Raw genomic sequence first — 124,868 nt, 5'->3', positions numbered from 1 at the left:
TGACCAACTCAATTCAGTAACACTATTTCTTCAACCTAAATCTTTTAAAATATGTACACAAGTACACGTTTTCTATTCATGCAACCATGTTGGAGCAACACAGTGAGTCTGATTGGCATAGATCAAGATAATTCACACCTCCTAAAGATGCACATAATTCAATATATAATCAGAATTTCAAGTGTTTGCCAGAATACCAAGCCCAATGTCTTAGAAACAAAATCATGAGTATATAATGCACTTGAGGAAGGCATTGTTTTTTTGTTTTACTCACAATCCTTAATTACAGCACAGTCTGGGTGAAGAATGTGGCTGAGCTTAAGTCAAACTTGAGACCCTGATTGAAAAGATTGTGGGACAGTGAGACACAAAGGGAAACTGATCACATCGGACCTTAATGAGCACATTTTGAACTACAATTTTGTTTTACAATACAGATGAAGAAAAAATGAATGATAAAAGCTCAGCAATGGCACGAGGCCTGTCCTGATAGCCGCAATCAGTTTTAAAAAATGATATAAATGACATGCATGGGAGATGTATGGTTGGCTGAGGATTGATTACTGGCTAAACAGAAAGATCTAAATGACCACAAATGAGTTAGTAGTGTATCATCACTCTAGGCAGCCTGTTGTGGTATTTGACTACACACCCTGATGCTAAAGCTTAAGGTTAATTTCTGAGGTTAATTTCTGACACGTGAATACAGGTTGATAAGATTGCATAGACCCTTGAAACCCAACCATCACCATCTCAATAACAATCTATGATTAAACTACTGCTTGGAGCTGCATACCCAACTTCACCCTTTGTACTGAGGTTTGTAGTCAATAAAGAGCACAATAAATGCTGTAATAGTCTACATAATACAGTTACATTCAATTATACTTTGTTCCTTATTAAAAAGTTTGTGGAACATACAATTGTTATTTTTCCATTATGTTTTTTACTGAATCTTACAGAATAGCTTGTATAATGCCAACTCTACAGCCAACACCAAAAAGTGTTAAACGCCATGTGTGTTCAGTAAAACAGTCGCTTTTGCACGATACACAGCAATAAACGTATAGACTTTATTCAAAATAGTATACAAAGAGTGAAATGGGGTATGTTCTTGTCTGAGAGGAGACACATCCACATGTAAACATATGCTGCGTTTGTGGGTTTGCTCTTTTTTCCAACGGCTAAAAAAATGAAAGCGTAAAAACACTGTACAGAGCAGAGCGTACAGTTCTTGGAAAGCCAAGAGGGGAAGGAAGTCCGGCCGTCGTCCTTCATGCGATAAACGCCATCCTCTTTAGCTGGCAATTTTCTCAATTTCATCCAGATCATCTGTGTCTAGTTTTTCAATTTTCTTACCTGCAGAGGGAGGAAAAAAAACAAAACTGTTTTTTTAAAACTGTTAAACATATTCACACTCCACCACAAAGGCTACGTTCAGACTGCAGGCAAAAGTGGCCTGAATCCGGAAATGCGACTGTCCTCAGTGCGCCCCAACTGCGTCGCCAAGGCAGGGATCGGCTCACGCAAAAGGCGTCAGGGGTCTGCGGCGATGTTGGCAACCCACCCGACCAGTCTTGAAAACCAAAGCGTCTATCACAGGTCAACTGCGGCGGTATACTGGATGCTTTCGCACGCAAGTCAGAGGGTTGCCCTGTGGCGCAATGAAAGTGAGGGATGGCGCGCACCGGCTGAGGTGGGATCTTGGTCCCTCGGGGCTGGCGCACCACAGGCCCGTCTCGCCCGCACCATCATGGAGGTGGAGCATGAGCACGTGCGATAGGACCCGAAAGATGGTGAACTATGCCTGAACTAAACACTGGCAGGGAGAGGGATTTCTAAACAGCACTTTCGATCCTTAAAGACTCATAAACAGCAACTCATACATTAGGAAACAGAAAATGTTAGTGGTTTTGAAACCGTAACTTTTTCAAACCTCGTATACCTTGAAACCGGTAACCAGCCCATGCCTATTTGAACCCACGTTTGCGTGTACAACAAAGTGTGTGTAACAGCTGCAGACTTACTGAAATGCTCCTGGATCCTGTTGAGGATGTTCATGCTCATCTTGCTGTCCACCATGTTGATGGCCAGTCCCCTTTTACCAAATCGACCTGTGCGGCCAATCCTGTGCAGATATGTCTCATTGTCTGGGTTACCATCCTTGTCTACTGGCAAGTCAAAGTTGATCACCACAGAAACCTGCTCGACATCAATACCTAAATGCAAGAAAAGTGGAGAGAAATATAAAATATTACAATAAAAGCAATGTCCATGGGTAGTACTGGAATATTTCTATTTTATAATTATCATACAGTAAAGTTTTACACTTTTAACCCAATATGAATCTTTTCCCCATTTCTTGTCTTCATGTATTCCTTTCAACGGCCAAAGTGACATGTAGCCATTTGTTATTGACTGTATTTTACCATACAAGCAGTCCCACCCACCATCCGTCTAGTCACTGGCACAGACGGAGTTAGAGTCATGATGTTTTTACCAGGTATCATGAAGCCGCTTTTCAAAGTTAGACATAAAAATCAACATCTTACACCCACGTTTCTCACAAATTCTAAATCCAAACACTCACTGTGCTACACATCCTACCTAAGAGATCTGAGTCAAGTGCAAATCTGGGACACATGGCCTTTTCAATGTGTGTGTAGCAAATAGAAAGTCATGACGACATGATGTTTCTGCCCGTGACTCTGCCCGTTACCTCGAGCACAAACATTTGTTGTGACCAGGACCTTCTCCTTGCCATCTCTGAAGCGGTCGATGACAGCAGCCCTCTGCTCCACCTGCATCTCTCCACTAAGCAGCGCCACCTGGTGGCCTTCTCTGGACAGCTCCCCCGCCAGCCAGCCTGCAGTCTTCCTTGTCTGGATCACACAGAGGAGAGTGCTCTCACTACTTTACCAGCAAACTAGGTGCTCATGTAACAAATATGAAAACACAACTTGGCAACACTAGCTGACTTACAGGAAGAGTTAGGGTGTGAGTTAGGTCATGTTCTAAAAGTGTTGTTAAAATAAGCAAGAAAAAATAAAAAAAAGTCTGATAGTGTTGCCAAGTTATTTGTCACATGAGGGCGACACAGAGAAAAAGCTAAACAGAAGTTGCAGTACAGCAGGTTTGCTGGAAATTCTGATGTCCCTTCTCAGAGAAATTTAAAGGGATTCTTTGCCAATTTTAAACTGGCTCTGTGTCATCTTTGTGTGGGCAGTGTTTTAAGATGAACAGTCTAAACATACTGCTATGACACAAAGCTGGTTTCAAAATCTAAATTTATTTATAAAAAAAACAAAATGAGGTCCAAGTGTGAATCATTAAGTATGTTTACATGCACACCAATATTATTCAGAATATGAGAATATAAATAATTTTATAGGTCATGTAAACAGTACATTCCGTTTGGATACGCCAAATAAGGCCTTTTCCTGAATACAGCATTTTAAATTTAATTTTTTTTAAGCGATTAAGACGTGGATATTCCGGTATTATTTCGGTTTTAGAGGCATTCTTTGGACATGTATACAGTGCATTTGGAATATGGACACAATCAGGCTTTTTACCGCAGGCTTATGGTTAGCGCTGTGCGTTGCTAAGGTTGCTGCACACAAACCAACCAGCCAGCAGTTTGCAAGGCTACAGACCCGATAAACACACAGCTACTTAATTAAAACATTATCAAAGACTTGGACATCAACAGGTTTTTGGACACACACACTTGAAGGAATGAAACAAATCCACCACACCTGGTTAACTTTGAAAAAGTCGTATTTTGCATGGCTATATGTAAACAAGAATATTAGTGGAATCTTCAGTTTCATAAGCCATGTAAACAACTTAGTCGGAGTATGGTCAAAAATCAGAACATTAAGTGCTTATTAACAAAGTCAGTGTTATAATACAGACTATGCAGGCCTGTGCAAATATGAATTGAATGAACTCACATGGCAGAAGATCATGGCCTGGGCGATGGTGATAGCTCCGTAGATGTTACAGAGGGCGTGGAATTTCTCCTCTCTGCTGTTGCACAACACGTAGTACTGTTTGATGGTATCCAGTGTCTCCTCCTCTCTCTTCAACTTTATGATGTTGGGGTCGGGCACAATACGCTGGGCAAAGTTCCACACTGTCTCTTCAAACGTGGCTGAGAACAGCAACATCTGGCAGTTTTTAGGCAACATCCTGTGCGTTGGAGAAGAGAGAATTGAAGGGTCGGTAGTGACATTTTAATAAATAAAAAAAAAGGTCAAAGTGGCCAAAATGTGGAGATTTACATTTAGCAACTCTAGAAAACCCTATTTACAAGGTAACTGACTGATAATTTATGTGGATTTCAACAAGAACAAAGGCTTATGTTATGTGTTAAGGTGCATGATCTCATTAAGATTTTTCTTTCGAGTACTCTTCATTAGTTTGTGCTGAGAATGTTTTTTTTTCTCAATGTCCGTGTTTACTCTGACCTCTGGATACGGATGCTCTGGTCCTGGTGACCCTGTGTGGCAATCATGACGTCAGCCTCGTCGAGCACAAACACCTTGATCTTCTTGGGGTCTATGAACTTGAATTTTCCACACCAGTCCAGCATGGTACCAGGTGTGCCAATAACTATCTGTTCCTGCAGCTTCATGCCTCGCTGCACTGGAACATTCACAAAAAACAAGCACTCAACACACAGAGCCATCTGGCAGTCGCATTTAGGTTGTCATCATAAGGAACAATTCTAATACTAGACACATTTTTATTTGAAAATATTTATAGTATCTATTATATTGTAGATGTAGCATTGTAGAGAGCCTTACATTTGTTTCCTCTGATGGCGTAGACTAGTTTGACCTCAGGATAGTGTTTGCCCATCTGCTCAATTACCTTGCCAGTCTGAAGTGCCAGTTCATAGGTGGGTGACACACACAGGCACTGACAGAGAGAAATTAAATGGGTGGAAAATTATCTCATCATGTAGTTCAAGTTACAAGGACAATAATTGAGAGACAGGATAAGGCCCTCCCAGACTCCTAACAGCTTGTAACACATACTAATTTTGAATCTCAAAGATTTTAATTATAGATTTTCTACAACATGGAGGGAGGTGAAAACTAACCTGGGGAAATCTGTTGTTGGGATCTACATGACTGAGCATGGCCAGGACAAAGGCAGCTGTTTTCCCTGTTCCCGACTGCGACTGGGCAATCAGATTCTGTGGACTAGAAGAAAAAGAATTGGATCACAGGCAAAGCCGGTAAATAGTTATTGGTTTACTTATTAGTACCTGGTGCAAGGGGGTGTTAATTTAATTGTAAGTTTTAAAAGTTAATTAAAAGAGGTTTCCTTAAATCAATTTCTAAGTGATATCGCAGGGAGAGAGATTTCAGTAAGCCCTAAGAGACATAATGCATTGCCAGAGGACTCTACAAAGTTTACGTAACAGCAAAGTATACTCACGGTTCAGCCAGCATCATAGGTAAGGCAGTCTCCTGGATTTTGGATGGTCGGTTGAAACCCATGCCGTAGACACCCTGAAGCAGCTGTGGTTTGCTGCACACAGGAGAGAATAGTCAAATGTCACATCTTCAGCAAAGTCTGAAGACAAAACACATCATTTTGAAAACATTTCACTGCTTTAATATACTGTACTTCAGTTTGGATGCGCACACAAGTTAAAAGATCTACCAATAAATGGGCAACAGAAGGAACCCCGCTGGAGCAGGAATGGTTCATGTCTGGGTCTTGGTGGGTACAGTTTGGCTCAAAAAGATCCTTTCTGACTACATGCATGTATCATTAAAACTACGAATGATTACTGAATAATAATATCTGGTGGTGATCTAAAATATTGTAGTGCAAAAATAAAGATGAATGGACAAATAGAAGATTCACTTACAGTCGCAACTCCTCAAAAGACTTGACAGAGTAGAGCGGAGAGTTGGGATCCTTCTGAAGAACTTCCACTTGATTTGTGTTACTGACAAGATTATTCCGTATCAGCTTGTTCAACAATGACTGCGCCGCTTTGTCCTCTGGAAAATCAAGTTATGTTGCAATGACTGTTACTATAACTCAAGAGACAATCAAGCATCTCAATCAAAGACAATCAAAAAATTTCAGACAGCGACAGCAGAGGATGAATATTTTGAGGCGTGTAAATAATTAAACGTCCCACCGTTGTCATCTTCTTCTGTACCCTTGTTTTCTCCCTCAACTTCTGACTTTGCAGCTGCACTACTGGAGTCTGTTGCATTTGCAGCCGTGCCTACAATAGTCAAAATGATACTCACATGTACAGTACACCCAAAACATTTGAGATTACTGGTTTTCTTAAGCTTAATGTTGCACACACGCACTTACCATTTTCCTCCGGTTTGTCTTTTATTTGGAGGCTACCGATCTGTAAGGAGGCACATAAGGAAGATTACAGAGTTGTTTAAAATAAGAATGCTTGCCGTGATATAAGCCAGGAGAGGTTAATACATGATAGGCACAAACTGGGGAAAAGGGGTATAGCTATTTTAAACCCTCTTGCATCATTTGCTTGCTAGCCAGCTAATCGCTAAAGCTAGTAATTCATTGAGCACGCAGCATCTCAGTTCGAGCTAACGTTAGTTAACTTAGCTTTCACGAAAACCCGAAGCCACCCGGTAGCTTCGTTTTAAGTTTATGTGAACGTTACTGAGACAAACTGTCCCAGGAGTAAATTTATTCACTGGCAGCGCAGTCGTTGGACAGTTTCTGTAAGAAAGGAGTCTGATTAGCAAAGTTTCGTTTGTCAGAACAGGCCAAAGCATCCCCCAAACATGCTAACAACACCTTAGCTCATGTTGCGTAACGAAAAATGAAGGTTTAACGTTACCGATTCCGCCGCGGCTTCTTGCTCGTCCACTGCCTGTGCCCAGGAGTCCGTAGCCATTGTGGAACAGTTCTTATTCAGTTATTATGCTCTGGAAAACTCAACTAGGAAAGCAAGCTCACAGTGAGGAGTCAGCAATGTGAAAGTAACTATTTTCCACAATGGCGTGCCGAAACTGAGTCCAGGCACCTGTGTAACCGCTTACATGTCCGGGTAGGATGCAAGCGTCTCCCAATAAAAGTTCCCAGCCGACTTACAAAAAACAACATACAATTACTGACTCTTTCCAAATTTCCACAATTAAACAGATAACTTAAAATTAAATTGAAAATGATTTTTTGAATGTTTTTGTTGCGAAAAGCGAATTAAAGGCATGATCTCAAGAGACACTTCTCTACCAAGCCTGTAGATGGCGCCAAAACGTTCTGCACCCTCACGCAATCACGCACGCGCGCGCACACACACACACACACACACACACACACACACACACACAAATCATTGACAACAAAGATGATGCAGGTCTTTTGTATTTTACAAAATGTAGTAATCATGCTTACACCATACGTTTTCATAAATAAAGTTGACTCTAATCAATCTCTGTCGTAAGTTTAAGCCATTCCCTAATGTCCGGTCTATTTGGACTCTTCCAGTTATGCAAAATGAGTCTGGCAACTACAATAAAACCTGTTAACATCAGTCTATCTTCTGATTTAGCAAAGTCTGGGGGCATGAGGGACCTATCCCCTAACAGGCGTAAATGTGGGGATTCCAGTAGGGGTTGACCCTTTAAACGTTTTGAATACTGCCTCCCATAAGGGCCTTATCGTGGGACAGTGCCATAAGGCATGGATATAAATACCAGCCTCTTACATTTCCAGTATTTATTGTCCTGGTTTAAGCCCAGTTTAGACAACCTATTTGGTATAATAATAAAAAAAGTATCTATGCACAATTTTATAATGGATTAATTCATTTCTGCCCTTCCCACATATAATAATAATGTCCTGCCATGAGCCTTCCTCAATGTCCTTACCAAAATCTTTTTGCCATATTCGTCTCAAGCATTCACATAGTTTGGTTGCCTGACATTTTGTTAGAAAATACAGAGACAGAATGTAGAATGCTTTGATAATTTAGGAACACATGAACCACATTTTTCTCTCCATCTTCCCTTCTCAGTCCAAATACAGATCCCATGCTACTTCTCAATTGCAAATATCTCCAAAAAAACAAAAAAAAACAAATGTGCTTTGAAAGGTCCTCAAATGACAAGAGTGTTCTCTGTACAGATCTTTAACACTAATCCCCTTTGCCAACCATGTTTGCCACAAAAATACTCTCTTCCCATTACAGATCGAGTGATTATTCCATACTAAGGAATAGCTTTGTTCATATTGTGAAATTCGCAAAATATTATGTGCTCGCACCCATGCCAACTGAGAATGTTCCAGGATGAGGCTACCCCCTACTGTCTGGAGAAATGTAGGTGTTTTTAAAAAATGTTTTGGAAAACCCTGAGATATTTGGAAAGGATCTGACACTTTGAGTGCCAGTGATCTCTTAATTCTTCATTTGCTACCTTGCTATAGAAAAGCCAAGTGGGACTAATCAGGACTTGAAGTGTGTATTTGTCAGTTTGTGTATGTGAGAGAGTATATATTGGGTTGTGGGGAAAGCTGTTTACAATGTGTCTCTTGGGGACAAAATACAAGTCCCCGTAATGTTAGGACTTGGTTTAATAAGGATAGGGTTAATGATAGGATAAAATAGGGCTAGGTTATTCAGGAAATACTTTCTTGCAGAGAAGATGAGTGGTATCAATCATCTTATTTAACTATGGGCAAGGAAGGAAATTAGTGTGTTCCGCATAGTTATCCCTGTTTGATGCTGTAGTGGATTCCAAGCTTTTGACCAGAGCTGGACTCCACTCAATAGGATGATGCAGGAGCACAAGAGGTCATCTTTGGAGCCAGACGGCTGTGGTTGGCAACTCCTTAAATTAATGCAGAATTGATTTTACACATTTCCCCTGTTCCACTGGGATGGATAGTTAGATTTTGACAGTGGCATTGAACTGTGTTGAAGGAGATTACATTGATTGCTATCATCCAACGGTCAACATGGCTCCGTGTGTGCATTACTCCAAGTTTATTTACATGTATGTGTGTGCATACGTTAGTTGGTATGTGTGTGTCAGCATGTGAGAGAAGATATAGAGAGTCTCTTAGATCGTCAGTTTGGAGAAAAAAAATTGTCAAAAAGGCTTGAAAGTGCGGCATTTATTGTTGCCTCCAATCTGCCTTACTGGAGGTATCCATGGCAACTGAAACAGTAAAAGTAAGGCTTGAGGTCTCAAGAGAATTTGGAAGAGACAGAAAAGGACTTTGTATTGCCACATAAGTACTCATTTCAAGCACAGTATATGACAGAAACGATTTTAAAGTAGAATTGTTGCAGTAGAAATCGTTTCTGTTTTAACAATCTGAAGAAAGGTAAACCTTTAGCCCACAAATACATGATGTAAGATTGCTCAAACACTACTTCATGCTCATGAGTATACAATATGTCACAGTTCATGTAGGCAGTATACACTCTTTTGCGCTCCACAAATGTATACATGAACACTTCAGCAGGGCTTTACAACAAGAGCTCATACTTGAAGCTCTGCCTCCAGTTAAAAATAAAATAGTATGCATTAAAAATAAAAAAAACGTTGCTAGATGAGAATGTAGACATAATAAGAGGTAGAAGAGGCAAATATTTTTGCCACTTTTTCTTAGCATCTACAGTTTTTCATTTGTACTTTCTAAACCTTTGACTCTCTTTTTGTCAATTTACTCAGGTCAGGATACACTGTCGGACCCAAAAGCACAACTCAGAGCAGGAGGTAAAAAGGTAGGGAAAGCAAACACTAGGGAAACCGCTGGAGAGTGAGACACGCAAGGTACTACAACAATCTGGAAACTCACACAAGGTGAGTCTATATACACACTTGGACTGGGGAAGACAATTACACACAGGTGACACACATTAGGAATGGGAGGGTAATCACACAGGCGGGAAAGCAGACAAAGACAGAAAGACTAGTGACCTGAAACAGAGACAGACAGTGGTTAACAAAATAAAACAGGAAGTCAGAGAAACAAACAAAACACAAATTAAGAGGGGGAACTAGATGTGACAATTTAAAAAAATTGTAAGTTAGTTGTTCCCAACTGAGGTGTGTATTATCCCCCTTTCTCCTGGAAACTGGACGTTGTGTTGGTGTTGATGATTGATCCACAGTTCTTTTGGGAGACTTTTAATTAATTAAAAGACACTCACATTTGCAGATTATCTGGATAATGCATGGACAGAAAAAAATGTGTTTGATTCTAGAATATATGGATTCGATAATACGTTATTCATCCCACAATGGGGAAATTTCCTTGTTGCAGCAGCAGTTTTCTACAGTAAAAAAAAAAAAACAAAAAAAACAAGCAAGCAAACAAACAAACAACAGGCAAAACACCAAATGGAGGCAACTCTGGCCCTTCTTGTAAAGTGAATGGGTGCTGTCAGTCTATTTCAGTTTATTGTTTAGGTGAACACCCAGGAATTTGTAGCTCTCCAAACCTGAATGTCCGATCCCTGGATGCTCACCGGTGAGAAGTGGAATGTTTTCCTCCTAAATTCGATGATCATCTCCTTCGTCTTGCTGGTGTTGAGCTGAAGCTGGTTGAGCTCACACCAGCTGACAAAGTCCCTGATAATTGTCTTGAATTCCAGATTGTTCCCCTCAGAAACACATCCAACGTCTGTGTCTTTAGAGAACTTCTGGAGGTGGCAGTGGGTGGTGTCGTGTGTGAAGTCAGAGGTGTAGAGGATGAAAAGGAAAGAGGAGAGCGCCGTACCCTGAGGGGCACCTGTGCTGCAGTGCATCACGTCAGACACACAGTCATGGAGCCTCACATACTGTTGTCTATTGGTGAGATAGTCCCATAAAGGCCCATTGTATGTATCTTTTTTGTTTTTTGTAAAACGTGTTCTTTTCTTTTCTTTATTATTTTTGGTAGGGACTTTGTTGTGGCAACTGGTGTGCAGGTACAAAATGACAAGTCTGCCATAGCTGGAAACGAGGTCCATGAGAGCAGTGAAGGTGAACCAAACAGACAAGCTGTGGGTTATAAAACCAAAGCAATGAGCTGAAAGACATTGAAACACTCTACATGGCTGAGGGAAACTCTGTTGGGTGTTTATTCTCTGGCTGTGTTGCTATAAGTGACACCTCTACATTACACATAGATATTCAACCCATTGTTCATAAAGACATATTGATGAGTGCAGCTTTAACATGCATGTATAATGAGATTAACTAAAGTTGAGGGAGGACATGATGATGTGGATGATGAAGTACATGTCCACACACCTGTCAAAGCACTGAGGTCTTCCAATCAGATGCTCCTTGATGTGCCCAGATCGAGGTTAAAAATAAAGGGGACTGAGCCTTTATAGTAGTTGCTCAAAACCTGGAATAGTTTACCTATTCATTTAAGAACAGCTCAGACCGCTGAAGTCCTTGTTTAAGACCCATTATTATTATTTGTTGGCTTTCAATTCAAGTTGAGCTTTGACATCCTGTCCTTTTTTTCTGCTGTTGGTTATTTTGTATTGTGTATTGTTTGTGTATTTTATTATTTTTGGGTTTTTGTGTTTGTTAAGCACTTTGGTCAACTGTTGTTCTTTTTAAACGTGCTATATAAAGACAATTGAACTGAACTGAACTGAAGTAGTTGTCATGACATTAGAAATATGTTGCTTTAGATATGGTGTGATGCATCACTTTTGGAATTGATTTGTTATAGTCATAATTAAGGTTAATGTCTCTTTACAAATACAGTGGTAGGATCAATACTAGCTGGGAATGGACACCCAAACAAAACACAAACATAAAACAACACAAAATTAAACTATTTTGATATTTGATTCATTCTTTTAGTTATTTTTTAAAGCTAGAATGACAAATATTTCTTGATTCCAGCGCAAATGTGAGGAATTTGATGTTTTTCTTTGTCATACATTATAATATCCTGAACATCGTTGGGTTTTGGGCTGTTGGTTGGACAAAACAAGACATCAAGATGTAAGATTCACATTAATTGGAACTAAGGGGCCTAGCTCTTACCATGAAAAAATAGCCCCAAACATGGCCATTTAGTGTGAATGAAGTTTGACTAGGGTGGGCCACCCTACTTGTCATAGGTCTTTTACTTGTAGCACTTGACTGTCTGAATAAGAAAGGACTAGTCACTCAAACATTGCTACCTCTAATTAATGCATTTTACTCAACATGGCTACCAAGATGGTTCCATTATAAGTGCTGGCTGTGATGCTACTGTGCAGTGACGGTAACACTGCATGTAAAACTATACAGCAGTAGGAGTCTCCTCTGTCTTGTTCTCTCTGTCTTCAACATGACAGCATTCAGGTCATTGGTTGTCCATTGTCAGCTAATTAATCAGAATCAAAGGCAGACAAATCCTGTAAACACAGACGATCTGCATTCACAGGTCTATAGGTGAATGAGACAGACAAGTCACTCAAGTTGAGTGGGAGAGATAGAGATAAAGGGCGGATTCTCCCCAGGCCTTTTCTCCCCACGTTCTTCTGGTAGAATTCATTAAGATTTCTACCCCTGATCCTTTACTCTATGCCAGCTCCGCTTGCTCCATGCATCTCTAGCAAGAAAAAAAAAACAGAACCTGCATGCCCACGCCAAAATTAAAATGGTGATGCAGCACTTGTTTTCTGTCAACAAGAGAGAGCATACAGAGGAAGAGAGAGAAAGTGAGATAGCATGAAAGATGGTAAGGAGAGAGAGAGAGAGAGAGAGAGAGAGAGTAAGGGGTTGACAGCTGGTTGGTATGCCTGAGGCTTAGCTAAAGAGGCTGATGGTGCAGAGTGGACATCACCAAGGAATTTCAATGTAGAAGGAACGGCTTGCTGTTGTCAAAATCAGAGCTCCAGCCTTTATATTACAGACCTGACTGTTTTATAAACGACCATGTGTTTAGCAAAGTAAAGCTGTCTATGCATACGTTTAGATTTTACATTTTACAGTTTAGAACACAGATTTTACAGATGACATTAACCTGGTGCAACAGAAAATGTTGTTCCTAATGCCTCTTTTGGAGGATCACCAACATTATTTTTTATTTTCTATGACACAGTCATTAAATTGTATATTTATTTAATTGTGCTCTTCATAAACAGTGTTTTCCTGTATTTTTATTAGACAAGTGGTCCAGATTTAAGACTTTATTATGGGCTAAAATTACTTCTTTATTGGTAATTCCTATTCAGAATTTAGTTTATCTCTTTACAAGCAGTGGTCTTAGTTTAAATTATATTTAAATGTCTTACTTTTGAAATTTCTAATGGAAAATCTAAAAATTCCAAAGATAAAGAATGTCAGGAAAAAGTTGGGGAGAAATGATACACAAAAAACCAAACACATGCACAAATGTTTCCATTTAAAGGGAGTGCTGTTGCAGCCATAAAAATAGTGTGGGATTTGAATATAATATACCTTCAACAGTAAATGTTCATAATGATGCACAAAACATGATTTGTGAATATCTTTTACCAACCTTAAAGCTACTTAAGAGGAAATAAAATAGTTCAAACTAGATGTTAGAGAGATAGTTCAGATAGTATTTTGAAGTGGAGTTATGTGATATGAAAACTACTTCATGCATCAGAACTATCCCTTAAAGAGATTAGTGGAGCACAAAGCTTCTATATTATGGAAATCTGTCCAGTATCTTGAAAATACAAAAATGTTCAAAGTACGACATTTTGGAAAGTACATAATACACAATACTTGGACAGAACGCTTAGCCTTCAAAAGCAGTAACTAATGTACCCAACATCTGCCTATACGTCCTGTTTACAAATTTGTACCTTCACAATGTTCTGCTAAAGGGCAACTACTATTGAGTAGTTTATTTTGCTACAATTATTGGAAGAGTATTGTTATACATATTGATCGCTTTTGGACGGTTTATAACTGCTCTGCAGGCTTGGGCACACCTGTTGGTCTTTGAGTGACTGTCAAATGTAAGGGTTAGGTTTTGAGTCATGTTAGGTCATTGTAGTAAATGTTTACACCAAATAAATTTGTCAGTGGTCCATTTGAATAATTCACCAGTGAGTTCCTCTAAACATTTCTAGTGAATGAGCCCAAAGATCAGTTTACATGGTTATATTAGGGTTCCAGATGTAAGAATTAGTATTGGGACTCACACAGGCTGAGCCTCCAGGATTGAAAACAGTTTCAGTCCCAAGGTCAACCAGGCAACCATGAGCATCTGGAACCAGCCTCTCTCCTTTCTCTGGGCTAGACCCAGCTCTTTTTAAACCCAACCAATTCCCTCAGTCAACAGCTGTATTATTACATAACACAAGGTGGGGGCTAAATAGCCCTAAGTCCTTTAAAAAATCGGACCAAATTTAAAGATTAAGTAGGCAAGGCAAGGCAAGGTAAAGTATGTCGTAAAGTAGGCCTTTTCTCATGCAGTTTGGAGATCAACAGTCATTGACAATCACACGGATGTGTTCATTCATCTACCAGGACGGGGCCAAAGAGCTTCAAGGCTGTCAAGCCCCAGCTCAACAATTTTCAATTCCTTAATAATTTATTAATGGCGGGCAGTCAAATTGCATATCAATAATGTAGAAGGACTCAGTACAATGTTGATACAAAACACCATTTCAGTCGTGCTCATTCATGCTCAAAGACCTGCAGACATATGTACTTAGTCCCATGTGGTCCAGCACTGGCATTGCATGAATCCAATTGGCCTCAGTGAGCTGTGTATGTGTTGATGATGGAGCCACTATAAATGCTTATCATGCTTCATCTTTGGATTCTGTCTTTGGAAAATATGTGCAGGGTAAAGCCCCCGGAGGTGAAAAATTAAGCTTTTAATAGGTTGGGCTATTAGCATATAGCATACATATAGCCTACACTACAAAGACACTGATATGAAGAGCAAGGACAAATAGCTAGTAAATTAATACAAGTGTGATACATTAACAATATATATGATACATTCTTAAATCTATCTCCCACATTATTACATTTTTAATTTTGTATTTTAAAGACAGTATTTCTGTGCAAACCTTTAAAGAGAAGTTTGCGAAATTTTTACGACTCATTCATGACCACCTCCACTCTTGGCCTATTGGGCAGCTATAGTGTGTGTGTATGAGCACAAGCTAATCACACATGTAAGACAAATTAAGTGACCAATGGCGGATTTCCATCTAGGTCAGCATCTTTTATTCAGGAGGCACGCGTACACAGTTACATGCCATCCCGCCCCGGGGGCCCTGCGGAGACCCACTCTGCCACCAAGAGATGGCCCACCATTTTGTTCTGTTTTGAAAATGATCTCCATGCATGAGATTAGCTGGGGGGCCCACAAGCTCTTCCCTTTGTTGTGTATCCCAGTTTAGATATTTCCCAGCTGGTGTCTGTGAATGTGTGTAAGTGTGTGCAGTGTGAATGTGTGCAGTGTCAGGCTTGCATGTGTAAACGTGCATATGCCTGAGTTTGTTTAATTGTTTTTTTTGCTTGTTGCAGGGGCGAATACAATCTCAATGGAGACATCCGATGCCCATTCTGTGTATGAAACTGTAGTGCACTGCTGCTGAGCTTGAGGAGAACGCTTACAGCATCTCAATCTGTCTGCTGTGGTTAAAGCAATGCACAAGCAATACAAACCCTACATACTTGTTCCTACAGTATATGCCTGTGTGTTTGTGAGTAAGGCAGGGTCATATAGGTAAAACATGGCATTGGTCACATGAGACTCCGGCTACATGGTGCCTTTTCCTACAACTGTTCACGAGCATGCACTGCAGCAACACAGTGCAATGCATTTCTAATAATTCCTAACACTTAAAAACATTTTAAAGAATGTTTGGGGGGCATTCATGCTTTTATTAGATAGAGGGGAACATGGTAAGAGAGAAAGAGAGAAAAAGAGAGAGAGAGAGAGAGAAGATGACACGCAAAAAAGGACCGCAGGTCGGATTCAAACTTGGGCCACTGCAAAGGACTCAACCTATATGGGGTGCTCTGCCAGGTGAGTTAGAGGTTGCCCCGACATCCATAAATTTTTGCAGCGAATTATTTGATGGGAGGAAACCACTGCATCAGTTGGTATTTGTGATGGAAATTGACAACCAGGTCACAATAAATAACATCATACTGAACAAGTGGGCACACAAGTATGTAAAGTTGGTTATCAGGCTTCACGATGCCACTGCACCAAAATGTAAAAGGCTGTCTTTCTCAGCTGTTGGTTTCTCTCCACAGACTTAAAGCAGCACCAAAGCAACTAGGCAGAGAGAGAGAGAGAGAGAGAGAGGAGAGAGAGAGAGAGAGAGAGAGAGAGAGACACACACACACTGGGTATGTGGTTGCTATAGTAACCATCAGGTGGGTCTGAACTGTTTCTCCCTGGCATTAATTTCATCACACTGAGCCTATGTCTCTCTTCCTCTCTCTTTCTCTACTCTCACTTTTGTTTATCCTTCTCTTTCCCTCCTTCTCTCCTAGCTCTGCGTCTCTCTTATCTCCTCATCTCCCTCTCGTGCTACTCTCCCACTCTCTTCCGATTTGCCTGCCTGCCGCCCTTCGTCCTCCATCCTCTAGCTCTCTTCACTTTCCTAGGAAAACAGTGACAAAGAAGACAGAGAGTGTGTGTGTTTAATGTTAATGTGAAGTGGTCCTTGTCTTTTTGTCTGTTTGTTCGTTTTCATAATTCTGCCCTAAGAGTCCCATCTGTTAAACCTGGACTCTTGACCTTTGTTTTTAGAACAATGAGGACAGTGCCAAAATGTGGGTGGCGTTCAGGTCTTTGGAGCTAAGTAAAAGCTGGACGGATATCTCAGAGGGAACTTGCTTGAAAGATTGACGTCATCGGCAATCACGATTTAGCTGCTACAAAAGTGGGTTTTACCATCATATCATAGGCGGGTTGTTTTTTTGGTCAAACTCTTTGATTTAGCTCTGCCCGCACAAACTTGACGGGGGAAAAACCCCACACGGCAGCGGAAAGAACATTCTGGTGTGGCGTCTACAGGGTTATTCAGTTATTTTTCCAACCAGGACTGCAACCAGGACTGCATTTCCCTTTTCCCTTTAATCAGCTGTCGCCCTTGTGAATTCCCAGCAGAGTCTGAATCAGCAAGAGAATACCTGATCCCAATGCCAATTGAATTTACACACACACAACACACACACACTCAAAAAATCTAAATAAATACACCAACATCTTCACATGTACGCAGGCACACACAATGCACACATGTAGTGGAATGAAACGCAAATTGTTGCCTCACCATTTGCATGCTGCACACATTCTCTTACTGCATCATATAAAGCCCATTGATCTGAGCCAAGAAAGAGAGGAGTGGTTTAGCATGTGAGGTATTTCCCTGCGGCTACACAAAGGTCAGATTCAGGATTCTAAGAAGCAATAGCACTGGGTTTTCTCAATGACAACCGAGTATGTGTACAGTGTGTCTTAGCTTGTGTGTATTAGCAGCTAACAGGGACTAGCAGGGTGGGGTTTCCCCCCCTTGTGTCAGCAACCAATGAATTGTATCAGCCTTCTACTGTATCTCCCTTGTCTCTTTCACTTCTCCTTTTCTTCCTCTTTCTTTCTCTTCTTCTACACCTGTCAGAGCTTATGTAACCAACAGCTACCCAGATCTTGACTTCCGTCTGCCCCCTTTCACAGCACCAGTAATTAGCCTCTCATCAGTCCTCACTACAAAACCCATTTGTCACAAAATGATACGAACAGTGATTGACCATGGCAATAGAGAGCTTCCCTTTACATAAATTACAATAATGGGGATCTCTTCACTTTTCAGTGTAATTTTGAGCCTCTTCTTGCAGAGATGGGCACCTGACCCAAGTCTGAGCTTGAATTTGAACTCATCTGTTTAGCCTGAGGTGAGAAACATCTGCTGCATCGCTATGATAACAGCATTAGGACTCGAACGTGTAAGTGTGCAGCTACTGTCTGGGGGTTTGTGTGATAAACACTTAACCTGCATTTGAGACGTCTGTATGTTAATCTTTGAACGTGTTGTGTACGTCAGCTGGATATGTGCAATATTATCTAAATTAACTAAGAAATATGTCTTCCTGGTTTATAACTGATAAATGCATGAGGAGGCTGTCAACAGTGAAGGGGATGTGACAGTTAGGAGTTGGATCTTTGTGAAGTTTGACTTAGCACTTTGACACTTACACCTGTTTATCATAAAAATGTAAATGGATATCATAAAATAGATAGCAGATTGTGGTTCAGGCAGAAGTGAAGAGCTGCACTCTTGATAACCGTGATGAACTTTAGTAAGTAAGTGAATTAAGTTTGTTTCTGGTGCACATTTAAACACAGCTTAGGCTGACCAAAGTACTGTGCAAAGAAGCACTAAGAGGCTGTAAAAAAAAAAAAAAAAAAAATGTCTAAATGCAGCAAGGCCGCAGCTACAAAGGCTCTGTCACCTTTTAGTTGGAGTTGAGACCTGGGGACATGCAGGAGAGATTTGTCCTCAGATCTTTGAGACCTTGGGGCAGAGTGCCTTTGAATAAGATCTGTGATATAAGGTGGTGCCTGACCATTACGAGCCTTGAAGGCAATCAGCAGGGTCTTAAACTGGATTCTAAAGTTGATGGGGAGCCAATGAAGAGAGGCTAGCACTGGGGTGATGTGTTCACATTTTTTAGTATACCTTGCAGCTGCATTTTGGCCCAACCATGGGTGACCTAAGAAGACTGGGGAAGGCTGTGATAAAGGGCGTTGCAATAGTCCAGGCTGGATGTAATGAAGGCATGAATTACTTTTTCCTTATATTGAAAGGACAGAATTGGCTTGTAACAATTACGCAATGTAGAAAGGAGAAGAGTTTCAAAAATCTTGAGGACATAACAACAAATGCCACAAAACTTAAACAAAGAAAATAGCACCTTTAAATTGATTGAAAGGCAAATAGGTGTATATGTAAAGCACAAACTAGCATTTCAAGAGGATAATAATTCTGGTAGGACTAATACTGTGTTAATACTGTGTTTTTGTGATTTTCTGCACTGTTACTGGTGAAGTCCTACAGGTTTCACTGTATGTAAATCCTATCTGACCGTGAGACCCAAGACTGATCAGAGCCAAGCTCGGTCCGTTCAGATCACACCTTCACTGCAATATTTTGGATGAAAGGATCCACCACACAGAGACCATATCACTCCATAAATGTAACATCCTCTCATTCTGTGTGAGGGACTGCAGTAGGCACCATCGTCACGCTTGACTGCTGTCTTGGAAGAAGGGACTATTTTGGCAGGATAATGCGGTCACGCCACTGAGTGAATAGGGGGTCTTGAGAGAAGAGTGCAGAGATAAGAGAAAGGAGAACATTCCATTAAAGATAGCGATGGTATCAAGCCAAGGCTCAGGGAAGACTATTCTGCACCGAAACCCACCGCAGCACCCATTGAGTGCAAGGTGCATCTGTTACCATGGTACCCAGCCCAGGCAGTCCCTTTCATGTCTGTCAAGACTGGGGAGGGAGAAAGACTAGCAATGTTAGTCTCGCCTGCAGTTGGAGCTGAAACAGATGTGAGTGTGCCCGTGTGTGCCCGTGTGTGCCCGTGTGTGTGTGTGTGTATGTGTGTGTGTGTGTGTGTGTTTGCGGCATGTATGTTCCCAGCACACATCCCAACGGTCCGGGTTTAAGATGCCGTACACCGACAGAGGCTCGTCACACATCATGAATCATTTACTCACCACAGCAGAGTTGGAAATGTCACGTCTCATTAGTGTTCCTCATGCCTTGGTGCCCCTGCACCATTTGCATCTCTGGCAATGGAGTTAAAGAGACGACTTGATTAAAGAGAGGAGCTGAGATTTTAGATGCAAACAGACATTTATTGCATTGGGAAGCAGTGTTGTACATCCCCCCCCCCCCCCCCCCGCCCAGAATCATTTGCAATACTGTACTTTCTGAGGTCGTAGTCTGTTGCACAGTTGTCCAAGCCGAGTGTCTTAACTCTTCAGGAGTGATTTCAAATTCTTGATGGGATTATTTGCTCATCTTTCTTCCATATGCAATATTTCCAAAGATCGGGATGCTACTTTCTCACAGTGAAAACTGCTGACTTGACCTTCCTTGGCAGCTAGATAGGCAATCTAATAACAATAGGAGAAACTGTACAAAGTACATATGCAAAGGTCAGCCAAGCTATTTGCTAGTGTATTCACTTTTCTGATACAAAACTATATTTTTGTGTTTTTGCTACAGTTTTTAAAACAGTTTAAAAAAAAAGCAACATCAAGAACACAATTCGCTAAACCACAATCAACACTAAACAGTAAATAGTAATTTGTCATAATCTTTATTACAAGATATTAGGCCACTGTACATATCAGTGTGAATCATACAGTACAATGCAGAATTAAGACTGTTTCTTGAGGTTTGTCATTCAAAGCTGTATACGAGGTGCTTCAAGAATACACAAGAGTTTCAGAACTTCTGCCGTGCATGCATGATTTCATATTTGCCATGCATGAGTTGGTATCTCAGTGTTTTAAGAAAGAGCCCTAAGAAATGGCGACCCAACAAAACAACTGAATTGTATGACTAAATGTATAAAGCACAAAAAACGAACAAGTTGTCTGGTACAGTATAATTCCTCATTAAATTTGGCACACACGATAATGCACAATGCAATATAAATAGTTTATCAATAGGGTGTGTACACAGTCAAGTTACAGTATCAACCAATCCAGGTAAACGCCTGGGAAGCTTACAAACAGTTGGGGGACACTGTATATAAATGACTCGTTAGCTGCAAAGTATGTTAACAAAAAACACCCAGGCAACATCAAGAATTGTTAAGTGAAAAAAAATGTCACTCCCATTCACGCAAGTTTTCTCGACATACAAAAGACCATTCCCTCTGGCTTTAAGTCACTGCAAAAGACATATTCCAAAGGATCAATAAAGTCTTCAACACAGAGAACAAACCAGTTTACTGCTTTCCACTTTGTGCAAGAAAATATGGGCTACCCTTTCCATATTTACAAACTCTGTTACTCATTTGCCCTCAATCAAAATGAAGAGCAGAAATAATGGTACCATTTGTTTGTGTGATAAGATATAGGAGAAGTGTGTGCTTTAGTTTTTATATTAGATTCATTTCTGTATCCTGTCCCTGATTTCTGCATTTCGACAGCATTCCCTCCTTCCTCCACCTTCCTAACCCCCTCTTGTTGTCTTCTCCCACTTTGGATTTATGGCAAAACTCTGCAATTGAGGGTGTGTGTGTGTGTGTGTGTGTGTGTGTGTGTGTGTGTGTGTGTGTGTGTGTGTGTGTGTGTGTGTGTGTTGTGTTGTGTTGGGGGGTCCACCTGGGGGTCTCCTTCGTTGCCATCTCCCACCCCTGCCAGTGTGTGTCACCCGGTTGGCCGTGACTGACTGGAAGAGGAGGGCGTGGAAGTCCTGCTTGCTGCCACAAGAGAGAAAGTGCTTATATACAGTGTCTTTGGATTAAAACTGGTAAATAACGCCATAAAAAATTTCATTAGTGTCTTTTGGGGGGTGTTGAGCTGAGCGCTCTAAGCCTCTGCCGGGGTCTTCTCTGTTCCATTTTTCAGTGCTTCATTGTCGCCATTCTCATCCTCAATCACAACTGTGGATGACAGGGGAGAGTTAATGAGGGAGGCTCATCTTGGTGTGGCATCTCCAAAATTCAACATGGAGTGACAGATGGACATTAAAGGCCAGAACCGTAAACACTGCACTGTATAAGCAGAAGTGGTGTGTGCATGTAAGAGTAAGAGTATGCAAAAAGGGAACGATAACCATGAGCGTAATTGTGTGTGTGTGTGTGTGTGTGTGATACACATTTGTGAAATGTGCAATATCTGTGCATGTTTTTGCTGGGCACAATCCCTAAATGTCTGCCTGTTTGCCGTGTTAGTCCATGTTGTGCCTGTGCACTACACGTGCATTTGTGCGTCTGCCTGTGCATGCATGTGCCACCACAAGTGAGCCTCAATTTTCAAGGATCCTCTCATGGGTTTTATCAGGAATGCAGGACACACAAAAGCCAAAACACAAACAGCCTGAATACATCATGCAAACACAAACATCATAATTAAAAACCATAAAAATCTCAATCATTCCAACCATTCATTGGGGAGGGGACATTCAGTACAAGTATGTTGAGCAGCATTCAGAAGGCATTTATCAACACGCACTGCGCATCCAACTTGTGTTGCAATGCGAATAGAATATTTAAAGCCCATACATCTCACATCTCACACGCATGCAAACAAAAGGAAATTACGCTCTTCTGAAGCAATGTTAAGGAAAAGGTGTTTCCGTTCTGGCTTTACACGGAGCCATCCTTAATTATGGTCTTCTAGTAACCTATGTGCGCATTCAACACATAACCATACAAACGAAAACGCCTTAATTGTATAATTACCCCGTTTGCTCCTGCCTATTTGTCCGAGTTTTGGCGGACGTTTGTTCTGTGATCCATTGAAGAAGTTGTTGGTGTCTTGAAGACGACAGGTGAAGGAAAGGTGTCCCTCTTCGCCCTCATTTCCATAATGACTCATTTTTTCTTCGTTGAAAGGCAGCACTTCCGACATCTCCAAATGCGTCTTTATCACCAAGGCGCACAAACTAAAATGTATAGCTCGTCGCCAAGCGTGAACTCGGTCGTCCACAACAAGCAAAAGGAGTGAAGAAAAATAATGCTATCTGCAAACACGATCAAGCCCTTTCTGTTTACCCCGAAGACACGTGTCTGTCTCCGCAGGTACGCAACAGAAATGACAGGAGGTGAAATCTAATAAATATCCTCAATTTCCCCACTCGTGGAGCTTCGGCAACATTATTCAAAATGTCCAGAGGTTTTTTTCTCCGTGCGTATTGCTTTGGAAATGGAGGCGCACGTACAATAGAGCCGTGGAGCGCCCGCTGGATTCGAGCGGCTGAACCGGTCGCACGGAAAATCTGAGGAAGAAATGCAAATTGGGGAGCGATGCAAAACACGGATCCCGGGGAGACCTGGCGAGGGAACTGTACGGGGGTTTTCTGGTGCAGCCCAGAGAAGCTTCCAGATGGAGTCTTGGTGTACCAATGCCCCACTCACCGGAGTCTAGATGCAATCTAATGGCGAATTTGTATTCAGAGATGGCACATAGATTAGCCAATACAGATCTATGAAGAACGTCGTTTACCACCACTCGGAGAGTAAGGCTACAGATGTGAAATCTTGTCTTCCAACCTGTTTTACAATTTTACAAATTTGGCGATTTATTTGGTCGTGAGGTTTTGGCCATGATATATGTCCATTGAGTCAGAGCTCACCAGAGGATGGCAGTGTTTTCATATGAGTCAAGATGTGACTTTTGGCCCCATATGGCCCTTCAGTTTAATACCGAGGCCCTGCACTGTTTTACCTCAATTTCAAGATAACTAATATCAATATGGAGGTGTTGGATGGTACACCTGGGAATTAGGAAACCCCCCTCTAGACTATAGTTGCTGTGTCAAATCCAATCAATCCATGTTCTGGGTATCAAGTTTCATGTTTACTCAGTAAATCATCCAGATAACTTTCTTTTTTTTTAACACAGCAGATGATATCAGTGCCAGTTCCTAAAATGACCTTAAGTGAGAAGATGATGATTCATAGTTCTAGACATTTCAATGTCCACAACCTAACAGGATTCAGTTTAAGTTTTCAACCCACTGCTGTCTGCTGTGTTTAGATAAATCTGTCTTCTGTAACATTAGCACAAAGGGATCTTACAAAACATACAGATATAGCCTACAGTAAAGGACATGGAGCAATGGACAGTCTTGACAATGAAACGAAAGGTGATATCTGAGCCTGCAGGTTAACTAACTTTGATATGCTGTCGACTATTCATAGAGGAGGTGCAGTCATGACACACCTGCTCCCTGTGGACTCACAGTGGCTATGAGTTTTATCAGAGGCTCCCCTTTCATATAATATAATCTCAACTCTTTCAGTTTCACAAATATTATCATGTGTGGTTATATTGTCATAAGAATTGGATTCTGTAATAATTAGTTTAATCCATTAGTAAGCCTTAACAAACCTGCCCATGTTCAACATTGTAGATTCACATGGATAATTTCCTTTGTATGTTTTACTAAAACAATTGGCTACAGCGCTTTATGTATGAGGGGGATACAGTGTAAACAAAATTTCCTGCTGTATTACTTGATAATGGGGGTGCTTGTGTCGTGCTTTGTTTCCCATTTTAAACATTTTTTTTATAACATTAAATACTCATGACTAAATTGATACTCACAAAATCTTTTGATTTTCTCCATCAGACCTGCATGTCTGTGGTTTGATTGATAGTGGCCTGGCAAAATATGCTCAAATGACATAATCTACAGGCGACACCTGACAGACAAAACCTTAAGTAGGCTAAAGAAATCTCTCATGTGTAAAATAAGCAAAGCTATTCTAACTTTGGGAGAAGGTGTTGTCTTATTGTCTAATGTATGACATTAATAATCAAAGTAAGATGTGTCTTTAGGGTGCACTGATGCACAAAGTCATAAAAAAGAATTGATGAACTATGAGTGCAAAAGTTCACCAGTCAACTCTGACATTACTCCAAAAAAAATCTATATTTTAATATTTATTGCAATAAAATAGTATTTTTTACAAGTTATGAACTTGACATCACTGGATTACATATACAGAAGCCTTAAAAGGTGCCCACTGTAGTGGATATTACGATGACTGTAGCAGGCAGAAACCAGCTACAGCTAGATAATTTGAGAATATGAGATGCATCACCATTATATTATATTGGTAACATTATCAGAATAATTAGAGCCGTGAGTCAGGGGAAGCTCTGCATATTTCCCACAGAACCACCTTTGGTCCATGCCAGCACAAACATTTTCAGGGGAATGACAATTTTTTCTGCTTTCATGGTCTTAGTTGCATCATTATTTTCATCAGTATTTGGTGCAGCGTAGATATGACCAGTAGATGGTTTGGTCTATCCACCGGCGGAATTTGGACACGGCCGTGTACACTCCTGGAAACTTAGCATCACCGCAGCCGTTGCCCCAGGAGACCACGCCGTGGACAGACCCCCTACACACAAGTGGCCCGCCAGAGTCTCCCTGCAAGGACAAGACAACACCCTCCATCAGTTATCACAAAAAACAAATGATCTGAGTTTCTCATAGTTTACTGAAAAGCCATTTCAATGTCCTTGATTGGTGTTACACTAAATTATAGTAAATAACATAATATAAGAAAACATTTCTGCATTCTGTGACTACATGTCCCAGCCACGTTAGGTCACTTCTTTATTGTCTCAAGCAAGACATTTAGTCAATTTGAACTTATATTTCACATGTGAAATGCCAGAAAATGACATGCGTCGTCATCATGTGACATGCTATTCTGATCACATTAGCTCAACTGTGGATTTGTCCCATTTTTTTTATAAACAAACAAAATTGATGTTTTTTACGCATATGGGAATAAAAGACAAACACAGACGTTTTAAAAACAAAACTGTCTTCTCACTGGATAGTATGGATTTGATTCACCAAATCATAATCTCTTGCTGCCACTTGGAAATGCGTACACACAAAGTTGCATACTGCAGGTGGGGTTAAATATAGCACATTTTAATTAGTCATTCAGCTCTTTACTTAAGGCAAAATGTAGCCTACTGGTATATCACACATTGGATTTCATGTAATTTTCAACTCACATCAAAGGTTTGGGCAGAAATTCTTTCATGATACCAAATTGGAGCATGCTGTTGTCTGTGGCAAATGACTGTACCCCAAAATTAAGGCAAGGTTTTCAGTCCTGGTGCTCTACTAGGGATGGTTTTCTATCCCTTCTGTAACTATCACAACTACCAATACAATTCCTGAGGGTGGACTGCTACATATGCTTTTCAATGATCAAATGATTATGTTTGTTACAATGAGGCAGATTTTGCAGCAACTGATGTGCAATGCTCACTAGCAGTTCATAGTGGAAACTGTTCAAAAATAAGTACTAATAAAAGAGTTTATGATATATAGGATTCATCCCCTTTACCTTGCATGCATCTTTTCCTCCAGTCCTGTAGCCAGCACAGATCATGTTTGCCGTGATGTTTCCATTAAAGGATTCGCTGCTGTTACACCTTGCAGATGAAACAATGGGTACTGTGACCGTCCTCAGGGTGAAGGGGGCCTGGCCTCCACCTAGATTGTTGTAGCCCCACCCGGACACCCGACACACCAAGCCTTCAAACACTCCTGTCCCTTGCCTGGGGAGAGGCGCCAGCGACACGTATTTGTTCAGCACCATGGGGGCCCGCAACTGGACAGAGAAGAGTTTTAGAGTGGACATGTGAAGAAAAAAATGTTCAAAACAATCTTGTCCAACATGATTAATGTATGCAATATTATCTTGATTATTTTTACCAGTATTTTTATATTAACAGTGGATCAAATCAACACAAAATGATCATTTACATACATACATAGCTTTGCCAACTGAATCACAAAGAATAAAAGGTGCTTTTTACATGGCCGCATCTGGTTATTGTGATTGCGTCATTAAGATAATATAAATTATGTGGTGGTGTGATAAACGTGTTTTTTCTTGTTTTTTTTCAAAGATTTTTTTTGGGCTTTTAATGGCCTTACATAAGTGTAACTCACATGCTCTTGCATGAAAGTGTTTACAACATCAGTAGTTTACCATGCATTGCAGAATGTGTAGTTTCCTTTGCATTGGTGCTGTTTCAAACCTTTACACCATTAGTGATAAAAGCTTAGAACTATTGATTTAGTAGACCGTAATGAGACGTTAAGGGCACAGGTTGAAAGTTCCGTTAAATATTTGAACAAAGCACAAAAAGACAAACTGTGGCTCAATAAAAAAACATATCCAAATAGAAGTTACGACACAAAATAATCAATACATTTTAACTCTCTAGATACATTGTACTCTCTAAATTTGTGAAGTTTGATAAGCATTGCTGTGTGGCTACATGTCTGCACTGTGTCTGCAGTACCTTAATGAGCATGATGTCAGCATTGTTGGTGCTTCTGTTGTAGTGGGGATGGGTGACCAGCCTGTGGGGTTTAGCGTATTGCTCAGTACCCTCGAAGGTATTAACAATGTAGTCGCCCGCCACTATCATCATGTGCTCTGCCCTAAAAGACAGGGCGTATATTCATTTTACATTACATGTATCAGAAATGACACATCCAAGTAAAGCTCAATGTGGGAGTGGCTCTAGTGGCTGTAATTCTGCACCAAGGCGGAATTTCGAGAAATAAACTCCAGATACAGTATTAGGAGACCACTGTCCTATATAAAAGAATCCAAAAAGCACCATGTCATGGGACCTTTAATAGGCAGGGAAGGTGGGAGTAATGTGAAACGATATACATGACAAATTGTGACTCATGATTCAAAGTCACAAAGACACATAAAGTCGGAAGCATTTGTCCGTCCAGCAACAATGGCTTACTGTGTGCAGGCAGGGCCGGGGCATAACAGTAATACGGTCAGTTTCCTGGATCCAGACAAGATCACACACACACACACACACACACACACACACACTGATGATGATATGCCAAGGTCAGCTAACTCAACCGCATCTGAGTGCTGTTTGACTTCTGAGTGGCATATATACAGGTTTACTTTGCGTCATGATCAAGCGGCATCGTTTTGACATTACCTACTCGTAGCAGAATGGATGTTTGCTTTTAGGCATCTGTTGAGAACATCTGCTCACAATATAAAATCATGCCAAGTTCGCTTCTACACAGTAGTGACTTCTACAGAGTCCACTATGAGAATGCCAGAAGAATGTCTATGTGTTTCAGAAACAGTTTGACCTTTACCTTGAGCCACATTTTAGCTTTATGAGGGATTGTGTCAGTATGACAATGTTAACATTGTAAGTATTGTGTTTTTAATGTTCTTTCATCTTAATACGCCAGTATGCTTTATCAAAAACATAAACAAGCATGTAACCTTCCAAACAGGAAAAACATGACAAAACATGGTATTGTGATTTTTTACCAGACAAAAGCAGCAAAAAGGATCAACAGCTTATTGATGACAACTGTTGAAAAATCTTACCCGATGTTACAGTGCGCTGCTGTCAGCACCCAGTACCTGTGAACCAGTGATCCACCGCAGAAATGTTGTCCCCGGGTGCTCTGCAGTGACACTATGTATTTGATGGAGTTTGGTGCGGCGGTGTGACCACCTACTATACGGCCCTGCATGAGCACATGGCCTGTATGGAAACAAAAACATTTACAGGACAAAGCGTTAAAAGGAGCTATGGCAGATTTATTTAGAGTAGTTTAATATTTCTATACTGTAAATGTTTTCTCCCCTCATCCGAAAAGCCTTTTCAGTTCTGACTCACTGGTGGAGACTGATAATTGCTGAAGTTGTTTCTTACAAAGCTGATGGAGAGGGGACATTAGAACCACTTTCCCCATACTTTTAACATGGCACATCATGTTCTCATAAAATACTGGAATTGTTCCTTCAGGCTTTCATCTAAACTGCTAAATACTCCAGACATTCTGCATATATAGTAACAACAGAGGTATGGATTTCAGTCACTCTTAAAAAGTCCATCTTATAAAACATGGCGAGAGCTATCGGTGAACAAAAGAGGAACATAAAGAGTGAGGCCCTCTTAATCCCCCCTCCCCCCTTCAAGCCCATTGACCCAGCCTGGCAATTAGTGGTTTTCACCTGGGAGGCCACTGCTTAAAGAAGGTAACCCAATATAACCTGACCCTCTTGTGTCACCACCTTGGGCATTGAAACATTAGAATGGGGGCTCTCCCTGCCCAATGCAACAGCTCAACTACTGTACATTGGCTTCAGACTATACAGTAGGAGACGTGACTGGAATTACAGTCCACAAACTATTGAGACCTTTAAAAAAGGACTAAAAACATTTCTTTTTAGCAGAACCTAAGTTTTATCCTTGCACAACAATGTTGTTGCACTATTTACCTGTATTTTAAACTGTTGTTTTTATCTTGCTTTTAGGATCTTATCTGTAGCACTTTGAGGTTTGTCTTAAATGTAAATTGCATTACAAATAAAATGCATTATTATTATTATTATTATGAAGACTATTTAGTGGAAATGTCTATACATCCTTGCTGTAACTGTGGGTTTAAATTTAAAAGATTTTTTTTGAGAACACACTTAAGGAGTAATCCCAAACTACTCCAGGAAGTTACTACTCCCAGCCAAGAAGTATGGCAAATAACTCTCTGTAAAACGTTGAATTGTCATTTAGAGGTTTTCAATTGTTATGCTAAGCTAAGCTAAGTTAATGCTGGCTTAAGCTTCATATGAGAGAGGTATCCAACTCTCAGCATGTTTTTAAACAGCAACAGAATCCTAAATTTAAAATTTTATAAATCAACACAAATTTTGTTAGCAAAACTGAAAAGCATGTACTCACTGTGGACTGCTGTGAGGTCCAGTAGCACACAACATAAACACATAAGCAGGCTCATCATAGCTGTGGAGGTTTAAGTTCTTTATCCTACACCATACTGTACCAGCAGTTGAACCACTGCAGCCAGACAACCAGTGTCCTCTGCTCCTGTCTGCCAGCCCAGCACTGGGCATCCACTCCTTTGTGGAAACAGTAGGAGTCAGACATATCAACCTTTGTCCTTGAGTTTACTTTCATCCTTCACCATGACATGTAGGACCAGGGTCCAACACTGTAGCATTGATTGAAAAGGAAAGAGAGGAACAAAGTTCACCTTCAAAAATTGCCTCCCCTTCTTTCTGCCATCCCAGCAATATCACAACTCTTTTTCCTGACCCGCCTGACTTGTCGAAAGGCCTTACAGTGTTGCCATGGCAACACAGTACTGTGCCGAGCGGGTTCATCTATACTGTATCAGCATGCTCTGTTGGTGTCATCATCCAGGCTTATCCGTGCTGAAATGTTTCAACAGCCCACTGTGTGTGTGTGTGTGTGTGTGTGTGTGTGTGTGTGTGTGTGTGTGTGTGTGTGTGTGTGTGTGTGTGTGTGTGTGTGTGTGCGTGTGTGTGTGTGTATGTGTGTGTGCCTTTGTATTGTAGCCGTAGGGAGATTCACTTCTGAGCTAAGACAACACAGTGATACTCTACACAGCCGAGACGCACAAATTTTCCTCTGTATGGTATGAATCATCATGTCTGCGATGATAATAACTCATTATCATCAGCATGATCATCATCACCATAATAATCATCATCATCAGTGGATGATGCAAGTCAGCATCATCCACAGCATGGGAGGAGAATCTGGCCTGACCTCCTCTTGTCCCACATTAAGAGCTGAATAATTGATGCTTCACCCAGTAGAATGGGAGAGACGGCTTTGTGTCGCCTCCCACAAATATTTCGGAAATCTTTACAATATGAAGACATTTTAAAGGGCATGTTTAAGCAAGTTACACCAACATATTTTTTCCCTTGTCCCCAGTGGGGGTGAATGCAACGTAATTTTTTAGCAACGGAACATGACTTTCCACCAGTCGCCCCTATGAAAACTGTTAACAGCTAGGTCTGTGGATTATCCAGACTAGTGGGGACACGTATTTAGCAAAGCCACCTGATTGGACCTGCTTTTGTGTAGTGTAATTTACTTGTATCTCTATTTTATTCTTTACCTTTTTATTGTATCTCTGCTTTGTGTTTTGGTTTAATCTTTTGTTGTGAAGCACTTTGTGACGTCTAATCTAGAATGGAAATTTCCTACTATTACATTACATTCTTTCCAAAGTTAGATGAGAACGTTTATACCAATCTCATAGTTTTTCCATATTTTCAGGATGTCACTGGTCCTGGCCTAGAAATAGTTACAGCATGAAAATCTCATAAAGCCACAACTAGTTATTTATATTTAAGTTTCTGTACAGATGAAACAAACGAGATAAGCACTGTTAGGAAGATTTTTTTAACCTAAAAACAGAACCAGGCCAGTTTCTTCTTGCTTTATGTCTTTATGCTAAGATAAACTACACATTTCCTAAGCAAACCATTACAACCGATGCAAGAGTAGTATGAATCTTCTCATCTAACTCTCAGCAACATGAAATGAAGCTGCATAATCTTGTCTACCCTCAGAGAATTGCCATACCGTTTATACAGAGCAATCTGCGGTATATCTTTAATTATGGCATGTATTCATTGTGGGAAATGTTATGAATCTAATATCCATTGCTTAACAATTTTGTACTATGTAATAATAATAATAATGGTAATAATAATAAACAGACACACACACACACACACACAAGACAAGGGACCAATCAGTCAAAGAACCAGCTGCACCAAGTGTCCAGGGTCCTTTCTGGCGCTCAATGGATGTGCGCTGTAGATAGTTAAATTAAGCCTTTAAATACACAGCATTTATATTTGGTAGAGCTCAAACTTTCAAAATGTCAATGGTTGTTTTATAACCATACATCTGTAGTTTAGTGTGGCTTTGTCAATGAAAACACAACATTATGTGAGTATAGAGATTAAATCAGCCTAGAAATAGAGACATATTCTGTCTTTTTTTTGTCAACATAAAAATCTGGTTGTGGCAAACAAGTCTCTGTGAACTGACTATATTTCAGCGACACATTCTTCTCCGACTCACCACTCAGACGTCAATACTGTACAATACACGTGCAGTTCTGTGCAAGGCATCTCTCTCTCTTACTGTCTCACACACACACACACGCACGCGCACACGCACGCACACACGCACACGCACGCACACACACACACACACACACACACACACACACACACACCACACACACACACACACACACACACACACACACAAAGGCATCACATTTGTCATCTCAGCTTTGCACCTGAGGGAGAACAGAGCCCACTATCACCTTTCACCCAGTTGGAATGACACCTTTGGGATTTTAAACTGTATAGAGGATATGAGTTATATGAGTCACAGACCAAACGCCCCTGTGTGTGGGAATTAAGAATGAAAAAAAACTAACTGCTGGGAAACTAAGTGAACGTGACACCTGGAGAGATGGAAAAGGCTGAGAGAGGAGAAGAGGGACACTGCAGACAAAAGTCACAAGACAGTGTTTCCCGGCTGGATCAGATCAGTGTGAATTTAGGCCAGGCTTTGGCACTGATTTGACACTATTTGCTTTGATTGTTAAGTTAACTTGAGGGGAAAACAGAAGTACAAAAGATATTCAGCCATTCTTACTCTCAGTCAAATGAAATAGATTTCTGAGACAAGGTTTGTCCTTGTTCAACAAGAATAGATGCTGTTATGTCCTGCTAAGTCTCAGGTTGACTGGGGGAAAATATATCATACTTAGACATTATTTGTCCTGCCTGTCTGTCTCTGTAACATCATTGGATACACTAACAACATGCCTGGCCGGTATATTCCATCATTTATCTGGCTTGTTGGGTTTCATCTCAGTAAAGCTTTACTTTGTCTCCACTACTGGACAATAGGCGGTACATATGAGAACAAATACCTTGGGAAGAGAGCTGTAATGAAACAGAAGACTGCTGTTCAAAGAAATTATGTACTAGGTCACACTCTTGGCTTTCTGTGTGTGAGAGACACTAAGATATATGGCGGACAATGGGAACAATGAGAGTGGCAGCTATGGTCACAGTATAAAAGAGGCCTGAGAATTCTCAAGCTGTACTGCTTTCCACAGTATGAGATGAGTGAGTGAGTGTGACTGCCAGTGTGTGGATGCTTGGACTGTTTCCTCACTTGACTCTTGATAAGGTGAGAAATCTTTGTATCAAATTGATTTTAATTCTATTGTGTAATGTTGTGGCTTAAGGAGTTTAATCAGTTCAAATGAATCATTTGAAACTTGAAACCAGTTGGAACGTGTGCTTGTTTCTGAGTGTGAAGAAGCAATGCAATGAATAGGAAGTAAACCACTGAACATAAATGATCTTAGTTGCAGTAGTTCAAAGGTTGTAAGTTCAAGAATAATTACTGGACACATTTTGGTGTGCGGTTAGGTATACTGATTTGTCCTGCTGGGATCCCACAGAAGAATCCCCTTGAATATGCAGGAGTGAACACATTCATGCCACCTGATCCTTTGGTTATTGTGGTTGATAATACTATTTTCAAAACAAAGCCAGTTTATTGTTGGTTTGTTTCCTTTTAGTAGCTGCTAAAATGAACCTGGCTCCATCCTGTCACCTCTCATTGCTCCTTCTGCTTGTTGCCAACCTGTCAGGTGAGACATCTGACAATACATTTAAAGTATATACTGTCTTCTTAACTTTTAAACCTATTGTCACACAAGGCTGACTTCATGTAACTCTAGATGAGTAAAACCTAAAAGCGTTGAGCTTATCTTATGTTAATGTTTATGCTAAATGTCTTTTTATAGCCAAAGGTTTTATTGTTATAGTTATTATTATTATTATTATTATTATTATTATTATTATTATTATTATTATTATTATTGTTGTTGTTTTCATACTGTTTTGCTCTCTGCACTACATTTTTATGCCTTTTTTGTAAGCTGCTGAAAACTGCTGCTGGAAATTTCAATTTCTTTGCTGGAGTCATCCCAAAAGGATCAATGAAGAGAAGTCTAAGTCTAAGTCCAGAACAGAACATCCATGTCTCTGTGTGTCTAATCCCCTCCTCGACTCCTAGTTGCGTACGAGGAAAGAATAATCGGGGGTGCAGAGGTACAGCCCTACTCCATCAAGCACCAAGCCTCCCTCCAGTTCATGAACTACCACTTCTGTGGAGGCACCCTCATCCACCCGCAGTGGGTGGTGTCTGCTGCCCACTGCTGGAGACCGTAAGTTACTGCAGTTTTACACATGTGGCACTCACAAGGCCAGATTTCCTTAATGAAGCATGGTTGGATTACCGAATGGGCGTACCGGGCCCAAAGGTTCAGATGGCCCCTAAACCAGAGCCTCTGTGTGAAGTTGCTGTTAATAATTTAGCATTTATTGTTGCATTACCAAAGGGCTTTGTCATACATGTCAAGAACAGAGCCCCAAAAGTCCTGAAAACTGAATAAATAGCCTAAACAATCACTTTGAAGACAATATCATGATACATTTTAAGTGAGTGTCTATCTCCTCAGTTTATGTATAGGAATAGAGTGCAACTGTATGGCCACACAGCTGATTTTTTGCAAGTCAGACAGGAAAATGCCTGTCTTTGGGGGAGTGGTGCGGCCTCATATGTCTCTTTGCACAGGAGTCCATCGTCTCATATTGTAATCCTGCTATGCATGGAAGCGCATGCTGCACATTGCGTTTGAATCTCATAGCTGTGTCGAACAAATATTAAAAGGATCTGGAACAACTTCGCAACTTTACAAAAAAAGTGTTCGAATGTCTGATCTGTAGTTGATGGAATAAACATCTCCTTTTCCGTCACACTGTGTTCTTTCAGGAGTCAGCTGATCCAAGTGGTCCTGGGTGAGCACAACATCGTTGAGGTGGAGGGCTTTGAGCAGAGGTTCAATGTATCTTTAGTCGTCAGGCACTACCAGTACCAACCCTGGACATTTGACAATGATATCATGCTGCTTAAGGTAAGGGATGATTATGACATAGAGTTTTGTTTTGATACAGGTATGGATTTGATATGGATCCTGTGATCCAGGCTTGATTTGAAACCGATTTCATGCACTGATTAGATTACTGATTGATGTTGATGAGTCAGTGGCCTGCAGCACAATGCAGAGGCAGACTATACATAAACATGTCATGACAAATATGCAATAAACCATGCAAACTCTTTAATAGCCTAAATAGCTGAACAAATATGAAAATTTCTAAATAATGCGTGGTCTGTCGTAGGACGGATGTGTCATATTATAAGCATGCATCCAATTCATTACATTTTAAATGTTTCTGAATTACATAAGCCATATGGTGTCCTTGCTTACCAATTGGCACAACTAAATTCAACTTAAAGGGCTACTCAAGCCATTGCATTTTCATAAAGTCGGGGAAAGAACTTAAAAAGAATGGTCCAGGTTGAAATATTCTGACTTTTGGTCTCTAAAGTTGAATCCTGCATTTCCCATAATGCAATTCAATAACGTCTTGTAATTGGACCTTCCCTGCCCAGGTAATGCCAATGTATTTCAAACTCCACACACCCAGATTGAAATGCAGGTTGCCTCTTATTAATGTGTAGCCTTTGACAGCCAGTTGCTGGTTTCAGAGTTTGGTAAAGGATTGTTTAGAAGTCAAGTGACTTCCCTTCCCGTCAGGGAACACTGACTCATTGCTTTTTATTGCACGTATTGGGGATTTTCATTTAAACCGAATTTCCAGTACACTATAACAATTGTGCAATTGTAACACACTACAAGTGATCCCTACTACCCGTTGAACTAGTGACCCTATTGAGAGAGTTACAGTCAACCCTTTATTAAATAGTCTGATTCTGCTTTGTTCATTGTATTCTGTTTTATACAGTGACACATTTCTATGGGTATAGCACAGACCGCAGAGTAGGTCACGCAAACAGAAAATATAGTTAAATGCTACCTTCAGCATTTGCTCTTTGTGATGACTTGACCGCAGTGGTGGAATGTAACTAAGTACCTTTACTGAAGTACTGTACTTAACTACAAGGCTGAGGTATTTGTACTTTACTTGAGTCTTTTCTTTTCGTGCTACTTTCTACATCTACTCCACTACATTTGAGAGGGAAATGTAGTTTTTTACTGGATACAGTAATCTGACAGCTTTACTACAAGTACAGCTGAAATGATTAGCCGATTAAACACTTAGTTGATTGACAGAACGGTTTTGATCGTTTCCAGTTTCTAAACAATGAGATTTTCTGCAGTGAGTACTTTTTACTTTTAATACTTTAAGTACATTTTCCTAATGATACTTACATACTTTAACATGAGTGCAATTTTCAATGCAGGACTCTTACTTGTAACAGAGTATTTTTACAGTGTGGTATTAGTTATTTTACGTAAGTAAGTAAGTAAAGGATCTGATTCATTCTTCCACCACTGACTGACTAAAGGATATGTTCTCTGTGGGTCAGTTGGACCGTCCAGCTATCATCAACGCCAGGGTCGAGCCAGTCTCTTTGCCAGACCTGGACTCACCGCCCTTGGCCAACTTTGCCCGGTGCACAGTCAGTGGCTGGGGTGTAACCTGGCTCAACAGCTACACATTGTCACCTGTACTGAGGTCTGTAAATGTGGATATATTCAACAACTGCTGGTACTACTACTACTTCAGGATCACAGAGAACATGGTCTGTGCTGGCTCTCTCTATGGTGGGAAAGACTCCTGTCAGGTGAGGCACCCAAAGTTAAAGGGATATTGAACCGTTGGAAAGATTGATATATCTTTCAATTGGGTCACGCATTTAGTAGAAATGTGAATATTTTTGTTTTTGTTTTTAGAAATTGGTGCCTTCTAGGCCGAGAAAAGCCAGAATATATGTTTTTGGCTTATGTGGATGAAAGACACCAAATCCATAATGCACTTGCTTCTCTGTGAGTCCACTCCGAAGCCACGCCTACCGTTTACAGACATAGACAGACAGGGAGGCATTCAACTCAACTCAAGTTTTATTGTTATTTCAACCATATACACGAAACATTTCACCTTGTCTCAAGTGGTGTTACACATTTAAAATATATAAAACCGACATACAAAACATGCTACATTTAATGCAAATAAATTAAAAGCTCTGTAAAGTTCAGTCAACGCAATGGTGGCATCAGTGCTTGGAGTGATGTAAACACAGAGTATAAACACAGCGGTGAATTTGCGTGGAATGTAAAATGGTCGGCATTTAACAGTCACAAACTGCACCAGCAGTTAGCAGTAGTTGGACAAAAGCACCCCATTTCTGCACCAGTCTGTGTCCATGTTAACACAGCCCACTTCCACAAGTCTTACCCAACAGAACAGCATCTGCTCGGCAGGCTGGCAGGCCTGGTAGCTAGATTTCGGAGTCTGGTGCACTGTTGTTCAGCCATGTTTCCACAAAAACACATAAGTCTCTGAACTCGCGTTGGGAGTTTCGTTGAAGTTAGACATAGTCCAACTTCTTTGGCCACTTGGGGAAAGTGTAACAAGATGTAATCACAAGATTTACATATTTTATTATATATATATATATCTACATATATACATATATATATATATATATATATATATATATATATATATATATATACAGTATATATATAAAATATTATTTCACCTTATAAAGTTGGCAAATGTGTTAGCAAACAGTAATAACATTATTTACTGGCATTTGAAAAATTTAAGTCCAATCTTCATTCTCCTTGTAGCTATGTGTTCGTCTTCACCAACTTACCAACAGAGAAGCTCACCAACTGAAAAAAGCTCTTCAGCTGTTAAATGCACCACTATGTTCACCAGCTACTCACAAATTTAGTCTGCGTGCTGTTTGGTGGTGGGCACATAGTGTATGGATTTTTAGATGCTTTTTACTGAAAACAGCTGCTTGCAGCTGCTGGACACAAGGTTTATATGAGCTGAGTTTTTTAAAGAAATGCTCCATGTGGCTGCGGTAACTGCAGAGTTGGGTATGTATGGAGCATTTCTTTAAAATATATATACACAATATTGATTAGTTCAGCTTGAAAAGCTTTTTACACCAAACATTTAGCATTTTCAGCTACAATCAGTTAGGAAACATTTTTGGGGAGTATTTTGCCTTAAAAGCTGTCACATAGCCTGAACAAAAATGTGTATCTGTTTCTTTTTCCATCCAGGGTGACTCAGGGGGACCTCTTGTTTGTAACGGTAAATATGAGGGCATTGTATCTTGGGGCATCGGCTGTGCCTATGCTTACTACCCTGGTGTCTACACTAAGGTCAGAAACTACCTCGGATGGATCAACTGGGTCACACAGAACAACTAAACAGACTCTCAATAACTTGCTCACCCAATGCTCTACTGGGATGAAGATTTAAATAATAGACCCTGAGACCTTAATGGATATTTTTGTTGTCTTTTATACATATATACTGTATATAATAAAGAATACACTGGATAAAAAGATATTATCTGTAACATACACCCCATGTCACAAACAGGTGAAATTGCACAAATACACAGAGAAGTTACTTATTGAGGTGAACAGAAAACTTGTTTTTTATGAAAAAAGGTCTGACATATACATTACGACTAAATGCACTTTTTATTGTATAGGTTTTCTACTGTGTTTATAACGTTTTCCAGAAGTGATGTAAAACCACAGATTTTTGGGATCGTTTCAGGGATCATTTTGGTCTTTGAAGCCTCCATTACTCTACCGACTCAGAGCTCAAATAGGAGCTGGACTTAACAATAAAGATACATATTTTCTCAAACTGTCTCCACTTTTCTTGGTATTCTATCACAGTTTAATATGCAATGGATTAGGAAAGTAATTGGAAAAAATGTTTCACACAACATTTTAGTCATAAAGGTGAGTCACGTATCCTGCCTAACCTTCAAATACCGTACACACATACACATATATGTAGAGCTGGGCGATGTTGAGAAGATCAGATATCACAATATTCTTGTCCTAAAACCTCGATGACAATATTGTGGCAATATTATAGGGTTGATAAATGGTGCTTTAACAAAATATCTTATCTACAGTAATGTAGATATTATCCCTAAGTGGGTGAAGGTAAAAACAATAGAATAGCTATGACAGTCTGGTAACACAGAAAATTAAATCACTTTACAGTAATGCTGTAAAACCTGGAAAAGGCAACACATTTACGATATTACGATGTCCAAATCTAAGACGATATCTAGTCTTATATCACGATATCAATATAATATCGATATATTGCCCATCCCTACATATATACTATATATATACATACATATACACATATAAACACATATACACACACATATATACACACATATATTATATACATATACTGTATTTACACTGTACATACTGTGTATATATACATACATACACATATGTTATATATATATAATGTACATACTGCATATAAATATTTTTATGTCACGTCTACACAAAATGAATAAAGGCAACAACAAAATGGCCTCCCATTGCCCCATGACAGCATGATGGCATCCCAGCCAGTGATTGGCTGTGACTTCTCACTCTCACCCTTCCCTTTGACCTATTCCCATTTAAAGCTAAGCTACAATAGACTCGTACTCTGTCTCAAAAACCGCCTTACAAACCCCAAAAGCAATCATGGACCAAGCCAAGTTCAGCGAGGATGTGATGCATATTAAGGACCATGGCTCCACACACTTGTCCCAGGAAACAGTGAAAAAGCTGATTCACCAGTCTCAGGAGGCAAAGCAGCAAGCCTACTGTCCTTACAGCAAATTCAGAGTGGGAGCTGCTCTCTTGACTTCAGATAACTGTGTGTTTACAGGTAAGACATGCGTCTTTTTTATTAGAGTACATATTTGGCAGGAAGAAAGCTAGTTTAGTACTATTGTGTATTAATTTTAAATTCTGCATTCTTCTTGTTTTAGTGTTTTTCCTAAAACCAATCTAATAAACTTATTTGCCATTATTAGCACGTTGATTTTAAAATATTGATATGCCGTACATCTAAAAGAAAGAGGCACAGCTCTGTGTAACTTGTTTTTGAGTCTTTTCTTGCCGCCTTTGAGATCATTTGACATATGGGGGAGAAGAAATGGAATTTCATTGAAAGTACAAAGAAATAGATCATTTGCCAGGTCTGTTTAATTTTAATGCACTATGTTAATGATTAACTGACAAAAAACAGTTGAAATTACTCAGTGAGGAAGGGTTTCATTTTAACATGTCTCCCCACAGCCGCTTGTTGTTAAATCTTTCCCAGGATCCTTCCAACATGCCCTCATTAGAGCAGCCATTTTGACATGCCAGTGGAGGGCAATATAATGGGACCATAATTCATTTGATCAATTTCACCTGTGTTTGCACTGCTTTGACATGTCAAAATGGCTGCTGTGAAAAAGGCCTATTGGTTGGATAAAAATCCCATTTCTTAACTTTCCAATGCCCTAAGCTTACCTTTTTGTCATTGTGTCACTTGAGTTAACAGCACTGTACACACATTGACAAGGATATTATTGGCAACAATAAGGCAAAGACGCAACTCTCCTGTTTATGTTGATGTCCATTCAAAGCTTAGCGAGTCACATGCACCTCAGCAGGAATGTTTGGGGGGCCCATAGCTGGCAGACAAACAGCTGTGAGTGCAAAGATCCGTTGAGTTACTATTTGACCAGGAGATTAAGTAAATAGACAGCCCCTTCTGATGACAGGAAAGGCCTCTTCCTGCAAAACCAGCTCCCCTTCCCCCTAATTTTCAGTTTAATTTCAATAAAGCAAATACACTGAAATGTACTCATAACTATACCTGTGTCCCCGGCAGGTTGCAATGTGGAGAATGCATGTTACAACCTAGGTGTGTGTGCTGAAAGGAATGCTGTCTCGAAGGCAGTTTCTGAAGGCTACAGAAGTTTCAAGGCAATTGCAATTGCCAGGTAGGACAAAATCATCCGCCATGACTCACTTAACTTAAAACCTGTTCAAACTTCCCCCATCCCTTCATACAACTCATCCTTGTCTTAAGTATAACTTCCTCAGTTTAACACGCGAGGAGAGAAAATGTTGGACCCTGATGGTGGTGTCTCTGTGTATCAGTAACACATTTCAAGAGACCGAATCAAAATAGATCATAATTATAAGATATATTATATAAAACTCAGGAGCAACTCAACTCTGGATACGTGAAGAAAGTTCGGGAGACTTTGATGACTCACGCAGAAGCAATTGATTTAGTATTAAACAGTACAGTTTAATCCCAATGTAATGCCATCCTAACTCTAAGGATATGTGTATTTCCATGAGGCATTTATCGCTTGCTGAACTGGGTTGTGCACAGATTTTAATGCTGATTAACGTGAACAATGCAAACATGCTCAACTAAATCTTTTTATTGTGCAAATACATAAAGATCAGTCTATCTCTGGAGAATAGGCTATCTACAGGTGTATGTGTTTGTAAGGTGTGTGGGGCCCTCTAGCCTGTTTTTCACTAACTTTCAAAGGAGACTGTCATGGAACACTACATTCCCTTATCATGCAGCTGCTTCAACCCCCTAAACTTCCAGAGACAGACAAAAAAATCCTACTTGAACCAAGGACAGCCAGGTTTAGTGATGAAGTATGGTTGAATAGATCTTTTTGGTCCCTTACCTGTGATACCTACGTTTTCCACCAACAACCTAGTGCTTCTGGAAATTCCACCACACTTTTTGCATGTCCTCCAATCCTCAGGTGTACAACAGGAATACGAGAGAAGAAAATCAATGTTAGAAAAAATCTAACCAACTATCACGTGTTCTTTGATTTGATAAGGACGAAGAGAGGCTGAGGGTCCAGTTGAGAATTAAGAAAGGGTTTAATGAAACGACATGATGAAGATGATAAGACAAAGACAACACAACAAACAACACGATAACACTGCAGTTGACAGCAGACTTGATCCATGCTTCTCCCTGATGGAGTCGCGTGAAACCAGTCCTGAATATTCCTAAATCACACACATTTATCCCCTGCACCTGGGGGCGGCTCCTTTTCACCTGGTGCATTCAAATCCATTCTTATGGTTCGTCGTTGGCACGACAACATGCCGAGCGCATCTTCGCTGTCCAATGTGGAAGGAAATGGCTCTAAACTCTGCCCCTTTGTAGTCGGTTTTGATTACAGATCAACAGGTTCATGTGAATGTGAAATTCTAACATCAACACAGTTTAATTAACATTGCATTGTCTTAGCCTAGTCTAAGACCCCAGGGGGCAGGAGACAGGGGGCCACCTTTTGGTGTTGTAGCAGGAAGCTCCCTTCCATATGTTAAATGCCAGACTTGACCTGATCAATTCTTTACAGTCAGGAAAAGAAGGGAAAGGTGAGGGACAGAGACAATGCATATTTTCCTAACCTGGCTCCATCATACATACACAGAAATTCATTGTTTTCACAACATTGTTTACAACTTTTTATAACTCAACACTAGCTAAAAATGACATTGCGTGCGTGATCACGGGAGGCTGTCACATGGACCTGCCAACAGTGTTGTTGTCAATACTTAGAATTCCTCATGGGGGAAACAGAAACTACAGACTATATAGCTTTAAAGGCTTGTGATAAGGCCTATATATAAGCCCTGTGAGAAAACTATTGAACAGAGCAGAGAATTAGAAGAAATAAGAAGACTTATAGTAAATAATTATTAGAAGATGGTGGTAAATGATTTAAAGAACTGGGGAAGCTACAGTATGATTAATTATTAAAGCAACACTGTGATACAGAGGCATCAGTCCAAAACATCAGAGTCCACAAGGTTTTTGAGTTAACATTAATACATTAATATTATATAACAACATTAATACAGTTCTATATCTGTCCTTGTTTGTTTCTTGCAGTGACATGAAGGACCAGTTCATCTCCCCGTGTGGTGGCTGCAGGCAGTTCATAAGAGAGGTATCATTTCTGCTGTTCTACTGGTATAGTGAAGTTTTTCAAGGAGGTTTTAGTTTTCAGTCTGTGTGTAATAATATTCTTATTAACTTTTCGTTGTCATGACCACACACACAAAAAGTGTTGCTTTGCAAGAGGATTTGAATACATTTTCTGTAATTTCCTTCAGTTTGGATCAAACTGGGATGTGTACCTGTCTAAGCCTGACGGCTCATACCTGAAGATGACGGTGGACGAGTTGCTGCCCGTCTCCTTTGGCCCTAAAGAACTGTCCATGAAGAAAGTATTTGACATTTCTAATGAGTACTGAGCCTGTATTGCAGTACAGAACACACACATTGCTAATTTGAACCACCATGACATGTACTGTGTATAACATATGGCTAAAAACCTATTCATGTTTAGCAGCAGCAGCTTTATTTATGGTAAATGTTTCTTATTGTGTTATTTGATTTCAATGTCACATATTAAATTGTACTTAATGTATTTTGTTATTAATATACTCATGAAGCTAATTGCCAGACTATAAGCTGGAAAATGCATTGTGCCTTAGTTAGCGATTGATTTACCTACACTACCTACAGTATTTAGTGATGGGTTGTTGCAGATAAAATTATTTCTTAGTTTGAAGAAGCATGACGGAAAATGACGTCTCATATCAACATTAATAAATGTTTATAACAGTTTCTTTTATTAGTTTACACTTCATTTCTGAGATATAGACACAAATGAAGTTCAAAGGACATCTAAGAACAATGATAAGTTACAGTGTACTGCATACAGCATTTGTGGAGCAGCAAATTATTCAATTACAGAGTAAAAGGATGAGAGAGACGGGGTGAAGCATTAAAGTTGCCAGTGCAAATTCACTAAAACATTATTAGTGATTTTAGGTCTAAGTATTCCATGCATTGATATTTACAGTGGTTTATGGCGCAGGCTTAAAAAAGGACAAGTATTTTATGGTAGGATTCATCTTTCTCCCCTGACTCAGACAATTGGGGGGAAAAAAACAAAGTTAAACCAGCACCAAACAAAACAGGTGGAAAAAACATGCCGATTTCAACATTTTGGGTACTACTAATCCAAAATAATATTTAAGTTTATCAGAATTTAAAGTTAGCTTCCAGCATATTTAATGTTAAATCCCTTAACAAATCTGCTTACAATGCTGTGAAATACTCTGTCTTAATGCCTGGAATTAAATAAGTGGTGTCGGATCTATAAAAGCAAACAACTGAAGGCTCCTAAAAGTAAGAAAACAAACAAAAGTGTATCTATAAACTCAGTGCATTAGGCTTAGTTTCCAAACCTTTATACATTTACCTGCCTCCACATTCTGATGTAAAAGTAAAATCTCATAATAGAGGGTTTTCAAGTGTAAAGATGTGTTCAGGCTCAAAGCTAATGTTAGAGGCTATTGGGGGCTCAAAGGACTCAAATAGAGCAAAAACAATTGTGTTATTCCCGGCTATATGAATTCACGTAATAAATGTAGAGAGACAAGAGTTAAAGAGAGGAAAACAACACTAAGAACGAGTTAATCTGTAACACACACACATACGTCATAGGCACAAACACACAGCTAACTACAGCGGACGTCTGTACCATGATGCTTATTGGCCTATAAACAGGCACAGCACACCGCCTTCAACACCATCTGTGTGTGTGAAGACATATTGTTAATGTTTGTACTACAGCTTTGGTTGTTTTCCTATAGTCTCTCCTTTTGCCTCCTCCTGTCTCTGTACAGACGACATGAAGTGACATCATGCAGCGTGGCCTTTACCTTCGCCTCAAGAAGCTTATTTAAAGGTTTGTGGTAGCACTCTATGCCATCATTTCCCATCTGCTTTACAGATCTGACAGATAAAATAAGACAGACAGACATTCTGTAAAAAGGTCACAACAGTTCCTTTGCAACAAAGAACTTAAATATTTGAAAATGGCATTATGGTTTTGCAGCTTTCTTGCTAATGAACTTAATCAGGAGGCAAGCCCAAAACGTGCATCCACTACCGTTCCATCTTTCTTACTTTGAGCTCAGGTCTCTGTGGAGGAGTTAGTGGTTTCACCCAGAGACGGCCATGCCGGCACCTGTAATCTGGGTAGGGTGCCCTCCATTAGCCTCTCCATCCACAGTCCCAGCCTGTCAAGCTTGTGGTGGACTTCTATGCTTGTGGCCCTACTGGAGCCCCTCTTGGGTCCAACCCCATCCTCCCTGGAATGGGACCTGGATCGAGAGTGGGAGTTGGATCTGGACGTGGACCGGGACTTCCTCCTGCTGTCGGAGGAGAATGAGGTCTCAGACGAGGAGTCGTTTGGATCATCCCCTGTGAAGACGGGTCTAAAGAGGCAAAAGTATTTCTTGTGGCCGTTGAGGGCCAGCACGTGGCCAGTGTAGTCCGGTGACTCCTCATCCACGTCTGAATGGCCCTCGCTCTGCATAGAGTCAGAGGTTGAGCAAAGGAGTGATGGCATCCAGTGGCGGTGCTTGTCAGCGTTGAGGAAAGAGAAGTGGAGGGTCTGAGTCCTGTGGTGGCAAAGATGTTCATAATTATTAAGTAGACCAAGATTTAGTCAAATAAGAAAATTATGCAATCAGGAAATCTTATTGACCGTTTCATTTGTACTCGGAAGTCAAATTTTTTTAGGTCAAAGTTGGAAACACGCTCCATAATCACGGATTTCCGAGCTTAGAACTCAGACCAACTGGCAGTACCCAGAGTTCAAAATTCAACATGGCTGTCCGGGGCATCAACAATTGAGAAAGCTGTGGTAACATACAGTTATTAGCACTTCTGTCTTATTTGAGCCTCACTTAATCAATCGTACACACTGTACTGTCCAACTTCTATCTGTGGACATGCTTCTATGCCGTTTGTATGCACAAAAACGGTGTAATGTGTTGTTAACTACTGGTATTGATAACAATAGCTAACCTGGCTAGAGCTATCCCCACAATGAAAAATCTGACTTGTAAATGGATCGATTAAATTTGTGTGTGATGTCATTCCCAGCTCCGGATGGAATGCATTCACACTCACAAGCCAATTTAGGCTCTATGTTTATATGATTAAACTAAAAGAAACAAATACTAATAGAAACTTAAAAACTGTCCTGCAGTGCTGAGACTTACCCGGAGAAGGAAAAAACCTCCTTGGCAAATTTCCTGAGCAGGGCATTCTTGGAGGTGTTGGTGAGCACCAGCACCACGTTGATGTGGCCAGGCCTCAGCTTGACAAGGTTGCTGATGTACGTGATGTCTGTCAGCTCCGTCACTTCCACAAAGTCCTTCTTAGGAGGACGGCTGAGTGGACCAATGAGAAAGAAAACGGAAAAGGAAAGTTACAAGGAGGGCTATATGACAGAAATTGCAAATTTATTAAAACTATACTGCTGGGTCAAGTTTAACTATTAATGAGAACATTTGTTATTAGGCTAAGACAACTCAAGGAAGTGCTTAAGTTAGAGCCCCTCCACGGTCGTGCCAGTTTGTAAAACCTTTGATCGGTGTGGGAAATAAACTGTTTGGTGCCCTTATTTTGCGGTTTTCTGCTATTTTGTCTCATATTGTGAGTAATGTAAGTTGCCAACGTAGAACAGGCTTTAGGCTGTGGATGTACTGTATTCAATGTCCAACTTGTGTTCAATTCATTTCACTGCATTACCTCGAAGTACTGGCTCTACTTGATGCGTCTTCCTCGGTATGCTGTTGCTCCTTTGGCTTTGGTTTCCGTGGTTTGCTTTCGCCTGGCTCACTTAAAAAGGCATCACAAAAAAAAAGGAAATCGTCATTGTGGACAGCAGTTACTCTGACTCCTTTGGGGCAATGCCAGCCAGTATTAGACTCACCTGGAGTCTAAACCAGGGATAGTCATTTTGAATTAGAAAAGGGGAAATAACACATTTATATTGTAGATATAGTCAGTATCATTGGGTATTAGACATGTTTGATTAACTCTAGAAAGGCCAGCATTCCATTTACCATATGTTCCGGACTATAAGTCACGTTTTTCCAGGTGTAACTTATATATCAAAATATTTATAATTTAACATGTTTTTAAATGTTAATTCATACTGAAAACATTATTGTCTACAGCCGTGAGAGGGCGCTCTAGGCTTGTGACAATTATATGCTGCTCCTAAAGACAACTGTGAAAACACAAACAAAATGCTCCTAAAAGGAAAATCCTATTCTGCAGATCATAAATGCAGATAGTAAAATATGCAGCTAAAAATGGTAGCAGAAAGAAAGTTTGGAGTGAGTGAAAACTGAGGGACTGGCGAAAAGGTTACTCTTACTGCAATGAAGGAAACAAAGAAAGCTAATCGCGGGCTGAAAGCAAGATGGCCAGAGCTGGAGGAACGAGTCCACAGGTGGGTGCTTGAACAACATGCTGACGGAAGATGCTTGTCAACGGTTTAGCTACGTCTCCACCCCTGGTAGGTGTTCTGTGTGCTATTGTATACTTAAATAACTATGCATGTGATCGTTAACATACCGAACACCCAGCTACTGTATTCAGCCTGTTATGTGTGTTATTGTGTAGAATAGCTTGCCTTTTCAGATTAAATGTCTGTTCTTGGTCTTGGATTTTGTGAAATAAATTTCTAAATAAATGGGACTTAAAGTCCAGTGCAACGTCTATATGTTTTTTTCCTCTTCGTGAGGCATTTTTTTGACTGATTTATACTCCGCAGCGACTTATAATACGGAAAATACGGTACTCCAAAAACCACTGAGCGAATAAGATTTACCTGTTGACGAAAGAGTGTCAGCACTCGCAAATATGGCATTTCTTGAAGCATTTATGTCATTCATTTTGATCTATTTTTTTTAAACAATATGACTTGAGAGAGTAACTAACTAAAAGGTCAATTTATGTCTTTTAGGCTCTTTCATCTCACATCAAAACATCCACACAAACACACACATGCACAGGCTGTGACGGCCCATGCTTGTAGACACTTCTTTCCTGAACTGGATGAGCAGACACTAAAGAATATACATATTTATAATTACTTGAGCTAGTGCAGTGAAAATGCAAGGCAGGTAAATTTGACCAGTTGGCCTTTCTAGTGTTAAAGTAATTTTAAGTCATATGTTCAGACATCAGATTCAAATGTTGCAGAATAAAAAAGGGTCATGCCGCTTTTACCTGAAGGCCTGAATGATGACAGTGCCAAAAAGAATGAAGAGAGCTGAGAAGATCAGCGACAGGATGGGCATCATCTCTCGCCTTGAGGACAGAAAAATGTTATTTTGGAAACATGTAGGAGAAAACCCACAGCGGCCCATATCAACCAATTACACCACCGTGTCGGTCTTTCTCTTGTTTGCACCAAAGGCTGCAGACTCTCGGAGTGAGTGTTGTCTTACCAGTTTGAGTAGAGAAGGTCATCATATATTTGAAGGATGTAGTCATAAGCAGCATTCATCCACTGAATAAAGAAAATCTGGGGAGGTCAAAAATGAAACGGAAAACAACGACATTAATCCCAAAATGCCTCCGGTTTAAATGTTTTCAGCCTCAGCAGCCCCAGCCCACTGCTCTCAAAACCAAGGTGAGTGTGTGTCTGCAGTGTCTTACAGGGGCCATCTCGTTGTTGAGTTCTGGCAGGGTGGCGTCTGAGTTTAGATAGGTGGGGTCTTTCTGAAGGAGCTCCAGCTGTTCGTAGAGGCGGTACTTATCTTCTTCACTGCCGTTCCAGCCACCACTCACAGAGCGGTACATGACCTTACCGCCGTGGCTCCGCCTTTCAAGAATCACCACCTGTCAGTGGTGTTCAAACACACTTTTACTGACTGCACATTGAGGCTATGCAGAGTCTCGGGATGCACATATCGGTAATCTGACACATATCAAATTCTGGATGTTCTGGATATAAAAAGGTTTTCCAACAAGTGCACGCTGTCCATCGATGTTTGTACTGGATGACAGAATTTTTTATTTTATTTTTTCCCCCAGATGGTTTCATCTGTGTCATACAGTACATTTGTTTTTAGGTTTGTCAAGTGAGTTTGTGTAAAAGACGAGCATACTATTGATCCACGTGTGTACACTGTCTATGTGTTTCTGCCACTGACCTGAGGGGAGAGTGCAGCCTGGTTGTGGAGCAGTGCCTGACAAAGAGGCTGCTGCTGGCGCTGGTAGACGTATGCAAACCGCAGAACGTCTTTTCTGTTAACTGATGCAAAGTCCAGGAAGGCCTTACTGCCTGGAAGAAAAGCTTGGTCCTCCCCTGTGAATAGCAGCACACAGTACCTGCAAACCATTCGCACAGTCAATCCACCGGCTGCAGCAGCCTAACTAGACAACAACATTTAAATCCACCGGCTGCAGCAGCCTAACTAGACAACATTTAAATCCACCGGCTGCAGCAGCCTAACTAGACAACAACATTTAAGTTCACAGTGACAACCACTGTAATGCCCGTCCCGACTTTTCGGTTTGGATTTCAGCTTCTTACGTTAGTTGACATACGTCGATGTTAAAAGAGACGCCTCCTTTTATCTACTCTTATTACACATGAGATTATAGAGAGATATTAAGTACAGGCTCAGAGGCTAAGGACTCCGCTCATAAAATGTCTTACTTTCTCCGTCGGTGGAACTGCTTGACAGGACACAGCTCATCAAAAAGCTGCTGGTTGACCAACCGTGGCACCTGCAGGAACTTGTTGTTGGAGACAAACTCATCCATAATCTGTCGCTTCATACCTCTGGCCTGGAAGAGAGAGAAAGCGCAGGGGGTGTGAACGGCGTAAAGCAAGAAACGTTTGTGTGAAATTTAGCAAAATTACCAAATTGAGACTTTAAAGCTATTTCAATAATTTAAAAATGTATTATCACAAAATATTTAGACTCCTGTTTCAAAATGGTAAGAGGTGTCACTTGTTTATTTTTGTACCTGGATGATGTCAACAGGCTTTTCTGTATCCTCCTTAAACAGCAGCATGGTGGGGGCGTAAGTGTTTATGTTGAACTGCCGCAGTAGCCGAGTGTTGTGTGTGTCACCCTGGTCCACGTAGCCAAAACGCACATAGTCTTTGAAGGCAAAAGCTGTTAACTGAAGAGTGGGGGTGGGAAGACGAGAGCGTAAAAAGTAAATACATTAAAATAAACAGAAGAAGAAGATTTAAAAAACGGGAGAGTTGGGCAGACTGATGGCAGCTTTTATATAAACTCATATGCATTAGATAGTTATGTATACATTAGATAGTTGTTACTAGGATCTTTTATTGTCCCACAAGATGGGAAATTTGTCTTGGGCACATAAACCATGCTGCAGCCATAAAAAAACAAAAAAAACATAAGTCATATACAATACAACCAACCATAATATGAACCTACTGGTGTGTAAAACGCAACATGGTGTCATGCTGTGCATATAGTTAAACATTACTTAAAAAATAAATGAAAAAACAAAAGAAATATCAGTGCAAAAACGCAAATATGCAAATCCCCACAGAAAAAATCTGACTGGGTGAAATTGTGATCCCATAATTGGCCCTAAATGATTCTCTTTTTCTCTATCAAACACATTTATTGATATCAAGTTGTCAAAACAATACTGCCAGGGCATATGACTGTGATGGGTTAAAAAGGTACACGTCCATGGAACAAAGAAAGAAAGATTGCTTTATTAGCAAACAGCTGCTCACAAAGATGCCTCTGTAGTTGCCACTGGGGTAATCTTTTTTTCTCTCTTGTGTATGATCACAGAATTTTAACAGGCTTAAAGAGTCAAACTGTGTGTGTGTGTGTGTGTGTGTGTGTGGTGTGTGTGTGTGTGTGTGTGTGTGTGTGTGTCCATTGCTTACTTTAAAGAGTAGGGGAACAATCGGAACTTGGTCAAACAAGAGAACGCTGGGCTTATTTTCCACATGCCAGCTATCCAGAAAAGCCAGGTAGTTGTTATCTGTGATCTGATGAAACAATAGCCATTAGTTAAAAAATGTATTCATGCTAAATTTAAATAACACAGCCCAACACTAACGAACTACACGTGGATGGAATAAGATGTGGAAAAAGGTGCACAAACAACATAATATTTTTAAAATCAGCGACAGAGGAGACAACGGATAGAAGGTAACATACTAATCCAGTCTCTCTCCAGACTCAAATACGGTGGAATAAAATTTATTTTTTGTAATCAGGACATGCCGGGAGTATTTTCATGGGCTCGGGGTAGGAGCAACAATTGAGTCCCATGTCATCCTCAAGTTCACACTTCGGCTCTTAAATGTATGTTAACATAAACAAGCCTATATCTTCAATTATAATGAAAAGTGTATTATAAATGAGCCGAGATATAATATTCCTATTATCTGAGCTTTGAAGGTAAACACACACACGTAGTAGTAGTAGTAGTATATTTACATCAGTTGCGTTTACCTTTTCCACCAGTTTGTGGGGCAGCAGGTCTTCAATAAACTGCCGCAGGTGTTCCCGTACCACAGCCTGATAGAAGAAAGTCACCCTGCCGTTCACCAGCCCGATGATGGAGGGAGCGCGGTGAGCTCCCAGCTGGTTGGCCAGGCGACGCTCATAACCCAGGTCCACAATGCCAATGCCAACACCTGATGTAATAGTAAAAATAGACTGCTATCGTACGGGATACAGTGGAGCAAAACACAAGCGTTCTCACAATGAAGGGTAAATACAACCTAAAACAATTTTCACATTGTGACATTCCAGTGATTTAGGACAACTAACCAGTACGTGCTAACACAGAGAGCTGTCTCCCTACTGACACTTCAAACTGGTGACATAACATTGGGCCCATAGACTTTTGGTTACTTTCTATTTAAAAGAGTTTAAGATGAGTATGTCAGAAAATGCACCTATATTCCAGCAAAATCACAATGGATGTTGTTGAAATTGGGACTCAAATTCACATATTAAAACTGAGCAGTACAACAATACAGTACGACAAACGTGAAACCCACACTACACCCTGAGGAAGGCTCAAGCTGTTACGCGTTGGTGTACGGTTAGTCTCGCTTTGCCAGACCATCACCCTGATGTGTTTCACCTGTTGTATCACCTGTTTCTTGTTCTTGTACTTAACCTCTGTGTTCCCTTTGTCTCTTGTCTGCCATTTGCCTGTTCCGTGTGCTCTGCATTTGGACTACTCCTTGAGGTCAGTTTTCCCCCATGAGTTTTCCCTTTTCTCTGTGGACCTTTTTTTGGGATTTTTGTCTCCCTTTGGATTTTTGACCTTTTGGAATTTGTTTTCCCGGAATTGTTTGTTTTAGCATTTTTTTATCCCAGTCGTGGTTTTGACATTCCCTTTTTGTGAATAAATCCTTGTTAAGCTTCTCCTGCCTGCCCGCCTTTTCTCTGCGTAAGGGTTCTCACTTTCCTAAATCATAACAGATTGGACAGATAGTCTAGCTAGCTGTCTGGATTTACCCTGCAGAGATCTGAGGAGCAGTTAACCATTAGTCCCCATAAATCCAGTTTAAAATTCCAATACAAAGAAAGCAGAAAACAATGAGAAGACATGCATCCAGCGATATTTCCTGCAGCACTGGAACAATCCCGGAAGTGGAACGTCAAGGATATTGTTAATGTCTTGCCCTATTAACGGGGAACTATGCAGTTTTTAAGTTTAATTTACCTTAACTGAACAGCTTCGGAGTCACCTGCCAGAAAACAGAAACAATTGCCAAAACTGCTTAGTGCCCCTTTAATCAAAGTCCTTTTCACTTTTTGTAACCAACCTTGAGGTTGATGGGGTACATTAATATGCAGGATATTTTTTCAAGTGCAGGGCACTTAGGTTTTAAGTATAAGAATGAGTAGGTAGGGCACTGGGAACTGTACATCTAATTAGTAAACTAACACAATAACTTTAAAATTCATCTCCAGGGACAGACAATTGTTACATTGGGTTGAATTCCTCCCTTGGCGTTCCTCTTTGTTCCAGGAAACCAAGAAGAAATCATAAACACTAATGAAGAAATGGCTGGCTCTGTGTAAAGCATCTTAGCACTTGAAATTACATTTGTCCTAATGGACTGCAACTGAGCAAAGATCAACCTTCTGTTATGATGCTTTTAGGAAAACCAACCCCGATCCTGAGAGTGTGGGGGGTGGACTGATGGGAGTCTCGTGACAGCAGACTTACCCAGTGGCTCCAGCTCCTGCACAGTCTCCTTCCACACAGGCTCTATGTGGATGCAAGCAAAGCACCACTCAGAGGTCACTTTGATTAGGTATGGCCTCTTGTGGCTGTCTGGAAGGACATCGCTGTTAAACTGTGCATGATGAAGCAGGTACTTGCTGTCTGCAAAGTCCCTGGACCTGGAGGAGGGTCGGAAGCAAGAGAGTGAGCCTTTTTCACACTCACAACACACACACACACACACACACACACACACACTACACACCACTACACACCACACCACACTCACACCACACCACACCACACACACACCACACCACACACCAACACACACACACACACACACACACACACACACACACCACACACACACACACACACCACACAACACACACCACACCACACCACACACACACCACACACACGGTCTAACTCCAATTTGGTCACTTATTCTAAATCTTGGTGCACTACGCAGAGTAGAATTCCACTAACAAGTCCCTTTGGTGTTTTAAAGCGCTCATATTATGCTCATTTTCAGGTTCATAATTGTATTTAGAGGTTGTACCAGAATAGGTTTATGTGGTGTAATTTTCAGAAAACATAATTTTTTCGTTGTACTGCAGCTCCTCTTTTCACCCTGTGTGTTGAGTTCTCTGTTTTAGCTACAGAGCAAGGCCTCTCACTTCTGTTCCATCTTTGTTGGGAGTCACCCATGTGCAGTAAGCACTGCTAGCTAGTCGGTTTCAGAGTATGAGGGAGTGCCACGCTAGCGGTTAGGCGAGCATTATAACGTGTGTGATGCATGTTTGTCATGGATGTAATGGCTGGACTACAATAGAGCTGTTTGGAGCAGTTGGTGGACATTGTTTTCTGTTGGAGATGGTAAGTCCCTTTGGGGTGGACTTTGGACTTTTTCACTTTGTATACCTATAAAGTGCACAAAAAAGATATACAACACAATAAAGAAAAGGGGAAAAGCATAATATGACCACTTCAATCTAACAGTGCAGTATTTTTCCTCTTCTAATTTGTCTCAATCAAATATATAATATTTAATGAAAAACATGAAATGGAGAAATATAAGCACATCCTCACATTTGAGAAGCTACTAGCCAACACACAAATTTAATTTAATCAATCATTCATTGATTCATTGATTTTCTGCTGATTGATTAGCTGTATAATGTTTCCACACTATAAAACTTTATCATAATAGACAGTAACTACTCGCAACTAAGAATCTTGGACCTATGGTGGTCTACGTTTTGTCTTTTTGTTATATCAAAAGCAAACACTACACCACTCAATACAAACTGGACACAGCAGCAAGCTGGTAAATACATATTTACGAACACAGTTATGGGAATGTGGAGAAAGAAATGTTTTGTCAGAGGAGCCTGAGAAATGGAAGCATGCTGGTGCTTTGATTTTTGAAAAGGGGATTGTCTGTCCTCAGAGAACCGTTGACAGTACTCATGTACTCCTCTTGTGTCTTTACAAGCATGCAGCAATAGAACATGTTTAAACCAGTTATTGCCTAACTAAATGGCAGTCACAATACTGTAAAAAAAAAAAATTAGAAACTGTACCTTGGGAAATGGAAAAAAGACTCATCAAAGTAAAAGCTGTTTTGGAAGCCGCGGAAACCGTGATGCTGTGACTGGCCGAAGGGCTGGTTTTCATCCATCTGGCCGTAGTTGTCAAAGTTGGACCTTCGCTCCTCGTTAGAAAGAATCTGTGTGCAAAAGAGAATGAAAGGCACAAGTGAGCTATTAATGTATTAATGATTGCAAAGACCATGATCTAGAAAGTGTAACAGACTGAGTGGGCCACATAGAAAACACACTGAATGCCAGCTAGAGCTTGTATGAAATGTTTTAGTGAATTTTCCCTCACCTCGTATGACTTAGAAACCTTGATGAACATGTCCTCAGCTTGAGGGTCCTTGTTCTTGTCTGGATGCCTAAAGAGAAGCCCATACAGGACATCATAAGTCATTGCTGGGGCATGCGGGGTTAAGATGACAAGCACCAGTTCAGGTGTCAAATGTACCATGTCAACTGAATATGGCTGATGTGCTGCTGCCAAGATGTGCTGGCCTACCGTGACAGGGGACTTGATGTCAAGTCACTTACCATTCTTTGGCGAGGTTCTTGTATGCCCTTTTGATTTCTGCTTGACTCGCACTCCTGCTGACACCAAGGACTTTGTAGGGGTCATATTCAGAAGCTGCTCTCACCAACTGCACACTCAAAATTAGCAGAAAGATGGCGAGCAAAACTGGACATGTCCGAGGAGGAGGATGTCGGCTAGTTCTCCTAAGCGTCATCGCTTGCCACTATCCTCGTCCAACGTTAACGTCAGTTAACGTTACCGAGGCTCCCGTGAAGATATGCTACAAAGCTTTTCTGTAACGGACAAATATGGCAAGCTAATATGTTGACTTCTTAAATGTTAAGTTAAATACAGACGGCATACTAGCTAGCTAGTATTTAACTACGATGAGGCCATTATTTTTCTAGCCAATGCACTCTGTTAGCGTCATGCCCCTCCCGCAATGAAACACTGAACTTCCGCTTGCATATTTCAAAACAAATCATCCTCAAGCCTTTCAGAATGTCAAATGTAAATTATGTATTTTGGGCAATTAATTACGTTTAAATTGTCATAACACATGGGCCTATTTAAGATAATGCACACACTGCTAACCGACAAAAGAAATTGGGCTATTTAATGTGTTTATTTGACTAATTTGCAAATGTGTGTGAAATACTTTAACATTGTTGACGTGGGCATTTCAAACTAATTTCACACCTGGAAATGATGATTAGTGAGTGGCGGATCTAGAATCAGTTTAAAATCGCTTGCATATAGGAAAATAATTAATAGCGTTTAGGAACCACGTTGTTTTTTTAATTTGTAATTTGATGTTTTCATTTATAAACAAAACTCTGATGCATTAATTAATGTTTAATTCATCCATTCAATGTTTATTATTTTGGTTGTGAAGAGAACTACTGTACAAAAAAAAAAAAGATGGCAAAAGGCTACATGTGTGCTTTTATTTTGAAGCAAATGTATTTAACATCCGGTCCTAGTCTCCAGACCTGATGCTGTGTAGAACATAACTAGACACGGGCGATAACGCGCATGCACTCGTCGGCAGCTGTCTTCAAACTGCTGCCCCTTTTTCCTTCTCCTTTCTCAAATACGTTTTCGGATTATACATGACATATTTAACAAAGACAACTTTACACTTTGCTCCGTTATTTTTTATGTAATTGTGATGTCATATTGAGTTCTTTATTTTTTTTTAAGTTAGGCTTTGAATTTGTCCATTCCCTCTTGTGTAGGTTTGTATTTGTTCTAATAATAACAGTTATAAAAAGAAAACAAAAATAGTTGTCCATTTGAGTGTTTATTTTGTGAAACTTTAATTCCCTTCTTACGGGGGCTCCACTTCCGTTTCCTCTTCGTCACTGCCACGCAAAGTGACTGGTTCAACGTTACACTAAAAAACACAAAAAATGAATATATCGACACCGCTCAAGTCGGCTAGCAAACGATTTAACCTGCTGCGTTTAACCTGCCTGGCAGACGCTGCTAAGCTTAGTGATTTTTCATCTCCTCGTTAGCCCAATATGAAAAGCCTGTGTGTGTTTGCATTCAGAGGAGTGAGCTTACAAAGTACGCAGAGGGTCTTCTCTCGGTAGCTAGCGTTAGCCCTGCACAGCTGCCATCTGTGGCCCGCTCTGGCTGTATCAATCACGGGAAAGGGTACTTTCCAATTAGCTAAGGTAAATAAACAAATCCTCTATAATTTATTACTGCTTACAACATTGATGCGACACGTACACATTGAGTGAAACGTTATAGTTCAACTACTATCTAAGCTTAGCAAGCTGAGGTGAGGTTACTTTGCTAACATGCTCAATAGCTACCGTTATTCAATATTTTTACAATAGCTGCCGTAATTGAATAATTATACAATAGTTACCGTTATTCAAGGCAAAATCTTTGATTCATATGCAACCATTGGTGACCTCACTAACACCAAACTTGTAAACAGGAATTGAAGGTGCTATGGTCAATTTAATGTAATTTTCTACTATAAACAAACTGACATTAGAGTACATACTAGACATATTTCTGGTGCTTACGTTTGTTTACATCTGTACTGTCTGTACAGCCTAAAACGAGCCAAAGTAAATATTTAGTTCTGTGTGACTAACTGCACCTTAATTCAGGCACATTTGTAATGTATCATTCGATGATAAACACACAAAATGCAGATTTGTCAGTATGTCAGTAAGACAAAACTCTTCGCTCATTTTCTGTCAGCCAACTGTTTTTTAGAAGTTTTTTGATAATGCTTGCACAAAGTTTGGTTGCAGTTTAATTGGGTTATTTTGATGATCAAACTTATATTTTGAATTGCATTAAACGCTAAAAGTCTTTTGTTTTTCACCCCAGACTAAGCACCATGAATCTGTTACGTCTAGTATGCCGCCACAAGACAGCCCTGGTCATTGGTACTGTGTGCAGCTTTGCTGTCGTTCTGGTCTTCTTGGCCAAATGTACCTCCGAAACCCTGAAACAGGGCCACCAGGATCCTCCAGGCTTAGCCCCTCGAGCCAGTGCTTTGCAATCCCGTCCAGAGCAGCATAATTCACCTTCCACATCCAAAGAATTGTCAGCATTCCTTGTAGTCCTCATCACAACTGGTCCCAAGTACACAGAACGGAGGAGTATCATCCGCAGCACTTGGCTGGCCAAGAGGGACTCTGATGTTCTGGCTATGTTTGTGGTGGGAACTCAGGGACTTTCCAACGAGGACCATCAGAACCTTAACACAGAGCAAGGGAGGCACAAGGACTTGCTCTTACTGCCTGAATTGCGAGATTCTTATGAGAACTTAACACTCAAGCTGCTGCACATGTACTCCTGGCTGGACCAGAATGTAGAGTTCAAGTTTGTCCTTAAAGCAGATGATGACACATTTGCTCGCTTGGACCTCCTTAAGGAGGAGCTAAAGGGGAAAGAGCCAAACCGGTTCTATTGGGGCTTCTTCTCAGGGAGAGGGAGAGTGAAAACAGCTGGGAAGTGGCGGGAAAGCTCTTGGGAGCTTTGTGACTACTACCTGCCCTACGCACTGGGTGGGGGCTACATCCTCTCGGCTGACTTAGTACGTTATGTGCATCTTAATGCAGGTTACTTCAAGACATGGCAGAGTGAGGATGTGTCATTGGGCGCCTGGCTGGCGCCAGTGGATGTTCGTCGGACGCATGACCCACGCTTTGACACAGAGTATAAATCGCGTGGTTGTAACAACAAATACTTGGTGACACATAAGCAGAGCTTGGAGGACATGTTGGAAAAACACCAGACTCTGCAGCGCGATGGCAGGCTCTGCAAGGAGGAAGTCAAGCTGCGACTTTCCTATGTGTACGACTGGAGTGTGCCACCCTCACAGTGCTGCCAGAGGAAGGATGGCATTCCTTAAGTTTTGTCCTTTTTACAAGGCCCTGAAGTTGCCTTCTGATTTGTCTGATTGGGTCAGAAAAAAGTAAGGGAATAATGTTTTTCGACCAATTCTCAAGTGTTGCACAAGTTACAGTCATGTAACACGTTCCAAAAAACAAAGCAAATGCCTTAATGTGGATAGAAACCCCATTCCAGATTTGGAAAACCTTTTCACTAATTGTGAAACTCAAAAAGGACGATTTCACTGTTTTTACATCACTTAGGAGCAGGTCTAAGCTCAGTCTTTAGTGTTCATTTAGAATAGGTTTGACAAATTAAAAGTATTGACCTGGTCCAGTGTGGTCTGGATAGAGGAAAAGGAATTACATTTCAGTCTCTCAAGCCTCTATGGAATGTGTCATGCAGTATAACATTTAGTTTACAGGTAAAAAAATCAAACTTTAAAGCTTTTACTATGATGTCTAGTGTTTTTCCACTGCTGGTAACAGCTCGACTTGCCTCGGCTCTACTCAACTCGATGCACTGTGCGTCCATTTTCCATTGCAGAATAATACCGCCTCATGCGCGGGGCGAGCCGTGGCTGGTAGTCATACCAGGAAACTGCCGTGACCAGACTCAACACACACACAGAACGTCATGTTGCCGCAGCCAGAAGGCAAATTAGTTTATAATGAACCCGGAGGCAGCAAAAGAAAAAACGCTGGATGAACTATTTACCGGTAAACACAGTGGGTTTGTTCAGGACACCCGCGCCTCCATCTGTCGCTATGATGACGCAGTGATTAGTGACGATTCTCTCTAACCAACCTGTAGTCTGCAGGTTTTCACATCACCTTTTGGTATCACCTCAGCTCGCTTGGAATCTCGATTGAAGTAGTACTGCAAAAAGTACCTGTTAGCAGGTACCAGAGACTTTTTCGTAATGGAAAACCAAAAAAGGCGAGTAGAGGTGAGTCGAGTAGATACCATGCAGCGGAAGGTGTTACAACTTTAAGTGGTGTAACTGAATTGGCTGAAAAATGTGACCCCTTAACTCTAGAACAGGAAGCCAACTTCAGCCCTGTGTCCTCTTCGACCATTAAACTGCTTTTGCCTTCTTATTCGGACCCATGCTCACGTCACCACCAGTTTACCACGTTGGTGGTCTATGCCTCTCCGCAGTCTGTGCTTCTTCTGCTGTACCTCCTTTTTATGGTTGTTTCAGTGTAGTAGATAATACAGGGAAACACAGACGGGCAAATCTTAACCTGCCATGATGTCTGAATTTTATTTGTGAAAGCATTTTTTATTTGTATTTTATTTATTGTTAATTTATTCTGCAGGAAACACAACACACTGGTATTGGGATAAAAGAACAGTGGCCATGGTTGCTGCTTGCCAGTAAAAAATTGTATTTATAAACGTGTTAGGAGAAATCATGTACAATTCAAAGAATTAATGGGCAAGAAATGTTTACTTTTTAAATGTAAAACGCTTGTTTGTTGTTGTCGGTACAACAAGGTCTCATGTGTTTGGAGGTGCAAAGAATGTGTAAGAGAAAATGGTTGAATGTGTTGTATTCAGCAGGCCTTTGTTTTCTTTACACTGATTCCTGTGTGAGGATATTTACATTTCCAAAGCATCAGTCACACTTTTCACACGAAGTTTAGGTCAGATATCAAGTTATTTGTGAAGGTTTGTTTGCAGCACACCACAGATTCAGATTGAAAAACTTGATATAGAATACCAGCTGTCACTTGGTCACTTTGGTAAACCAGAATATGGTTTTAAAGTCCATAAATCATTATTCATGGATTACTTGTTTTGTTTTCTGATGTTAAGCTCTCCAAACGTACCATGTGATGTCAGTATCTGTGTCCCAAACCTTGTGAAATATGTACAGTGTTGATTAAAGGGTACGATATGTTGAAGCGCCAACAATTGAGGAATGGTGCAAAAAGATCTACTTCCATGCTCGTTATTAATGTGTCTGTTACGTTTTTGTGAACAATGACATGACTATTTTCTCCCTGTTTTCACTAGCAGATTATGATTCAATATCAGTGTTTGTTTTTACGTACATGGTCAGCCTCCCTGGATGTTTTATTAAAAATTCTAAGTGTAATCTTGTCACTTCTATTCTTATATATTCATTGTTTGAAAGGATACATCAGTCAAATGCATAGATGTTGTAAGATCTTCTACAAAAGGCAGAATTGCTACCAAGAGGTCTTATGTTTTTTTTAACAGTTCTACGAAATATAATTCTTTCTATGGTCACATTTGGGAATGATTCTAGCGTAACACACTTTTTGAGTTAATATCTTTACACAATTCCGATTTTTAGAGGAAATACTTACACTTAAACATTATTCTCAAAATATTATGCATTTGTATTATTCCAATCTGAAATATATGCAGTTGTCAATCAAGGATCCTTTTAACTGACAGTAGCATAAAGTAGGAATTTGTCTGAACTCCACAGTAACAGTATTGGTCCCTTTGTTCTCGTCACTAGGAAAAAGTTTGGATATGTTTCTCACACGAACAAACTCCGGAACATTCTGCAAGCTCTCGCTCTTCTTCTTCTCCTCCAGCTATTACAGCAAGACAGGACACATCTGTGTTTGGACAGCCTACCTAATACAATTTACCAATATCTGACTGCTTCTGACACATGCCTGAAAAAGAAATAGATTATTATAAATGTTGTATTCCTACGGCTGTGTGGTTTTCCGTCGTTCTTCTAAACCAACGTACTCACAACTTGTATTTTCTGCAGCCTTATGCGTAGCTTCACCACCAAGTTGGAGGGAGGACAGAGGCCCACCTCCTTCTCCTTGTGCTGCTCTCTCTGTCTGGGCTCCAGTACACACTGCAGCGCCGGCTTCTGTCTGGGCAGGAGACCACTGAGGACACATGGAAAAAATACTGATAACATGATGGATTAATAGATGAAGCTAAGCAACCCCAAAAATAACATTTCTTCCCTGGTGTGCTATTTAATCATCAATGCAGATAGTTTGAAATTACTTGTTAATTTACTTTATTTTATTGTAATTAATTTTTTTCTTGGATTTGTTTAATGTTTTTCCAAGTAAAAATACACAGGGTATCAATATGTGGTACCTGTCTAGGTAACAACAGAATAAAATAATTCAAGAAATTGAATTAAGAAAATATACCACACATTGTTGCATGAAAACAACGACACACAGAACCCTCCACTCACCCACCCACCCATACATATAGTGTGCATGACATATTCTATGTCTGTGGACATTTACGATATAAAACAATTGAGATAATAATACTAATAATAAAAACAACAATAAAGAAGAAGAAAAAAACACCCTCTACAGAGAAATGTAACTACTGTGGTTTGTCTGTTGTGTATTTAAATAAACAGTGTATACCCAGCTCTAGTTTGACACAGAGGGAAGGTTCAAATTGTCTATGTAATTAGAAAGACGTTAGAAAGATGTTTTATAGAACCTGCAGGTAGAGCCTAAATTGGTGTGCACTATTTTTCTATCTTCATGAAAGAAAGGATATCCTTAATCAGGGAACTGCATGAAGGGGCATTTGAAGACTTCCACCCCAGCAAAATTAAACGTGTTGACACAAGTGTGATGAATGCAACAAAGTCAGCTTTATATGAAGAGAGGGGTACTGCGGATATGTCAGAAATCTGACTTTAATCTCAGAATTCTGAGAAAAAAGAATTCTGAGAAAAAAGTTTGAATTTCTGACTTTTTTTTAATTAATCTCAGAATTAAAAAAAGTCAGAATTTTGACTTTAATCCATAGACCGTTAATGCGGTCTATGCTTTAATCTCAGAATTAAAAAAAAGTCAGAATTCTGAGAAAAAAGTCAGAATTTTGACTTTAATCTCAGAATTCTTAAAAAAAAGGCAGAGTTCTGAGTTCAGAGTCAGAACTCACATACATTTTTCACCAGTGGCCCAAATCCTCTTCCGTACAAATGAATTCCTGCATGATACAGGATTATGTGTAAGAATATAGTTCAAACCATAGACTGTATTTCACCTGTAGAGGGCAGTAATACGCAGAGCAGCGTCTACACTGCCGGACTCCTACAATATGAAGAAGAAGCCAGTGAAACCGGAAATGTCAACCGAGTGACTGCGAAGCAAACTGCAGACTGCATTATAACTCTACTTTCTATAATATGATGGAATGCTAATTTAAAGGAAGAAGCAGTCATAATAAATCGTCAGAGAGCAAACTGCGAATATGACAAATGGTAGGTTTACTGAGTTATGCAACTAACGTTAGCTAACTTTACTTCTTGGACGGAAAGCTAACGTGAAAGCTAGCTAGGTCAGCTGTAGACGTGGCCCTGGACAGCACTGTACGACTTTTAACACTACTTGTTTGTTTTAATTAACTAATGTTATAGATGTGTTGCACAGTTGTGCCATCGTTTGTGAACAACGTTTTTCCTCGAATTTTTTATGTTGGTAACACCGTATTTTTCACCAGGCTACAAGGTTTCTTGCTAACTTGCTTTGACTAAAGCTAGGATATCGGAAACGTTAGCCAATGCTAAAAAAATCCAGTTAGCTAGACAACAACAACAATAATAAAATAGACAAGAAAACTTGTTAGCTTATAAGCAAACTAACGTCAGTTCTTAATAAAACAACATTGTTCTGTTCTCGTTCACCGCTGATTTGGCAACACGAGATTTTGAACGTTGCTGCTAGCAAATCTGGATTTACCAGTCAACAACACAGTTAGTAACGTTAATGTACATGCAACGTTAGTGTAAAGTGAAAACCCACCACTACACAGGGCGTATATGTTACTTTTTGAATTACTTAAAATTGTGGAGACAATATCAGACGTATAAAGCAGCATACGTAAGAGCACAGCCATTGTACGTGGTAGATGTAATCAGGTGACAGAATGTTTGGGATATTACAATAACAAGTATATGTGCACTCTTATCCTTGTAAAATCACCGTTTTTACTGCTTATGGAGCAGTAGAAATGGTCGATATGGAGAAAATCAAATATCCCGATATTTTTGACCAAATACCTCAATGTCGACAATTGGTGCTTTTCACAATGAGATTTTTGATAAATATTTATCAGTTATGTTGACATAATGACTAAGTAGGTAAAGGCGAAGAATGGAACAGCTGGAGCAGTCTGATGTGTTCAGAAAATTACATCACTCTACTGTAAACAATGCAGCCGTTGAAACCAGGAAAAGACAACACTTGTGTTATATCAGAATATTACAATATCCAAAATTTAAAATATCATCTAGCTTCATATATCAATACAATATCTAAATATGTCCCTCTGCAGTATTGCAGCAAGAATGAGTTCTAAGAATTCTAAGTGGATTACTTGACAACTGGTTGTAGTCAGGGTACATTTAGATTCTATGATGCTAAATTAATGTGGACTGGTGTTGTCTCAAGCTTTTTATATTCAAGAGTATTCTATTTTTGTGATTGTTTTGTCTAATTTAATTTAGCTAACAAATGTTTTGTAATGTGTGAACAAGTAATGCATTCGGCTAACTGGCAGGTAAGGCAGACTGTGTGATCTTCCCCCTCTCCCATAGTGTACTCTTTTGATGGCATCCTGGTGTTCGGCCTGCTGTTCATCTGCACTTGTGCATACCTCAAAAAGGTGCCTCGCCTCAACAGCTGGCTACTATCAGAAAAGAAAGGAGTGTGGGGCGTCTTCTATAAAGGTAGATATATCATTTCTACAGAAAACGTCCTTATGGACATTCCTAAAACTTGAGAACTCATTCTTTAACAAGTAGTTTCATCAAAATGAAATCTAAAAGGGTGAAAGATGTCAATAGTGTCCTTCATATCATTGTGTATATTTCTGGGGAGAGCTGTCTAACTGGCATACTGGCTTACTGTGATACTTTAATGAAACCAAGCCATCATCAATGTTAGTTCCACATGCTCTTATTGCTACAACAAGTACGAATGTCCACTTAGAAAAGGCCTAGGTCAGACCTTTTAATCTCAATCATTGTTTCATTTCAAATGTAGTGTTCTGTCAAAAATAGTCAAAACAACAGATAATGTGGCACTGCCCAAATATTTACAGACCACACTATAATGTTAAACTCTTTTCTTTGTCCACAACACTTGCCTCACTGATAACACATGTGTTTACATAAATTGCTATATTGTCTTTGTTCTGTATCTTTGTAGTTGACCTGTACTTGTATTCACTTATCCTCATTATCCTCCATCTTTCTTCTCAGCTGCGATAATTGGGACGCGGCTTCACATTGCCGTGGCAATTTCCTGTTTGGCCATGGCTTTCTACATTGTCTTCTTGAAATGATAGTCAGACTGGACAAGAAAGGACCAGACAGGGGCAGGTGGGGAATGGACTCATCTCTGTGGTCATGTGCTAATCCATGTTGGGGGAAACCTCTTGGATTAGGTGATGATGAAACCCCATTGGCCCTTTGGACCCATGTGAAAGACTAGCCAGTGCTGCCCCCTTCTGGTGACTGGGTACATAATTCCTCCCTTGATATGTGTGCACATTGCACTACAGACATGACGGGCATCCGTGATCAGCTCCAGTTATTGCAGAGGAGAGAGACAGTTTGGTCACTTTTTATCATTTTATTGTAGGGTAACACTGTTGGTTGTCTCCATCCACACCCCATTCTATTTATAAAAAAGATGCAGAAGATTGAAGGGGAGTGTGTGCATTGTACCGTATACCTGTATACAACCTAAAATTAGCCTAGCTGTATATATTTGGAAAAGGATATGACCAATAGAGATTTGCCAGAGGTTATGTGTGATCAAACTGAAAATGATCTATTCTGCTTGCTCCCAGCTACGCTGTTTTTTCTGTATCACCTTTTGTGTCAAGGGTGAGGGGAAGATAAACAAAGCTAATATATAAAGATGTTCTTGTGTACACTACTTTACTTTTTTGTCATCTCTTTTCCTCAACAGTGCTGTTTGGCATCTCTAAGTCTCTTTGTTTTAGGTTTGAAATACACATTTTGCACAGGTGTATGTATTTACATTGCCATCTAGTAATAGTTGACATGTCACAGATTGTTACAAATTGAACTGTAAGACACGTAGGATTCAAAGTACTACCATAACTGTAGAGTATCACAGAGAGAATAATTTTTGGAGAGTCATATGTCAACATACTGTTAAAAATATATATATAATAGCTATATCAGACTTGCCTGACTATTTAAATGCAATGCCAAATAGGACGGTGCTTCTCATGTCTATAAATTACATACTGTTATTCTGAGTTTAATTCTGCCACCTTATTTCATATTTTTAAAAGAAGACATTGTTTTGATAGGGGATGCAATGCAATTTTCAGTAAAACATTAACCACACTTTCTGTGTTTGTTGTCTTTAAAAAAAAAAAACAATATTTAGTGCCTAATGTATTCACCCCAGTCAATTTGAATGTTTTTCATGTTTAAGTTTTTTTTTTGTCAGTGGGTTTAAATAGGTTTTGTTTTGTTTTGCTCTAATCAACAGGACACATAGAAGGAGGAAATCCTCCAAATCAATTGAAATGAAGTATAAGTGAAATAATGTAACATATACATATTCAAGTTAATATTTAGATGAGGCAGCTTTGGGTCCATCATTTGTGGATAGATCTGCATCAGTTTTGCACTTGTATCTATATGTGGCCCCTACATTTTCTCTGTAACTGCTGAAGCTCTGTCTAGTCACATTAGTACTGAGTCATTCTTGGTCATTGATGTAGTTCTTTTTAAAGCCATCTATGTACAGTGTTGTCATGATTGGGGTTGTTGTCTTGCTGTAGAATAAATCATCTCAGGTTTTCCTCTAATATACCTCTGTATTTCTGCAGCAGAGAAATCCATAGAAATTGCCACAGCATAAGGCTGTCTCTACCAGGCATCACGGCTAGCATTCAATATTTCTGGTTTCGGATGTCTACGGAACACAACATGTAGCATAATAGTCTCTTCTTTTTTGGTCCCATTAGGCCTTAAAACTTTCTTCCACATTTTTTCCACATACTTTTTGCAGACAGAACAGATGTCAATCCAAGTTGTTTTCTAACAAACTGGGCTCACAGAAGCGATCTATACACTGTATGTGGAAGCAGTGTCTCTCATCTCACCCAATGAACCCTGTACCTCCGTTACACTTGCCACACACCCAAGCCTCTTGGTGGCTTCTGCCACTAATGCTTTTGTCACAAACACAACCTGCTCCCAGCAAGATTATAACTGCCATATTTCCATTATCTATGATTTACCTTACTCTATTCTGTACTTCACTGCTTTGGAAATTGTTGTAGGATATACCTTTTTCACAGCACACAATTTGACTTACATTAGAAAAAGCCTAGGTGTTAATAACATTAGCAATGGCTCTGTTCCATTCAAGTGTCCCAGTAAGCACATTACCAGGACCTTGAAACGGAAGCAGCTAAATGGAATTCAGGAAAAAGAGCTTTTTTTTATGTTCCTTTGTCCAATTAGCTGTTGGACCTTCTCGTAATCAACTCACAGTGGCTTGCAACGCCTTCATTACACAGGTGATTTTTATTCTAAAAAATGTCTTCGCTAATAAAAACAAAATGACTGCACTTGGCCATTTTTAGCTGTGTGCCATAATACATGGGTGAATACTGATACTTGTGCAATCAGTTTTGATATATATACACATAGTTATTTTGGCTTTGAATAGTCTCAAGTGTTGATCATAATTACATTATTATGATTTATTAGTAAAATATAAAGTCCAATATTATAGGTAATGTACTATTATGTATTTTTATATATCGTATTGTTCAGTCGTGACCGGATCTACTCACTGGTGTGTAGTATTACTCACCAGTACAGTAGTCGTTATATCCGAGGTGTTTATGTAACGTTAAACAAGTAAAACATTTTTTAGTTCAGCACTGACAGAGGGAGTGTCCCACTCATGTCCTCAGTAGGAGCAAGGGACCTCTTTTATAGGTTCTTTTGTGGGATATTCCCATGGCTGTAAAAAGAACGAATATTCCGTGGTTTCCAAATAGCGACCCAGTTCTCGCGAGAAGATAATTATTCCCGGGAGCACACAGTGACGAAGGGACGTACGCGTTCACGTTTCCGCGCGCCCAGCAGCAAAGCGAAACATGAGCGAGACATGAGTGAGACAAGCAAAGAGCAGTGCGAAAAATTCAGCGAAAGCTAGTCCAGACAGAGCTTCAGCGCGTTTTGTGGAGGAAGTTGTCTCCAAGCGCCCCGACGTGCACGGAGAGGTGGGGATTTTTTTGTTTTTTGCACAATTGCACCGAATTTGCACGACTGGACGGTTTAAGTTTGAGTGATTGAGGACCTTCTCCGTTTTTAGGTTAGGGAGCAGCACGTCGTGCCGCACGGTCAGGAGAGGAGAGAGGGCAGAAGTTTCCGCTGGCTTGTTTTGTCGCTGCGCGGCTGGTAAATCCGCAGGAATGTCGCAGAAGGAGAGACCCACTTTCTACCGACAGGAGCTCAACAAAACCGTGTGGGAGGTCCCGGAGCGGTACCAGAACTTGTCTCCCGTCGGCTCCGGTGCTTACGGATCCGTATGGTAAGCAGTTGTTGCAGGGCACTGTCGAGAGCACACAGTACGATTGCACAACGGCCAAACGGGTTCCCACCACCTATAGAGGCCCGTCAGAGTTGCCTTTCCACGGGCTGCTTATCAATCTGAGGGGTGCCAGTGGAAGAAAGGGGAAAATATCAGTTATGCCGTTTGTTTACATTTTCATACTACTGTTATGAACATGGTGCACGCTTCACGATTATATGTTTCATTATATTATTTGATTATATTTGTTGTTGTGTACATTTTTGCTTTGCTGTCTTGTAAACACCTGTATGTAGCGCGAGCACACTGACAGCTCCAGGATCAAGTTTTACTAGATCCCCAGTGTTAAACATACCGACCGACTGCTTTTCAATCGTTTATCAGATCTTCTGAAGAAGGCTGATCATTGCTGTCCATGCACATAGCGAAATAATCGCATTCCACTACGCTACTAGTCGTCCTGTACGTACAACCTGGTACTTTACACATCCGCACATAGCATGCATTATGCATTTTCCAGTTGGGTGCAGCCTGCAGAGTACCAGAAGGTCACGTGGTTTTCAGAAAGTAGGCCCCCTCGTGCACAGTGAGGGCTTTCTACAGGAACCCATCCGATTACGATGATGACTCTAGAATGATGTCATCCTTTCTCCCGTTGTGGTACACCCATGACTCACAGTCCCGAGGTTAGGTAGTGGCCTCAGCTGTGACGCCTTTTTGTCATCACAAAGTCATGGATGGCCCGTGGTCCAATTTCAACTTTTACTGTTGGTTTTGACTTCCACACCAACTGTTGAGTATGTGTGGTTTTTGCAGTTATTAGTGGTGATGAAGGGTTTACTATGACCTCATTTTTGAAGACAATCCCATGGCATATATTTGCCAATGCACATGTAAGGCAAGAATGTATACAGTCTTTTTTTCATTACAGAATTTTAAGACCAATTACTGTGATTTGTATTAATAAAATGCACTTATATCATGACTAAAGTACTTTTCACTTACAGAGTACTGTAAGTGAAAAATTGTGCTTACCTTACCTCGGTGCTCCATAGTTTGTGCAAAAAAGTAGGGCTGGGGGGAAATAATCCTGATTCTTACCCTGCACATTTCTGTATCGATACACAAATGCCAAAATATCAAGTCTGTTGCAGATTTGTTGACTGAACAAAAGAAGTAAAACTCAGCCCAAGAGCACACAGTGCTGTATGGAAAGTAGTCAGCTTTGTAGAAAATCGCAAGGAAGGACTATTAGGATCATGAGCCCAACTACTCCTCACCTGTTCAATTTGACCTAGTAGGGAAATTCATACCGTTAAACCCTTACTTCTACTTTCAGTATAAGCTGGGACAACCACCTGATGAAGAAAAAAGCATGGTACATGGGGGGGGGTATAGATTCTAGGCTTCATTCAGCCCGCCTCAGATCAATCCATGCTTCCCATCTTAGCCTTTATTGGATTAGGCGACGTTGGTCACTGCCATGATGGCGACGGCCAGAGCCACTGGGAGCCGCCCACTTTGATCTTTATTTTGGCTCTTCAGAAACTTATGGGTAATGTCACAGAGACCATGTCCATTTTAACCGCATATGTTTTTTTTTAAATGGTGCTTCCGGCCTGAAAGTTACCTTCATTGTGACCAGTTAGTTTAACTGCCTAACCGAATCGTAGGATTCTCTAAGACTCCCACCCTTACAAAAAAGAATAATTGTTTGTCGGTAGTTGAAGGAGTTGTCAACCTGTCCTATTCAAACCCAAACATCGTATGATCACAAAGCCTTTTAAATATTGTAACTTACAGAAAATAACTTACTATACATTTTGCATGCACAGTGGTCCAAACAGCAGGGTGTGATTAAAACCCTTCAGTTATCTGAAATGTATAAATAACCTCACAGCACCTACTCCAGCATGTCCCTGCTATTGGGTCAACTGGACTTTGTTGTTGCTGCCATGAAGTTCCTCAGGCTCTCGGCTGGAATTCATCCAAACTTTTAAATATGGAAAGCATGCACTTTGTGGGGGTTTCAATTCTTTTTTTCATCAACCTGTCACTCAGATACAAGATACAAGACTTCTGACAAAAAAACACTGAAACGTTCTCCTTATTTCTGACCCTTTTATTTGATTTTCAAAATGCCAGATTTGGAGGCAATCCAGGTTTACTGTGGATAGGAAGTGTTAACAGTGAAGACCACTGGCTGGGATGGGAAAGTACGGACTGTGTGCTGAGTTCCTTGTGTTGTTCAGTCTAGGTTTCTCAGCTGAAAAGAAACGAGCACGAAACCCATGCAAGCTCACGGTGCATTTATGCATAATAAATCAATTTCTCATTTTAAGCTTAGCGCGGGCAATTGAATCAAGGCTAAAAATGATTCTTTGGGGAATTATTGTTATGTCATGGAACCCTAAAATACTAACAGTCTTTAACACATAGCCTAAACTATGCACAAACCAGTAAAACATTGCTTGCTGAACATTATTTATATAATTTTTTTAAGGATATTTAGATAAAATGTAATTTCCTTTTTTGTTTGCCAGCTTTCACAGGTGGGTTTATTGCCTTCATGTCCCATCACAGCTGTGTTACTTTGGCTTTACAGACAATATACACCATTAGGTATTTTGGTGATAAAAAAAAAGATTGTATGATGTAGCTTATATGTTGAAAAGGTGCTGACACACTTTGGTTTAACCTTAGATAAATGTGCACTGACTTGTCAGCTCTCCAAACAAAAAGAAGACTTAAGTTTAAAACCAGCAATTTGACATGACTTTGGCTCCAGCATTTAGTCATGTGAGGTGCATGACTGAATGCATTGGTGATGTCAGAAGACTAAAACCATTCATTTTGGAACAAAGTTACGGATAAGGCTTGAGATCAGGCTCAAAACGTCTTTGGCATGCAAATATCATGGGTGGGAAGATACGTAAAAGCGTTTTGCAATTAAATTGAGTAAATTCCCCTTTTTCAGCCTTTATATACCAGTACTCTGTATGATCAATGTATTTCTCCGTAAAGACTCTTTTAAAATACAGCAGCATTGTTAGCAGAGCAGATCGGAAAATGATGATGTGTTTATGTGCCCTATGATTTAATTAAAGCCTGATGGATTATGTAAATACTGACATTATTGCTACTGCCCTGTAAACATCTTAACCATGTTATCTTACTTTCACTAAGGTCATAATCACAATATGATTGGTTCTTTAAACAGAGCCGGTTTAATAAATCATTATGCTTGCCATGTGTACATTGATAAAAGGTCTTCATTAAAATCCATTTTCCTTTTAGTAAGTGGAACTGGTGAAATCAAGCTATATCAGAAGCATTAGTGTGCCTTAGGTCACTGTGTTCATAACAAAACCTTTACTGTTAAAGATAAAGGTGTATCATGATAGTGAGATTTGATTACCTGTCCCCTAGCTAAAGGTAAGCTAGATGACGACAAGGAAAGTGGAACTGATTACTGCTTGACATCTAAAAACTCGTCCCCCTTCTCCCCACTTGTTATGTTGCTTTTGATTCCACAATATTTTTTCTGACTGTCATCTCACACTTTTTTTTTCTGATTATAGAAGTTAGATGGTTATTGCTACATTTGCCTATAATGTCAACTAATAATAACATATCCTATATCAGTCCCACTTGGGGAAATTACAATTTACACTCTGTTGTTATTACACACAGGCCCGAATTACACACACATGCTCAGTACCTATACATGCACTAAATGGAGAGTTGTCAAAATGAGGGGGTTGCCCATCCAACGGCGCCCCCAAGCAGTTGGGGGTTTGATGCCTTGCTCAAGAGCACCTTGGCAGTCCAACACCATACTTTGGTCCATGTGTGGACCCTCCGGTTCCCAACCCAACTTCATATGGATTGAGCTACTTCCACAGGCATTCTTGTTTGACTTCTATATACATGAGTCTTACTGTTAATAATTCAGCTTGCACACAGAATTTCTGGTTATTCTCCCTGAAGTGCTATTCTTCAATATTTTTGTCTGTATATGCTATAGGGCTGGCTTTGACATCAGACTTGATAATATCAATCATTTGTAAATAGGTTTTAAAAAAAGAAGGTATACAGCATATTGTAGTGTTAAAATATATATGCTTCTAGTAGCACATGTATATATAATTTAATGTAATATTATTTAATCTCTCAAAAGGAGGCCATGAGGCTTGTAATGTGTCATGGCAGTGCCAGCCATGTTCATCAGCAAGATGTCAGACTCTGATAAGCAATCTTATATATACATGCATATATGTGCACATTAGACAAGGTAGAGAAAAATGGCTTGAATGCACATGTTAATTTAAGCTGCACAACAAATGCATCACTGTTCTGGTGACTCTGGCGTAGAAGTTTATGTTCCAAGAGTGGGGCAAGATGTGATAGCTTTCATCCTTTTGTCTCTTTAATCTCTTGTGAACCTAATTTTTCGAGTAAGGTGATGGCAAGAGGAAGGACATGACACTAACTACAGACATCTTTGCTAGTCCTTTCAAGAACAGATTTGTCAGTCTGCTCACTCTGTCTGTTAGTAGTCAACATACTGCTGACGATCACTTCCCTGTGGTCCCGGTCTCATAACACTGCTCCTTTTACAGCCCACATTTTTATGGCCATTTATTATTGCACTTCCATTTATTACAGACTAATTGGATAGTGTATGTTTAGACCATCGTGTGTGTGTGTGTGTGTGTGTGTGTGTGTGTGTGTGTGTGTGTGTGTGTGTGGTGTGTGTGTGTGTGTGTGTGTGTGTGTGTGTGTGTGTGTGTGTGTGTGTGTGTGTGTGTGTGTGTGTGTGTGTGTGTGTGTGTGTGGTGTGTGTGTGTGTGTGTGTGTGTGTGTGTGTGTGTGTGTGTGTGTGTGTGTGTGTGTCTTTATCTCTATCTATCTCTCTCTCTCGGGTACACTCTGTTTACTGACTATGGGTTTTCCCTCCCCAAGTGACACATATACCAGTTGTTCTGCAAGCCTGGAACATAGGGTGCAGTGGGTGTGGGAAATTATTTCCAACTTACTGGAAAAACACACTGCTTATCTTACTGTTAGCTATTGGTCGCATTGTACACTGAAACACAGGTGCATGCTAAATTCCCAGTCGTATGCGGTCGATGGGTCGACAGCTCAAATCTCTCAATTACTTTGTGCAATATGTCCAGAGGAAATGATTCTCATCTCTTCTCGTAACACATAGTGTTGTTGATGTGGCCTTGAACTAAGCTCTTAACTGAAAGGCCACAATGCAACAATGACTGAGTCAGTAGTTCAGGTAGTTTAAGTAGCTTGCACCCATATCTGAGTGAGTTTTAACCCCTCCCTGCAGGTCCACCTGAATTTAATTTGTGTATAGTTTGCAAAAACAGTTTTAAGAAAAATAAAGAGAACCCCCACATGCTTAGACCACAACCACAGGAAACCAAACTTTTCGGCACAAACTGAGCACTGATTGTTTCATCTGATTTGCAATCCATTTGTGATGCAAGTGATTGACCTGGAAGGAATGTGGTTTATTGTACTATAAGTGGGTTGTGTTCCCTTACAGATGCAGGAAATGCAGCAATGTCACGATTCCTTTGAAAGGCAAGGCCCATCTGTCTCTCTTTCCACCACTCTCACAATGTCCGTCTGTCTGTGGACAATTATGTTTGGTCAATTCTACATCCTGGCAAATACATGTTTACTATCCTTTGAATATATTGTACTGTTTTTAGTAACAGGGCTTGCTTTACATGGCTTGCTTATTGCTATTGTTACAGCAATAGAAACAGCACTTTCACTCTTAGCTTTTATGCTACACTTCCTGTGACTTTTTTTTGCCACATCTGTTATTTTTCTCGTTTTTCTTTCACACTGCCTCCACAGTGACAATGATGTAGTCAGTTACATCATTACAATAAAATGAGTAATTTTAAAAGGATGAATGATAATTAAAGCAAACACAGTATTGCACACTCAACATGGACAGCTCCATCAGAAAGGGAGGTGCTGATTTTAAGTTAACTTAGACATACAGTATTTTAATAAACTTAGGTCAAAATCGACTGTTGCATTTGCAATGTTAAGTTATTTAGTGTTCCTGTTCCATGAAAGAGTTAAAAAGAGTTAAGAATAATACATTATCAAGTGGAGTTGTAATAATGGCCAGTGTCAAGTGGGCCCTGGGCATCATGTGGTAAGCCAAACAGTTGCATTTATGGTGCCAATCCCCTGGAACATGTAAACAACATTACTCACTGACCAAAATATAAATTCATTGTTTTTCCAGTAAACCAAATGTGGGTTTTAACACTCTTGTGTTGTCCACAATGCTGCTGATATTTGACATGTTCAGTCATGTTCCCCCATACAGCCTTCGGCTGCCGAGTACAATAAGAGGCAAAACCTGACCAAGAGCTCCGTGTTCTGCAATTATTTGCTTTGTTTACTCTGTTAAAGCCACCTACGCAGTCCAGTAGTGAAACATCTTATCCTCAGTTAAATGAAAGGAAATGTTTTAGGTTATACAGGTCAGTTCTTTGCCTGATGTAATGTGTTTTTACAATCGGTGTACTTTTTAAATTTCTTTTTACAGTCAAGAGTCTTACGATTTTCAAACACTGTGTCTTTCAGTTCTGTGTATGATGTGAAGACAGGTCTGAAGATAGCGGTTAAGAAGTTGTCCAGACCCTTCCAGTCCATCATCCATGCAAAGAGAACCTACAGAGAGCTGCGACTGCTCAAACACATGAAGCACGAGAATGTAAGTCGCCTGCAATCATCTCCCCCTCACCTCGTGTGTGTGTGTGTGTGTGTGTGTGTGTGTGTGTGGTGTGTGTGTGTGTGTGTGGTGTGTGTGTGTGTGTGTGTGTGTGTGTGTGTGTGTGTGTGTGTGTGTGTGTGTGTGTGTGTGTGTGTGTGTGTGTGTGTGTGTGTGTGTGTGTGTGTGTGTGTGTGTGTGTGTGTGTGTGTGTGTGTGGTGTGTGTGGTGCACGCGCGTGCTGTTAAGCAAGGATTGCGTATGTGTGCATGTGAGATTTGCACAGCGAGTGCTAACGTGCAGAAACAGGCACTATTTACCACTGGTTACATTGTCATGCTGTCTGTATCCTGGTTGACTTGTAGCTTATAATGATTGCTTCAGTTCATTTAGAGCTGCCCTCAGGACTGCGGCTATGTGTATGGAGACCCACGTAAATTGGGAGTTGATAGGTAGCTAAAACTTAAAACTATAAACCAGAACTGGGAAACACCTGTAATGGCAGAGCTCAGGATGTTCAGCTCAAGATTTTTTAACATTTAAGTGTAAATAGATAGATTATTGAGCTGTCAAAAAGGTTCCAGTTTCTGTTCACATAGACTTCTTATGTGACAAAGGTAAACACGATTCGATTTGAAGGCACTGTAATGTCATGTTTAGTGAGCCGTGAGTTGCCAAACAGGTTTACAGCTGCATTCCCATCACATTCTGTGGTGTCTGTTCCTGACATCTCATATTGATGCTGCAGCAATTTTGGCTCATGCATTTTTACTTTAAAGTGCCCATGTTATGAACAAATTACTTTTTCTGGGATTTGGGGTGTTATTTGGTGTCTCTGGTGCTTCCACACGCGTACAAACTTGGAAAAAAAAACTATCCATGCTGTTTTGAGTGAGATACAGGTTTCTGAATGTCAGCTGTCTTTAGTCTCCAAGTGAGCTGTTTAAAATCTCTACGGCTTTCTACCTAACTAGCCAAGATGAGGTGGCTAACCGTAGCACATGCTAGTGCTAGCATGCTAGCTCATTCTCAATGGCAAATCACTGCTACAACACACACTAGTTCACCATAATCTACAAAATAACTACTTCCATGTCCCTGTTCTGCTGGTTTTTCACAATTGCCCCTTGTTTAGAAGAAGTCTCCCAGTTAATCTTGCTTGGAGAAAGGGTTATCTAGCTGATGAGCTCTTACCTAGCTACTGTGCATGTGTGACTCCTAACAAAGATAGTGTGGAAGTGTGATGTCTCACTCTGTAGCTAAAACAGAGACGTTAAAAAACAGAGTGAAAACGTGATCTGCAGCAATGTGCAGTACAACACAAATATGGTGTTTTTTTGAAAATTAAACCATGTAAACCTATTCTGATACAACCTCAAAACACAGTTATGAACTTGAAAATGAGCGTAATATGGGCGCTTTAATACTTTAAGACAGTGGCTTTACTTCCCTTCCTGCAATCTCTGCTTGTTTGTTGGTTTTCTGTGTCTATGTGTAGGTAGGTACCACACTTGCAGACACTTGCCCACATACAAAACACAAACACAGCTCCTACTTCCTGTTTGCTGTTGGTGCATCCAGCTAACACTTTGACCAAATAGTGTGTAGCCTCTTGTGTTATGTAACAGCTGTGGTTACGATTTCTCAGGCTGAAGTGCAGGTGATGGGCTTCTGTGTGGAACAGGTCCACTGGTGAATGGTATGAGTGTGTTAGTAAGACTAGACGTTTCTGTTGGTGCTGTGGTCTTTGTAGGGAAAAGTGGGGAATTTTACATTGTAAAGAGTCGACTCAATAGTTTTCTGTTGTGCCATTGTAATAGGTAGAAATAGCTTGTTGAGAGCTCACTGATGAGTGACAGGGTTGACCGGTGCTTTCTCCAATATCATTGACCTAGAGTCGCTGTGAAGTACAGCAGTTTTAGATGACACACACGCACACAGAGACAAAAAAGAAACTGCAGCTCAAAAAGTATGGATAGTCTCAAGAACAGTTTAAGACCAACAGTACAGCAGATCCCATGGTGAACTGAAAGCCAATTTCAAGCAATTTAGTATAGTATTATATGAACATTATTTTACCTTGCCTTTACACATTTGTTTTCCTGGATCTTGTTTTATTTCCCTGCTACACAATAACTTGGATTCTCTTGTTAAGCAGTTTAGGAATTAGTGTTGAATGGTCCACTGGCACTACTGGTAAAATACCTCAGGCATTCATTTGGTTTTACATGGGTTTACTAGTCTAGGATTACTTAGAATTATACATAATTAGTGCCAATATCACTGTGCCAAATACAAAATTTTACAATAAAAAACTGACCTGCACTACATATTAAAAATAAAAAAAAACGTTTTTATATGAATGTGGTGGCCTAAACATCTAATTTAAAAGGTTACATTGCTGTTTGTGATCATTAATGAGCATGTTATTACCAGATTCTGTTTCATCATAACAGGGTAGATTGCATAAAGCTGTGCTTTTTTGTTCTTAAATCATCAAAGCATTGTAATACCTGACTATGCTTTACACAGAGGGATTCTGTGTTGTGCTCACGCTGTTGCCAGGAGACTCCCTGGGTTTCGAATTCGGAAAGCCTGTTTGGACCAATCAGCTGTTTGTTGTTGCTCCGGTCCACCAATCAGCTGTGGTTTTTGTATCCTGTGTGGGCGGACTGCTCTTGTGTAATTACAGTACCCTCCTGTGTGTGTGTGTGTGTGTGTGTGTGTGTGTGTGTGTGTGTGTGTGTGTGTGTGTGTGTGTGTGTGTGTGTGTGTGTGGTGTGTGTGTGTGTGTGTGTGTGTGTGTGTGTGTGTGTGTGTGTGTGTGTGTGTGTGTGTGTGTGTGTGTGTGTGTGTGTGTGTGTGTGTGTGTGTGGTGTGTGTGTGTGTATGTACATACATACATACATACATACATACATACAACACGTGATTATCCTCTAAAGTGCTTCCTTGTTTCTCTTTTTTGCTCTGTTGAAACCAAAAATAAGTATATGTGCACAGATCAAAGTCTATCATACTTTGTCACTTTCACACATTATTTTTGTGTTTTTTACACATTAGGATTATTTCACATTATTTTTGGTTTTCCTGTCATGCAGTCACAAACTTACTTATCCATTGTAAAGATCTTGCGAATGGCATGTTCACCAACTAAAAGGCATGTTTAACACATCTAATTAAGCAATCATAATGTTAATCAATGAAAACAAACACTACACACTAAATATTTCAAAGCTATTAGAAACAACTTGCTGTTGTTGGAACAAGCATGTTAAACCAATTAAATGTAACCCAATCTGATATGAGGCATTGCTTTTGTGTGTTAAATTTATAATTTCCTTTGTTCACACTTAGACGCATTGTATATCACTGCTGTTTTCCTGTCCTGACAGCGTGATGGGCAACTTTTACAGGATAATGTTTGCTGCTTCCCCTGAAATAATATCTGCTGTGGTTATCAGCCCCATTTATGTAACTAAACCACTCAGAAACCAAAACAGAGTCGATGGTAACCTAGTGTACGTCACTATTCATAAAATCTAGCATGAGTCCTTGTAACTGGAGTAGTGTAACAAGGCAAAACTTGCCTGCTTGTTTGACTTAATACAATTAAACTTCAGATATAGCAGAACAGAATAGTAACATAAATCATATCATATCTTAAAAATGGTAGAAATCTCACAGTTATTGATTGTCTGTTTGTTGTCAAACATAGCATGCATGCTGATACTCCAATTTATCAAATGGTTGTTTATCAAACACTAAATGAAACCTGTGTTATTGTTCATTTGAAATCTCTGTCACACAAATACATTTTCTTACTGTTTTCTGACCTTTTGTCCTCTCTTTTTGCCATCAGGTTATTGGTCTATTAGACGTTTTCACACCAGCAACAAGCTTAGAGGAGTTCAATGATGTGTAAGTCACATTTTTCTCGTCACTTTACTCCTGTCTTTAAGTTTTTCCTCTGCCTTTGTCTCCTCGGTGTTTGTGTCTTTCACTGCCTCCCCTCTGTCTTGAGCGCTTTCCTCATTCTCACACAATAAAACTCTTCACATCGGCAGACTAATGCAAGATCAACATGATAGCGAAAGAAGAGTTACAAATTAATCAGAACCTCACAGCTCATAACTTTCATGTGAGTCCAGCATGTGGCAGATTTTACTAAGGTATTTGTTTTGGGTGAACTTGTTCACCACAGCTAGTCTCCATGGTAACAGCCATCTGGCAGTCTTGTGTGTGTGTGTGTCTGTGTGTCTGTGTGTGTGGACAGAATACTCAATCAGTGTCCTTGAATTCTCTGTATTGTGTGGCGTCATTGGCAGGTTACACGTGGAAATGTAAGATGAAGCTACACACAATAGACACCCAGCACTGAAGTTGCAGCATAAAGATGTGACACTTTTCTTTCACGTGACCAGTAAAAAAAAGACAAACAATTGGGAAACCTCATCTTTCTATTGCACTGCAAGAGAAGTAGATGCATTATCATGTTCACAGGCCAGCCAACAACTGGTTGCTTGTGTAATGAGGTCATATGTACCATGAAGAAACTTCACATGTGCACTTTTATTATATTTGGCATTTTTCAGCCAATCTGTTGGTTGTATAAACATTTCACTATCAAAAAAAGATAAGTGAAACAAACACACATTTTCCTTTCCCAAATCTTCATATCAGTTCTCTCTCTCCCCCCCCCCCAAGTAAATGACTTGTAAATTAAGTCAGTGTTTCAAATGTCTTTGTTGTTGAAAGTAAAGGGATTTTAAAAGCATTTTTTCCCACAATAAATTCTGTTCAATAAATGCATCAGCTATGACAACACAATAAGCAATCAGAGTAAGAAAACCAATAGAAATGAATTTAAGAAAGCTAAAGAAGATACAAAAAAAGAAAGGTGCAGAAGACTAAGACAGATGTGCAGACATTTAGAGATCACATTTCATTGGCTATACTGTATGATTTTCAGGTACTTAGTGACCCACCTAATGGGTGCAGACCTCAACAACATCGTTAAGTGTCAAAAGCTGACTGATGACCACGTCCAGTTCCTCATCTACCAGATTCTCAGAGGCTTAAAGGTCAGTGAAGCTCCCAGCACAGCACAAGAACTCAGCTCAATCGATTATTTTTCAGGTGTTCAACCATTGCAGATTTAAAATGTAGCACTAAAGAAGGGGTTAGTACAAAAATGGTTGGCAGAACAGTAGTATGGTAACTGTATCTGTGACATGTGGTTACACACACACACACAAACAGTAAACTATGATGTAGGTACAAAAATAGCAAAATACATGAACTGTCAGTTGTGCTGTGTTCAAATTAAGAAAGTAATATATATGCTTACCCATCTTTATTATTGTTGTTTCCCCCACAGTACATTCATTCTGCAGATATCATCCACAGAGTAAGTTATGAAGATATGTTTAATGTCCTTTTTATACACTTTAGTTATGAAGTCTGATAGATTCTCTTACATGGCTTAACCTCCTTGAGAGGTGTTGGTTACAAAGGCCAAAACAATGAATGCTACATCAGCTATCTTATATGGTGTTGAGTTAAACAGGAAGGTGGATAGCAAGATACCTGTGCGGTTGCATCTTTATCCTGTCTTGACTTTTCCTTCATTCCCCTCTTTTCTCCTCAGGACTTGAAGCCCAGTAATCTGGCTGTGAATGAAGACTGTGAGCTCAAGGTGAGAAATGGTCATATTGGAACAAAGTTCACCCTATATGATTTAAATGATCATATGGAGTTCATCAAACAACTTTGTCCTCTCAGATCCTGGATTTTGGTTTGGCACGGCACACAGATGATGAGATGACGGGCTACGTAGCCACCCGGTGGTACCGAGCCCCAGAGATCATGCTCAATTGGATGCACTACAACATGACAGGTAGACAAAGAGATTTTACCATAATGTTTTGTGCCACAACTGAATGTAAGGAGCCTGCAGTCCAGTGGGGCTGCATGTTTAAGAAATTCTGAAAAAAAGATAAATGGTGAATTTTCCGCTAGTATTGAAGAGCCTTGTATTGAACATTAGAAATGATACAACTTATTGTTAAATCCCTGTATGAGTCCAATGGGAATCCTTAGTGGTCTGCATTAGGCCTTTGAAAAGCTTGAGCTTGGGGAATTGAATGTAATGTAAGGGATGCTGAATTTTAAACAGAATTCAGAAGTTGTTTCATATTCTAAAGTATTCCTATGCTGCATGTTTGTCTTCATTACATGTAATAGTGGATATCTGGTCGGTGGGCTGCATCATGGCTGAACTACTTACTGGACAGACGCTCTTCCCTGGTACAGACCGTATCCTTCCACCGTTGGCATCACCATGCAAAAATGAAATGGCTCCTTAGTAGCCAACCTGTACTGTAGGTCTTTGGTAGATCTGGAAGAGGTAGTCGATGGATGCATACTCTTTTTTTTTTTTTTGTATATATGAGATGTATTGTTCCCTGCATTTAAGGTTCTGACACAAGCTATTGCTTTGTTGCTAACACCACAGTGTTACAAATACACACACACACACACACACACACAATGATACCTACTTCAAGCGGACTCAAAAGCATTGCTGAGTATTGACTTTTGTGAGCTGCATGCCAGAATAGTCAAGAAAGCTTGTGTGTGTCTGTGTGTGTGTGCATGCATGTTATGGGAGTTTAGAAGCCCCTGCAGTCTATGACTAAGCGCTGCCCACTGTTGTCTCCGCTGCTTCTTCAAAATACAGTACACCTTCCTGTTTCTCTTCCACAAAGATTCCCATGCACAGCAGCAGAACATAACAATGGTGAAGACAAAAACACACAGGAAGACACTGTTACACACACACACACACACACACTTTTAAAAACAGATGTTAGCACTTAGCACACACTACTGAGGTCACGGTCCTCTTTAAGATCCAAAGCATGGGCTTGCTGTTGCATATTGTGTTTGTGAGTCCTGCTGTGAATGTTCAAGTAAGCCATTGTGTGTGTGTCTGTGTCTCTGTGTGTGTTGCATATTATAAGCTCCTGCTCAGTTCAACGTACATTGTGCAGGAGCTTGACCCAAACATAATCAAGGGACTAAGCCACACCTATATTAACTAAAGATTGCTGATATTCTCAAATTTTAAATAACAAATCTGGTTTTGTTTGGTATAGTAGATAACGTCAAACTGCCAGTGAGCAGTTCAGGGACTTTAAAAATGTACTTTAGTCTGTTTGCTTATATTTTCGGTGGGTCTTGCTTGTTGAAACGACAACGATTAGATTAATCAGTTTAATGAATTAGCCCATTGTTTTTTGTTTTTAAGCAAAATTGCTTAATATCGTGAGGTTTGTTTTTGTTTTTACTTTTTATTTGTTGACATTTCATAGTCCAAATGCAGAAACTAATGATTATTGGCAGAACGACAATGAAAACGATCTTTACTTGCAGCCCTTCTTGCTTGCCTTTTTCCTTTTTTTTTTGCCTGGAAACTTGCAAAATGACCACGTATTGCATGGCATGCAATAAAAAAAAAAAAGAAGCTTAGTTTTTACCTGATTAAACAGAACAATCTAACCCTTAGTAATAAATGATATAGTTGTTATCAGCTTGGGAGATTTGGATTTGTGTTCTTTCAGGCTTTATTCAAATTCTAAATGTTGTAATTAGTGACTATCAATTATCTATCAGAGTGTGTGACTTAGTACACATGAGTTGAGTTCATTTGAATTGTTGTTGACTTTTTTAATTCTCTTAATTTTGATTGAATGAAAGACTTAGTTTCTTCTCCAATGACTGCTGTGACTCTCACCCCTCTCTCCTTATCCAACACCCTACGTCCCGCCTCTTTTCCTTCATTTGAGTGTTGTAGACATTGATCAGTTGAAGCTTATAATGATGCTCGTCGGAACCCCAGGGCCTGAGCTCTTGATGAAAATCTCTTCAGAGTCTGTGAGTCTTATGGACCATCCCGCGCAGTTCTGTTGGGCTGCCTGTGTTTGTGTTGCTTTGGCAAGAGTTACAGTCTACTTTACGGCTTTGTATTGCTACTAAAGCTGCACCTGTTTTGCCCCGAAATTGTGTTGTTTTGTGCCCTTTAGCACACGGCTTTGACTTCCACTTCTTTCTAGCATGTACTATGGGCCTCTAGTGCAGTACAGGGTTACAGCCTCCATCAATCACTGTAAATACCTGGATATGTTATTTGGGGTATAGTCAGGGAAAGATTGCTGTATATTAAAGCTCAGAAACTGTCTTCCTCCTTTTACATGTTCTTAATCCTCAACCTGAGTGTGTTTCCCCCCTTTCTCACTCCTTAATACACAACCTCTTCTAACCACTAATGCTTTTTGATATGCTGACCTCCATGTTATGATGCCCCTTGACTCGAAAGCTGTAGATATAAACCAGCTGCAGCAGATAATGCGCCTGACGGGGACGCCCCCAGCTTCTCTCATAAGCAGGATGCCCAGCCACGAGGTGAGACAAGTGCCCCACCCGAGCTGGAATCAGGGCCGAGCCACGGTCCTGTTTGCAAACAGATACTGTTAGATGTGATGTGTAGTTTAAGTATCTCTTACCGATTGCATCTGCGTGTTAGCCTCTGCTCTCATTCCACTTAATCCCTGTTTCCTCTCTGACTCACTGTGCTTGTCACAGCAAGGCTTCCCAGAGTGCTTTGCCAGTGTATACTGATTCTGTTGCATTGGTAACACATTATGAAAATGAACGTATGTTCGTGTAATGAGTGTGGTTTGGGTGGTTGTTAAAGTGCTTGAAGCATGCCCTACTGAAAGGCTGTACATCAATAATAGTTTTTGCACTAGGCAAAATTAGTCCATCAATGTTAGGTATGTCAAGATTTTCCATTTTAAACTGTAGCGTATCCATTTGCAACTCTGCTGTCTTTTACAGTTTAGCTGTTTTGTTCATCTTTTGTCACAGGCGAGGAACTACATTAACTCACTTCCCCACATGCCCAAGAGGAACTTTGCTGATGTATTTATTGGTGCCAACCCTCTTGGTAACTTCCCTTTTTATTACCATCATACTATGACTGACACTACTCCTGGCTCACGGAGTCCCTCTAGTGGTATCATAAAATCACTGTTTTGATTTTATTTTTGGTCAGGGTTATCCTCAATTACTAGAAGTTTGTGCAATTTAAATCATCCCCCATGAAAAATATGGACCAAAATTATGTAATAACAGTTTTTAACACCTATCCAGCAGTATTGGATTATAGATACAATTTTGGATGGATGTTTTTTTTGCCTTGTCTCTTTGCCGTTCACATTCACACACTCATTGTTCTCTTGTTGCTGTGTTCAAGCGGTGGATTTGCTGGAGAAAATGCTAGTGCTGGACACAGACAAACGGATCACAGCATCTGAAGCTCTGGCCCACCCGTACTTTGCCCAGTACCACGATCCAGACGACGAGCCCGAAGCAGAGCCTTACGACCAGAGCTTTGAAAGCCGCGAGCTGGAAATTGAGGAATGGAAGAGTAAGTTGGCGTATTGTCGATTCCCCGGCTATATTCTAAACTGCTGGGAAGAAAATAAGTAGATGCAGTTGAGTATCCAATAGATTGCTACAGAAGTCTTTTGTAATAACCTCTCACACTATATATTGTGTCTCAGGGTTAACCTATGAGGAGGTAGTCAGTTTCGAGCCGCCGTCGTTTGATGGAGACGAGATGGAATCCTGAGGAGGAGGCATCTTTTCTTCCATCTTTTTGTTTTCCAAGAAACACTCTTTAAGGACTATCAGTCTCTTGTGACTATCCTCCACTTTCTAAACACACACACACACACACACACACACACACACACACACACACACACACACACACACACACACAAAACCATGACATTCAAGTGCCTGCCATCATTCATCTCCGGGGGACGTTGATTAATCAGGGATAAGACATCCTGTTCCTTCTGTCCCCCACTTTGCTGTTTTGTTACTCTGCATCCCAAGGCGCCAAGGTAGACTTTAAATTGTCCTTATATTTTTAGTGAGCGTCAAACTGCGGTATGTCCAAAGTTTCTTTCCTCCACACATTCAAATGAAATGTTATTTCAATCATCATATAAAACTTTCAATATAACAGTATTTGTACATAAGTACTTTGCTCAAACCATTTACCGTAATAGTCATTATAGCTGAGTCACACCTCAGCCGACACCTTTGACAGTATGAATTTTCTTACTAGAGTTTAGCCTAAAATTACATATACAAATATTATGTATGGGATAGGATAGATTATAAAATATTTACCTCTGCAAATTCAAGGCTTCATATTTTGTATTGTTAGATGTGAAGGCTTACAGTGTCCCTTTTCTAACCAAAATATGAGTATGGAGACTCAGCTTATGTATCCATTTCACCTGCTGAACATTAGTTTTTACTCTTTTCTCCATAACAATTATTCTTTTAGCACTTCAGTTCTGTTTCAAAAGAATGTTACAGTCCCCATTATCACAATCTACACTTTTGCATGATAAAGCCATATTTGGCTTATTTGTTTATTGAAATGTGATGTTTACCACCATAACACCAACTGACAATGTACTTTAATCATTGCATTTATAAAACACCGTTCTGTTAATGTTTATTGAATGTTGGGGGCACCAGTCTGTCCTGTATTTATGATCTTTTGTTGTTTTGTATATCAATGTAAAAGAGAATATTATTTGTCAGAATTTAAGGTTCTTTTTATTATTTATGGAAAGCATACTGTATCAGAAACCAAATGTATCTTCAATAATCTTAAACGTCCGATAAGCCGCAGTAATTGCAGCTTGTGTATCAGGGCCAACGATATTATTAAAATATTGCGTACAAACATATAGTTTTAATCAGTTTCATCAACTGCTTATTTTTGGAGTTGTTTCAGTTCTTTTTTTTTCTTTCGTTTTAAGCCATTCTTAAGCATTTCTTTGTTTTCCACAAGCTACTTCCAACCAAAAGTATCCTAATTCTCAAAAGAAATTCCCCCCAAAAAATATGTATTACAACTACGTCCACATTTTGTATTAACATACAAACCACTAAACAGTAGTCCCCTAGTTGTGAAGTGAACTTCAAACATTTATTGAAAAAATGTTTGAACTATTTTAGGAGTCAAATTACCTTGTGACATACAAGCTATATCCATGGTTAATGGATAAACATCAGTGTCTTCACAATTTCATTTGCAACAACTAGTTTTCATGTAGTGCTTTTTTTCTTTTTGTGTTAAATCAAGATTGGATGTTATTCTGTGATTATTTTAATATTGATAGTTCTTTTTTGGCATAATACTAGAATTTGTCATTCATTTGAATAATTTAGCAGGGCACATGTTTGTGGAAAAGAGTGTACGTTTACTCACTGGATGTTGAAGGGCAATGCTGAAGCTTCATTCTTTGTAGTTTTAAAACTACTGCATACATTAGATAGGATATTTATCTTCTTCCATATCCAAATGTCAGTAGTTAATTTGGTTATTGGTTGTGCTTTCTTTGCCTGAGATGTGTTCATATCTTTTTACTATGTGCTTTTATCACATGTACCAAGACAGCACGCCACCTGTAAATACCACCATTAGGAAATAAAGGCTACTATTTTTCAAACCTGTAACAGTGCGTTGTGAGTTTTGGGTGTCAATATTCCACCACTGGGTGGCAGCACATCACAAGTACAGCAAAATCTCTGTCAACTTGAGTAGGACCAAACCTGAAGAGAGAGAAGTTGAAGCAAAACAAACATTAATCGCTTATTCATCTAGATACAAATTTAAATAAAATGAATTTAACAATAGACACACAAGTTTGGGTTCTAAGCAGGTGACAAGGTACATAAAGTTGTGTTCAGAATAATAGCAGTGTGTTTAAACAAGTTAATAATGCTAAAAATCCTTGGAAATAGCTTTTAATTCCATAATATCAATGCATTGGGAGCACTGCACATTCAATTTCAAATCAAAACATGACAAAAATGTATCAAGTTTGTGTTCTACCTTTTTACAGAAAGTGAAGAAAAAGGAATATTGGGCTGTTAAAACAATAGCAGTATTTGCATTTTTCTTTACAAACTCAAACATTTACTGTATAAAATGAAAGAAAAATGTCTCAAGGGCTTGCTTTACTTTAAATCACTGCACTAATGTTTAGTTGCATAACTATTATTTCTGAGAACTGCTTCACATCTGTGTTGCACGGAGTCGATCAACTTCTGGCATCTGTGAACAGGTATCCCAGCCCAGGATGATTGAACTACATTCCACAATTCCTCACCATTACTGGGGTTTGCCTCAGAAACCGCATTTTTGATGTCACCCCACAAGGGACAAGGAATTGAATCACAAGGGATTGATGTCCGGGGATTGGGCTGGCCACTCCATAACATCAATCTTGCTCATCTGGAACCAAGACTTTGCTTGCTTACTGGTGTGTTTTGGGTCATTATCATGTTGAAAGACCCATTACTAAGGCATTTCCTCTTCAGCATAAGGCAACATGACCTATTCAAGTATTTTGATGTATTGAAACTGATCCATGATCCCTGGTAATACCACAGTATGAGAAACATCCCCATAACATGATATTTGCACCCCCATGCCTTACTGTCTTCACAGTGAACTGTGGCTAAAATTCACCGCATGGGGGTCGTCGGACAAACTATCTGCGGGCCATAGACCCCAAAAAGAACTATTTTGCTTTCATCAGTCCACAGAACGTTGCGCCATTTCTCCTTTGGCCAGTCAATGTGTCCTTTGATAAATTTCAACCTATTCAGTACATGTCTTTTTTCAGCAATGGGACTTTGCGGGGGCTTCTAGCTGATAGCTTTGCTTCACATAGTCTTCTTCTGATTGTAACACCACTCACAGGTAACTTTAAATCTTCTTTGATTTTCCTGGAGCTGATCATTGGTTGAACCTTTTTACATTTTGGCTATTCTTCGATCCATTCGAATGGATGCCAATTCAAGGCATTTGAGATCATTTTGGCTGAGCAGCAGCCTATAATTTTTTGCCCCTCTTTATATGTTTTCCCCTCTCCAATCAACTTTTTAATCAAAGTCCGCTGTTCCTCAGATGAATGTCTGGAACTACCCATTTTGCTGAGTATTTCAGTGTAAAATACACTACAACCAGCATGCACAAAATTTGCTTCCTTCCTTCCTTAAATATAGGTCATAGTTAACACCTGTTTCTTCACAGAATGAAACACCTCACTAATTGAGCAGAACACTGTTATTATTTTGAACATCATGCCCCTTTCCATTACAGATTCAATTACACAGAATGAGCAGCATGCATATCATGACTGTTGGGTCTGTTTGTTTTCTGTGACTCCACAACATAAATTATTTGCCATGTAGAAATATCACTTCTACCAAAAAAATATGATTTATGAGGTTAGTGATGTTGGACTGCTATTATTTTGAACACAACTGTGCATGCTACACAGATTGTGGTGGAAGGGGCAACAGAGGAATCCCAAAAATTGTCCTGGGGCTCCTTGAAGAGCCATTGGGCCTTTTGACTGCCATGGCAATCCCTGGACAAAATAACGGATATGAGAAAACTGTATATTAATGTGGCAAATGTTCTAATTTATTCGCCAAATGATAGCAAATACATCGCAAATACCAATTAGCTGTAACCGTTTCTACACACTCCGCCCCCTACAGCTCAACTCTGTTGAGTTGTTCCTTTTCGCGCACTTTAGAATAGACATTTCCAACAGTTCGTGAACGCAGCGCATCTCCTGACTGGATAGCAGCATGGAAAGAAAAGGTAACGCTGTAACTTACTACAAAATGCTTTTTACACATATTACTTTAACACATACCCGTTTCTTCAAGACATTTCTCTGGCAAATGAATTCTCATAGTAATTTTAACAACTGTAACAAGCCGCGTAACAGTTTATGAAAAGTAAAAGTGGACCATGCGTTCTGTTGTGTGCATATATGTTAAGTATGCTAGCTCTAGCTAAGTTTATCAGACTAACATTAGCATCTGATTGTGTCAAATATGCGCCAAAACTTTTATTCAGGTTAGAGTACAAAGTAAGCAACATTGTCCCCAACAAAACTATAAACAATTTTACCAGGGCTCGGAATGATAATGGACAAAACATGTATGATATTGGCAGTCAAAATCACCAAGTAACTGTTAGCAGCTAACGTTAACTTAAAATGCCTCTTCTATGGGGCAACACACCATAAAGGCCGGTTTACTAGCTTTTTAGAGGCGTTTACTCCAGCTAATGTAGCAAACTGCTAGCTACTCACAGTTGCTAATGTAACCCCTAATGATTTTTTTTTTTTACACCTGCACCACGGAACACACTACCGGTGCTCTTTGTCTAAGATTCACGGAATAGCTTTAAGAAACAACACGTTGTCGTGTTTGGTAAAAACAGCGAGGTATCAAGTTAAGTGGCTATATTTGTTAAATGTTTTCTCTCTACTTTTAGTACTCGCAATGCAAGCAAGGAAGAAGAGGACAAGGCCCAGGAAACCCGGCAAAAAGTAAGTTGGAAAACCTGTTTTTTTCATGTCATATCACAGTTTACTCTCTCTATTCCGGAAACACAAAGCAGGAGGTTCACTCATGAGAACACTGCGCAGCTGCAATTTTTCATTTGGCTGTAAATTTGGCAACGTTCAATCATTTACCAAAATGAAATTATGTGATATGGAGTTGTCCCACTTGGTGCATTCAGCATCACGATGTATCTGCAACTGTGTGACTTGCAACCCCTTTACATTATCATTTAAAATATTATTTTAATTAAAGAACTGCACAAAAGTGCATAATAAGACATTAAAATACCCAAGTGTTGTATTATGTATGGTAAGAAAGTAATATAATCATATTTAAAATCATGTTGGTGCTGTCAAGTTGTTCGAGTGCTTATTAGCCATAACGAGCCATTTTGCAAAGTGGCCTTGAGTTGACTCAACAAAGATATTTTTTTCCTTATATAAATAGGCAAACATGATGTACCATAAAATCATCTGAGTTACGTAAAACATCAAATAAAAATATGATTCTTTAGTCTTAACAGATGTTGAGAAACCAGTAGAGGTTTCTCAACATCTTTTTGGGGCTTTTTCTCTTTTATGCAAATTGGATTAAGAAGCCTGTGTAAATAATGCGGATGATCTCAAGGTGCTCAACAACAACAAATCTTTGGAATTTGCTATTGCCTTATGAACTAAATAAATTTAACTTTACATAACATTAATTTTACATATAACATTTAACGGTAAAAGGGGGCTTAATTTCTCTCTGTATATAATTAAGGCAGAGTGAATCTAGTGATGTATCTAAAATGTCATTAAGGCTGCAATGGAAAAAAATGCAGTTTTCAGCTTGTCAAATATCAAGGTTTCCCCCAATTTTCTGAATTTGTTTTGGATCAAATGATTTAATTTAGAAAATAATTGGCATATATGGGGTTCAATATGCAATAACGACCGACTCGCTCATTATCTTGCTTATTACACAGCTACTCAAACAGAGGTTACACGCTGATAATGCCTGTGTCTCGGTCTGGCCGATAAACTTTACTTCACCCATTCGCCCTTACTAGCCACATACTAAATATACCTCCATGCTTTGGTCCCTCTCAAAGGTTCACTAGGGCTGCACAATTATGGCCAAAATGACAATCACGATTATTTTGATCAATATTGAGATCACGATTAATTATTACAATAATTTGTTGATTTTTCCCAAAACTAATTTTATTGTCACACAGGCTATTTATAACTGCTTTCACATCCATATTGTGCTACATTCCTCTTATGTTGAAGTTGTATGTTGTACATACTGTACATACAGCTGCAACACATGTAAATGAAAGATTTTCTGAAATAAATAGCCTAGGATATAAAAAAAAATGTATCTCTGAGATAGCTCCTTCACTTGTTTTCAACAATAACTGATTTAAAGAGCTAGGGAGAGAGGGGGAGTGCGATGGACGTATGCTACTCACAGAGTGACGGCTGACTCATTATGAATGGGTCCAGCGCGGGTCGAATGGCGGGTCAGCAGAGTTACACACGTGGTGTTTATGAAATGTCTGTATCGTCACTGCATTTTTATGAACTATGATTTTCTGGCCATGGGTCACATCTCTCGCCCAGGTCCAGCATGCTCTGTCTCACACACTATTACTCTACAAACTGAAGTTAGTTACATTCAATAACTTCTTCTGTGTTTTTTGCTGTGGCCGCCGCAATAGCAGAGTTACCAGCGGAAACTCTGATACAAATACAGGTTTGCCTCTCATGGTTAACAATATACAACTTTGTTAATAAGAATTAAAACTGGGAAAATGTCAGAAGCGTGGACCAGCTCTGTTGTTGCTGTGTCTCTCCATGTTGCTGGGAGCCGTGCGTGAGGGAATGGGGTTGGTGCTGCGTGGAGAGGGAGCGGAGGGATCTAAACACAGGCATGGCTTTACAGCAGAAATGGGTCATGTAACGCAAAATTAAACCATATTCATATAAACATTGCTTTGTTTGTGGAGAGGCAGCGGATGCGGGTACTTTAGGTGCACCAGTGCGACCTAGAGGAAAAATGTTAGTCTCACTCTAGAGCCCTGTGAGCTAACAGACCCTAACTAGCATTGGTCACTGCTGTTGTCTGAAAAACAACGCAGACGGGACAAAATGCATGGTAAACCTTGTCATTGACGTATGTATGACCGACTGCTATCTGTTGTGGAATTTTCCTTAGGTTTCACTATCCTCTGTGACTGTCTACATCTAGACATCTCATCTCCAGCTGTTAGTACTGTAGGCAAGGGTTTTAAACTACTGCCACTGCCTCCATGAGCTGTCATACCAACTGTTGTTGCTCCAACTACAGCTAACAGTGTTGATATACAGACCAAACTACATTAACTAACCCCACCGTTGTTTTTAGGACACCAGCATGCACCATTCTGCCTTACACTACACAGCCATATCTTTGCCCTTCTCCCCTCTTGACAGTGATGCCGTGCAATTGTTTACACTTGGATATGCACAATTTCTGTCAATAACCACCAAGCAAGTGTAAATCAACCCCCACCCTTTTTCTTTTGGCACCCATTATACTCCTTCCCTCCCCCATGTGTGTCCCATTTGCTCTGTTGCGGCTGCTGTACTGCGAGGACGCAGCAGCCACTGTTCAGTCGAAGAGCCAGGGGAGAGGAGAGCAAACCTGGTACCAGACCTAGCTTTTAAAGTGCCGCTTGCCTTTTCCAATTTTAGTTCAGTATAGACTAGTGTGAAATAGCTTTAACCAAGTGTCTTCTGGGTGATGTGGCTCCTGGACTGGATCTTCTCTATCAATACAGCTGTGGTGAAGCTAGCTAGTGGTCTCACATGCAAGTGAGTGGTGCAGTAAGTTTCATGTTTGTAATTGTGTATGAAAGCGAGGAAGCAAGATTGATAGAAAAATATATAAAACTCAGACTTTGCTTGTGTCTGTACTTCTTAGTGAATCTGTAACAATGAAGATGGGAGTTCAGTGAGTAGTGTTTTGGTGTGTGTGTGCCTGATGTCAGTTTACACAGAGTTTGGCTAACTTATTGAAGGGCTGATCCATTTTTTTAAAATTAAGAAGCAGATACTGACTGTTGCTGCTCTGTGAGGGTACCTGAATACGTGCTCATGTTTGGCTTTTTGTGCATGCAAGCGAGTGAGAACAGGACTAATGATGTACTTGGGTGATTTGTGCTGCCATCTTTTAAAAAAAGCTTATTGCCCACCCATTGTTTCTCTTTATTACTGCATTACAATATCATACTTTAAGCATTTGCATCACTTCAGACATGAAGTCACTCTCTTTAACGTTTTGTGCCTCAGATGTAATTGTTGGATTAAATGTGCACTTAGGAGACTGAACAGGAATAGCCAGCATTGCAGAGCATTTACCCACACATCTGCAGTCATATAGTATTTTGCTCTTATCTCTCCCTCCATAGCTGCAGTTCATTACATAATCTTTTATCATCGGCAGCCCATTACAGCTCTGTGTCCCTCTATTTTCTCTAGTGATCTTTGTTGTTACCCTTGCTGATGAACCACTACCCTTCTTATAAATATACATAGGCCTATGTTGATTGTAACTTAGAGGTGCGTCACTTCAAGCCATTAAGAAGATGTTGGTTTTTCAGCTTTTTGTGCAGAGAAATTTGTTTTTGTGAACTAAGAAAACCTGGAGTGGTTTAATTGGTGCTGTAGTATGTCATGCAGTATCTGCTTAGAAATAAAAAACATTGTCTCTTGCATAAGACATGGTTACTTTCAGCAGGTGTTGCGTGCTAAAGTGCTGCAGTACACTCATTTACACTGTGTGCATTGCACTCTCGGTACAGTTACCTAGTGCTGCTTTTTCATTCTGCTGCCCAGGCACTTGTCGTTGATTTTGGAGGGAGGAGAGGAGGATGTACACTTTTTGGCCACACTCCATACCCAAGAGCTCTTTCCAACTCTGTGCCCTTGTTTATTTTATTGTAGAGATCTGATAGGGCTGGATGGGTGGAAGCAATACAACCAGGAGAAACCAGGAGACACTGACACACTGTCATGTCAGATGTGTGTGCAGGAGTGATGGAGATGTCAAGCGGTTGTGGCTCTGTATTAGATTTCAGGCCTTGTTGGCACAATCACTGGCCTGTACCTAAATGTGACTCAGTCTGCAGTTAAACAGATAATTTCTTAGGATCTTTTGTGTGTAAGACAGTTTCAGCATCAACTTATGAAAAAGGTTTAACATGTAAAAGTATGACCAGTTTTGTTACAGCATAGCAGCGACTTTGGCAGTAGAGTCTTTTGTTGTTGGACTAACGGTCTTCCAGCAAATTTGACCTATAACCGAAGTTTCCCGCAACTTAACCAATCCCAGCAGTTCCACGTGCCAGATTTGTATCAGTATGTGACTCTGAGAGCCAATGACCAAGCGGGAGTGAGAATGGGTTGTAAGTCATCAAATTCATTTCCTTGTTTCTGCTATGAAGACAAAACTTGTGTAACTCGAACCTCTCACATTTAACAACAAAACATACAGCAAAAGGCCGTGCAAAAATTTTGGGCCGTCCTGCCAACCTGTACGCTGTAACGTTTTTTTACTATAAAGTCGCTGAAGCGGCTGCTGTTTCAGTCCTATTGGCTCTCTGGAATGGGCGGGGCTGCTGCTCTACTGACACACACACACGGAGGTACATGATGACCTAAATTAAGACAATTACAAAGTCAGCCTATTATCACCTTAAGAATATATCAATGGTTAAAGGACTTATGTCTCAGCATGATTTGGAAAAACTAGTCCATGCTTTTATTTTCAGTAGACTACTGTAACAGTGTCTTTACAGGTCTCCCTCAAAAAATTAATTTCAAAATACTTCTGCTGGTTTATAAATCACTAAACGGTTTAGGGCCGAAATACATTTCTGATCTGCTAGTAAACTATGAACCACTCAGACCTCTCAGGTCGTCTGGGACAGGTCTGCTTTCTGTCCCCAGAGTTAGAACTAAACAGGGTGAAGCAGTATTCAGCTTCTATGCTCCTCATATCGGGAATAAACTCCCAGAAAACTGCAGGTCCGCTTCAACTCTGTTCTTTTAAATCAAGGCTGAAGAGCTTTCTTTAAATGATTGCTCATTTCTTATACTGAAGTAGAGTTTTGTTGAAGCTGTATGACAATCAGCAAGGGTAAGATCAAAATTAAATGACTTGATTAGACAGTGATTTTACTTTTCTGGTGAACGTTTTCTTAACAATTAAGGAACGAAAAGGGGAAATCTTTATCGTTATTGTTGGCTGAAACAAATATTGAAGTGAACTGAGTAACGTTGTGCCTTTTGAAATGTTTTTGTTAACAATTTTTGAGATTAGGGTTGTGGCCATTCTAGGGGTATTTCTGAAAAGGAAACAGAATTTCTCCAATGCGGGTGGGACATAGATTTTATGGTAAGAAAACTCAGCCCAGAGTATTTTTATAGAATATTTTTAAGAACTATACAAAAAAATCGCAACTTTCTGTCTCACGCAACTTCATTGCAACAAACATTAAAAAAAACATTGAAACTTTTATTGCAAATTTTTACAAAAGCTGCCACAAAATCAAGCATTTTGGGCTGCAACAATCTAAATAAAAGGCTGGTAGCAGCCTTTTTAAAAAAAATGGTTGCAGCATACATTTTTGGACAGTGGACCGGATTGACTGTAGTTCCCACAGTGCACCAGAGCATGTCTTGCACGGTCATTTGGTGCACACTACGTGAGCCCTGTTTCTGTGTAAGGTAGAGTTTTTCCTGCGTGTCTCTCAGACGTGGAACATTAGACAGCTAATCACAAGCATTATTAGAGCTTGGTAAAAGCATGCTGCAAGCTTATTGGCTCACTGACACCAATGAGATCTACTCCTTGAATGACGTAGCATTTTTCCATACTTGATACTTTAGAGACGATTAAGTCGGTACCTAAAAACTATTTCATTTGGTAGCCAGCCCTACTTAATGCACACACCTCCTCTCTTTTCTGTCTCTCCCCACACACTTGCTAACTGTGTGTGTGTGTGTGTGTGTGTGTGTGTGTGTGTGTGTGTGTGTGTGTGTGTGTGTGTGTGTGTGTGTGTGTGTGTGTGTGTGTGTGTGTGTGTGTGTGTGTGTGTGTGTGTGTGTGTGTGTGTGTGTGTGGTGTGTGTGTGTGTGTGTGTGTGTGCCTCTGGTGGTGGGGGTTGTCCTCTGTGCAACCAAAGTTTGTGTACAGATTGAAAACAAAATGTCTGCCCCAAGTTTTTTTTCTTTTAAAATAAATAACTACAACCTCCTTTTTTCCAGTAATTGTTTTGCAAATTTTGACTTCTGTTAATAATGAATCTAGGTTAATTGTCTCAAGCATGGAATTATTCTGTTGTGGGTTCCCTACTGATTCCTTTTCTACATCTAGGGGTTCAAATAATCTTGATTGTTAAGCAGAAATGCCAAACATGGGCCACCTAGCCTTATAACAGGAGCAAACACTGCTGTAGCATAATGCCTGTGCAATACAAATACTGAGTAGCATTGCTGTTTCAGTGCAAACCAAAAAAAAGATGAGTGAAACATTGTTGGTATGGCAGGCGTACCAGATTTGGGGGGGGGGGTGATGATGGACAGACTGACAGAGAGGGGAAAGACAAATGGTGTTGTTTTGGTCAGCCAAGGAGGAGGGGTGGGGGCTGATGTCGTCCCTCACCTGCAATGCAGTGCTGGGCTACATCACCCAATCATCCCCCAGCTGTCAGTGAAGGGGGCCGGGCCAGCGGCTCACGACAGCCAAGGAGAGTTCTCGGTCAGAGAGAGAGAGAGAGAGACACAGTGAGTGTGTGGGAGAAAAACTGAGCGAGAGATTCAGCGAGCGTGCGCCAGGACTCAGCCTCAGTGTTCAGCCTGCAGTAGAGCCTCAACATTTCTCCTGTTCTTCCTCTCCTCTCTGCACCTGTCTTCCCACCACTCTTTCCTCTTCTTTCCCCTCTCCTCATTCTGCTTGCAGACCCCCCTTCCTCTACAATCTTTTTTTCAGTCATCAGCACTGATCGCGCACTCCTTCACTTTTCACTCTCCATCCCTCCCCCTACCCTTCTTTTGGTCCTTCTTTTTCTCGTGGTGGATGGAGTGAAAGGGATTCTTTTAACAACTCCACTCTCTTGTTCTTCCTCAATCACGTCCCATGGGCATCCGTGCATCTTGCAGGTAAGAGTGGGGTTTGCGTGGGTGAGTGTGGGCAGGCGGGACAACCATAGGCGGTTTGAGGTTGTGCTGAAACAGCTCCAGGTGTTTTGAGTGTTGCAGAAGTCCTTGAAGTATCCTGCGTTTTGTTCATGTTCTTGTTGTCTGGCCATCAGGGGGCTTTTAACTCTCTGTCCAGCTGTCGTACTGCAGTGATAAAAAACAAACCAGAATGCCCAATCTGGAAAAGCACAATCATCTACTATATCTATCTACAATAATTGTACAAAGTCATGCATATTTGCTAAACATTTCTCCCTTATATCTCTCATAGACACTGTCCCTGTAACCTTTACCATTCTGTCCTACCATCTCTTTCTGCTCCCTACTTATATAATATAGTGTTGATTTTGACAGCTTGGTTATAAGTAGATTTAGTCCTGGGATCAAAGGTCCATGTGTCAAGTTTTTTTCTTTTTTTCAACTTAATCCTTAAACTGTGTAAGGGATTTAAGATGACAGAAACTCAGTTTAATCATAGTTGCCAAGCACCATGATCAACATTTTAGTCTATTTTTAGTCCTGGAAAACACTTTTTGTGTTTTGAGGGGAGCTCAGGTGGGAAGCACAATGTAAAAAACCCTGCCAACAATTAATGACACGGCTGCATGATTCTTTGTCAGAATGCCTTTTTTACTACATGTCAATGGTCTCATCTAAAGATACATGATATTGGATTTTGGCCAGTATTCGAAATGCCGATATTTTGGCCGATTACAATATATACATATTTCATTTGACAAGTATCTCCTATACTACTCTTTTTAAGTGTGTAACTTAATGAAAGTCCAGTTTAACTCTCTGTGACAAAGTTTGGATCAAATCAATAACTAAGGAACATAAAACAAAATATCCTGTGTAGGTTTCATGACTAATCAGGGGTTTCCTTGGGTTGGCGAGGGAGAGATCACTAAAGCAAAACTTGGGAGGTGCAGCTTATCACTAAAACAAGAATATCTGGTCCACCTTAAAGCTAGCCAATTTTAAGTTAGTCTGAGCTGAAGTTGTCGCTAGCTCTGTGGTTAAACCTAAATCCTTGACTTTCTTTAACTAGCAGCTAGCATGCATGACACAGAAATTTGTCTTGGGTCTTGTCTTGAGGAGGCCTAGTATTTAATCACCGACAGATTAACTGTAAATAGTCTGCACTGCCACATTAACAGCTAAAGCATTGCTGCTAACTTCATCAATGACACACCTCCTTCTTTCTCTTTTTTCTTTTTGTCTCTCTTCGTCTCCACCACACACTTGCTAGCGTTTGGGAGGCAGCTGCCACTGTTTGCATTTAGGCGGCTTGGTAGTCGCTTGCTTTTGATATTGTTTGAACTTCTGGATTTCTTAATATGAGTAGATCAAATTGGCGGTGTTGAAGGATTTGACATGGCATCAAGTATTGCTTAATGTACTGGCATTTATTCTTTTTTCACTGTAAAAAACGTCCAGACCCCTGAAATTGCATAGTCTTCACTTCAGCATCACAAACTCTACGTGGCCAAAACAACACACACCAGACAGCTAGCATCGGCCGATACCAATGTGATTTTTTTTCATTGTTGTTACACAAAAGCAGGGGCATCCAATAACGTTTAAGGAGGTCCAGTTATTAAAATTACCTCCCAACAAAGGTCCAAACCACATAATGTCTAAATTGCGTCCTTTTTGTGTCATGTGGCCAACAGGCCAATGGCAACCCTTGTCACAGTAACCACCACAAACCACAGCAACGGCACCACTGTGAATCCATGAACAAGGCAACCATCTGTGGTTAGTTAATGTCTTTGACAGCAGGACAGTCAAGTGTTTATGCATCTAAACTACTAAAGTCAGTTCAAACGGTGTCGGCACAGTAACAAACGGACTTCATAGTGAACAACACGCTAACATGCTGATGGATTCGGTTTTGTGTTTTTAGCTGGACTAGGGAATATCTGGTTAAAACCGATCGCAGTGCTGTTTTGCCCTCATTGTTTTACGTGAATTTGTTGGATCGGAAGTGATGTAACTATTTACTGTATCTGGAGTGAGCACTGCGCTGGACGCTGTTAAAAAAAATTAAAATTAAAACCTTTTGTAAATGCTGCTTTGCTTTTAAGGAAATAACCGGAGAAACAGGCAAACCAGCTTTAAAATTGACGTATTTTCTTTTTAGATAAGTGCTGCGTGTTGGATCCACTTCATGCCGACATGAAAAGGGTTAAATTGTGTTTTTTTAAAAGTAACTTAGTATTTAACAAAACTTTAAAGTGTTAAATTGGGTTTGGCTATAACGTCACTCAGTCTGGGTCACCATTTACAGTGGGGCTCGAAGGTTTGGGCACCCCAGGTAAAAATTTGTATTAATGTTTATAAAAAAAAGCCAAGAAAAGATGTGAAAATCTCCAAAAGGCATCAAATTACAGATTAGACATTCGTATAATATGTCACAAAAAATTAGATTTTATTTCCATCATTTACACTTTCAAAATAACAGAAAACTAAAAAATGGCCTCTGCAAAAGTTTGGGCACCCTGCAGAGTTAATACCTTGTACTGCCCCCTTTTGGCAAATATCACCGCTTGTAAACCCTTCTTGTAGCCGGCCCAGAGTTTTCCAATTCTTGTTTGAGGTATCTTCGCCTATTCCTCCTTACAAAAGTCTTCCAGTTCTTTGAGATTTCTGGGCTGTCTGTCACGCACTGCTCTTTTAAGGTCTAGTCATAGATTTTCAATTATGTTGAGGTCAGGAGATTGTGAAGGCCATGGCAAAACCTTCAGTTTACGCCTCTTGATGTAATCCATCATGGATTTTGAGGTTTGTTTAGGATCATTATTCATTTGTAGAAGCCATCCTCTCTTTAACTTCAGTCCAAAATTTGCTGACATTTTATTTAATCAATTTTTCCTTCTACTCGTGAAATGTTCCCTGTGCCACTGGCTGCAATACAACCCCAAAGCATGATTGATCCACCCCCGTGCTTAACAGTTGGACAGAGGTTATTTTCATTAAATTCTGTGCCCTTTATTCTCCAAACATACTTTTGCTCATTCCGGCCACAAAGTTCTATTTTAACCTCATCAGTCTACAGAACTTGTCTCCACAATGCATCAGGCTTGTCTATATTTTCATTTACAAACTTCAAACGCTGATTTTTGGTGTGAGGACGTAGAAGAGGTTTTCTTCTGATGACTCTCCCATGAAGACCATATTTGTACAAGTATCTCTTCATAGTTCTGCCAGGTCTTTCTGGATGGATCGTGCAGTTAAACGTGGGTTTTGACTTGCTTTTCTCACAATCCCGCGAGCTGTTCTGTCTGATATTTTTCTTGATCTTGCTTTAACTTCCACTGTTCCTGACGGCCATTTCTTAATTACATTCCGAACAAATGATATTGGCATCTGAAAACACTTTGCTATCTTCTTATAGCCTTCTCCTGCTTTGTGAGTGTCAACTATTTTCAATTTGTCTAGACAACTGCTTAGAAGAACCCATGGTGCTGATTGTTGGGGCAAGGTCAGATGAGTCTGGGCATTTAAAACCTTAAGATTGACATCACCTGGTCTTTCCAGATGATGTTTGAGAACAATCCATGACACTGTCAGGTCTCAGCTTTCCAAAGGAGGCGGTGCATGCTATAAACTGCAGGGTGCCCAAACCTTTGCAGATGCCATTTTTTGTTTTTTTTGAAAGTGTAAATGATGGAACTCAAATCGAACTTTTTGTGACATATTATACAAATGTCTAATCTGCCATTTGATGTTTTTTGGAGATTTTTCATCTTTTCTTGGCTTCTTTATGCACATTATTACAAATCTTTTGCCTGGGGTGTTCAAACTTTCAAACCCCACTGTACCTCCAAATTTTGTTTGTTTGCCAATATTTAAATACATTTGTACACTTTTGTGCCTGCGAGTAAATGTGATGTTTTTCGCCTTTGCCACACAGTGTGTCTGTAGTCCTTACATTTTTTTAAGTAATAAAAGTAAGATAGTTAATGAGACATTTTGAGAAAAAAAAAAAATAAAAATTGTGTGCCCACTCCAATGACACCTTTTCTTTTGAGAGAAACATCTCACAGCAGATAGGTGAAGATGTAGAAGCAGAATCACAGAATGAATAATCAAAATCTTTTAGTCTCACCTTTTTCTCCTAGGAAGATGCCTCTTACACCCTACTCATATATATGAGCCAGGCATAGATCAGCAGGCCAGTAATATTGGTTAATATTTGGAATGTTGCAAATATATCAGATATACTGTAGTGATATTAGCAAACATACAAACACAAGTTGCCTCTTTATATATTTTGTACTCTTTGAAGTTGAGTGTCTGTACCAAAAACCCTAAATTGGTCAGTCTTACTTGAACTCAGTTATTTCCTGACAAAAACATAATATTAACCTACTTCAGGAAATAATCCCTGCCTTTCCCCCTCAGGAAAGGTAACAAGTTCTGTTCAGTTGAGTTCTGCAGACGGCTAAGCATAACACAGCTTAGTGAGCATGCTTTAGCAATGATGCATCCACATGGTCCTTCTGCTCAGATTTAAACCAATGAACTGATTAGCTAGGAATGCTAATCCTAATGACTTTTAACATTGTACAATCAACCAAAGCAATTGCTTCTATGAAAAAAAAAACATATAGGCTGCTTTGCCTGGCCAAAAGCAGATGGCACATTACCTTAAGCATGCTCATTTTGAATACACATGAAATATAACTTTTTACCTAGTTGATGCATGCTTAGATTTGCCTTTGTGTGTTAACAGTTTTGTAATCCGTTGCTTTCATGCGAAAATGTTCCACACCACCTTTACTAATGCACAGTGGACTGGAGTAGATCCTGAAATTAGCACCTATATGTACTGAATCGGTTTTGAATCGGGAATCGTTTTGAATCGAGAATCAAATCGTGACTGAAATTAGTCTGCTTAATAAAAATTAAAATGAGAGATTTTGTATGTAAGACCACAGTGTGTTCATTCGAAATAGTGTGAAGAAAAAAACAATGTTTGTGAACTAAACATCTGGCTGCACTACATGTAGAGAAAGGGATTTCTTGCTGGGAGCGGTCAGCTGTTCTTACCTCCACCATCATCAGCCCTCTGCAGTAATATTGAGGCAGCATAAGGACTTGTGATCTTTACTTCTTCCATAAACATAGATAGTAGAAATAATAATGCTCTGTGTTGGCACAGAAATGGTTGCTCAGATTCCTAGTGTTGTTTTCTCACCCTTTGATCTTTTCTGATTTTGTATTTTATGTATGCTTTTAGTTTGTGTACAGCTGTTATGTTAAGACAACATTACAAAAGCAGACAACAAGCCAAACAGATGGCATATTTTCTTGAGAAATAAACAACAAAAGTTGTTTCTTATAGGAATAGCAAGGCATTGTAAAACATATATTTCTGGATTTTGGAAGGATTTAAATATAAGATGCCCTGGTCCATCTGTTCAAGCCAGTGATTGAATTTTGACAAAAACATGTAAAATTAGACTGATTGGCCTACAGGAGATGCTGGTAGGTTTCTTAAGCCTTCTTTAACCATTTTGGTCGTTATTTATGCAAGTTATTTATGCTGAATGACTTATTGCCAAGAAACCAATGAGCAAATCTCTGAACACCAGATTGAAAGTGGTGTTTTTGCATGATTCTTTGTGGAGGAACTTGGTCTTACAGATCTTTTCATTAAATCATCTAATCAATTAGTCAACAAATTCATATGAGTGTTAGTCAGCTAGGAATTTATTATCTCTAGGCCAGCCCTTGTTGCTAATTGGTTGAAAGATGTTGATAAAATGTGTTGGTGATTGATGACATGTTTGTTACTCTGTGGTTTGGATTCAGTGGGGAACAGTGGTTGTGCAGTCTCTTCTTTCAGCACCATGGACAGCACCAAGAGAGTAGTTGGTATAACAAACAAAAATATATTTCATGAAACAAAAAAAGTTTAAAAAAAACGACATGTACTTAATAGGTCCCTTATGGCCTGCTTTAATAATAACTGATTTAGGGGGTGTATGCAATGTACCCAGTGAATAGTTTGTTAAGCTGGATGCTCTCCTCTGGAGCACTGGATACATGCAGCACCTTTATCATCTGCAGGGGCCTCTTGTTTTACTTGTTTGATTTCTAACTTGAATCCTGTGTGTGTGTGTGTGTGTGTGAGATTCTTTTCATGGACACAAACATGGTCTCTGTTACTCTCCAATGAGCTGTCCTAGTATTATGAACACCTTAATAATTCATAACACTTTGTTTAGATTCACATAACACAACATGCTGCTCATTTAAGCATTGTGCAATCATCAGTTATTCAACAAAACAATTAATCTTTAAGGATGTTAGGTCTTGGTCGAAGAAATCCTGTCCTACCCAGGCATTGGCACTTACTGTGTAGCTGATTGAAAACACACTTTCCTGAGCTTTAAATTGTTCTTTTCTCACTTCTGTCAAATTGACACTATCATACTCATCCATGCTGTTTTTAAATTAATTCAAATTCCACCCCGGAAATGTGTTTTTAATGTGCGTCTCAAGTGGAAGTACTAAGATGAAAGTAAGTTAATCGTGTGTGTGTGTGTGTGTGTGTGTGTGTGTGTGTGGTGTGTGTGTGTGTGTGTGTGTGTGTGTGTGTGTGTGTGTGTGTGTGTGTGTGTGTGTGTGTGTGTGTGTGTGTGTGTGTGTGTGTGTGTGTGTGTGTGTGTGTGGTGTGTGTGTGTGTGTGTGTGTGTGTGTGTGTACTTTTACGGAGTCCAATTTTGCTGCAAGCATCTATTTTTTTGTAATTGCTTAGATGAGTTTTAATTCTCAAAATAGGAGAGATGTGAGAAACCATTGAGTTTGAAATTGATTAAAGATTTTCTGTAGTTGTACTCCTTGCTTGAAATATCTTAACGTGACAACACAACAAGGAATACATGGCTTTAACTTGATTTTTAGATGTTTATGCACATACATTGCTGCTGTAATTACTGTATATTAGCTATTATTTTGGCCATTATTAATTCTAGCTACATTCTTTTCTGTCCCTTTGTGCTTGCATGTCTGTTCTGTCTGGTCGCACAAATATTGAACAGGCTCTGTTTTTTGCTTACTTGTACTTTTGGTGAAATAATCCACTAAATCTCTTTTGGTGGGTGACCACACTGTAAGCAATTTCACTAAATGTCTTGTCTCTGAAAATAACACATTATGGAAACCACACTTGCGCGACTTACATTTCTCTCTGTGAGCCAATCCAACAACCTCTTTTACCCCTTTGCACTTCCTTCCACCATGTCTTTTACGGTCCTGTCTGTCTTTTCAATGTCTACTGTCCCTTACCGCTCCCTCTCTCTTTGTCGTCCTCCCTCAGACCAGAGCCTCACAGTCGTGGAGGCGGTTCTCAGCCGGGCCAGGCAGACTCTCCCCTCCCAGAGCAGGACGAGGAGATCCTGGGCTCTGATGACGATGAGCAGGAGGACCCCAACGACTACTGCAGGGGTAGGGTGTGCGTGCGTGCTTGTGTGTATGCGTGTGTGTGTGTGTGTGTGTGTGTGTGTGTGTGTGTGTGTGTGTGTGTGTGAGTGAGTGTGTGAGTGTGAGAAACCTACTTGAACCCAGGCTTTGATTCATGTGTATACACATACACTCAACATACAATAATTGAACAACATGGTTTGAGTGTATCTGCATCTTTCTTTGGTCAGGTGGATATCACCATGTGAAGATTGGAGATCTGTTCAACGGGAGATACCATGTGATCCGTAAGCTGGGTTGGGGGCATTTCTCCACTGTGTGGCTGGCCTGGGACATCCAGTAAGTTTTGCCTCTGTCTGAATCTCTTAACAGTAGCTATGGAGTGCTGTGTGCATAAGTTTGTAATGGTTGACAGTGAGGGACAGGAATTTCCACCATGTTACTGCCTATATATGTGATATTTATTTAGACTGTGCTTAAGAATTCTGTAACCCTGAGCAGCACATATTGAGTATCATGGACCTATAATAAATAATGGTTATAGGCTCTATTAAAGGTTTGGTGCCTTTTTTAGTTTAATAATGTTGGACATTATAAGTTGTATGGCTAAATGCATGAGGGTTAATGTTACTGTATTGTTATAAATGTGTATGTATTTAAAAAAGGTTTTTTTGGTTATGATGACTTAAATCACAGATTTTGTGTGTGTCTTTCAGGGAGAAGCGGTTTGTGGCCATGAAGGTTGTAAAAAGTGCTGAACATTACACAGAGACAGCTTTGGATGAGATCAAGCTGCTCAAATCTGTAAGGCACACAGTCCCGATAAGTCACCATGACATAAATATTTTCACTCCAGTGATTCCAGTGCCCACAACGTGTGTGTTTGTGTGCGTGCGCTTTCCAGGTGAGAAACACAGATCCTAGTGACCCCTGCAGAGAGAAAGTCGTGCAGCTTCTAGACGACTTCAAAATATCTGGCATAAATGGCACTCGTATCCTTTATTGAAATACAAAACTCCCTTTGCCCCATATCTAATCAGACGGGCTGAGTATAAATGATGGATAAAGCAACACAGACAATTTCATTGTCCACGTTTGATCAAGTTTCAGCTTTTGCAAAAGCAATATCTTGTTTATAAGCTGAACTGTGAATAGTGCATACTGACCAGATTTCTGACTGTTTTTCCGGTGCTGTAGTTTCGTGAAGTAGGGGAACAGTGCAACAACCGCAATGTAAACGCTTGACATCATTCTATGTTCTCTTCCCTTCCACTTCTGTCTTAATGTGATGGCTTGGATATACTATTACACTCATTCCAGGCCAAATAGCAATTTTAGTGTTCAACATCAATGGTTAAGACTGCATCACTTCCGGCCAGACATTAATTTATTGCTTGAAACCCACATTTGTCTGCATTACTTTTAAAGATGAACATATCATAGCCAGAGCTCTACCATAATTATTGAGTTACAATGCTAACAGCAGTGACAAGATACAATTTGAGTGCCAGTAATTCGGCAATATAAAGTCCCCAGCAATTTCATTACACCCCCAGATTCACACTCTGCCCTGCTAATTGTGGTTCACAGATGTTCATCTAACGTCAGCTAGCTGTGTGCTTTGGCACCAACACTGGCTCCATACTTGTCTCTTGCACGCCACCCAGTCTACAGCTGTGCGCTCAGGCCCAGAGATCCTCTGACATCCTCTGGATGTTTGTGGTGTATACTGAAAGATTTTTCAAAACCTTGAAAGGACATTGAAGTTCAAATATGTACGTAGGAAAGGTATGGGCAATTATGTGTGTGTAGAAAGACTCATTGATGTAATTTAATCGTTTTTTTGTTTTTCGGCTGGTGAGAAATATAGCGATATTTCTCAAATACAAGTTTGTGTAATTTCCCTCAGAAAATGGAGAACATCTGGTGTTTGATCAATAGAAATGTGTAGGTATGTTTATTTGTATATTATAAACTGTACTGGCTTAGGTCCCCTGTAGATTTGAAAGGTAGGTTCTATTAGTCCTTGACCTTGTATTTCTCCAGATGTGTGCATGGTATTTGAGGTGCTGGGTTATCACCTTCTGAAGTGGATCATCAAGTCGAATTACCAAGGCCTGCCCTTGCCCTGTGTTAAAAGCATCATACGACAGGTACTGTACAGCTACACAAACAATTTGTCTTTAAAATATAGCCGTAAGCGGTGATTCAGGGGTTCAGACCTTTTTTTTCAATAGTGACTTTAAAGTAATTTCACACATGTGGTCCAACATCTTTATAAAACATATCCTGCAAGCTTTGTAACGATTGGACAAACATTGCACTTTGTTTAGAATGCCTACATATGTTTTGTAAAAAACCTTTATTTTCAGTTCAGAATGATATGTAGCTTAGTTCAGCTCATGGCAATTTGAAAAAAGCAGATGACCAACACAAAAACAATTGCTAATAAAGCCGCAAGCTGCGATTCCATGCTCGAACCTTGATTTGCGTCATTCCACGTCCAGTTATTGTGCATGTAAAGCGCCCCCTGGTGGCCAATTTGAATTAGGCTTGCATTGTATGTGTGAGGTCATTATGTAGACATTTCCTGGAAGGTTTGTGTTGATTGGACAAACATTTAGTCATTTATAGCCTGATTTGCACTGTCACTTGCAGTTTCTTGCATTAACAGCGCCCCTTGGTGTTCAATTTGAATTTGGTTCAGTTACTTATGAGGGCACATCCTTAGAGATTTGTGGTGATTGGAAGATAAATTGTTGCTAATTTGTGTTCATTTATCTCCAGAGCCACGCCCCTTTTGAAGTTCATTGGTCAATAACTTGAAAAGTAATTGAGATATGGACATGTTTTATACAACTTGTAATAAGTTTGATCAATTGATCATTTATTGAATATTTGATGGCAATCGGGCGTTCGGTGTAGAAGGAGATCTCAAAAATGTGTTTTTCAAAAAATTCAAAATGGCGGAAACATTTTATAGGCAAACCTTTATGATCTTAAGGCTTTTTTTTTAGAGCACATTAAGCTGCACCTGTGTGAGAAATGTCAAATCAATCAGACTTACGGTGTAGAGGGCGAGGCCTTTCAAAGTTTGCATTTTGAAGCCTTTTTACAGCGCCACCATGTGGCCGATTGGGTTCATATTTCTATAGAAGCACATGCACACCATTTCCAGTTATTCCCCCAAGTATCATGTTTCTAGCTCATTCCAGCTCACGGGAATTTGAACCGACGTGGCACACAACAAATAATAGTAGTAATAATAATAATAACTAAAACAGACAAACATAGAAGGTTCACGGTTTGAACCCTAAAAATATCCCTTGTTATCTTTTATTTACAAGATTTTTTTTTTTTTCCCTGTTTTGGTTTCAGTGCGTTTATAAGTTATACTGGCAAAATGAAAACACATTCTAGTGTGTCTTCCTGAGACAGTTACCAGTTCTTTACAAATCAGGAGACACATCAGAAGTATCAGAGTTATTCATGTTTAAGATCACGGTCGAGAATTATGTAATTTACCATTCTCAGTGATCAACATTCACCTTTTCTACACAACATCCTTTATTTTGACTTTTCTGCACTGCAGGTTCTGCAGGGTTTAGACTACCTTCACACCAAGTGTAAGATCATCCACACGGACATCAAACCGGAGAACATTCTGCTGACCGTCAACGAGCCCTACATCAAGAAAATGGCTGCTGAAGCTACACAGTGGCAGAAGACTGGAGCTGCACCTCCCTCGGGTTCTGCAGGTCACAGCCTTTCTTTTCCTCAGCATTCCACTAAGCAACTACTGTGGTTTGATCGGCATGTTGCTGAGACAACGGGAAGTTTGCTGTTAAGATTCATCAGCAGGTCCAGTGCCTTTCACTGTTTGACTGACATTTTACTTATTTGTTGTGATTGGTGTTTCGTAACGGAAACTACTTAGGCAGGTAATTTTATTGATTAGTTATTAGATATTAATTGGACTTTATCTCTACAATATAATCGTAAAACTATGAGTCCCCACTGGATTGGGTGTGGAAATTACCGTCTTGCTCAAAAGGAATGTGTGGCTCCTGCTGAGCCTTGTGTCGCTGCAAAGGCAGTCTATTAGTACAATTTGGTGTGAATCAACTAAGCCACCTGGGCAGAATACTAATTATAGAGAGGCAAAGGATATGCCACACATGTCGTTCACTAATGAAATCCTCTGATTTTTCTTGTTCCCTACAGTGAGTACAGCCCCAGTACCCAAACCAGTAAGTTATGTTTTATTTTTACCAGATCTAGTAATCTGAAGACCTAGGAGCACAATACAAGTTAAGTGAGGATACAAACTTAGATTTGATCCTCTCCTCTTGTTCTCTTTCCCAAGATGGCCAAAATGTCAAAGAACAAAAAGAAGAAGATGAAGAAAAAGCAGAAGAAGCAGGCAGAGATGCTGGAGAAGAGGATCCAGGAGATGGAGGGAGGAGGAGCTGAAGGAGAAGAAGAGGAGGAGGAGGATGAGGAGACAACAACAGAGACCACCGAAGATACAACTTCCACAGCCACCCTTTCTATGTCTGCCACGCTGCAAGACATTGCTAACCATACTATCACAGGTGGGTGAGACTGAGATGGAGGACAGCGGATAACTTTTTTAGTTACTTTTTTGTTAATTGTTTATATAAACTCTGAATAGTAGTCAGTCAGTATTAGGTCATTTATAGGCAGTATCAGAGTTAAAGAATAAATGTGTTTCACCACAGACTCGACTCCTGATGAGCAACCCCAGCAGATACCAGAGGTAAATGAGCGGAGAGAGAATGCGGCCGAGGAGGAGAATGGGATGGAGGTAAACTGCAACGGCCACGCTTCCACACCGGAGAGGGAGACCCATCTCGAGGCACAAGGGACCAAGCAGACAACAGAGGAGCAAGAGGACCGACAGAACGCAAACCAGCCAGAGAGTAACACTGAAACCCAGGGCTCATTAAGTAACAAAGAAGAGCAACAGACCTGTAACGGTTCACTCGGGGACACGGCCCTGCTGCCGCTCCCAGCCTCTCTCAACCCAGACTCTGTCACGGTGGAGCTGAAGGAGGGAGATGACGAGGAGGAGGAGAAGAAGAAGAAGGATAAGATGGACACTCAGGGGGAGACCAAAAGAGGGGATGAAGAAGTAGACGGCCAGGATGGTTAGTTAAACCTTTTTCACACACTGTATAACAATGAATTATTTACATTGTGTGTCTTCTGATTCCAGCACTTAAATGAAGCCATATGAAGCTTGTAGTGAGTATTTCAAATTGATTATGCTGTGTTGTTGTGGATATGAAATTGCTTCAAATCAAAATATGTTGTATATCATTTTATACAGCATGGTTTGTACAAGTGTTATCATACACTTTGCACTGAATTATACAGACTGTTTTGTTGTGGACTATACAGTATATTTTCACACTTCTCATATCAAATTTAACAGCACAAGATTGTCAAATAGCACATTACCGCTTGTGCATTACAATGAGAAAAAAACCTGTAACAATAGTTTGAACTGGAGTGACACAGTAGGTGTGGGCTGAACTGTTTTCAGTTAGAGCTGGAAATGAGCAGACTGTGCTAGTTAGGCTAATACAGTGTTTCTCAAAAGGGGTAAAAAGTAGATAGATAGATAGATAGATAGATAGATAGATAGATAGATAGATAAAGTATATAGTTTGAGAAACACTGGGCTAATACATATGAATTATCCCGGCACATCACTAACAACCTCTGATAATGAACTACCTAGATTATATAAGGAAAATAAACCTACATGCTACAGTAGCAACCTCCTCTTTGAGTTTGAATGTGGCATACACAAAATGCAAACCCAGACTTTGGGTTAAAAAGGTTAGTCATATTTATTATGATCCTGGGAGTGTTCTTCTCAACTGTTGGAAGGACCCAGTGCAGTTATGAGCTTTCTTCCTTCTTAGATTCTCTTGATCCTCTCCCATGTGTCTAAACGTTTCTGCCATTCTTCCTCCTGCTTCACTACCTCACCCTCCTCTCTCCCTGTCTCCCTCTCTCCTCTTTTTAACAGGAGCGTCAGGCAATATGTTAGTAAACCCCTTGGACCCTCTTAACGCTGACAAGCTGCAGGTTAAAATTGCTGACCTTGGCAACGCCTGCTGGGTGGTGAGTGCAGCTTTACATTAGCTTTTTATCTTTCAATAAAGGACTCTTATTGTACCCTTGAGGGTCTGTTGGCAGACAAGTTTACCTTTGCTTTAAATCTGACCTTTTAAATCTTTGGAAACGGCAGCTCAATTATTTCTCTCTTCTCGCAGAACAAACATTTCACAGACGACATCCAAACGCGGCAGTATCGTTCTCTGGAGGTGCTGACGGGAGCCGGCTACAGTACACCAGCAGACATCTGGAGCACAGCCTGCATGGTAAAACAGACACGCAGTCACAAGCGCTTGGAGCACCTGTGAACTAGAAGCAATCGTCATTAACACTGACTGAAAACATAAACTGAATAAACACTTATTTGAACTATTTAAGCCTCTAGAGGTTTTATTGTATCAAGCACAGTTGCATTGTTTTATTTTGTAATCAGAACACATTGTGTGTATCCTTCAAAATGTACAAACAGGTTGTCCTACGCCATAAAACATTAGCAAAGCCTTTTTTAATGTTTTAGTGACAACACTGACACACACTTGCATGCTTTAAGATAAAGGAAAACAGGAGTCAAGGAATCCAGATCTTGACCTCATTGACCACACTTATGAATTTGTATTTGATTAAACCCATCCATCTACCGGTTATTAAGTTAATGTGTGTGTTTGTAATCTTCAGGCCTTCGAGCTCGCTACTGGAGATTATCTGTTTGAACCCCACTCTGGAGAAGACTACTCCAGAGATGAAGGTCAGTGTCTGCTTCCCCTGAGGCACCAGGCTTCAACTAGAAGATTGTTTATATTAGACAAGACACGCTGCAATGAGTGTTAATGGCAGGTCCGCATGGGAAGTTGTAGCCTTAATGGTGTACATTTCTACAGAGTCCAGTCCCACAGACATTTATTAAAACGGTTCTGCTGTTTGTGTGTTTCTCTGCCTTTCTGTAGATCACATAGCGCTGATCATTGAGCTGCTTGGTAAAGTTCCTCGGAAGCTGATCTTGGCAGGCAAATACTCCAAGGAGTTCTTCACCAAGAAAGGTAAACATGTCAGCGGCTGTCTACTGTAGCTAAATCCAGTTCATCCTTAAAATATGCTCATGTATTTGGTGCAGACGTTTCTATTTCAGACGGACACTGGTCTGTTTGTGGGCAGAACTTGGTAATTGAATGTATAGCAGCTATTTCCAGTTCACAGAGGTGGTGCAGTGAATTTATGACTTTTCAAAACACACAATATTTATATAAAACCATAATTGTGCACCCTATTATTTTCTCCCAGGTGACCTGCGTCACATCACCAGGCTGAAGCCGTGGGGTTTATATGACGTGTTGGTAGAAAAGTACGAGTGGTCCAAAGACGAGGCACAAACCTTCAGCACGTTCCTGCTGCCCATGCTTGACCTTGTGACTGAAAGGAGGGCCACCGCGGCCCAGTGCCTCTCCCATCCATGGCTCACATCCTAGATGCCGGCATGCACACCGCCACCCTCATATTGTCAAAGAATACATTAGGTTTGAAGTTCCTGGGCTTGAAAACAAAGTAAACTAACATATTAATGTCTGCAAGACCCTGTGACTGCATTGTGCTGGCATCCTCCTGTCATGGCTCAGAGGCTTCCCACACACACTTTCATGAGTACAATAAAAAGAGACTGCTACTGAGTCTTTGACCTGTTTTGGATTACATTGTGGGGATAGAGTGAACTTGTGGTCTTCTTCCTATATGTATAGCTCTTTTTTAATGGCTGTATAGGACTGATTGACTTTGCTCTCATTTCTTTTCCCGACTCGAGTTCTTTCTCTGCAGCTCATCATTTTCTGTATTTTTAGTGATAGATAACGGACTGGAAAAGAAGGTTGCACTTACAAATGCAGAAGGTAGTTAGGATGTAAAGATTGCCATCAAAACCACATACTGTTATCATTAAGGTCAATAATAAGCCAACTATTTCTTTGCTAGTCATGTTAACTGTGCCAGCTTTTATGCCTTAGGCTGTCAAATGTGTGCAAAGTACCCCGAATTATTAAGTGCGTAATGTTAACAGCCATGATGAAAGACTAGTAACATTCTTAGTAACGTTAAGTTAGCTTTATCCAAACAACTTTTTTACATTTGTATACAAGTGGAACTACATGATTAGAAAGCAAAAATGTCAAGGTCTGGAGGCTGAGACACACGCTATCTTTCTGGATAACCAAACTTTTCAGCATTCTTGTCTTTTTAAAAAACACTTGTATACATAATGATGTGAAAAACATTCAGATTCCTTACCTACTTCATGCACAAGTGGACAACTTTATGCTGTTTCATACTTCTTGCATGTTAAAGGCTTAATAAGTTTCCCACATTTACAGTCAAATGTAACTAGTTGTAGGTCCACAGCCAGTGTGCAGTGCACCAAAGAGTTAGCTTCTAGTCTCCCGCTCTGCAGCAACAGCTTTGCACAGATTCTGGCAGCAATGTAAGTTGAAGGCACAAGCTGAAAGGTTTGAGCTTTTTTTTTTTACTTTTTAGAAATGCCTTGAATGTTCATGTGATTTCCAGTTCATGTGATTTCCATAAAAACTTAGTGTTTCCACTGTATATGGAGGTGTTGGATTTGGAAATAGATTGTAATAAAAACAAATACTGTAATGCTTTGGATCCCCTCAAAACCATTTTGCTTGTTTTTATACAAAGTCTCCTCCTGTTTGTCTCCGCTCTTAATTTGTTAATTTTGTTTTCTGTAGGTAATTAATAAATTTTTCAAAACCTTACTCGATTGTATTTGCCTCATCAATCGCCATTGCAGTGTCTCCACTCTCTGACATATAAATAGGGAGATAAATCCCCAAAGATTCTAAATTAAAGCACATCATTAACCTAATTCATCTTTAGGACCTCCAGAAGGCAGACAGAGTGAGATTGCATTTTCAGTGAGTACTAACTGATCTGGAAGCATATTTTATTAAGATGTCTAACCAAAATCTCTCCAAATGCTCCTTAAATATATTGCATTAGTTTGCATGTCAAATGATGAACACCTGTTTTGTGATAAAGTGTAACATGTTTAGATAAATACTTTTCTGGCACTTTTTTTTTTTTTTTAAACATTACCTTTTTAATGGTGTCACTTAAGACTGCTAAGCATTTATGACAACTCTCCAAAGTAGCAAGGAGCTGCTCTGGTCAGCATGTTCATTCACTTTTAGTCCAAAATACGATAGCAATCCGCTACAAATCCTAAGATCTGAGCAGGCGGAGGACAGTGACTTCCCATGTTTTCAAGGTCTGTTGATAAGCTGCCACAATTTCAAAGTACAGAATGAACTTCTTGTAGTTATTTTTTCCGATTTTAATTATGTCCTGAGCCTTGGAATACATTTAAATCCCTTTGAGTCGGCAGTGCTCCTCGTAAAGCCTCTTCCCTCCGTTGTCCACAGGGAGCCTAGGCGTTATCTGTAATTGAGAAAAAAACGTTACTGAAAAGAGATGTACTGTAATTTTCAGTTCATACAGTGACCTAGTTTTGTCAGTGGCTCAGCTGGATTTGAACACCTACTATATAATAAGACAGAGTTGACAGTCCTTTACTGGATTTGTGAGGATGCACTCAAGCAGCTTTGAGCTGATGCTCACATCAGCATGCAAACATGCCCAAAGTGGCAATGTTACCATCTCAGTTTAGCATTCATGAATGAGCTAACCAGCATTCAACAAAAAAATACAGTTGAAGCTGATGGGAATGTTCTTAGTATTGCCCAAATGCTAATGTTGATCTACTGATGGCCCTAGATGATCACAGGTATTACTGTTCATCTTCTTGGGGAAATCATTGACAATCCATCCAATAGTTGAGACATTTAAAAAACAAAACCTCATGGTGGCTCTGGAGGAAAAGTGAGGTAAAGTGATCAAATGAGTCATTAAAAACCATTCTGGGAAGCATGGATTGGTACATGTAGATTGGATTGGTACATGTAGTGCCAACCCATCAAGTAGATGTTAAGATATTTCACTGAATAAATGAAAACTTTGAGCTGCTGGTGTCGGAGGATGACCAAAGTCAGTAGGAGTCATCCTCATGCGTGTCTGTACAAAGTTTTATGGCAATCCACTCAATAGTTGCTGAGATATTTTGTCTAGACCAGAGTGGTGGACTGGTTTAACCCGACCTCAGTGATTCATCACTTATACGGAGAAGGGAATTTTGAAGCAGCCCAGCCTCTACTCAACCTCCTTCCATTTTCCCTCCAGCTGTCAACACCTGCACCAGACCCTCTGAAACCTTTAACCTTCCCCTCACTAGCTCCCTGTTATCCACCCTTTATCCTTCCTCTTGCATCTTTGCCTCACAATTTAAACTTTTTCTTGTTCTTCTCTCCAGCTAAACAACCTCATCCAGGAGGTGTCTCCCTCTCCCAACCTCCCTTCACTCTGGTACCTTTCTCCTCCACCTGGAAGTCCTCTGGCAGAAGCTTGTCCTGCCGGTTGCCCAGGCTGAAGGCCAGGAAGGAGAGGACTAGCGAGTCCATAATGCTGATGATGGCCAGGATGTAGGCCCAGCGCACCGTGCAGTTGCCCAGGGTGTATTTGTCAGTCCGCTGGCCACACATGCGCTTCACCTCGTCTGAGTCCCAGCCGTCAGGATAGATCATACAGCCAATCACCATGCATGTGCCTAAGAGAGGGGAGGCACCGGACGAGGAATTTTGGTTTAAAATCAGGTACTTCAACATTAACTCTTAGCCATTTATTTGAATGCACACATTTTTGCACATTTTGAAGTGGGAAACCTTTGGAATGTTACATTTAAAAATAGCACATTTACCCAAGTACAAATTTGAGATACTTTCTTTTCATGCCTCTTAATAACTTAAATGTTGCACCTTTTATTGCATTGGTTTACTGCTTTGGTTTCTACTTTTTAACAACATAAGATGTTTGCATGCAAAACACATGAAGAGCTTATGAAAAAAACTTCCCAACATTATATACAAATAGAGCCGAAACAATTAATTGGCAACCATTTAGTCATTTTACATGTAAAAATGCCAAACATTTTATGGTTCCAGCTTCTCAGATGAGAGGATTTACTGCTCTTCCTTTTAATAATTTCAATATATCTTTTATGAATTAAGAGGTTTGGACCGTTGATTGGACAAAACAGACGTTGTGAAGTTGTCACTTTTGGGTAATTTTTTTTTTTTTTTTTTTTTTTTTTAAAGGTAATTGTGAGGGTTTTTCTCAGTATTTTCAGAAGGTTATAAACCAAACAATCAATCAATTAATTGAGAAAATAATCAGCAACTTAATCCATAATGAATAATCCTTAGTTTGCATTCTATATAAACAGTTAAAAGTTAGCTTCTCCTCAACCAACTAGAACAATTAAATACTGCTTACACATTAATGCATGAGCAAACCGTCTCCACTTCCAATGCTGAAACAACACGCACGTGCACACGAGTTGCCTAGCAACTCCCGAGCATCTCATCTTCAGAAAGATGATCTTGTTCATCCATTATTGACTCTGCAGAAAGACAGCCGCCCTCGTGCCTTCCCACTTCAGCATGTAGAGCCACGTAAACTATCAGGTGACGAGGTGAAACATCAGCATGCAAACGCACACTTTCACTTTCTCAAAGTTCTCATGCTCACTTTCTCAAGTCTCTTCCCTAATTTCAAGATAGATAATTGTTAAACTGCAACTTCTCATCAGCTTTGGTAGATTCTGTGTGAGGAATATGCAAACATACAGTAGATGTAACTAATTCAGAGGCTTGAATATATTAAAAAAATAAGAATATAAAAAGACATATTGTGTATGTGTGTACAGACATGAAAAGTCTGCTAGTCATTGGAACACACACACACACACACCACACACACACACACACAACACACACCACACACACACACACACACACACACACACACACACCACACACACACACACACACACACACACAACACACACACACACACACACACACACACACACACACACACACAACACACACAACCAACACTCTCCCTATTTTATGTGTGTGTAACAGCACACCTCCAGGTTAATCTCATTATTTGTTTCAGTACAGGTTTGTCCTTTCACTTGCAGCTACATCTGCTCACAAGCTGCTTCATGTTTCCAAAACAGAATCATGTTCCACTTCTGTCAGTGTGTGCGTCTGGTGAAGGAAACTATGCTGCACTGCAGTTCCCAGCTTAAATCTTCTTTTTAGACATGGTCTTTCTTTCTCTATTTTACTCTGTCGACTATTTTTCAAGACAAAGCTTTTATTGTGTTTCTGCCTTACCTTGAGTTTTCTTATATTTCTGGGTGAGGCCTGAACATAGTCTCTGTATGAAAAAGGAACTGCAGTTTGTGGAGCCAAACTTCAACTCCATCACATTTCAGAGGGAAATCTTGTACTTTTAAGTTTTCACTCCACAGCGTTTAACGGACTCCTTTTTACCTTCCAGATGGGAATTTAAAAAATGAATGTGTTTAACATTTTGAACACAATATTTTTACGTAGTATTTCTACAGTGTGGGATGAAGTTGCGGCCTGAACACCAATGTTTCCATGCATCTTCACATTGATGTGTCATTGATTAATTGTTAGTTAGAACCAGTAAGGTTTTCCTGTTTATGTCTAAAGTAATCAAGACTTGTTTGACTGATAGCGAGCGGAATGAACAACTCCTTTTAAACTTAGAAACTGAAATTTGTTTGGATCCATGGTGTGGGGGTAAAAATAAGCACAATGCCAGTGCTGAAAGTGTTAAGCTAATGTGGTATGAGAAGGTCCTTACTGTGCTGGGTGTGCAGACATGAAAATAAACTTAGGGATATACCCAGATACTGATGCATAGGCGTAGTTAACCCCCCAATAATCAAAACTGACCAGTGCAACCCACCCCACAAACCTAATATAATTTCTTTTCATGAATTAAAGACATTTGCATCATAAATAGATGCAGAAAAGGCACATTTTTTTCAGAAAAATTCACCAGAATGCAGGAAATGCCAAAGTGGGGATCAGAACCCCTCCATTGTTGAACCCCAAATGATGCCCTTGCACTGAAGTAACCCATACTTTGTAACAAGTAGTCTGCACAGTTGATGTATTTTTTGTATAGAGTTCTATTTTGTACATTTCATTCTTAATATAGCCTACACAATCTATAGCCAACTGAATGATTATAATGCTAATTTAATAGGCTTTATGTAAGACAAAATGTATGTTTTATATGAACTGCCATATATAGGAACTATGCAGAAACGTGTATGTGTGCAGCTACAAACTGGTAACCCTGGTGCTCACTAGAGGCCAGCTGCATCCACGCGCAGATCTTGTAGACGCTCCCCGCGTTGCAGAAGAAGAAGAGGCTGAAGCAGACGATGCTGCCCACCACCAACAGCATGGAGATCCCCACGAAGAACATGGCCGTCTTGAAGGCGCCGGACGGGATAGAGCCGAAGTCCAGCGCGCTCCCTTTGCAGGTGAGCTCCGAGGTCAGCGCGTTCCCGATGCAGTAGTGGAAGAGGCCAAAATATCCGGCCTGCGGCGTGTTGACGCTGTCCCCGATCCAGTACGGCTGGATGAACACCACCACGGTGATAACGGAGAACGTGATGGTGAAAACCGTCCACAGCACGCCCACGGCCCGAGCGTTACGCACGTAGTTGGTGTGGTAGATTTTAGCGGCCTCCTGAGCCGGGAGCATGGCGGCAGGAAGGGCTTAAATAACAACTTTTCTTCTCTTGAATGTTCCTTCTTCTGTTTACCTGTTAGAGTGAACAGGAGCCGCCTTTAGTTCACCGGATCAGTTATGACCGTAGGCTCAAGACGTTTCTCTGTTTTATAACTTAACATTACAAATGTCACCACAAGTCATTAGTCTCCAAAGTGATTCCTCTCCAGGGAAGGCTGCGGGTCCCCGGTAGGCCTAATGAATGATTCATGGTTAAAGGATCCGCACAATAGAGTAACACACATGGCAGGCAAGGAAAGTCTCCTTTCACTCTTAAGGTCATAGGCCGTAATCACTTTCCTTTATTTTATTTCATTAACTTTTGTTTAGGCTACATAAAATATTCGTCCAGATAAAAAGCAGTAATGCAGAGGCACAGTAACTCAGCCACGCGTTGTGGTCAGACCTACTTCTAGTTTCATGTTTTAAGATGTATATTAAAAACATTGTGAAGGTTAAAGCTGCAGTAGGGAGTTCTGAGAAAACGTGGACTTAGCCTAAAAATTTGAACGAGCACAACTTACAGGTCCCTCCCCCTTGCTCTCTGCTGCGCTACAGCCCCCCCTCCACAGCTCCTCCCCCACAGCGGGGCCTGCCGTGAACGCGCAGGCTAGTAAGCAGGGCCACCGATGCTTTCCACATCCTCATGGACAATACAGGGGATTTACTCTGAGTAGGGTATAGCTTATATAAAAAAATTGCTTATTTAAAATATTTCTATTAAAAGTTTTGTAAATTTTTTCAATGAAAGGGTTTAAAATGATTTTTTATGTAATCGCTCATTTGTGACAACAAAAGTAGCACTTTACACAATACATTACTGAATTACCTTTTGGATCTAAACTTTCAGTAGGAATGATGAATCAGTGAGAAAGCTCAATAAGCCAAGGAATAACATCTTAGAAATATGTCTTTGGTTTTTTTGCATATGGGTAAAATAAATCAGCTTTTTCAGAAAAGTACTCCTGCACAAGGAAATACTGAACATTTTGATTTGGACTGAAGACGATTCCTTCACGTGCCTCTGTGTCTGGGGCCATGTCTGACCTGTTGAAGGAGCACAAAGAATTTGTGTCAGACATTTGATTTGCAAATTACATCTGAGGGGAAGAAAACGTGTTTAAAAATAATCAAAAGTAGAATTCTGCATTGCCAAACTTCGACAGGGACAGCGCACAATTAAAGTTGTTTAACCATAGCTACATTTGTTGTGATTGACAAAAAACATTTTGGCTTACTAATTGTAGGTATCGAAACAATATTGCTTATACGGAGGGTGAAGGAGTTAGCAAGTAAAGTTAATCTTCACCTGCTACAACATTCCTGCTGTGCCACAAGCTAACAAGCTAACTGTTAGACTTAGCAACAAGCTACAGAGTAAACTGAGATTTGCGCTATCACCAGTGTACTGAAAGTGTACTGTAACCATCGATATCTTAGTTGTGTAGTTCTTAAAAAATGAAATAAATCAAGCAGGGATACTTACATGTCAAGCAGAAATGTGGCTAACGCTAGCTCTGAATCCGTGTGAATCCTTCTAGGAGGCGTAGCTCCCTCCACCTCTGAAAAGCCGCTTCGATGTTGACCCTCGCTTTATTTCGGGCTCGGTTTAATTCTTAAGCTCGCTTTTTGTCATCGGTCTTCTTCTGTTTGCCCGTCTTTGTTTTCTGAGCAGGTGTCACTCGAGAAATTGGCAGTTTTCCTGAAAAGTTATTTCTCCGCGATTAGCACAACTGCAGCACACTGGCAATCTTGAGCTTGAACACGGCACGCGCTGTGCGGGGGAGGGGTATGAGCGGCGCGTACACGAGAGTGATTGACACTGCTAAGACAGTCCTCCTTGCTCTGATTGGCTGTTTCTGACCGGGAGCGGTGTATTTCTGCTAGTGGCAGTAAGAGGACAGAGAGGAGCCACAGGAGCTTGATTTTTTTCACAGATTATCTGTCTCATATTCTACTGTCAGGACATAGTGACAGTTTTAACAAATATGTAAAAAATACATTTTTACAAAAGTTACCTACTGAAGCTTTAATGTTTCAATTTTGTCAAGACTTAAAACAATACTCTTAAAACACATTTGTAATTGTCCCTACTGTCCATAATGAGTCAGAAAGATAGCCACTTGATTTGACTGACTCAGGACTGCTGGAGCCTCAGCTTCAAGTGACTTTCAGAGTGCATTTTATCACAGAAGACGAGGACTGTGGATTTTGTCCCCCCTCCAATTGTGTGAAGAAAGGATCTGTTCACAGCCAGTCTGAACATGACCAAACAGTTACCGCAACCACCAACTATTTCAGTGGACATGTAGGTATTTAATGATTTAAGAAATGTGAACCCTTTTGGACAAAAGTAAAGACTGAGCCAGTGAGAGAAAGAGACCAATGACTGTACATGATACAGTCCGAGGGTGAATAACATTTACTACAGTCTTTCACTAGATGGAGCTACAGAGTTTCAGTGTAACTGCATCCCAAATCCCAAATCTAAAGGAAACTGGCAGTATTTGAACATTGTACCTTTACAAAACAGGCCAGACATGTTTCACCACAGGAGTTTTGTGTGTTAGGTGGTGGGGATGTTGAGGGTAGGTGTCAAAGTGTTACTGGTTCAGTGGTAGAAGAAAGAACTAAATGTGTGTGGTGTCCTGTTCAAGATGATAGCCCACATTTGCTAAATTTATTCATGCAACATGCAAATTATGTCAAATCAATCAAGTAAATATGCCCGTTTGTGGTGGTGCTTTGTTACAGTCACACATGGGCTGTAAATGTAATTATTTCCACAATACATTTCCCACACAACAAAAGGACACTTGTTCTGATATGTGTAACGTAACACATTACATTGTCACAGTGTTTTTCCATGTCCATTCCACAATGTTGTTCTCAGTGTTGGCCCACATACTGCTGCGCTGCAGCAGCACATTAATGTAATGATCTTAAAGATTCCCTTTCACATGCCTAATGCTGACATATTTGACCTTTTAGATCTTAATCAACCAACCCTCAGGTGTACAAAGCCCCTTGCTGACTGAATAATGTGATAATCCTGGAGCCAGATTTTTTGACCTCTTAGAATCCATTATTTAGCCTGAGGCCTGTTTGCAATGTTTGGTTACTCATAGTTTTTAAGTCCATCTTAATATTGTTTTCTTACAGTTGATCTGGTACATGTAATAAGTTGATTTATAAATCTGCAGCGGTGTGTGTGTGTACGTGTGTGTATGAGTGTGGTTGCTGGCATGTCAATGCACTCAGCTTTATTAAGTGATACCGCCCTAGAGTGAGAGGGAGGTTGTTTATAATCACGTTATTCGAGAGAAGCTATCCAATTTTCTGATATAGAATGGAGTGAGATTTTGTGTCTGTGTGGGTGTGTGTGTGTCTTTGTGGGATGCTGGCATTTAATGCTTCTCTTGTGCATGTGTGTGTTACTATAATGTTCCATAACAGTGAAAAGACAGCAAATCATGAGCAAGAAAATAAATATAGTCTATTTTTTACCATAGAAAAATGTGTTTTTAACAGAAGGTGCACACAGAAAGCGTTGAGGACAATAAATCGCCCTGTGGCTTCAGAAGTCTTGTGATGCTCTTTTGATCATCTTCCATTTTGCCTGAAGTAGAAGTTGTGTGTATGTGTGTTTGATGAACCATTTAAGCCTATTTGATCTGAGAGCCTTTAAGAGCACAAAGAGGCTTTTCTGCCATTTCAGCATCTCTTCCTGTCCCCTTCTGTCTGCCTTCTTTAGAGACTGTTTCCATAGAAACGAGGTGCAGGGTACACCCAGAGAGATGAGAGGGAAGATGATGGGGTAAGTAACCGATAATTTGGTAAGGATACTAATTTAATGACCGGGTGCTGAATTCTGAAATTAGGAAGACTTTTACTCATGTGCGTTAAACACATTCACATATCTATTTTGGGTTATTGGTTCCCCCCTGATGTCCTTTGCGTGTTTATATAATCAATACCAAACTTGAGTATCATGCAAATTGTTATTTTTTATGTTTAAAGTAGTCGGGGCAGCTCTTGGAGTGTTTAGAGCTGTGGGGCCAGGTGACACAGATGGATTTGATTAGTCTTTTGTAAATGTGTAAGTATCAGCATGTAATGGGCTCAGGTCAGGGGGCCGAAGTACAACCACCCCTCTTATTACACACACACACACACACACACACACCACACACACACACACACACACACACACACACACACACACACACACACACACACACACACAGGCCTCATGGCCTGTGATGCAGCACTGAGTGAGTGTCACTACCTCTCTGAAACCACCCGAGGCTGTGCAGCAGCCACAATGAGCCAGCCTCCGCCCCGGCCGTCGCCCGATCCCAGCCCAGCAGACAGCATCCGAGCCTAGGCAAGAAACGGAGCAAAGTGTGGGTCAGCATGTGCCCTGGGGAAGAAAGCTAGAATGTAGGTCTGCTCTACAGGGGATCATGTTCAGGACCCATTACTGATCACTCACCACTGTTGTATCTTTATTTAAATGTTTTCCTGGAGGGGATTTTCTTAACTGATGAGTTGTAGCTGTGAGAAAAGAGCAGTACATGTTTATATTTCTTAAAAGTTCCATCAATTGTAATATTTTACGTCTTTGTAAAAAAAAAGTTTGATAAATGATCTGATTGTATGTTCATGCAAAACCCAATAAACAAAGTAAAACAAACAAATATAGTATATATAATAGTATTTTAGATGAAAACAATAGTAAATAAACATGTTCACTTTCTTGCTGAGAGTTTTATTGGAAGATGCATATGGTATTCATCTCATCTAACTCTTGGCATGCTTGACAGAATATACTCAACCTCAACTATCATTACATTGTTGAAATCCAGATTTGAATCTAAGATATTGGGATATTTGTCATGTTTAATATCACTGCTGATAGTAAAGACATGCCTTTACTACTTTTCACTGTAAACGGTGACTGCGGAGCTCTGGGACAAAGCACAGCGGGGGTCCAGCACTGCCAAGAACTGGCAAGGAGCTACTCTGCTTTATGCCACTGCAGCTGACTCACATAGTTTTATAGTTTTTTATTGTTTAATAGTTTATTTGAACATGTAAAACATTAAAATAAAAAAAATGTATATATATACATTCATGCATACATACATAATTAAAATGGCAGATAAATAAGGTCATGTACTTCTTAGCACAATCTTCCAAAATTTAAAGGCATTCAAACAAAAATATTCCCATTTTCAAAAAGAAGTAGCAAGAAGTTGATAAACAACTTATCAGGTCCGACCCCCTTTCTTCACTTTTATCCTTTAGTAAATCTTATGTTTCAGTTATTTACACATCATAGACCCAGATGCATACACACACACATTTACAGTGTTTTTGTTTCTTTTCTTCCCTTTCTTCTTTCTATACCATCTATCTAGATCAGATTAAATAACACATCCATACTAGTATATAGATATATTAGTATATAGATATACTAGTATATAGATTTATTAGTGTATATATATGCCAAGAAACCATACAGTCATTATACAATACCATCACTTTAAATCCTTTTTGTATCCCTTTAATACATATTCATTTTAAATAATCTCTTGAAATTGCTCATTGTTGTACATGATTTCATCTTTTCACTGCAGCTGTTCCATAAAGTAACTCCATAAATAAGTAACTCCATAAATAATTGGTTTTATACAGTATAGCAATTGATTTGGATATTTTGTGTCATCAGCGATTAAAATGGTTGTCAGTGTTTTTGACACCTCCCATACATTATTTATATACAAGTTAAACAACAATTTCAATTTCAATTTCAATTTTATTTATAGTATCAATTCATAACAAGAGTTATCTCAAGACACTTTACAGATAGACCACACTCCAGAATTTACATGGACCCAACAGTTCTAATAGTTTCCACAAACAATGGTCCCAACACTGACCCCTGGGGGACCCCACAGGTGATTTTCTTTTTCTTTGATTTATGGTTTTGCAATTCAACGTATTGTGTTCTGTTCTGTAAGTAGCTATTTAACCATGAAAGTGCAGTCCCCCTAATTACATATTTGTGTAATTTCGTGATCAGTAAATTGTGGTCTACTGTATCAAATGCCTTCTTAAGATCCAAGAATATCCCCACTGCATATTTATTTTTGTTCTATGGTGTTAATATTTCTTCTACAAATTAAATAATTGCATGTGAAGTTGTCTTATTAGCCCTGAACCCATATTGCTGATCACAAAGTATATTATGTTTAGTAATGAAGCTTTCAATCCTTGTAGAAAATATTTTTTCTAATATTTTTTAGACTTGGGAGAGCAATTAAACAGGTCTGTAGTTTGAAAGTGTATGTTTTTCACCAGCCTTGTATATTGGTATCACCTTTGCCATTTTCATTTTATCTGGAAAGACTCCAGTTTCTGAGATTGATTACATACATGCGTTAAAGGTTTGACAACACAGCCGATAATACTTTGGACCATAAACATGTCAATACCATTCCAGTCAGTGGACTTTTTCCCAAAATTGTTTAGATTCCATTTTTTATTTTATCGCCCCCTTTAAAAACATTTTCTTAAATATTTTTTCTTATTAAAACCCACATTATAGCTCTTGAAAACCGATCACTTAAACAAAAAATCATATTAAATTTTGAGCTAAGTTCAATTTAACCTCTATTTTTTTTTGTCAGGAAATGTTATTTTTTATTTTTGTTATTATTTTGATAATTTCTTTCATTTCCCTTTCCAGGTGTTTTAATTTTTCGTGTCCTCTAGAGTTTACTAAAAAATTTTTTTTATTGTTTTCAGATTGGGGTCGTTTTTTTTTGGTATCTTAATTTTTGCTTTTTAGTCTTTTTAAAAAACTCCATTTCAGTTTGTAGTGATGCATTCATAATTGTTCTAAAAAAAAAAGACATTTTATTACTATTTTACGATATCTTTGGTCAAAATATAAAGCAACCCCCCCCCCCCACCACACCACACCCCTTTTGATTGCTATTGATGAATGACAGTCTATCCCTCAATCCCACCAACTCCTGTTGTTTACCGTGAGCCAGTCTCTGTTATTGAAATTTGCTGTGAATTTTTTCCAATTAGTTTAGGCATTGTTGATTTTTGAAAGTGTTGCAATAAGCTCCTGCTGTTAAAAATGTATAACTGATATCATGTCGTCCATTTTATGATTTTTTTGAACTGCTAAACTGTGTAATATTCACATGGCAGTGGGGTAGCTACCAATGTAAAAATTATATCTGGGTCAATTTTGTTCAATGTATTGTGGTTTATGTTCTTTGTATTT

At 39.9% G+C, this 124,868-nt stretch overlaps 11 protein-coding genes and 1 long non-coding RNA gene across 19 annotated transcripts; 7 read left to right on the top strand and 5 right to left on the bottom strand.

The window, feature by feature from the left end:
* Positions 1 to 264: 264 nt before the first annotated feature.
* On the bottom strand, positions 265 to 7,086 carry LOC116687903 (ATP-dependent RNA helicase DDX19A). Its single transcript, XM_032513623.1, has 12 exons — positions 6,857 to 7,086; positions 6,355 to 6,394; positions 6,170 to 6,259; positions 5,891 to 6,026; positions 5,452 to 5,544; positions 5,111 to 5,213; positions 4,812 to 4,926; positions 4,473 to 4,650; positions 3,957 to 4,194; positions 2,720 to 2,882; positions 2,028 to 2,219; positions 265 to 1,359 (listed from the first exon to the last, which is right to left on the bottom strand). The coding sequence occupies exons 1-12, from the start codon at positions 6,911 to 6,913 to the stop codon at positions 1,298 to 1,300; spliced, it is 1,467 nt and encodes a 488-aa protein (XP_032369514.1). The 5' UTR covers positions 6,914 to 7,086; the 3' UTR covers positions 265 to 1,297.
* A 13,204-nt stretch (positions 7,087 to 20,290) lies between these two features.
* Positions 20,291 to 23,213, bottom strand: camk2n1a (calcium/calmodulin dependent protein kinase II inhibitor 1a). Its single transcript, XM_032514245.1, has 2 exons — positions 22,407 to 23,213; positions 20,291 to 21,605 (listed from the first exon to the last, which is right to left on the bottom strand). Exons 1-2 carry the CDS (start codon positions 22,573 to 22,575, stop codon positions 21,532 to 21,534), a joined length of 243 nt encoding a protein of 80 aa, XP_032370136.1. The 5' UTR covers positions 22,576 to 23,213; the 3' UTR covers positions 20,291 to 21,531.
* A 1,413-nt stretch (positions 23,214 to 24,626) lies between these two features.
* LOC116687783 (trypsin) lies at positions 24,627 to 29,949 on the bottom strand. Of its 2 annotated transcripts, none has more exons than XM_032513392.1 (5): positions 29,458 to 29,949; positions 28,098 to 28,257; positions 27,016 to 27,076; positions 26,049 to 26,315; positions 24,627 to 25,108 (listed from the first exon to the last, which is right to left on the bottom strand). In XM_032513392.1, exons 1-5 carry the CDS (start codon positions 29,513 to 29,515, stop codon positions 24,938 to 24,940), a joined length of 717 nt encoding a protein of 238 aa, XP_032369283.1. In that variant the 5' UTR covers positions 29,516 to 29,949; the 3' UTR covers positions 24,627 to 24,937. The 2 variants fall into 2 exon arrangements, with proteins under 2 accessions (XP_032369283.1, XP_032369282.1); XM_032513391.1 differs by having other exon boundaries at positions 27,016 to 27,157; positions 29,458 to 29,947.
* On the top strand, positions 26,145 to 46,937 carry LOC116687786 (uncharacterized). The gene is made up of 3 exons (XR_004331631.1): positions 26,145 to 26,155; positions 26,860 to 26,866; positions 46,789 to 46,937. It is a non-coding gene; the product is annotated as an uncharacterized LOC116687786 (long non-coding RNA).
* LOC116687784 (anionic trypsin-1) lies at positions 32,677 to 38,342 on the top strand. Its single transcript, XM_032513393.1, has 6 exons — positions 32,677 to 32,772; positions 33,173 to 33,241; positions 33,670 to 33,820; positions 34,429 to 34,570; positions 36,052 to 36,309; positions 37,766 to 38,342. The coding sequence occupies exons 2-6, from the start codon at positions 33,181 to 33,183 to the stop codon at positions 37,913 to 37,915; spliced, it is 762 nt and encodes a 253-aa protein (XP_032369284.1). The 5' UTR covers positions 32,677 to 32,772; positions 33,173 to 33,180; the 3' UTR covers positions 37,916 to 38,342.
* Positions 39,147 to 43,520, top strand: cdab (cytidine deaminase b). Its single transcript, XM_032513394.1, has 4 exons — positions 39,147 to 39,413; positions 40,410 to 40,521; positions 42,465 to 42,522; positions 42,689 to 43,520. Exons 1-4 carry the CDS (start codon positions 39,227 to 39,229, stop codon positions 42,827 to 42,829), a joined length of 498 nt encoding a protein of 165 aa, XP_032369285.1. The 5' UTR covers positions 39,147 to 39,226; the 3' UTR covers positions 42,830 to 43,520.
* On the bottom strand, positions 43,369 to 55,199 carry LOC116687781 (dnaJ homolog subfamily C member 16). The gene is made up of 15 exons (XM_032513388.1): positions 54,791 to 55,199; positions 54,552 to 54,618; positions 54,245 to 54,390; positions 52,659 to 52,834; positions 50,921 to 51,105; positions 50,347 to 50,451; positions 49,434 to 49,592; positions 49,120 to 49,250; positions 48,611 to 48,788; positions 48,114 to 48,296; positions 47,903 to 47,979; positions 47,682 to 47,762; positions 46,191 to 46,280; positions 45,659 to 45,829; positions 43,369 to 45,052 (listed from the first exon to the last, which is right to left on the bottom strand). Exons 1-15 carry the CDS (start codon positions 54,982 to 54,984, stop codon positions 44,563 to 44,565), a joined length of 2,433 nt encoding a protein of 810 aa, XP_032369279.1. The 5' UTR covers positions 54,985 to 55,199; the 3' UTR covers positions 43,369 to 44,562.
* An 804-nt stretch (positions 55,200 to 56,003) lies between these two features.
* On the top strand, positions 56,004 to 58,454 carry b3galt6 (UDP-Gal:betaGal beta 1,3-galactosyltransferase polypeptide 6). 2 transcript variants are annotated; one of them, XM_032513389.1, is made up of 2 exons: positions 56,004 to 56,452; positions 57,129 to 58,454. In XM_032513389.1, the coding sequence occupies exon 2, from the start codon at positions 57,139 to 57,141 to the stop codon at positions 58,156 to 58,158; it is 1,020 nt and encodes a 339-aa protein (XP_032369280.1). In that variant the 5' UTR covers positions 56,004 to 56,452; positions 57,129 to 57,138; the 3' UTR covers positions 58,159 to 58,454. The 2 variants fall into 2 exon arrangements, with proteins under 2 accessions (XP_032369280.1, XP_032369281.1); XM_032513390.1 differs by lacking the exon at positions 56,004 to 56,452 and adding an exon at positions 56,651 to 56,733.
* A 3,692-nt stretch (positions 58,455 to 62,146) lies between these two features.
* Positions 62,147 to 65,526, top strand: tmem167b (transmembrane protein 167B). Its single transcript, XM_032513480.1, has 3 exons — positions 62,147 to 62,385; positions 63,721 to 63,852; positions 64,387 to 65,526. The coding sequence occupies exons 1-3, from the start codon at positions 62,376 to 62,378 to the stop codon at positions 64,467 to 64,469; spliced, it is 225 nt and encodes a 74-aa protein (XP_032369371.1). The 5' UTR covers positions 62,147 to 62,375; the 3' UTR covers positions 64,470 to 65,526.
* A 1,712-nt stretch (positions 65,527 to 67,238) lies between these two features.
* On the top strand, positions 67,239 to 86,090 carry mapk14b (mitogen-activated protein kinase 14b). Of its 4 annotated transcripts, none has more exons than XM_032513477.1 (13): positions 67,239 to 67,409; positions 67,502 to 67,720; positions 74,351 to 74,480; positions 78,340 to 78,398; positions 79,450 to 79,561; positions 79,858 to 79,887; positions 80,128 to 80,175; positions 80,262 to 80,376; positions 80,724 to 80,795; positions 82,864 to 82,943; positions 83,409 to 83,487; positions 83,797 to 83,970; positions 84,107 to 86,090. In XM_032513477.1, exons 2-13 carry the CDS (start codon positions 67,602 to 67,604, stop codon positions 84,172 to 84,174), a joined length of 1,086 nt encoding a protein of 361 aa, XP_032369368.1. In that variant the 5' UTR covers positions 67,239 to 67,409; positions 67,502 to 67,601; the 3' UTR covers positions 84,175 to 86,090. The 4 variants fall into 4 exon arrangements, 3 of the variants coding, with proteins under 3 accessions (XP_032369368.1, XP_032369370.1, XP_032369369.1); XR_004331641.1 differs by having other exon boundaries at positions 67,249 to 67,720; positions 84,107 to 84,290; positions 84,331 to 86,090; XM_032513478.1 differs by having other exon boundaries at positions 67,250 to 67,409; positions 67,507 to 67,720.
* Positions 86,091 to 88,149: 2,059 nt separating this feature from the next.
* srpk1b (SRSF protein kinase 1b) lies at positions 88,150 to 111,718 on the top strand. 3 transcript variants are annotated; one of them, XM_032512544.1, is made up of 16 exons: positions 88,150 to 88,254; positions 88,939 to 88,993; positions 103,572 to 103,699; positions 103,906 to 104,014; positions 104,392 to 104,479; positions 104,580 to 104,667; positions 105,722 to 105,828; positions 107,268 to 107,433; positions 107,900 to 107,925; positions 108,042 to 108,270; positions 108,418 to 108,846; positions 109,737 to 109,831; positions 109,984 to 110,091; positions 110,501 to 110,570; positions 110,770 to 110,862; positions 111,104 to 111,718. In XM_032512544.1, the coding sequence occupies exons 1-16, from the start codon at positions 88,242 to 88,244 to the stop codon at positions 111,286 to 111,288; spliced, it is 1,989 nt and encodes a 662-aa protein (XP_032368435.1). In that variant the 5' UTR covers positions 88,150 to 88,241; the 3' UTR covers positions 111,289 to 111,718. The 3 variants fall into 3 exon arrangements, with proteins under 3 accessions (XP_032368435.1, XP_032368434.1, XP_032368436.1); XM_032512543.1 differs by lacking the exons at positions 88,150 to 88,254; positions 88,939 to 88,993 and adding an exon at positions 91,615 to 91,849; XM_032512545.1 differs by lacking the exons at positions 88,150 to 88,254; positions 88,939 to 88,993 and adding an exon at positions 95,915 to 96,199.
* A 601-nt stretch (positions 111,719 to 112,319) lies between these two features.
* Positions 112,320 to 117,847, bottom strand: lhfpl5a (LHFPL tetraspan subfamily member 5a). The gene is made up of 3 exons (XM_032512546.1): positions 117,133 to 117,847; positions 114,249 to 114,485; positions 112,320 to 113,263 (listed from the first exon to the last, which is right to left on the bottom strand). Exons 1-3 carry the CDS (start codon positions 117,533 to 117,535, stop codon positions 113,253 to 113,255), a joined length of 651 nt encoding a protein of 216 aa, XP_032368437.1. The 5' UTR covers positions 117,536 to 117,847; the 3' UTR covers positions 112,320 to 113,252.
* Positions 117,848 to 124,868: the final 7,021 nt, after the last annotated feature.

This window comes from Etheostoma spectabile, chromosome 4, assembly GCF_008692095.1.
Source record: "Etheostoma spectabile isolate EspeVRDwgs_2016 chromosome 4, UIUC_Espe_1.0, whole genome shotgun sequence".
Taxonomy (NCBI): Eukaryota; Metazoa; Chordata; class Actinopteri; order Perciformes; family Percidae; genus Etheostoma; species Etheostoma spectabile.
Note: the sequence above shows the minus strand (reverse complement) of the source record. Positions and strands in the feature narration are given on the sequence as shown.

Bases quoted from the DNA above. Each gene is read 5' to 3' on its own strand.
- cdab (XM_032513394.1), top strand. From the start codon at position 39,227: ATGGACCAAGCCAAGTTCAGCGAGGATGTGATGCATATTAAGGACCAT. The intron at 39,414-40,409 runs GTAAGACATGCG...TGTCCCCGGCAG, and splicing joins AGATAACTGTGTGTTTACAG to GTTGCAATGTGGAGAATGCA. The intron at 40,522-42,464 runs GTAGGACAAAAT...TGTTTCTTGCAG, and splicing joins AAGGCAATTGCAATTGCCAG to TGACATGAAGGACCAGTTCA.
- tmem167b (XM_032513480.1), top strand. The intron at 63,853-64,386 runs GTAGATATATCA...CTTTCTTCTCAG, and splicing joins GTGGGGCGTCTTCTATAAAG to CTGCGATAATTGGGACGCGG.
- camk2n1a (XM_032514245.1), bottom strand. From the start codon at position 22,575: ATGTCGGAAGTGCTGCCTTTCAACGAAGAAAAAATGAGTCATTATGGA. The intron at 21,606-22,406 runs GTAATTATACAA...TGTCATCCACAG, and splicing joins AATAGGCAGGAGCAAACGGG to TTGTGATTGAGGATGAGAAT.
- LOC116687781 (XM_032513388.1), bottom strand. From the start codon at position 54,984: ATGACGCTTAGGAGAACTAGCCGACATCCTCCTCCTCGGACATGTCCA. The intron at 54,391-54,551 runs GTGAGGGAAAAT...TTTTGCACACAG, and splicing joins AGGTTTCTAAGTCATACGAG to ATTCTTTCTAACGAGGAGCG. The intron at 47,763-47,902 runs GTAAGACAACAC...TCTGTCCTCAAG, and splicing joins GACCTTCTCTACTCAAACTG to GCGAGAGATGATGCCCATCC.
- LOC116687903 (XM_032513623.1), bottom strand. From the start codon at position 6,913: ATGGCTACGGACTCCTGGGCACAGGCAGTGGACGAGCAAGAAGCCGCG. The intron at 5,214-5,451 runs GTGAGTATACTT...TTTTTCTTCTAG, and splicing joins CCTATGATGCTGGCTGAACC to TCCACAGAATCTGATTGCCC. The intron at 2,883-3,956 runs GTGAGTTCATTC...TGTGTGATCCAG, and splicing joins AGGCCATGATCTTCTGCCAT to ACAAGGAAGACTGCAGGCTG.
- mapk14b (XM_032513477.1), top strand. From the start codon at position 67,602: ATGTCGCAGAAGGAGAGACCCACTTTCTACCGACAGGAGCTCAACAAA. The intron at 79,562-79,857 runs GTCAGTGAAGCT...TTTCCCCCACAG, and splicing joins AGATTCTCAGAGGCTTAAAG to TACATTCATTCTGCAGATAT. The intron at 80,377-80,723 runs GTAGACAAAGAG...TACATGTAATAG, and splicing joins GATGCACTACAACATGACAG to TGGATATCTGGTCGGTGGGC.
- LOC116687783 (XM_032513391.1), bottom strand. From the start codon at position 29,515: ATGATGAGCCTGCTTATGTGTTTATGTTGTGTGCTACTGGACCTCACA. The intron at 28,258-29,457 runs GTGAGTACATGC...GTTTCCATACAG, and splicing joins GGACCTCACAGCAGTCCACA to GCCATGTGCTCATGCAGGGC. The intron at 27,158-28,097 runs GTAAGATTTTTC...CCTGTCTTTTAG, and splicing joins GCAGCGCACTGTAACATCGG to GGCAGAGCACATGATGATAG.
- LOC116687784 (XM_032513393.1), top strand. From the start codon at position 33,181: ATGAACCTGGCTCCATCCTGTCACCTCTCATTGCTCCTTCTGCTTGTT. The intron at 33,821-34,428 runs GTAAGTTACTGC...GTGTTCTTTCAG, and splicing joins GCTGCCCACTGCTGGAGACC to GAGTCAGCTGATCCAAGTGG. The intron at 34,571-36,051 runs GTAAGGGATGAT...TCTGTGGGTCAG, and splicing joins ATGATATCATGCTGCTTAAG to TTGGACCGTCCAGCTATCAT.
- lhfpl5a (XM_032512546.1), bottom strand. From the start codon at position 117,535: ATGCTCCCGGCTCAGGAGGCCGCTAAAATCTACCACACCAACTACGTG. The intron at 114,486-117,132 runs GTGAGCACCAGG...CCCCTCTCTTAG, and splicing joins GTGGATGCAGCTGGCCTCTA to GCACATGCATGGTGATTGGC.
- b3galt6 (XM_032513389.1), top strand. From the start codon at position 57,139: ATGAATCTGTTACGTCTAGTATGCCGCCACAAGACAGCCCTGGTCATT.
- srpk1b (XM_032512543.1), top strand. From the start codon at position 91,779: ATGTGGCTCCTGGACTGGATCTTCTCTATCAATACAGCTGTGGTGAAG. The intron at 91,850-103,571 runs GTGAGTGGTGCA...GTCCTCCCTCAG, and splicing joins GCTAGTGGTCTCACATGCAA to ACCAGAGCCTCACAGTCGTG. The intron at 109,832-109,983 runs GTGAGTGCAGCT...CTCTTCTCGCAG, and splicing joins TTGGCAACGCCTGCTGGGTG to AACAAACATTTCACAGACGA.